Below are 140,000 nucleotides of genomic sequence, written 5' to 3'. Positions count from 1 at the left end.
TATATAGATTTTGGTTTTAAGATGACATGTTTTATAAAAGAAAGCCTGCTTTACAGACCTGAGATCATGGAGTAATGAAAGACAGGCAGGGAGGGTCTAACAAAAGTTTCTGTCAAAATGCATTATGGGAAATGTAGGACCCAGTGATTTTGGAGCTTGATACATACTATAGACTAAAATTCATATCTTGGCTTCTGCTCTATCGATTATTGCCAATAGTTTTTAATCTGTCGCTGGCAAGTATCCCAACTTAGTGGAAATACTGAATTACTGGTAAATCACTGTAATAGACATCCTATGCACAACTACAGTCATGTGGAAAAAATGTCAACCCCATTCTTGAGACATTTTGGAAATAATATTTGTTCATTTTTTCAAGTATTAAAGTAATGAAATCAAGGTCACTGCCTTATTTGGTGAAAGAAAGTATGCCAGGGGCTCCTTGGTGGTCATCTCAACTTCTTACTGTCATCATCTATCAAGGGAGAAGAAATAGCAAAAAACTGCCAGAATGTCCCACTGAACTGAGGCATCTACTGTGTTTATGACATTGTGAATTGACATGTCATACTCAGTTCACTATCAGGCTGAGAAATGCTGAAAAATTAAATTCTATGTTGTTCCTCAGGTGTACTTAACGCTGAGCAACGCTCCAGGTCCTCCAGAGCAACAGAGGGCACCATCACGGAGGCTGAGCTCAGTCTGCAGCACAACAGCCCCCACCCAGCCTTTACTGCAGAGCACTGCTGACGTCTTCCTGGACTATGTCTGACACACGCGCACACACACACACACACACACACACACATATCTGCACATACATATGAAACATACAACCCCCCCTACCTCCCTGGTCATTCTCTCCCTTTGCTGCACAAACTAAAAGAGCCAAATAAAACACTGTCAACTACTAACAACACATTCATTCAAACTAATTCTCAACCACTGGCCTTTCTGCATCACACACACACACACACACACACACACACACACACACACACACACACACACACACACACTATGTATATACAACCCTGCACTAGGCTCTCACTACTGGCCTCTATCTAATCTCCCCATTTGATCTCTGTGGTAGGTATTTAAGGTGCACGTCTATATAAAGCAGACTCCAGCTCTAGCTGCCCATCAGATACATCAGCCATCAGTGGTGGGAGGAGTTCTGGCTTGCAGTCGGCCTTAAAGATTAAATTTTAAGATGCTCTGGGGAAAACAGAGACTACGAGATGGGCACTGACGGGAGTAAACACTTGACCTTGGGAGATGATATTGGACTGAGGAAAAGCAGCAGAGTGGGTGCTCTGGACTACAACGGTTCTTTGGCTCAGATTTGTCTCCCATCTTACAGGAATAATTTGATTTCATTTTGGTAAATAAACTTACATTCAGAGTCTTAGATTAGAAGATAGATGCCACTCTCATTTCTGTGCATTAAGTCTGGAGCTATAGCGAGCAGCTAGTTAGCTTAGCTTAGCATAAAGACTGGAAACACAGGGAAACAGAAGGTAACATAGGCTGCATACCTGCACCTCTTAAACTCACTGATTCATATCTTCTTAGTTTAATCTGTGGAAAAAAGTAATATGTGTTTTTAACTGAGGATTGTGTGTGGGACTATTTCATGGCAGGAAGCAGTGACTATAGACTGTAATAAATAATGGATATAGCCACCATGACATCACCCGTTGGTTTGTGGACTCCCGTTTTGAAGCCTTGACTGTTGTCATCTTGGACTTTTGGAGCTAGAAGTGAGCAGCCTTAAATTTAAAATTTAAACAGGTGAGTTATATTCACCGTACAGTTGTCATGAAAGAGGAAATTATCTATACAGACCAAAACCGTCGTTGCACCAGGCTGTGAACATGTTTATTTGTGCTGTAAATTGGGGCATTTGAACATGACGGTCTACAGGGATTTTGGAGCCAGCCTCAGGTGGCCGTTTGAGGAAGTGTAATTGTTGGCATTGGCTTCATTTTTAAACCCCAGAGATTGCCGCTTGGCAGTGACTAAATCCTGTAGACTCTGCTGGTTGCCTGGCAACCTTATTTGAACTAATTTAGCATTTTATTTCTTCCTTTTGAGAATTAATGCAAGTTTTGCCTGTTCAACAAACACATCTTGTGTTGCTGTTTTGACTAAGAGAACCTGAGTTGGTGTTATAAATGTTTGGGCTTTTTTTTCTCTAATTAGCTTAAATATTAGCGTGTATGAGCACAACTAGTGTGTGTTTGCCTGCTGAATAAACCTAACAGTATCACAGTCAGTCCAGTAAGGCACTGCACCCGGCCAATAAATAGTCCCACAACTACTTCCCTTTTTGTATTGATTTAACAAACCAGATAGAACATGTTTATTAGATTTAGAGGTGCTAGTAGGTGGATTTTGTTACCTTTGGACAGAAACAAACTACCTGTTTCTCTGTTTCCAGTCTTTATGTTAAGTTAAGATAATCATCTCCTGGTTTCTATTTCATGGACAGACATGAGATCATCTCTTCTAAACTATCACTTTAAAAAATCTTAATTTACTGAAACAGAAGAACAAATACTGAGAAGCTGTCAACAGAAGTCAAAGTAAAACTGTTTTTTTATGTTTTTTAATACCATGTGATATGTTTTCTTTATCAAGTATAATAAATGAGCCATAGCAACGTGGCATGTAAGTGATGACTCCTAATAAAAAAAACAAAGCCATAAGTTACAGAAACTGTGCGTTTAGCTTTGAATACTGTGACTTAGAAAAGACTCGATGGTGTTTTGCTGTCTGTATTTTTAGCTTTAGTTTAGTCTCCTTAGCGAAGCCACTGGCCAGGCATTTAGGACTGACTGTGTGTCCTCTATACTTGATTTATGTTAAACATGTATGCAATGTAAATACAATAGAGATGTGCCTTTTAGATTTGTTTTTTTTTTTGTAATACTGGCTGCATTTGTTGGTGAAGCAGTTATTGTTGAGAGCAGTCGGAAGAGCTTCTGTGCTCTGGTTTTGAGATTCGTGCAGTTTTGATACAGTTGGTTGACTTGTAATAATAAAGAAAGTACCTGTGATGGTAAAACAGACTTAAAGTGTCTCTTTCCTCTGTGTGTCTTTACTCTTCTCTGTGAAACAAGACAGAGTGTCTACAGTCATGCTGCAGGTTGGACAACTTTGGGCAAATTCGAAATTTGACCTGTTGACAAGAAAGTCCTGAGTAAAACTGTTAAAACTTCATCCTGAGAGAAAAACATCAATTATTGTCCAAAACTTTGTAATTTCAATAGTTGTCAAAACCACAAATGTGGAGCTCATGATAGCACTAGTGCACCAGTCAGAGGATCACCACAGTCGGGTCCATCAACTGGGAAACAAACCAAAACACAACAGAACCGCTGAAGACGAGTCACGTATAATATTTGCAACTGTTTTTATTTTCAAATTGACCAAGAGGGGAGAGAGGGTTATAATAATAGCAAACATTTTGCTTCAAAATATTGATTATTACATTTGACTTTGGGGTAGATAAAGGAGCACAGTTCAAGAGCAGAAGAAGGGATATACATACATACAGTACAGGTAAGCATAGCACCGTTTTACACTGAATACTGGTGTTCTTAGCTTTGTGTATGTGTACAGTATTATACTAGAACTAGGACTCTTCAGAACCAAATTGTGTCGTGGACAGGTGATCTGTGTGTCTCTGTGGAGGGGAGGGGGGGCCTCGCTGTCTTTTTCAAATATCCTACACCTCGACGTTCGACAACTTTTAAACTCTTTTCCCGACCAGATGATGTCAGAAAGTTATTGCAAAATAAAAAATAAAACAAACAGACAAACAAAAATAAAGTTTGTATTGGTGAAACATTCAGCGGTTCTTTTAAAACCTGTAAATAAGATTCTAAGGTTCTGTATGTGGATGCTTGCAGTGACAAACATGCCTTTCTTTTACTCCCCTCGGTTTCCTTCATCACAAAGCCTGTCAAAGGTTTTTCCATAATCAATAGTTACAACATCCATTAGTCTCTTTAAAAACACCTTTACATTCTTTGGGCTGGGTATCAGTGACACATACTCAAACTATAAACATTTCAACAAACCCAATAGAGTGATGCTGTAAACACACACTAGTCTATAGATGGGTGATGGGTGGAAGACCTTCCTCTCATCTCCACGGTTACTATTTGAGACTGGTCCGGCGTGTCGTTACTGTGATAAGTGCTTGTTGAGCAGTCTGTCATTGTAAAACAATAACAGCAGCCATCTTCTTCATAGCCTGACTGGTGACCAATGCTCTGCATTGCCTGACATCCAGTCACACATCTGTTTCCATATGAAAATAGAATGGGGTTACAGTGACAGTTAACATGCATACAAATGTTCTCTCTCACACACAAACATGTATTCAAGTTGAGCTGTCCCACACACGGGCTTGCAGACGTCTGAGCCCAACCGGAGAGGAAGTTTCTTGAATATTACAATTATTTCTTTATACTGCAACGCAAGAACTGATTGGCTATCGCCAGGGGAAACCAATACTGACCCCCGAGTGATACAAGAAGTAGGATCAAGACGAGGAGACGCTATATTCGCACGTAGTGCAAACATACACACACGCACATGCACACGCACACACACACACACTCCTCTACACTCTGAGACGAAACACATTCTGAATGCTCCTTTGCCAACCGTTACGCTTCCTCCAATCTGAGGCTTTTCTGTTTGATATGGCTTACAACTGCGACACAGAGGCTGAGCTCCAATCCAACTGTGAATTAAACATGGACGTGAGGCCAGCCCTGCTTTGAACTGCTGTTTGAGAACTGAAAGACAAGAGAACTAAACTGCATGAAGGTTTCTGAGGCCTAAGAAGAGAAAGAAGGATGAAACACTGATGATACAGAAGACCATGAGACGGTTTTTAGAAATGCAGGATCGCTGGTTCAATGTGGTCTGACAAGAGTTCCTCTATATCCCCCCCCCCCCCATCAATAATCATAAAATAATGAAGAAAAATAGCACTTTTTTTTTTGAACTCTCCTCTTCAGACGCTTCCCTTTCCATTTCTGTTTTGATAAGTAAACAACAAGGAAGGCTCTAAGAAATCTAGGTCAAATTTTTCTTCAGTCACCACACCCTTTGTGACACTTCTTCCTCTGGTCTTTGCAGCATCACTGTCTAATCCTTCCCGGTCTGGATCCAGACTGAGGCAGACGCAAAACTTTCCACATTCCTGAGAATACAAGTACCATCCAGCAACTTCAAAACCCTTACTAAGTCAATTATTGTAAGACACAAGGGGCATCAAACACACACACACACACACACACACACACACACACACACACACACACACACCGACCAGACGCTCATGCACACAAAGATTGTATTCTCAAAAACACACACTAGCTCACAGAATCACACCACAGTTTACAAACAACTAGGTCTTGACAGTGATTTACTGTACACAACCACATCAAGTGCTAAAGTTTCAGGAGGTCGAGGATATACTGTTTGTTACGTATAGGGCTCTCTGACTGTTCAAAAATAATCCCTTCTATATACACACGCATCAACTTTATTAGGGGTAATATCTTTTTGGAAAATATATACGCCTTTGAGTAGTCTGCTCAAAAAAAAACAAAGAAAACATAATGGACTATGTTATTGGCACTTGGAATCACTAAACCCGTTATACGTACAGTGATCATCAGTTGAACTGTCATCTAGTTGCTTGCTTAACATAATTTGTACTTGCAAAGTTAAAAAGAGCCGTTTTTGTCTCAGAGACAAAGTGTTTAAAAACACAATTTCCACAAAAAAAAAAACCCAAGCCCAACCTTTTTTTTTTTTTTTTTTTTAAACAAACCGACAGAACTTTAAAGCCTTATCCTGGACTTCTTTTTTTTTTAGAGAAGGGGGGAGGAGGGGAGAATGGGGTCTGAGAGAGCACGTTGTTGCTCCATCTTTGACCAGAAAACACTTGAACAAAGTAAAAAGTCATTTTTCAAAAGCGACTAATAAAAGCTTACACAGTTATTCTTTCCATGCAATCATATAAAATACTACATTTCTGTTTCCTGTTAGGCTATATTGGATATTTACAAGTTTTTCTTTTATCATACAGTAAATCTGTACAAGGTCAGTCCACCTTTGACACACCTTCCAAAACAAAAAAAAAAAAAAAAAAAAGAGTCTGTCGTTACCATGGCGATAAGGTGTTCTCTGGATTTTTGTTAAGTTTCCACGGAGACTGGAGCTCCCTCACAACCCCACCTCAGATGAGGGAAAGGGGGATTTGAATCCATCCTGTTGCCATGGTGACAATCTTTGGTGAGTTCCTTGTGGACTCACTTGGTTTTTCCTCTTTCCTATGATTGGTTTCTTTCAGATGGAGGAAGGGAGGATTTGAAGAGGGGGGGGGGAAGTTTGTGACAGCCAGACAAACAAAACAAACGTACGCAGCAGTAATCCCTTCAGAGTTTCTATTCCCGGGACTTTACTGCGGTTGGCTGCTGACGCTGTCAGTCCTGTGTGATGATGAGGCTTTCTGCTGTTTCTGGGGCTGTGGTTTGAGCTGCTGCTGGTGCCTCTGGTGGTGAGATTGTTGTTGCTGCTGTTGTTGTTGTTGTTGCTGCTGCTGTTGCCGCTGCTGCTGTTGTTGTTGTTGTTGTTGTTGTTGTTGTGGTTGTGGTTGCTGTTGGTGTGTCGCCTGGGTGAAGGTGCCCTGTTGTTGGAGTGGGAAAGCTGCCTGCAGAATCAGCTGGGTAGACTGGTTGCTATGGAGAAGACGAGTGCCCTGACAGAAAGAGAGAACAAAAATATTAGAAAAATAAGCCATGAACACATTCAGATTCTGTAGTTATAGATCATAATTACTAACTGTAGCAGAAATATAACCCTAATAAAACATAAATAGCATCATATCTGTCCTTACAGACACCTCTTTAAATCAACACTATCTGCTGCCCTCTACTGATACCTGTAGAAATTGCTGTTGTTGCTGCTGCCCCTGCTGGCCGCTCTGAGCCACTACAGCCGTCTGGTTTTGGCCGTCGGGCTGACCTTGTGGAGGTTGGGCTGGCTGAAGAGTCAGAGTCTGGGTTTGTCCTCCCTGCTGAAGGGACACACCAGTTAATAATGGAGAAAAAAAACAAGGAAGATCTCAGCGATGTTTCTTTTGTAATATTTTAGGCAGTGGGAGATAAACCACCATCCTCTTCACATCTTCTTCTTATCTGTTCTTAAAAATATTTCAGTTCTCTACAGACAGACTGAAGGTGATGGATCGTATATCATATAAACTTTGTTAACTTCTAGTCTCTTGTTCTTTTCATTTGAGTCATTGAAGTTTCAAGGAGTTGACAAGAGTAAAGTAACTTTAAACAAAAAGACGTTTTTCAGACCACACTGCTCTATTTTCTTGATTTACCATCAACTCACTATATTTTCTTTTCAACCTTTCAAGACTTAAAATATTCAGAGGAGATTATCTGAGCAAACAAGCAGATTTTCCCCACAAATTCAACAGGCTCTAAAATGTCTCTTCAACACTCTCAGGGCCTCCAACTATAACCACAGTCTGTTGGCGCTGAGCAGCCTCACACATGATGGATGAGCTCTAATGAGACCAGTGCTCATTCCTCAACGTAGGCAGATACACTTTCTTTAGTTTCTTCTATGTCTCACACAGCTTTGTCCTTACCTGTTGCCCACCAAAGGGGTTGTATGCGGTGACCACCTGTCCCATGAACATGGAGGTGGGTACCATGACTGCGCCACAAGCCATTGGAGCTGTTACGAGTTTGGTCACCAGCTGCTGCCCTGCTGGAAACCTGGAGAGAGTGAAATAGAGAAAAAGGAGGGTACTGCACCAGCTGGGTTTCAGATGGGTTTTCTGCTTACTAAGGAGAGCTGCTTCTCGTCCTCTTACCGGATCTGTCGGTCCTGTGTGAAGGTGGCCACGGCTGTGCCTTGCTGAGTGTTGTTCTGCGGCAGGCTGGTGCTGATCTGCAGCACATTGGGCTGCCCCGGCTGGGAAATCATCATGGTGTTGTAGAGTGGGGCAGAAACAGAGCCCTGGGGCTGGGCCTGCGGAGGCTGCTGAGGCTGGCGTTGGGGCTACATGTGGGGAGGGAAAGAACAGTTTCTTCAAAAAAGCAAAGTAAACTGACAAAGGATAGATTTTTATGAATTTAATTTACATGGATGTTCAATCACTCAGCACCCCTGAACGTGTTAGATCACATCTCATGTAAAGAAAAGTGTAACTGCAGCTACCGAGGACCAGTCTGTAAAGGCTTCCTGCTGTTTTCTTTGTTTTGTGTTTACACAAGTGCACAGAAGGTTCACACTCGTATGTGTCTGTTGTGAGAGAGATTTAAATAGTTAAATATCATTTGATGCATTTTCTTGTTTATATTATATATGTTACAAATGTTTTCAAACTATGTTTGTTCTTGATTCAATGTGATGATCCCAGTCACACTGTGCTTGATGACTAGTTGACCTCTGACCTCTGACCTCTGGGGTTAGCTGCAGAAATCTTTGCCTCCAGCCTGCTGTTTTAGACATTGTGGGGATCATGAGGTACCAAGACCAGCTCATTTGATGGATGTCCTTGTTTCAAGTCATGGACCATTAGGTCTCTGTGCCATCATCATATGACCATATTTGTCCATTGAAGGACCTGAGTCTTGAACTTTGCTTCTGGAAAGGTATAAAGTGCTTTGGTTTGTGCTCAATCTTTAGAGAGAGAGAGAGAGAGGGGGGGGGGGGGGGGGGGGGGGGGGGGGCGGCTGAACAGAATGCTTTCTCTCCAGAAATACAAGATAAGATAAGATTGTATTTTTGTTTTGTGTTTGTGTATTTGGACATTTGCATAATTGTTACTGTATTGTAGAGTGTCTTCAACAAGTAACAATGTTTAAAGCTTTCTGTGAGTAGACTCAGTTACACTGTGTGTGTGTGTGTGTGTGTGTGTGTGTGTGTGTGTGTGTATGTGTGTGTGTGTGTGTGTGTGTGTGTGTGTGTGTGTATGTGTGTGTGTGTGTGTGTGTGGAGACTCTGGTTTCCATGCAGCTTGTATGAAAGACTTTTTGCTTTTTACTTCTCTCCTCCTGACTGGACATTGGAATCATGTGATGATGGTTCTTTGAATGAAAATGTTCACTTTTTATCAGTTTTTAATTGTAATTTTTTATCCATCAATTAAATGGATTCTTTTTAATGCTGGGAGTCAGTGCAGGTCATTTCTTTATGAAATGGGACTGATTTCAATACATGGAAATATGTTCATGTGCTGTGTAGGACAGAGTATATACTGTAATACTGTAATACTGTAATAGTTTTAGTAGTAAATCAACATAATAAACAGTTTTACTCCAACAGGAAATGATACAATGATTGGCCCATCAAATCTCAACCAAACTGAAACTGTAGAATAACTGACAATAAAAACTTCTTCCTCTATTTCTGTCCATCAACGAGACACTTTGAATAAACTTAGTTTTGTCTTTTTTTAGTGAACACTTTGATTTTTATATGTAGTATGAATGTTTAGGTGCTGCCTTTGTCCTGACTCTGTTTTGAATTAACATTATTGTGAAATGACAAACTGATCATTATTTCTCAATAGAGTACGGGGGGGTGGGTGGGGGGGGGGGGTGACGGGTTGACGGGGGGGGGGGGGGGGGGGGGTCTCCAGGCTACGGTAAATATGACAGTTTGTGTTTTTCAGTCTCTCACATGATGACTCTCTATCAGCCCGCTCTGTGGCTGCAAACATTACAACTGTGTTTTGTGTAGTTTGTGAAATTGTCCAAAAAAATGTGACCAAAAATGTCAAAGTTCACACCAGATTAGTGAACTGAGAGGACACTGAATACATCATTTAAATGAAATGAAGAGAAAAATAAAATGACAAATGATTTTCACTGAGCATGTCTTCTGTGTGTGTGTGTGTGTGTGTGTGTGTGTGTGTGTGTGTGTGTGTGTGAGTGTGTGTGTGTGTGTGTGTGTGAGAGTATGTGTGTGTGTGTGTGTGTATGTGTGTGTGTGTGAGTGTGTGTGTGTGTGTGTGTGTGTGTGTGTGTGTGTCTCACCTGTGCGAGGGCGTTGGTCTGTTGCTGCAGGCTCTGCTGAGGAGGAGGAGGAGCCTGCTGCTGGATGGTGAGCTGCTGAGTTCCTGAATGGACAGGGTTAACTGCCGTTTGCTGCACTTGATTGGTCAAAGTAGTCGTCTGCTGGACCGCCCCCACCTGAGGGAGCTGCACGTTCATCGCCCCACCCTGCTGCTGCAACAACATCTGTAAGGAGGGAAATATCCACAGTCAGGCCAAAGTCATCTGTCTGTCCAGGTTCACACTGTATGCAGTTATTTTTATGCATTTATTTGCCCGGTCTAAAAATGTGATTATTATAATAACAGAATAATTTACTGGGGAAAAAAAAAACTTAACAGCGTGCAAACTCACGTTGTAAATTCTATTCTAGTCTATTAGTGCTGTTCCCTCTGAATAGAACTAAAATAATACATAATGCATGATTCTAGATGTAGGTCGAAGCCAGGTACAACAAGAGAAAAAGACAAACAATACACCTAGTGATGTTTTAGAGAAAGCTTTCATGCTAGCTTTGTTCCAGTGAGTCGGAGCGAAACCGAAGAGCTACAACTTAGTTCTTCATCTTTCCAGCATCAATGCTGTGAGAAATAAACTAAGGAGGCTGCAACCTTTTAATTTAATTATCTCTCTGATTTATTGTTGAAAAACATATTTTTTCCAGTAAAAGGTCATACTATTTTATCATATGTAGTCTGTGGTCTGTGTCTTTCTTCTGCCCAACTCTAACTGAATAAGACTGAGGACAGAGACAAAGACAGATGAGAGAGGAGAGAAATAAAATGAGGGAGAGAACATTTTAGATGATGACACCAAACATTAGAACTGTTTCATTTCAGTCAACGCACTGTGGACTAAATTTAATTCATATACAACAAGCAGACTCACCTGTATGCCCTGTCCTTGGACTCTCTGCAGCTGCTCTTGGATGTGTCTCAGCTCCTCCTGCTGTCGCTGAATATTGGCCTGAATCATTCTGGTCCTTTGCTCCAGCTGCTCCTTTAGATGCTGCATGGCATTCACCTGCGCTGTGAACTCCATCACCGGCTGCAGGTGGAGAGAAAAGAAACAGGTCACTGACTTCAGCAGTATTAACTACATGTAGATGCAGTTAAACTCCACAGAACGTCGTCTTCATTCTTACCTGGACATTTGTCTGCAGCTGCTGTGGTTGTTGTTGTTGTTGTTGCTGCTGTTGTTGTTGCTGCTGCTGCTGTTGTTGTTGTTGTTGTTGTTGTTGTTGTTGTTGAGTGATCATGCCTGGAGTTACACTCTGACCAGTGGTTTGTGAGCTCATTGACTGCAAACATGGAGGAAAACAAGAAACATACGACAACTGTTACATTTCATTGACTTCACTGTTATAAAACAGCATTAAGTGCTAAAAATTAAATCTCCATGTGTGACTCATGGTCACAAAAGATTATCTGTCAAAACAGGAAGTTATGATCAATGAAGTCCCACCTGGCTGCTAATGGATGAGCGCCGCTGTGATGTCATCTCCATGGTGGAGGCCAGAGACTGCCGAGGAGGCGTTGCCGTGTCCATATGTAGCTTGGAGGCTGTTGCTGCAGAGGAGAAAGCATTGATGAGTAAGAGTCCTACTCAGACACTGACGATGGTGTCTGATCTTCCTGCAGGGCTTCGTCATGCATCTTTAGACCATATGTACACTATATCTGATTAGTATTACATGTATGTCTATTAATAGTGAGTGTGTTTGTGTGTATGTGCATGTATGTGTACACATGTGTCCTTACAAGTGCAAGTGTTGTCAGAGACATGCGATGAGGACTTGCGGGAACTACGTGAGGAGGTTGAGGGTGTCCGACTGCGGTCAAATCGCTCCAACGCCTCCTTGAGACTGGATGTATTCAGCTGTGACTCTGAGCCAGAGTCCTGACTCTGGAAATAACCAAGCAGACACAAAAATACACTTGATACCTGATCATTCAACAATCATTTCACACTGTACGCTGGTAAAAATAACAGGCCTAATGGACAAGTGAGCAAAGGGTCATTCGGGATAAAATCCATGAAATTTGAACCCACAAAAACATACTGCAGAGTGAATACACTCCATATACTACAGCCAGCTACTCTACCAATTCATAGAACAAGATTAATAACCCAAATAGGCCATTTATTAACAAGTGCAAGTGTTTCACGACAGGAAAATTGGATTAACGTAAGATTAACAGCCACTATCCTAATTACCAACATGCAAAGGTTGATTTATGATACAGAAGTATGTGTTGTTCTCCTCTTGATGTAATCACAGCCCCATTCATTTAGAAAGCATCCCAGGACAGCTGATTGTATTACACCACATATCAGCTGTTTGGGTCAGAAAGTGCTGCTGCGGCATAATACAGAGCGCAGCATGTGGAGGGATACGGAAGTTCTACGGTTGAGAAAATGTAGTGCCAAAGGAAAGAGCTGTCAGATGGCGAGTAAAGCAGTGAGACTTTTCTAATTATAGCATACACTTACTGATATTGATTTTTTTTTTAGGTGTGTGAAATACATCTGGCTGCTGGTCCACAGCAGTACATCACTGATTACTGCAGGTACACTGACTGACTATGGAAAACTACCTCATACACCCACTACACACAATCTGAATTATCCCTTTAAAAAGAAGTGGATGGATAACAGATGGGGGTGGGGGGGGGCAGGCTTTTAACTTCCTATTTATGTGAAAATTTTCATTACATATCTAAAAATATGATGTCTCTTAATGAGGCTGAATATATTATTATTTTGTATGTGTTGTATATTGTTAGTAAAGAATTTCAGTCAATCAACAAATCAATCCATCAACGTTGAACTAGTAATCATTTAGTGATTAATTCACAAACTCAAATCTATAGTTTTTAAAAAAAATAAAATAATAATTACTCTTGAGATCCTTTGATGATTGTTATTAATATATTTGTTAATTTCTTACCTTATCCACAGTGACCTCTGGGTTGGACTCTTCGATGCCCAGCTCCCTGCGCTGCTCCGCTCTCACCTCCGCATAGCTGCAGACACAACAGGAGAAAGAGCAACAGGGTGGTTTATATGAAGGAGAAATGCTGCGTCACCAGTCAATAGATCATAGAAGTGGATATGAGGAGTCTTGTCTGATGATCTCATGTTATGTTTAATGATCAGAACAAAGTGGACCATCACTAAAAGCTATAGAAAGCTGGCAGTACCTGACTACTGTGTGTGTGCAGACAATAAATTCAGGCCGAGAGTTCCACTGGTGATAGGTGATGTAGTAGTGTGTCTGCAGCCATATCCACTGTTGACCCTTAGTCAGGAAACGGTAGTAGCAAGACTTCCCTTTACCGTACTGCATCACTGAACAGGGCAGAGAAACAGACGAGCAGAGACATGAGAACCAACAGACAGAAAGGCTTTCACAAAGCTGAAAGTGTGTAAGTGTGAGCCCTCACAGTGTTCATGACACTTGGCTAGCGTCTCCAGGTCGTCCACGTGGTAATAGTCGTACCCTGATGTTCCCAGAACCTCGAATGGCAGGTAGCCTATGATTGGTGGAGCTCTGAAAAGAAGAAATGGCATCATTAGAGTGACCGAGACCACAGAAGATGCTGTCGGGTTTCAGCAGCTCAATTATAAAATATGTCAATCAGATGAGCATCCCGTAAATGTTAGTAGAGATTATACACCAATAAATGTGTCTGTGTTTACCTGTGGTCTAAGAAGAGGAACTTCCATTCAAGACTGTGTCTGGATGTGAATTCTTCGTTGGGCTCTTCCACCGTACACATCTCCTATAAACAGGAAAACAACAAGTTTCACATAACCAGGAGAAACATTTGGTTTGTTTCTTTCTTAGTGGCATCAATGTGGCAGCTTCATTCAATAACCAAATGGTATACTGAATAAACTGATGAATTATTTGTGTGTGTGTGGGAATACCTTGATAAACTGAGGTTTGGCCAGCCGGACAGTGGCCACGAAGCACACCTGGTCGTCAAACGCAGGCTGTAGCGATCGCTGTAACACCCCCGCCAGACCGTTCCTCGTCACATTGGGAACTAGGCAACAGAAAACAGAGCGCGCCAGTGAAGAAGTTACTTACTCTGCCAGTCAACACCACTTTCAAGGTGTCTGACTGAGGACTATGTAATAATTAACAAACTATTAATAAACTATATTTATGTCATACCGTTGTTAAGTGACTTGAAGTTGCCGATGAACTTGACATATTCGTAGACGGGGGATTGTTTGGGGTCGATGGCCCCTCGCAGCATATGACAGCAGAACTCCATGCAGTTCTTAGCTGGAAAAAGAGATAAAAACACAGAATTTAGCAAAAAACTAATTAGTGTGACATCCAGTAAAAACCTTGTTCATGTGTTCAGAGTGATGCGTGGTGCTCCACTGATCAAACACTATAATAATGATAACCTCCTTCAACCTCACATACAAACAGACAGTACGGTGCAGGTAACATGACTGAGTGTTACTGACTCTTTAAGTAATCGGAGCTGAGGCCCTCTTGGTCAGTGGGGTGTGTGGACAGAGCCTTGTACACCTCAGAGTGTTCCCCAACTGGCAGAAAGTTTAACAGGTTCTGGTCCACCAAGTCCGCCTGGAGAACAAACACACACAGAAATGCATGAGAACCTACACACAAACTAGAAGAAAATCCTTTTCAGTGCACACAGGTCATCCAGACATGTTTAATCTGAACAACACAAAAAATCCTGTTACAGCTTGTTCTACAGTATTCAGGCCGGTTTTACTCACCGGTAGGTGTTCTAGTAGTGAGGTGATGCTCTCAGAGACGTAGAGGATGTTCCCATCAGTCATTATTGCTATAAAGAACCCGTCCAGAGCCTGATGATGCAAGACAAGACAAGGAGAAAACTCTTTAACATTGTGCTTCAGCAGTAGAAGTTCAAATGGACTTTTCTTTAAATCAGAAGATATTTAAAATGGTAATTTAAAACTAATGAAATGATTCAGGATCTTTTTTAAAATAATGCTAATTCAATTCTAATCCAACAGGTCATTTTCACAGCAGGAGAAACACAGGTGTTATTACTAATAACATTGTCTCAGTGAGCCGGCATGCACAACACCAGCACCCTGAAACTGAAGCAGCTTAATGCCCATCATTAGTTTTATTATTTACACCTGTGATGTGTCAAAATGTCTTCCATTTGTTCAGGTGAATTTGAAATGAACACCCTACCACAGCAGTAAAATAACAGTGAACATAGCTTCTGTGTGTTTCTGACCTCCAGCATGAGCTGGGTGAACTCCTCGTTGCTAAGAAACGGAGGCTTCCAGTCCTGCCTGATCTCACTGGACTCCGACTGGGCGGCGATTTCTGAAGGTGGAGAAATAAAAGCAATTTGATTTTTTTTATGAGGAAGTCTTTTAGGAAAAAGTCAAGTAAGAAAAACATGAACAGGTGACAAGACGGCAGAAAAACAAAGCCTACAATAACACAAGACAACATGCTATAAAAATGTATTGATAGTGCAAGGCTCAGAGTGAAAACAAGGCAGTTAAACAGAACTGATAACACAGTGCACAGAGTGCAAGCACCGTTGATAGTTAATTGTTCTGCGTGGTCATGATAACAGCTAGAAAGGAGAAGTGTTTCTCTCTTAAAACGAATAGTAACTCATTCTCAAACACATAATTCAACTACTGCACAACAATCAGTTAAAGTAAATTAAGTAAACAAGACACGGTTGAAAGGTTCAAACTAATTCAAGGGTAATTTAGCCGTCACTAACTGCACCCATGTCTCATAAAAAGTGTTATAAAAACATGTTTCTTTCAGCAAGCTGAAAGTAAACAAGCACAGACAACAGAGTAACCGAGAGTAACACTTTCAACCTAAATATAGAACAAAAATGTCCACCAGGTGTTCCACGTAAACACAGGAAGTGAGGTGAGGATGTGAAAACAGAACCGACCTTTGTGTTTACACAGGAAGTCGATGCTTTTCTGCAGGATGGTGGATTTGTCCATCTTCCTCGTATTGCCTGGCAACATTGTGCCAAGTTCCTTGATGAGGACATTGAACTGGTCTCTCCTCTTCTTCTCAGACTTGTTACGGGACACGCTACAGTTGGAAAACACAGGGATTAGATGCTAAATGTTAAAACACATTCTGTTTATTTGATCTAGATTAGTCTGACATCATGACTCGTGTTGGTTCATTAAAACAGGAGCAGACGAGGCAAAGGACAATCCTCAAAATACCTTGTGATGTTTATGAATATTTAGCTCATTACTACTCTTAGCGAGTTCATTCATAGCTTACCGTTTTGCTTTGTCCTTTTCATCTTCTTCCATCAACCCATCAAAGATGCTACAATCATCCCTGTGTGAGGACAGAAAAAACATTTACACACTTTCTCTTCCTTGTTGTCCGACTCGCTGTGTGTTGTCCTGCGAGTGCACGTTTGTTGGCAGCTTGAAAGCAGATATGCATTGTTAATAATAGCTAATGACGGATGTTGGCTAATGAGAGGATTCCTACATGCCAGCAGCAGGTTTATTTTTGGGTCACAAAAAAAAAAAAAAGGAGAGTGAGACAAACAGAGAGAGGAGGAATGTGTTGCGCTTGCCAAGGTTATGAGTGTATTTGGGGTTTCTGCCTACATTTCATTTAATATGGGTCAATATTAATACTTTCATTTCTGCTGATGGATGACACTCTGCATCTTTATCATTTGCTGATTTTTATGCCAAAAAAGGCAAGAAATCAGTGTTTTCTTTCTTTATTTTCTTTATTATCAAAAAGATGGTAAGGTGTCTCAAACAGCAAACTGAGAGCCCGTTGACTACCAGTTTAACCATTTACATCACTGGTATGCCATAATAATAACAACAACAATGGCTTCATGTTTTGCAGACCTATGTATAGCGTACATACCCTATGCTTGATGTCATGGTGGCTGCTGATCAGGGCTGTGGCTGCAGTGATTTGCTCTTTAGGCGTGAGGTAGGCATTTGGAAGACCACCTGGAGAAAAACAAACATGTCAAGTGTCAGTTATGTTTTATGTTGCAGTTTAGTGAACTAAAAACACCAGTGAATGCTGCGTACATCATTCAGAGCCTGAAAATAGGTCCCTTGTTATTATTTTGAATTTAATTCTCAATTAAACTGAGACTCCTCCAAAGTTCTCGGCCTTAATTAGTTGCTTTTATTTGAACACATTTGCAACTGCATATATAAACACAGTCATGTTGAGAAGCAGGGTAACTGGATCGGCTTCAACTGAAAACAGGCCAAGTTATTACAGAGTTATGTAAACTTGATGCATAGTCCTCTTTGATACATGCAATAAAAAACTAGTATTATGTGTGTAAGTTTTTCTCCCAGTGTTTCAACCTCCAACACGAATCACAATCATCAGCAAAGAGTTCAGATGAGCGACTTCCTCTGGTAGTTCACAGCTGACTAATATTTATAGAGTCAACTTAGGTGAATCCTTAATCAATCAATTACAACATGTTAGGGAACACATGTGAACGGCCTGCATGACCAAACTTCAAACTCTTTCATCAGCTAATTTTAAGTTTCTACAAGGAACTTTCATCTGGTGTTGTCTTTAGCGGCCCCTGTGGACTAAAGTGGTAATATTCTCCCAGAATGAATTTCCCCGGAGCTCCGCCGCCTCTGGTCGTAAAGATCTTGGCTAGCTCGTGCATTTGTTTTGGAAGCAAGTGAAAGAAAGACACAACTCATTTTTAATACTATTTCTTTTTTTAAACGTCTTTGTACTCCCTCGTGCTACGATGCTGAACGTAATGTAAACATCAGCTCTTCCGCTCTGCGTGCCGGAAATCGTTTCGTCTGATTTTGCAGGGAATCTGACCTGGTGGCAGATATTTAGAATAAATATATAGAAATAGACAATCTACTCGCTGATGGTCTCCTTTACTTATGTAGGTCATATAGGAGGCGTCATGAGACTGTTTCACAGCCAGTCAAAAGTTCCTTTTAGTAACTTTAAAGTTAATCACAACACAGCTCTGTGTGTGTGTGTGTGTGTAGTCACTCCTCACCTCACTGCAGCTTATGCACGTGGTCAATCAACGTCTTTTCTCAGGGGTCGTAGGAAGGGTTTGGGGTCAAAGCTGACGTTGAGGTCATTAGGGGTCACGAGAGGGCACCAAACCACAGGAAAGACATGATGGTCAATCAAACCTGCAGGAGAAATCAGAGCAGAACATCGGGGTCATCCGCTGTCATAAGCTTTTAGCCAATTTTCCATCTCTATTATATTGTTTATTACATTATATCTTTATTATATTAGTTATGATATTCATGAAAATTCACTTTTTGCAGAGTCTGATTGCAATTGCAGCTAACAAATTACAATTTTTATGAGCCTAAACAGAAAAAATCATCTTGGTTGTAACTTACATTAATACAAGAAAAACTCAAATATTCATATATTTGATCATTTCTGAGCAATCTGTCACCCTAAACATGTTACTGCTGCAGGCATCTGATTCTACATGTGTACATATAAATCAAAGATAGCTCACTTACACAATTTATTATTATCATGAGATGTGACAGAGTATAACAAATATTATAATTATAATATATACATATATAGACAAAACTTTGTCTGTTTGAATACATGTTTTGGCTCAGAGTGTTACAGGTTGGGAGCCAGCACAGCAGATTATCAGCACTCATTTAACTATTCTGTCTTTTCTGTTTTACAGTGTGTCAGTTAGCACATATCAACTATGGTACAACTATGTTAATTCTATTTAACTAACTATTAAATAATTAATAAAAACTGAGTAAAGGAATCATGACTGAGGAAAGATCCTAAAATTCCAGCTTAATGAGCCACAAAGTCTTTAAAGAGTTAATAACATACATCAGTACAGTGTGGAGAACCTGAAATAAATCAATTATTATGCATATATTATCTACTCTTTTGGAGTGCAGTGACCCAGTTTTGAAAAAGTGGTGATTCAATATAGTGAACTTACTCTCTGGAATGTCTGTTTGTGGGCAGAGCTTGCTGTTTTAGAGCCTATCCTTCCAGGCACTGACAAACCTTTACGTGTGAGCCACACCTTGCCTGCAACACAAAAAAAACCAGACTCATTCACAAACACACCATTGAGCCTGTGTTCACTGCTCACTTTGCATGCAAATTGTGGAGGCCAACAATGAAAGTAGATATTGTAGTTCAAAACAGGAAATAAGGACTGCAACAAACTATTTTCAATCAAATCAATTGTTTGATCTATAAAATATCAGAAAATGGTGAAAAATGCTCTTCAGATTTTCAAAGACACAAACCGGCGTCTTTAAATTGTTTATTTGTTCCAACAGTTCAAAACTCTGGAGCAGAACCATCAGATTAGAGCTGCAACCAACAATTATTTTCATCTTTGATTAATCTGATAGTTTCTCCAGTAATGGTTTGGTCTATTAAATGTTTTGAAAACAGTAAAAAAAAAAAAGGCCATTACAGTTTCTAAAATTGCACAATAATATAAAACACACACACACACAAACACACACAAACACACACACACACACAATATAAATATATCAGAAAATTCTCACAACTGAGCGGCTGGAACCATTTTTACTAGAAAAAATTACTTCAACAATTAATCAATTGTTTCAGCTCTACGTTAGATAAAGAAAAGCAGCAAATTCCCACAAGTTAGAAGCTTTCACTCAAGAATGTTGGCATATTTGCTCGCAAAATGACACCAGTTAGGGCTCAAACTAATGATTATTTTCATTATCGATTCATCTGTCAATTTGTTTCTCATTTAATCGATTAGTTGTTTGTTCTAGAAACTGTCCGAAAACGGTGAAAAATGGCAATCACTGTTTCCCAAAGACCAAGATGCACCCTTTCATTTCTTGTTCTGTCTTCACCAACAGTCCACAAACCAAAGATATTAAATATATATTAATATTCACATTTAAGAAGCTTGAACCAGAGAATTTAGGCATTTTTCCTTTTAAAAAAACGACAACCAATTAATCTATCAAAATAGCTGCCAATTAATTTTCTGTCAATCGACTAATCAATTAATCAACTAATCCTTGCAGCTCGAATGCCAGTTGATCAAAAAATGTATCATTTCAGCATAAAGGAAACGTGTAATGTCCAGATGAACAATCTGACAGTCAAGTTCTCAAACTTGTCCAGCAGTCTCCAGCACCAATAAGACAACAGATCACCGCCTGGATCACACTGCGTCCCAATGAACCACATCTAAGAGGATTTTGTTTTAAGATATGACTGTAGGCAGGAAGGTCACGCTGGGTAACGTTATAGTGAAACCTATACATAACAGCAGTCTGTCTGGTTTTGTTGTCATATTTACAGCGTGAAATAATAGTGAGATGTAAGTATTATGTCTAACCATCTCGATGACCCCACAGTGGCTCTACTTTGGGAAGCACTGGCCTGACCTACAGTCATGTATTCCTGATGGCCAGGCTTCCTCACTGCCCCACTGTACACTGTTCACCACTGCCAATGAATAAACACTGATACTAGCAACATGGCCCAGTGGAGACGTGTAATCCAGTCCGACCAAAACAGCCACCAGCTATCAGATAATCACAGTAAATGTCTTAATATACGTTTTTTTGAGCCACAGGTGTTCGTTATACAACCGAAAGAGAGCAACCCATATAGCTAGCTTAGCATGCTAACTAAGCTTGCTACCGAAAACTGGCCGTTTAGCTAACTCGGGAGATTTAACGCTCTTTCTGTCCCCGTTTACTCCCGCTAACTTACACTCGCTAATACTCGACTGACACGGTTATGGCAGGGTTTTTTTGTTAGGAAACAAAACAAACACACAGAAGGAATATCAGCCTCCACCATGGCGAGCTGGCGCCGAGCCTCAAGCTGTCACGCAACAACTGACATTGAAGACAAAATAATCTGTGAAAAATATTACCGTTGGTCTCCAAACGCCGCGACGAAACTGGAGCCTAAACATCCGCGAGGGGCGAGATCCTCGCAAAAGCCGACCAAAACACCAGAGTCGGTAACGTTAGCGCAGAAATGTCTAAAAGCGGCGACGGTGGAAACATTTTCGCGGCAGATGTATGTGTACACACACACGTTCAGAGGCGTACACGCACACGCTCGCCCACTCACACACACACACACACACTTACACACACACACACACTTACACACACACACACACTGGCTGCTCTGAATGTGGGTCACTGGGCCTTGCTCTCCCTCAAGCGTGCGGAAACAGTCCCGAAGCCTCCTCTGCAGTCCCACCGCTTCCGCACGCTACAAAAAAAAAAAGAACACCGTTTACCGATCTCAACGGCCGTGCTACTTCACAATCGGCGACCACCGGACGTGCATTTTAAAAAAAACAGAGCCCTTACCTTCCCGAATGATCGACAGCAGCCTCCGTGTTTTGCTCGCTTGAACGTTGCAGTCGAGGCGGTGGGGGCCAGGAGGACTCCGGGTTGGGGAGAAAAACAGGAGGCCTACTTCATATTACGACGTACAGTCATGCGCAATAGAGACAGTAGGGCGCACTATTTTGCAAGTACAGTAGCAGCAGATCGGAGGAGGAGATCGCTGCTGAGTGATCTTTCAGAGAGGGAAATGACTCCGCGGGTTTTGTGGCTTTCCCAGACACAGACTAGTCCACCGATTTCAGTGCCACCTAGTTTCCAGTAGGTTTGACGTCTGTAAATTGATGCATTTAAAGCGGGAATGATGAATACAATGCAGGATTATAACCGTAGATATCCACTTATGTCGTGTTTTATTAAATTCTTGGGACAAAAAGTAGACTTAAAACTGTCAAAGTGTCTCATTACAAATGTTACCGTAATATTAATACGCATTAATAACACCACAATAATTTTCATATTCAGTTTAGGTGGCAGTGAATGGGCTGTGTGAATGTGACATTGGACGGTGGCCAGAAGGGTGCAGAGCAGGGTAGGGATGGCCCTGCTTGATGGCAAGGGGGTTTCCCCTTTTTATCGACATCCAATCACAAGCTCCACAGGCCGTGACGTTATACCTGTACTGTGTCGAGGATCCCCTAACTTCACATTGTTTTTTGTTTTTTGTTGTTGTTGTTGTTTTGACACCAGAAACCTCTTGTATGAAATCATTCATTTTACCTCATCTCCAAACGAGCCTGTCATTCTTATTGACAAATCAGTGATAATGATATATATAAAGGTGAGTTATTGATCAAAGCAAAGTTTTCACCCTTTACCAGGTAAATACAACATTCATAAACAAAGATACATGAAAGAAATGAAATGACAGTGAGGTGGAGGTGAGACAGGCCCACCAGTAAACATGTATCATGGTTACAATGCCCCCTTAATTAACTCCACACTCCAAAATATTACATTACAATGGTGACAAAAACATACAGGACATGAACAAGCTACTTTCTCACTTTGCTAGCCGTGGAAACTAAATCTCACCAACAGGAATGACATCACTTTGAATCACTTCCGAATCGAGGGTCTAAGAATAGAAAGTGTTGTATTGCTCCGCAGATTGTAAAGCCCCTTGAGGCACATCTGTGATACGTAATATCAGGCTATACAAATAAAATTGACTTGACCTGACTTGACACAGTTCATACCTACATTCAAATCATGCAAGATGGAAAACGTGGCATCTATAGGTTGTTACCATACATTCTTCAATCCTAATTTAAGAATTAAAAAGAAAATAAAAAACTGATGCAGAGAAAAACAAGTTGTAGGTGTATAGTGTTGTCACTGTAGTGGTCCTGCTACATTATCAAAGGAGTTTTGGCTGTGTCATCCTCCTTTTAATGTTTAACAGTTGAAATGCTATAAGACCAACATCAGCTCTGACAAAGAAAGACAACTCTTAGAGAAGCAGTTTATTCTTTCCAGTATTGTGGGCTCGAGTGTGTTAGTGAGTAACACACCTCTTCATTTCAGGAGATTGAGAAAGTAACAGGAAAGGTGATCTCATATGTTACATAGAAACGATGAGGCATTGTACTGAAGCAACTTACCTCATATTTAATGTGAAGTAATACGGTATGTTATTCTGGGCTTTCCTGAAAAACCAGCCGCCAGAATTCAATGGTGGTGTTTGCTTGTATTAACCACAAGTCATCGCTGAACGACCTGCCCTGTTCTGACTGTGATTCTGGGGCACAGGTCACCTCTCTGTTAAGCTCTTGATCTCTCCGAGCTGACATGACTCTGTCTTCACCTCTGTCCTCTGTCATCATTGTCAGCTACACCAGACCAAAGCCTGGGGGGGGGGATCACAACGTACAGTAAGTCATGATATACAGTCCCATACCCCATACCATCAAAATCATTTTCTGATGATGACAATGGTGTAATAATGGTGCAAGCAATTTGATACACGTATACAACACATCAGTGTAATTTATCACAATATATACACCTAAAATGCCAAAAAGGCACAATCTCTCAAATACAAACCATCTATGTCTCATAGGAACAACATAAGTTAAAGGACAGGTTCACTATTTTTCAAGTCTGTCTTAAAACAACAGTCAGGAACCCAATGAGCACTGAAACAGGTTTTATTCACTTTAATAAATCCTCCTGTTCATACTGGCTATTAAAAGTGACGGGGAACAAAATCCACAGTCTTCATTTTGTGCAAAAATGTATTTAGAAGTTTATCTGAAGCTTATATGAGGTTTCAGCAGTCTGAGTCATTCATATCAGTGGATTTCTGACACATTTACAGTCTTTTTAGCATCAAATTCCCTCTTTGTGTTTCCCTGTTGAGCTGCGGTGGAAGTATAGTAACAAAAAGAGGGACTTTGGCACTAAAACGACTGTAACTTTGAAAGATATTGACTTGATTTGACCAGTTTGGACAACTGAAGCTTCATATTAGCACAGAAGGAGGTCTGTGGATTTTGGCCCCCATCACTTACATTGTAAGTGGATTATAAAGGGATCTTTGAATGGTCAGTATGAACAGGAGGGACGATTATGGCAAGAAAAACCTATTTTAATGTCCATTTGGGCTCCTGTCTGTTGTTTTAAGACAGACTTTACCTTTGTAAAATCCATAATCTGCTATTTTTAATGAAAACAAAAATGCTCCTGCTTTCACATGTGAATCCACTCGTAGGCTTGTGCATTAAACTTGTGTGTGTTTTCCTTAACGTATAACAGGGCCAACCTCATTAGTTCTGTCACTCTGTTTGGACTCATTATACGTCTGCAGCGTCTCACAGTTTCTCTTCCTTAAACCTCCTTCCTCTCCGTGAACTCCATCTGCCTCCCTCGCTTGCTTTTTCTCGCCTCTCTGTCATCATTTTCAGTTCTCTCCTGGTTTGTTTGGATTAGGCGTTATCTGCTTCTTAAGGATTCTTCCCCTTTTCCTGTCTATTATTTTCTCTCTTTTGTCATCTTTTATGAACTCCAGTACCTCCTCCTGCATAATCTGTATTATTCACTCCTTAACTCCTCTCCACAACCTCACATTCACCTTCTAGGATCTCTTCCTCGGGTCTTAAACCTCCTTGATTATAATTTTCAGACATATTTCTCCATATGCAACTCTTCTTCTTTTGATGATTACTCTCCTCTTCAGCAGCTCCATCTTCCCTCCTCTTCTTCTCAGCTTCCTTCATTTAGTGTCTCCATCCTTGCTCCCTAAACTACATACTGTACACCTTCTCCTCATGCTCTTTAATCATGCACCCCTCTCTTTCCAAACCCCTCCCATCTTGTCTGATAATGGCTATAACTTAATTTCCTATTGATGTTCACGTACTCACCTGCATGTTTGCACAAACTGCAGTATCAGGAATAATAGACATGCTCACATAAATCATCATTATGTTTATATATAGACACACTGATGTAGCGTTTCCATTTAATACAAATGGGAAGTCAATGCAGCCTTTATTCTCGTTTATTCCACTATACATAATAAAAGCTACTCTCTGCAATTCCTGGATTCTCTCCAATTACAGCACAAAACTAAAATCCTTCCAAGACATACTGGGGTTAAAGTTTATGATAAGTAAGTACAATAAACTTCATGCATTATTCATGTGATTCAACACTTCTATTATTTGCTTCCTTTCCTACTTCCTGCCCATCCGCTCATCTTTCCATCTCAGAGGCAAAAAGCCTTTCAAGTGAACACCCACAAAAACCATCGACAACAATAATAAAGCACTTAGCTGTGGAACGAATGTGACAAATCCAATGAAGCCACAGTTTTTCCTGCTAACAAATCAAATCAGCTCCTTCGGTCTGGTTTACTCTGACGTGGTTTGCTTGTATGGAAAAAAGTCCTCCCATGCTGCTTTGACCTGCGTCTCACAAACTGTAACTTCAAAAGTGTAATATCATATTATCTGTGCTTATCTGTACATCCAGCAAAATTGTCTAGTGGAGCCATGATCACTAAAGAAGTGCAGCATCCTTTATGTGCTTGTAAAACTCCTCCATTTAAGTGCTTCACCCCACTTGTAACTGTTCTCAGAGATTGAATTACAACACAGTAATGGAAACCATGCAGAGTGCTGTGGGACATCCTTTTCCCACACAACAACCGTTTAATCACAGACAAACATTGGGCACAGTGCCATATTATATAGCAATATCTATATTGGAGTGAGTGGAGGGGAGACAGAGAGACTAAGGAAAGAGAGAAACTGTGTGTGTGTGTGTGTGTGTGTGTCTGTGTGTGTGTGTGTGTGTGTTGACTGATACATATAATCACATACAACTATAATGAACTACTGTACGTGTGTGCGCTTTGTGTCAGACTCACTCTGAAGTTAATACAAATCCAGGAGTGAAATATTTTCAGGAAACTCATCGTATTGGATCTTAACTGAAACAATAAAAAGGTAAAATGATGAAGACATCGGCCTTTAATCGCGTCTACTCAGTCCTTCCCGGGCTGGTTGGTACAAAGACATTAATGAAAAATTAACATGGGTCATCAAACCTGACTGCAGAGTGGATTGTGTGTGTGTGTGCGTGTGTGTGTGTGTGTGTGTGTGTGTGTGTGTGGGTGTGTGTGTGTGTGTGTGTGTGTGTGTGTGTGTGTGTGTGTGTGTGTGTGTGTGTGTGTGTGGGTGTGTGTGTGTGTGTGTGTGGGTGTGTGTGTGTTGTAGAGGGAGAGCTCATTTCACACACAACCACATACTTTCACGTGGTCTGACCAACCAGAGGAAACATCACCACCTCCTTCTCAACCGCTGTCAGGTTTAGGTGTCATCCAGTGTCACAATCCTCGTTATATATATATTTTTCATCTCTTGTCTCTCTCTCTCCTCCCTTACGGTTTCTGTTTTTGTAAAGCTTTTGCTCACCTCAGTTCAGGCTTGACTCTCCTCTTCCTCTCCCCGGTGATGTCGTCTCTTCTGAGGGAGGAGATGCAGAGAGTTTTATTCCGACCTGCGAAACAGAGACTGGTGGAATTTATTGAGATTGAAGAGCCGCAGCAGGGACGACATTTCCTCTGTGTCTCAGGTAAACCACTTTCTTTTGCATGTGCTTATTTTGTTTATCTGATCAATTTAAAAGCAGTTTTAGGGGTTAAATAATCAACATAATGCCACTTTTTTTTTTTTTTTAAATGTCTTTATTCTTTAGCAGATAGCACAACATATGACTTTACTTACAGGGAGGTCATGTGCCAGCATTTTACACATTCTGTGTGAAGTGTAAAGACTCTACTTTCACTGCAGAGGATGTGTCCGCTGCTGTGCTGCACCTGTTTACTTGGAAAACTGTGTTTGTTGTTTTTACCCATTTTTCTGCAGTTGCAAAAAACAAAGTGGTGCAGTTATCTATAGTACAATGTCAGATATGTCAGAAACCCAGAAAGTCTGGATCCAAGAGGTCCCACACCAAGCGCTCCAGCATCCAGGACTGCTACAGGAGGAGGGAGACCTGGTCCCTGTACGACCTGACTCTTGTTGACGGACGGGACCCTGACGTGGTAATTAACCAAATTTAATTGTTAGTATTTCCTTAGATTCCTATAGAGAAGTATGGTGTCTGTGAATGTAAATATTACTAAAAATTGCTCCAAACTACTTTTACCCTTTAAATTATGAAAGCTTTGAAACACTGTAATTTATCCCAAATTATAATTTCACATTGTAACTCATTTAATTCATTGATTTATATATTTTTGTACTACATGTTATGTTTTTGATGTATCGTGTGAACCTAAAGAGGGATCATCTGGTTTCTGTTCTCTATCTTAAATGAATCTAATAAGACTGAGATCTGGGAATCATTCATTAACGATTAATCAGCTTTATTCATAAAATGTCAACAAATGATGAAAAACATCCATCACAATTTCAAATGTCACAGTTCAAAACCCCCAAAATATTCAGTTTACTATCAAAGAAGACTAATGTTGCAGTTTCATCTTCATTTAATCGATTTATCAATTAATCGGCTAATCATTTCAGCTCTAAATGAGTCACCTCAACAATGAGATGTGAAAATGTTGGTACTTGTAACATCTGCAGTGCTGGAGAAATTAATTTATGTTTTTATCAACAACATAATTTCATAGAAATAAAGAAAGTTGTTAATGTTCTCTTCTCATCTTCTCGTACAGCCAGTTCATATCTCTGACTCTTTTTTTTTAATGCTGTAGTTTTTATAGTAAAAATAGATGAAATCATTTTACTGTAGTCTTGTCATCTCTTATTTAAACTGACTTTTATTAACAGATTTTAATTCATTGGATTCATTGGATGGTCAGTGCACGTCACCGTGAAAGTACGAAGCTCTGATTTGAAGTGCCAAACAAATGAAATTTGAATTTTTTTATAAATATTGCTGTCTGTCCTCCAGGATGACCCCTGTTTCCTGCTGCACTTTGACAAGGTGCGTACAGTGAGGGCCGTCAGCTGCTCGGCCAAATACTCTTTTGTGCGTGCCCTGGTTGCCGTCTGCGACCAGCACTGTCAGACGTCACTGAACCTGCTGAACTTTGATTGGGCCTACATCAAGCCCACGTCCTTCTACTCCAATAGAGGAGACTGTGTTGTTCTGTCACAGATATGCTTTTATGCATTAAATTTGGTATGTCTGTCCATGTGTCCGGTGCCACTGGATGCATAATGGAATTACATAATGACTGCGTGCGTGCAGTGTGTGTGTGTGTGTGTGTGTGTGTGTGTGTGTGTGTGTGTGCAGGTTTACTGCGTATAACTTGTGTTGAAGGTGTTGAAGAGCTCGTGGCTTCTGTTGCACTAGTAGGGCTTTGATGAAGAGTTATTCCTAGTAGCTTGTTAGCCAATGTGTTAACTGTGTAATCTACTTTTGTGATCTTTTAATTATTTAACTAAGAAAATATTTTATTCTGTGTGTTATTGTAAAAATGTGAATTTCAAACAGAGAGCAAATAAACAATTTAAAATGCCTTGTCTTCCTCGGCCCTCTTTAAAGCAGGTAATCATCATATTGTGTGATGAATTTAGTCATCATCTTTGTTGAGTATTTTAAATTATTCATGGAGGAATATCTGTGGTACCTCAGGCCTTCTACCGTTATCCCACTGCTATTGGTTTCCATTACCAGAGGTAACTTATGCTTTCAACTGTGGCTGTCTTTTGTTCTCTTTTTTTCCCCTGGAAATTTCTCTGGAAATTCAACAATTAAAAACTGACATTTGGTTGACTCGATATATTGATTCCTTTTAAGCAATAAAAACGGTAATTCAGAGTTCAGATTCTTAGTCTATACGGTGAGGAGAAGTCTGTGAAACAGCATTTAGACCTTCATATTGGACCTAAAAGTTACAGGAAATATAAAAGACCCCTTAACTGAATAAGAAAAATATGAAAAATCCAAGTAATTAAAAAAATGACTTTTGGTATCTGGTTAAAGTTTTTAGGGAGTTTTGGATACTTGAACTCATGACTGTTGTTCTGCCTTCTGTAATTCAAATTCAAATTCAAATTTGCTTTATTGGCATGAATGTCATCAGGAGTCAATGAATACCATTAACATAACATTAAGAGTGATATATATTAATTATATATTGAATATCTGTGTATCTATGCATATATATCTAGTATATCCGATGCATGTATTTGTGTGTCCAGGTCATTCACTGTCCCTCAGGTTGTGGCTGTCTCCTTCTCCTGGGAGTATTTTTAATTTTGAGAGCTCATTAAGCTCTTTGAAATCTGAAATTACAGAGTTGAACTTGTTAAAACAAATGTTCCTTATTTCATAATGCATCTCTGTCTCAACCTCACCTGTCAAACGATGACCACATATTCTGTTTTCTGTTGGTTGCCATGGTTTTTTGTGTGGTCCTTCTTCAATTACCAGTTTGTGGTCCTGAGCCTGTACTTGGTTAGGATCTGTTTCTGCTTTCTGTCCCTGACAACAGAGAAATATCCTGTCAATTCATTATCTTTTTTTAGGGCCAAATAACATTCTAATCTATTTTGGCTGTTAGTTTCTTCTTTCCAATGTTCCAGATAGGTTTCTTTAGATTGTGTTATAATTTAGTTTACTCTGATTGGTGTTTGGAAAGCAGTGTTGGTGTGAGTGTGTTTGAGAAAGGGCAGTTAGTCTTTTCTGGGCTCAGCTCTTGAGTTTGGAGGGTTTTTAATGGAGGGTGTCTGGTGGGCTGGATTTAAGATGATTAAAACATCTGAGTTCTCTATTTTTAATGTTAATTATCATTATGTAGGTATTTATAGTTCTTCAAGCTTTTTCTTTGAGTGCATTCACTGTCACGATGAAACTCCCTGATGCTGTTATGGTTATACCAAGGCAGGTATAACTCATACTATGTTCAATGATGTGATTATTTATGGTAAACTGGTATTTGTTCTCCTTACATCTGGGGAGTTTTTGATCCATTTTCAAATGTTCTTCATATTTACTGCCAGAGCCCAGTACTGACAGTACTTCTCTACTATGTCCAGCTGTTGCTGTAGTTCTTGTTCAGTAGGAGACAGTAGAACAAGGTCATCAGCATAAAACAGAGACTTCATCTCTCTATTTAGGAGGGAGAGACCAGAAGTAGAAGTTCATTTATATACACATGAAATAAAATCAGAGTTAAATTGCAACCCTGACAAACACTTCTTCTCAGGAATTCAGTTGTTTGTCTCTAATTTTAACAGCACACCTATTTTCCAAATACATTGATTTAACCAGATCATACATTTTGCCTCCTTTACCACAATGTAGAAGTCTGTATTAGAGCCCTTCATGCCAAATAGAGTTGAAAGCTTTCTTGAAATCAGTAAAACAAGTGAATAATTCACCATTTTTTGTTTGGTGTACATGTTTGTTAATTAAAGTGTGAGGGGTATATACATGGTTGGTGCTGTGGTGTTTTGGGACAAAGCCAGTTTCATTTATTTTTTATTTGGAATACAACAAAATAATTTACCTACTGTAGACAACTGCTGACTCAGATGCCATGGTAGTTACTAAGGTCTGATTCGTCTCCACTCTTATGAGGAGGGGAAATAAGCCCTTTGCACCAGATGTCAGGAAAACATCCAGACTGTAATATAATATTGAACAACTTCAACACTGCACCCTGCATTTCTGGGTGGCTGCGTTTGAGCATTTCATTTTTAATGCTGTCTGGACCACAAGATTGACTGTGTGGTCAATTCTTTCCAAGTAATTGGGAAATCAAAGGGGTTCTGGTTGTCTTTAATAATTTTTTCTAATGTTTGGAGTTTTCTCTTTTATAATACATGGTTCTGAATTAATTAGATTTATTAGTATGTCTTTGTACAGATTTTCAAAATGTGCTCTCCAGATGTCACCATTTTGGATGGATAATGCTTGTGGTTGCTTTGTGTTGAAGTTGTTCCACATGTCCCAGAATTGATTTTGATTAAATTCTCAATTCTCGTTCTCAATATCTTCGAGTTTCAAGTGGGTATAATTTTGTTTTTTGTTCCTAATCGTACGTTTATATTTGTTTAAAAATGTCATCGTACCTAACGCATAAGGCTGGGTTTGGTTGGCGATTTTCATTTGCTATTTTTCTCAGGTCTTTTCTAATGGACTTGCGTTCTTGATTAAACCACATTTAATAATGATCATGCAAAAAAACAAAAAAAACAAAACAAAAACAAAAAACAAAACATGCAGAGACATTCTGTGGTTTTTAATGTCGAGAACGGCATCATAGTTTTAAAACCTTTTTTTAACATGGTAGAATCATAATTAAAATATTAAAATTCAGTAAGCTAGGCTATCATCAAAATACTTGTAGCAGTAGCACTTTTACCCGGCGCTGATGAACAGTTTCTCTACAAAGCATAATTTCTAAATCTATTATTATATTGCTAATGGTTTTTTTGTTTGTTTTTGTTTCTTCCCCCCGAAGGGACTGGTCCACCATTAACACGGGACAACTTTTCTTCATTACACCTGTGGTTCAGCTTTCTACCTGAGGGTAGCGCCAAAACATTTCCACAGGGCTACAAATGCATGGAGTCATTTAGTTGCCTTGAAATCTGCCTGACGAAAATGTAAAAAAAACATATATCGATATATGTGACACTGGCCCTCTCGTATACTATTTTCAAATTTCGAGTCGGTCATATTTATTCCTTTATTACTATAACAAATTTGTGTTCATATCGTGTGAAGATACTTTACATTTTTTGTCCGGTTTCCGGCGCAGAGAGGACGGACTATCGGCTCTGTGCCTGCCGCCAAAATTCAAGTTAGAAGAGAGGAGGACGCCGTTTTCGCCTGTAAACACTGGGCTGAAACCTTGTGCTTCTCCTTTTAAGTTGTTGGATTGGTATTCTAATCACCAGAAAGAGTCTGCGGAGAGAGGACAGCTTAAAGATGCACATAAAGTCAATTATCCTTGAAGGATTCAAGTCCTACGCGCAGAGGACCGAGATCAGCGGCTTTGACCCGCTGTTCAACGCCATCACAGGACTCAACGGCAGCGGCAAGTCCAATATTTTGGACTCGATATGTTTTCTTCTGGGCATTTCCACCCTTAGTCATGTAAGTACACTGTCTGCGATGTAGTTACTGAACGTTAGAAAGCTCTAGGTCGGAAGTTACACCGTAGTTGACTTAAAACTGGTTAATAATCCGGTAGAACTTTGTGTTACGTTAGCTGCGGTGGTGAGTTAAGTCTGTGTCGTCAGTAGCATCACCATCGTTTCTGCTACATTAAAGGACGGGTTCACAATTTTTCATGCCTGTCTTCGTCAGTTGCCCAAATGAACATTGAAAGAGGTTTTTCTTGCCATAATTATTCTTCCTGTTCACACTGACCATTAGAAGATCCCTTCGTAATGCACTTACAATGTACGTTATGTGACGGGGGCCAAAATCTACAAGCCTCCTTCGGTACAAAATGTATTTAAAAGTTTATTTAAAGCTAATATGAAACTTCAGCCGTCCACTTTAGTTGAATTAAGTAGATATCTTTCAACTTTACAGTCTTTTTAGTGCCACAGTCCCTCTTTACTACACTTTACTATACTTTCACCGCAGCTCAACAGGGAAACACAAAGAGACTGTAAATGTGTCAGATATCCACTGATATGACTAAACGTTTAAATGCATTTCTGCACAAAATGACTGTGGATTTTGGCTCTATCACTTAAACTGAAAGTACATTTGAAGGATCTTTTAACAGCCAGTATGAACAGGAGGAATGATTACAGCGAGGAAAACCTCTTTGTTCACATTGTTAACTTGCTGTTGACTTGAAGAACTGAACCGATCCTTTAATGTTAGCTACGTTAATTCACACTACACTGTACAGTAACATGCATCCCTTTGTTTCATTTTCATTTGAAAGGTTCGAGCCTCCAACCTCCAGGACTTGGTTTACAAAAATGGACAGGGTGGTATCACCAAGGCCACTGTGTCTATTACCTTTGACAACTCCAACAAAAGCCAGAGTCCTCTGGGGTTTGAAACCCACGATGAGATCACCATCACCAGACAGGTGGGGAAAGAAAGAAAAAAAAAAAGACGCCATGATTTTTGATCGTTTTGACTGTGAAACTAACACTGAAACTGTTGCACGTTTCCCTTTCTGTCTTCAAGGTGGTAATTGGTGGCAGAAACAAGTACCTGATCAATGGGGTCAATGCCAACAACACCAAGGTGCAGGACCTGTTCTGCTCTGTTGGCCTCAATGTCAACAACCCACATTTCCTCATCATGCAGGTCAGTCTTGTGTCTGAAGAAAGATGGTTTCAGCTTTTCACAGTTTAAACTTTTTGTAACCCTCCCAAATGACACATTCTTATGTTTTCTGTTGTAGCAGTGCTAATCACATCCTTCAGACTAATGTGTACATGTTATTTTGCAGGGGAGGATCACCAAAGTTCTAAATATGAAGCCACCAGAGGTAAACCATATCTCACTATCAGAACTCCTCCAAACATTTCCTGCCTTGTTTGGATCCTCCAATAACGAGTTACTCCTTCCTTTCAGATCCTTGCCATGATTGAGGAGGCAGCAGGAACCAGGATGTATGAATGTAAAAAGATTAGTGCTCAGAAGACCATTGAGAAGAAGGAAGCCAAGCTTAAGGAGATTCAGACTGTATGTTTTACATCCAAACTCATTTTGACTTCTTCAGTGGAGAACTTTCATAAGTGCAGCTGCAGCTAATGTTAAAGTTTTTAACCATTTCCTCCGATTGCTCTTTCAGATTTTGGATGAGGAAATTACTCCAACCATGCAGAAACTGCAAGAGGTCGGTTGACTATAAAAATCACTCACACATTTCATAAACAGGTCTGAAATATGACCAAAAAAAGCACTACATCTCTAAATCTCCCTCCCTCTCTGCAGGAACGGTCGTCCTATCTGGAGTACCAGAAGCTCATGCGTGAAATCCAGCATCTGTCCCGGCTGTACGTGGCCTGGCTGTTTGTGTGTGCAGAGGAGACCAAGCTGAAGTCTGCAGAGAATCTGAAGGTGATGCAGGACAACATCACCAAGATGCAAGCCAGCATGGCCGAGAACGAGAGCAAAATCCAGGAGCTCTCAGGCCAGATTCAGGAGCTGCAGAAGAAAAAAGACCAGGTACTCTGACAGAGAGGGAGGGATGGAGTTACAGGAACGCTTCTCAAACTCATTTCATGGATTTTTCTTTGGATTTTTGGATCTAACAGTTTGCATTTTTATTAGTTAACTCAGAGGCCTTTAATACTTTACACCTTTTTAAAATGTTTCTTGGGAAAGATGATGGTTTGAAAAGTTATTCTTGGAGCTTGTTGAAGTGTATTTCATTGAGTCTTTTCGCCCCCAGATGACCCTTTTGGCATCAAAAAGGGTTTTTGAAAAATGCTCAGAATTATCTTTAGCGCATCAAAATTCAATATCATACTTTTTTTTTTAAATCAAACTGCAATAACGAGTCTGGAATCATATTGCTTTATCACTGATTGTTGGTTATCTGCTCCTCTGTAGGAGGTGAATGGAGTATTAAAATCACTGGAGGAAACTCTGGCTGATGTTCAACGTGTGGATGCCAAAGCTCAGAGTGCTCTTGACCTGAAAAAACAGAATCTCAAAGATGAAACCAAGAAGAGGAAGGAGCTTGTCAAGAGTATGGAGGAGGTAATGGGAACATACTGTAGATTTTCCCCATCATGCAAATATAACCATCTATGGAAATCTGTTAAACGTGTGTAATCACTTGCTTTTCCTCCATCTTTAGGACAAGAAGATGCTTGTGGTTAAAGAAAAAGAGGTTTCCAAGTTGACAGATCAGCTTCGGGCCATACAGGAGGAGGGGCAGAAGGACAGCGCTGCTCTTGATGCAGCTGAGCAGCATTTTAAGGCTGTGTCTGCAGGTCTGTCCACCAATGAGGACGGAACGGAGGCCACACTGGCCGGGCAGATGATGACCTGCAAGAACGACATGAGCAAGGCTGACACTGAAGCCAAGCAGGTGAGGACAGGACGCGATCAGTTTATATTCACTATCAAACATTTATACATTATAATAGTCTCATAGGTTCTATCTTATCTTGTCTCTGTGTCCTCCGTCTTTCTGTCCAGGCCCAAATGACCCTGAAACATGCCCAGGCTGAGCTCAAGACGAAGCAAGCAGAGGTGAAAAAAATGGACAGTGGCTACAAAAAAGATCAGGATTCCCTGCAGGCGGTGAGAAGCAACAGGGAGAAACTGCAAGCTGAGCTGAGCAAACTCAACTACCAAGGTACCATGTGTGTTATTTGTGAGAGCAGTTAGTGCAAGTAAAAAGACTCCTTGTACTCACTGCAGCTGCCGTTCCATATATTATCATTATTAACATTATTGTCCATGGTTCTGTGTTTGTGTGTATGCAGACGGGAAGGAGGAAAGTCTGCTGGACAGAAGAAGACAGCTGTCCAGAGAGGTCGCTAAACTCAAAGAGACCTACGAGCGGCTCGTGTCTCGTTTCCCCAACCTGCGCTTTGACTACAAGTAAAGATTTACTGATTTACTTTGAATGTGAATGTTCTACTTCATTATGCTCCTTTTATCAGAGCTACATAATCAGTTAAAAGGATTATTTCAGCTGATCAGACATACAGGCTGATGTTGGGTGAAGCTATTGCTGCAGTCATCATATAACTTAACTTAAGAGAGGTTGGACAATGTTGATACAATCTTCTATCAGTGTATTATATAAATTGCAATATTTGGATCATGTTTCAGCCGTACAGCTCTTACTTTGCTCTCTGAACTGGAACTCATCTGACTGATTCTTAAAGCTGAAGACGTTTAGTTTGTCTGGATGATCATTTTGTTTAAGTGTATGTGTGTATGATGGGGTGATGACTTGTTTATGAAGCCTTAATCAATAAATGGAAAATCACATACTATATTATGGTAAGGAACATCATGTCATCACTGTCTCATCATGTTGCTTTGTGCCAAAAGAAAATCAAATGAAAATGAAATAACTCAATTAAAATAATGTCCTGTAGGGACCCTGAGCGAGGATTTGACCGCAGTAAAGTGAAGGGGCTGCTGGCGAACCTGATCTCAGTCCGTGACGTCTCTTATGCAACAGCGCTGGAGGTGGTGGCGGGAGGACGACTCTACAACATCGTAGTTGACACTGAGGTAGGTGTAAGAGTGGACAAGCGTGCATGTTGGTTCACTGTGGCCTCGTTGAGGTGTTTATAGTTTAAACTGAGTTTGGTGATTTTGTTGTTGCTAGGATACAGGTAAAAAGCTGCTGGAGAAGGGAGAGCTGCAGCGGAGATACACCATCATTCCTCTCAACAAGATCTCTGCCAAGACACTCAATGACAGAGTGGTGAACACCGCCAAGAGCCTGGTGAGTGAACATCACCTTTAGTTATCTTTGCTGACGCTCCATCCGGACTCTTCCTCACACGGCCTCTTCCTCTTCTGTCAGGTGGGAGCAGACAACGTCCACACAGCTCTGTCCCTGGTGGGATATGAAGCTGACCTGCGTAAGGCCATGGAGTACGTGTTTGGCTCCACGCTGGTGTGTAACACCCTGGACAACGCCAAAAAAGTGGCTTTTGACAAACAGGTGATGACCAAGACTGTCACTCTGGGAGGAGACATCTTTGACCCGCAGGGAACTCTGAGTGGAGGTGAGAGAAAGGAGAGCTGTGTGTAACTGTTATATCTAGAATGCCAGTTTTAACTTGCATGACTCTGAATAAACTGAGTTCTCACACACAAGCATTTAAAAACTCCTCGATGCTTTTCATGCAACACAATAGACTTTCTAAAACAAGTGTCTGTCTCTTTTGCTCTTTTTCTTCCAGGAGCTCGTTCCCAGTCAGCATCAGTGTTGTCCAGTCTGCAGGAGCTGAGGGACGTTCAGGACAACTTGAATGAGAAGGAGGTCCAGCTTCAGCAGACTGAGCAGGAGCTCGCTGGTCTTAAGGGAACAGCTGAGAAGTATGCAGACACTCACAACGTGTTTCCACTGATTGAAATGATTTGGATGAACAGTGATATGTTTACACCATGAATCCCACAGTTATCTCAGTAGCAACTTGCTTTCAGAGTTTCACACTTGATTGACATTTTACTCTCCTTTATTTTATTCAAACTTGTGTCTTTTCTTTCTGCTGGTTTACATTATTGCGTCAAAAGGGCAAGAACCGACTGACACTGACTTCTCCCTCTTCTCCGCCTGCAGGTACCGTCAGCTGAAGCAGCAGTATGAGCTGAAGGTAGAAGAAGAACAGATTCTGCAGGCCAAACTGCAGCAGAGCTCCTTCCACCAGCAGCAGGAGGAGCTGGAGAGGCTGCGCAAGGCCATCGGTCAGCAGACACACCGACACACATCGCTTTAACCAGTTAACAGCGTGACAGAAACATTATCTGCTAATGTTTTCATAATCAGTTAATTGTTTTAGTAATTTAGTTTAAGTAAAGCAAAAATGCCACAAATTGACAGGTTCCAGCTTCTCAAATGTGACGATTTACTGCTTTAATTTGTCATTTATGACAGTAAAGTTGAATCTTCTGTCAAAACAAGACAGATCTACAATGACCAGGTCTAAAATGGACAACGACCTGCTTTAATCTAATCTTAATTGAACTGTGTGTGATGTGTTTGTTAAATCAGAGGAGAGTGAGGAGACTCTGCGTGTCACCAAGGATGTGCAGAAACGCGCTGAAGAAAAATACAAGTTGCTGGAGAACAAGATGAAGAACGCGGAGGCAGAGAGGGAGAAGGAGCTGAAAGCTGCACAGCAGAAACTCAACTCAGCTAAAGCCAAAGCTGATGCCTTCAATAAGAAGCTGAAGCAGAAGCAGCAGGTACACTGACCACACAGTCATAGATGTCACTAGTTCTCTTAGTGCTTTAATGTTTAGTTTTTCTTTGTAGGAGTTGTCTCTCACAAACACCCAGAATCTGCTGCTAGCTCTGCTAAATAGATCAAGGGTATTTCTTTTCTTGCTGATGTGTGCAGGAGTCTGACGCTGTGGCTCTGGAGCTGGAGGAGCTGCAGAAGGAGCAGGCTGGTTATGAGCAGCAGATCCAAGCTGTAGACGAGGCCATGAAGGCCATTCAGGAGCAGGTAGACAGCATGGCCTGCACGGTGGCTCAGAACAAGGTAACAAGGAAACAAAGCACAGCAATAAACCATCTATAACTCCAAACATCATCAGGCAGTAGATGGCAGTAACTGTAGATGTTCAGTTATGTAATAAAGTCTGTTTGTGTCCGGCCGTGCAGGAGGCGGTGCGTAACGCTCAGGAGGAACTTGCCAAACAGAAGGAAGTGATCATGGTTCAGGACAAAGAGCTCAAGGTGAAGATTATATAGAAACTCCTCACCCTCGTGTTCTCTCGTAATAATGAAGTGTTTTCCTCTTTCTTGATTGTTTTTGTTTTAATTAATAGATGATTTGTATCCATTTGAATGTTCCAGGTGAAGAGCACCGAGGCCAACAAGATGAGGGAGCAGAACAACGAAGTCCAGCTGAAGATTAAGGAGCTCGAGCACAACATCAGTAAACACCGCAAAGACAGCAAAGACGCTGCTGACAAGGTACTGGCACACCAGTTCACCCAGTTAGTTCTTCACTCCACCATCTGCAATTATTATTATTATTATTATTATTATTATTATTATTATTATTACAATGAAATTCATCAAAGTTTCATCTCAGCCAGCGTGATTAGCTCTTCTGAACATCTCTTCTTCCAGGTTTCTCGGATGCTGGAGGAAAACGACTGGATCCAATCGGAGCGTCAGTTCTTCGGCCAGCCCAACACTTCTTATGACTTTAAGATCAACAACCCCCGCGAGGCCGGCCAGCGGCTGAAGAAGCTGGAGGAAACCACCTCCAAACTGGAGAGGAACGTCAACAAGAGGGCCATGAACATGCTGAGCGAGGCGGAGGAAAGGGTGAGAAGACAGAGACCAGCATCCAACAACTACAATCACAGCTTCTAACAGTTTCCTCATTTGTCATCTGTCTTGTCTGACGTTGTCCCTCCTGCAGTACAATGACCTGATGAAGAAGAAGAGGATTGTGGAGAATGACAAAACAAAGATCTTGCGGACCATCGAGGAGCTGGACCAGAAGAAGAACGAGGCTCTTAATCTGGCTTGGCAGAAGGTCTGCGCTCTCTCAGCACCTCCATGTGTTTCTCTTCTATCGACGTTATACACTCAGACAATATACATTTGTCAACTATTAGAGGGTCTGAGATACAGTTTACTAAGACTAATACTGTTGTGGGAGTCTTTGTTTTTAATATTACTGCTGTGCTGGATTGTTTCATGACCGTATAGACGGTCTTTATATTGGATTTTTATAAGATTTTTGGGTTCATGTGATGAAATACGTTGATTTGTCAGGTATTTCCAGACATTTCCAGGATCTGGTTCATTTCTCAAATGGTTTTTCACTTATTTTCCAGAAAATATCCAACACATATTGATCAAACCTGATATTACACACACTGTGCTAGAAGATTGTATCCATATCGCCAACGTTGTCTTCTTCTTGTTTTGTGTGGTAGAACGTCTCTCACCATCTGTGTTCCTTCATTCCTCCTGTGTCCTCTGTTAGGGATTTGAATCTTGCGTACATTCTCACTGTTCAGTCAGCAGGCTTGTTGGTTTGGATCTCATTATAAAAGCTGCCTGTTGTTGTTGTTGTTATTGTTGCTTTAGCTGTAATATTTTCTTTCCTCTGCAGGTAAACAAGGACTTTGGCTCCATTTTCTCGTCTCTGCTGACAGGAGCCACTGCTAAGCTGGCTCCTACGCAGGGCTCTGGTGTGCTGGAGGGTCTTGAGTTCAGGGTGGCTTTGGGCAGCACCTGGAAGGAGAACCTGACGGAGCTCAGCGGAGGGCAAAGGTCAGCGGGATTCTTGTGTATTCAGACAGACAGTAGTGAACATGAAGGCGAGAGGTGATGATGGTGAATGAGAGCCCTGCTTGTGTGTGTTGTTTCAGATCTCTGGTGGCCTTGTCTCTCATTCTGGCCATGCTGCTGTTCAAACCTGCTCCCATCTACATCTTAGACGAGGTGGACGCTGCTCTGGATCTCTCACACACACAGAACATCGGACAGATGCTGCGCACACATTTCAGACACTCCCAGGTATGTCATGTGCTTATTTTAATGCATACTGATAAATGTGTTGTGCAGAGGACATTTACACTTTCATCCGTCCGGTATGTGTTTTATTTGTGCTTTAATGTGTACCTTTTATATTATTTATTTATTTCAGTTCGTGGTGGTGTCCCTGAAGGACGGCATGTTCACCAACGCCAACGTCCTGTTCAAGACGAAGTTTGTGGACGGCATGTCCACGGTGACCCGGACGGCGCTCAGCCAGAGCGACGCCATCCTCCCCCTGAAAGGCCATGACAAGACCCAACAAAAAGAGAAGAGGAGCAAACAGATCACCAGCTAATCGCTGCGCTCAGATCAGCTGCTTCTCTAGAAACCATATTGCATAACATGTGGTATCTGTTAATAACGTCTGGTTACTGTGTGTGTGTGTGTGTGTGTGTATATACGTGTTTCCTCTCTGTGTGTAGCCGTCGCTTTTTATATTCTCAACTTCTTTGGTTGTTGTTGTAACTGAATGGTTGCCTTTGATTGTCTGTCTGTCTCATTTTAAGGATAAATGTTATTAAACTCCATGATAACAGGAGCTTTTCCTCTTTAATGTCTATACCAGTGTTTGTCTAATGTTCAAATTATTCATTACAAAAATCATCTGAAAATATGAAAATGTTACTGGAGAGAAACTAAAATCCATCTTGAATAAATTGATAAAATAGCAAATGCAACTACGGTGTTTGTTTTTAGTTTAGTTCATTCATCCCTTCATTTAAAACATCATCATCATTATCATCATCATCATCCTGCGTTTAGACAAAAAAAAAGTCACTTGTCCAAATTGTCAAGGTCGTTTTTATTTCATCAGGGACAAATTCAAACAACTATAGCATCACTTTCAACTTAACAGCAGGGTTTTTTTTTTATTCTATTTATTTTCATGGCTTCACAGAATCGGCTGCTGTCTCACTCGTTCACCTTACAACCAGGAGGGAGGACAGACGCCGCGGTGGCGTCCTCATCCTCTCTGAGCGAGAGCTGACCAGTTTGTGTTAGCCAAGGTTAAAAAACCTGGAGATATTTAATGAGTAGGCAAACCCACAACAGTAGTAAAAGTCCCCATTTGGGGCTATTATAGGTATACAGTGTCCACAAACCCAACACATTGGTTTATATAGCATTTATTATCATTATCTTACTGTCCATTTAAATGAACCAAATAAAACTTGACACATTACAATAGCCTCGCCCTTCATCACTGTCAGAGGAAAGATCTGGAGCAAGTTGTTTTTGTTCTCTTCAAGCTTCAAGGTCAAGCTTCAAGGTCAAGCTTCGTCCGTCCGTCAGTCGGTCCGTCAGTCAGCTGGAGTGGAGCCCGCAGGTCACATGGATGAGTAAAGCCATGACGGAGAGATTTGTGAATAATGTGTAGAAGAGAAGCCAGCTGTATGAAAGGAGAGGGTGCTAATGTTTTGTATGTTTAGTTTAACTGATCATGAACTCAAAAGAAGTCGATGCTCTATTTTGTTGTGTTTGTAACTGCGTGTGTGTGTGTGTGTGTGTGTGTGTGTGTGTGTGTGTGTGGCCGGCTGGCTGGAAGGGGTGGGGGGGCTGTGCTCAGGGTTGGCTCTGGATGTGTCTGCGCAGCTCCTGGGCTTTATCCCTCAGGTCAGGTCTGCTGTCTGACTGCAGCGTTGACAGAGAGCGCTGCAGCTGCTCCCGGCTCTTCACAGACACACAGTCCCACTGTTCACTCTCTGTTAACGTCACACACACACACGCACACACACACACACACACACACACACACGCAAACGCGCACGCACGCACACGCACACACACGCACACACGACCATTTCATCAGTGACACCAATATCTGTCATTAAAAACACGACTTACACGTCCTCCAGCTGTCTGTGACTAGTGAAGAGTTCATATGAACACAAGACAAAACACTGCATTAAACTTTATTATAAAATTATCTGTTAGATTTCAAACATGCAAAGTTATGTAAGAAAAGAGAAAAAAATCCTAAATCAAGAAGAAGGTTGTTAGAAGCTAAAAGAAGACATGTTTACATTATACTGAATAACCAGAAAACCTGAACTCTATTAAACCTGAACTCTATTAAACCTGAAGACTAAATACAACAACAAAAACCAAACTTACCTCCAGTCTTCTTCACGATGAGGTCCACCACTGACAAGGCCTCCGTCCTCACAGACGAGTAACTTTTGTTTTCTGGATGAAACAATAACACAAAGGTGGAGATGAAATTAATGCTCCTGAGAGTGAAATGAAAGTGAAAGTGTGAGGCCTTTACTTACCTAAAGGATGTGTGAGAGCAGCGCAGGTCTCTGTGAGGATCTGAGAGAGAGCGTCCAAGTCTTCAGAGCCTTTCTCCAGCAGCAACAACCTGCAGACAGAACAACACACAGCAGGGTTTCTGCAGGGCTCTTTAACATCACATAGAATACATTTATTAAATGTTATGTTAAGTATATGTAGGGACCGTACGGCCTGCAGTTATTTATTATCATCATGTTTTCAGTGCTTCCCAGCAGTATGTAACAAAAACTCTTAATGACAAAGTTTATTAAATCAACAACCTGAGCAGAAGATGATCAACCAAAGAAAAATGATTCATTTTTTAAAGTTTATTTTAGTTTTTGCTTCCAGTTACAGCTGCTGTCAATAATCCTGCTGTTAGTTTATTGATGTCTGATATTTAAGATGAAGATTTAATACTAAACACTTTTTGAGGAAAGAAAATTTAATACATTTCAAGACTTTTCAAGATATCCTGATAGATAAATCATCTTATTTGAAAAACACATATTGATCAGCCAGAGGGCCTCCAGGATGAAAGAAAAGATTATAAGACAACAGTTCATCAGCTGTTTGTTTGTTTGTCCTCACCCTTTAAAGTACGCCTTCATGGACTGGAGAACAGAAAGCTGCACCTTCCAGGTGCTTAGCTTGAGCTTCTCACACATTAGATGGCACACCTCCACCTGGAAACGAGCTGCAAACAGACACAGAGTTCAGGCGGCACGCTCAGCCTGGTTTATGGAGAATAAGACCAAATGTTGCCACTGAGCTTCAGGCCGGAGTCAAACAGCTCACAAACAGCTCAGCCGTTTAGAGTTTAGACTTCAGAGCCAGAAGTGAATGAAAGAACGTTGATGTGATGATATGATGGAGCTTAAATTTACGGCTAAATCAGGCAACAACGTATCACATCCCAATCAACCTCAGTCCTATTTAATGAATAACAGATAAAGAAGTATAAGGACCTTTAGTTGTTTGTGACACCACGATGGAATATTCACTCAACTAAACACTGAACACAGTGATTTCTACTGGTGAAGAAAACTAAGCAAAGTTAAAATCTATGTTTGAAAATGAAGAGTTTTTCTGATTTGATGCATGAAGCTCAGCTGTAACATCATCAGACTGTCCAACACGTGTCCAGTCGTGTCTGTTCTCACTAGAACTCACCCTGAGTCTCTGAGTTCCTCGGCCAAGATTTTCCCAGTGTCTCAAAAGCACAGAGCAGAGCTTCAGTCTGCAGCTCTTTCTCCTTCACATCTCTATCATCATCATCATCATCCAGTGACCTCGGCGACGCGCCGCCGCTCTCTGGGCAGCTCTGTTAGGAGGTGATTGATAGACAGAGCACCGTTAAAAGGCTTTTTAGAGGCATAATGATGACAAATATCAGATCAAACTGATCAATGTCAACTTACCTTCTTGATCAGAGGGAAAAGGATGTCGGCCATGTCGCTGAAACGGTCCTCCTGGATGCTGTGAAGCACTTCTCCAGCGCAGCGCAGAGCAGCCATTTTGTACACGAGACTCTCCTTACGACACTCCTTCAACACAACCTCCAACACCTCAGAGATGGAGGGCTGGCCTGTGCAAGGCTTCTGGAGCTCCGCGCTGACAGCCGGAGGAAGAACAGAAGCAATAAAGTTAAAAAGACAGTAAATGAATGTCGTCCTTCAAATAAACAGGTCAAATATCACTTTACCTGCATTTGGACACGACTGATCCGATGGCCTTCAACAGCTCCTCCTGCAGAGATTAAAACAACACAAACCAACAATACATTCACATAAACATAACAGAAACACTTTCCAATAAACAAATAAATAAATAAAATAGTAGCAAAGAGTAAAGTGTTGGGGATTAACAGGCATCTGTTGTGCTAGTGAGGAAGAGGATGTTTATGGTAAAAGATGGAGGAACATGTCATCCAGTGTGACTCTCTCTATGGCACACAGGAAGAAGTTTGATCAGGTTTCATTGTTGGTCTTGAACAGATTCATCCTTTAACGTAACTGTTGCATCAGCAGTTCTTACCTTGCCAGCCCATGTGCGTCCAGACAGTCCCTGCATTAAAGCTGTCAGCACCAAGCCAAGGTGTGGTGCCACCAATGAGCCTGTCTGTTCCTTGGCAACGGTTGCCATGGCAGCTGCACCCTGAGCCTTCATCTTCCAGGACTGGGACTGCAGTGCTTTCTGTGTGATCGCAATCAGCTCTGTCATGTAGAGTCTGATGCCTCCGAAGCTTCCTGGTACCAAACATAGATTTTATCTTCATAAGTCACATTAATTGCCTTATTTATGTGTATTTATCTGTTAATGATAACGTCTGTTAGTAGGTGGTGTGTTTATACTCACCTGGGACGTTCTCCTGCCACACCTCAGCCCACAGTGTGGCGTCATGGCTCTCTCCTTTCTCCTCATCAGGACCCGGCGCCTGGTGCATCCCCAGGAAGGCCAGCGGCAGAGCCACCCCCGCGTGTCCCTTCAACACATCAGGACTGTAGTGGCTGATGGCATGCACGGTCAACGCACATGATGACTTATACACAGGCTCTGTGAGGAGAACACAGATTCACTATCTGGCTTCATGCAACAACTTGTTAGATTTTGAAAAAAAAGGTCCATTTTCTGCTGTCTCACCCTCTTTCTCCAAGTACCAGGTGTTGAGCTTCAGTAGTAGTTTCTCAACACTGCTGTCTTTCGCTGTCTGATGGAGCCAACGAGTACGATCCATGATTACTGAGTCACTCAGAACAGAACATGGTGTGATTCATGTAAAGAGAAGTGGTTCTTACCCTGACTAGATGACCCAGAGCAAAAGCAAACGCTTTCTGGACCACAGTGCTTCTGTCATGGATACCGTTCAGCAGAGCGCTCATCAGTTTACCTGGTTACACCAAAAACATCACCGGCATCAGCTCACCTGCACCAAACACTAAACAGACTAAATGCTGGTGAATACGTGTGCTGTACCTGAGTAGGGGGTGAGGTCCTGGGGACACTGCACTGTGAGGGAGACTATAACACTCGCACAGCCGCCCTGTGCAGAGAGAGAAGACACACATGAGTCAGCTGACTCAGACAATCAACCATTTACAGTCAATCTAGGAACTGGTGACTAGTGTGAACTCACCTTGGTGCCCAAGCCTACTCCACTCTTGAGCAGCTCACAGAGCCTGGGAACCAGTTCTCCCAGCACTGAGACATCCAGGTGCTGTAGACACTGAGCACAGGGACAAACAAAACTTCACATTCCTTCCTGTGGCAACTAGAAACTGGCTCTAAAACCCCAAAAGTCATTAAAAGAAGTGATTATCTCTGTTTTTACCATATTAACAGTCTCCATCATTGGAGAGGACTTGGCAGCACTCAGCCTGGCAGCGTCCATGGCACTCTGATGACAGAGAGAAAACACTCATGACAATCTGAAGTCTAACCTTTGATAAGACATACCGGCTCTGGACTGTATGTATGTCAGACTACCTTCTCCTGCTCCGTGGCTCTGAGGCTGAGGTAGTTGAGGACCTGAGGTTCCAGGGTGCTGAGGGCCTCCAGCAGGGCCGGGATGAGTCGGGAAGCGTGAGGCTTTAGTCTGGCACCAGCTGTCTTACTGATCTTCACCAGAGTCTGGATACTGGTACAAGAAATAACACGGCACCAAATTACAGCCTCACTGGTTGAATGTAAACAAGAACCTATGATTCATTTTATTAGACACATTTCAGCTCCGAAACTGACAGAAACATTAAATCTAGTTTAACACAACGTTCATCATGGGTTGAGCTTTAAAACACAGTTTGGCTCATACTGCTAAAAGTTGTCTATGACTGACAGACAGGAACAAAAAACAAAAACCAGACAACATTTATGTTTGTAAAAGTCACATCTGGACAGAGACGTTACCTGAGTGAGCGAACCTCTGACACGTTGCTCACAATTCCTTTTTCCAGCAGAGTCGGCAGCAGCGCCGCCACAGTTTTCTGGGCTGCAGAGCCTGAAGACTCACACATACGAGTGCACACCTACAGAGAGAGAGAGAGAGAGAGAGTGTCAGGGGACGAGCACCTGCTCATTCATATACAGATACAAACATACAGCACACACACGGGGGGGGGGCGGTGCTGAGATGAACAGCTTTACCTTACTGAGTGTTTTCAGTGTCAGGTCTGCAGCCTTCCTCACAGACTCCTGAAAGGCAGAAAATAACAAACAATTAATGATTGTAATGTGTTTTATTTATGTAATAAAGTGTGTCATGTGATCCAACTATTCATATATAATAATTCACATCTTCTTGTGAATTATTGATTATTATTGAAGCATTGATTCCTATTGTTTTGTGCTCACTTTGATGTCATCCAGGACTCTGAACAACGTCCCCCACATTTCTGCCAGGTGATCAATGAGGTCATCAGCTTGGCGGCCGCGAATCAGGTCATTGAGGGCCAGACAGCTGGAAGGAAAATCCATCAGTACAGTCTAGTACAGTACAGGCTTCTAGTACAGGCTTCTAGCTGGCATAGTTACTAAAATAATACATCACCAGAGAAAAGGGAAATTCTTCAGTCACACTAAATAAACACAGTGAATGTTAATTATTTACCTGGACTCACGTACTCTCCAGGTGCTATTGGTCAAGTTGGAAATGACATCCTGTAGGATGTCTTTAAGGTATTTATCCACCTGAAACACACCAGACAAACAATTATCATTTACATGAATTTGTTTATACATGATGAGTGTGTATTTATGATCATGTTTAAGCTCCTACCAGGGTCTTATCAGTGACCAAAGCATCCCAGATGCTAGTCATGGCCTGACGGATGCTCAGGTTGGGGTCAAACTGGTAGCGGTACAGACGGGGCACTAGCTGGGGGAGGAATGGAGCCAGCTGCTCTCCGGCTTTGGCTGCGATCATGTGGAAGCCGAAAGCTGCTCCCTGAGAGGAGTAGAGAGATCAGAGAGGTGAGGCGGGAGCGAGGGTGAGATGTGAGGCGGGAACGAGGGTGAGACGAGGCCCAGAGAGCAGGATGGAAACGAGGAGGCGCATGATACCTTGCGGGAGTTCCACATGGCGTGGTGATTGGCCAGGTTCATGAACTTGTAGACGAGATCTGGTTGGTTTAGGTCGCTGGCCAATGAGCAGAGCTCCTTGTATGTTGACAAGCTGTGGCTGCCGGGAACAATCAATGCAAAGAGGAGAAAACGGTCAAAACTCACACATAAAGAGTCAACTGATGCAACTTCAGCTCATTTGTACGTTTTTTAATAATGTCTACTAGTGTCGATATATAACTTACCCATCAGGTGTTTTTCCCAAACCTTCTCCTTGGAAGACCTCTGTGTCTTCTGAAACAGCATGTCTCACTCTGTTTGGAAAGATTAATAAGCTTTTAACTTTAATGTTCATGCAGTCTGTGAATGTTCTGATTTCTTCTCTCCTACTGACAGGAAACTAACTGTGATTCTCTCTATTCATCTACTCACCTTTTGCCAGTCATGAGTGTTTCCACCAGAGTGGACACCAGTTCCTGCTGGTCACCCTCTCCACCCATCTCATAGACCAGGCCCAGGCCTTTAGATGCCACATCCTGACTCAGCTCTAAACCCAAGAAGAAGAGATGGATGAAGGATGGGAGGCAGAGAGAGGAAACGGTGAGGCTCTTTGTGTTGTGATGTTGTGGTGAGTAATTAAGATCACTGATGACTGAGCTCTTATCTTACCATCAGGGTCTGAGAGGACAGAGATGAACGCCACCTGAATCTCCTTCAAATGGGACTGAAGGACAAAAAGAAGAACACAGAGATTTCTACCAACTCAGACGTTTGTGTTTAGATTCTTTTTATAAAAATATGTTACACGCAGAGATAAATGTGGTGAATGCTTTGTGAAAATGTGCATTATGAAACAAAAAGCAGCTCTGAAGCAGCGATGATTCTTTGACTCCTGAGGAAAAATAAGATAGATTCAAAAAATCAAACTGTGATATAAAACCTACAGATTAGAGGACTGACCTCTGTGGAGCCCTGTTGATTTATATGATGAGAAACAAAACACTGTTCTAAATCCATCTAATGACAGACAACAGTTCAGAACCTGACATTCTCAAATGAGAATAGCATATTTGGTGTGCAAAGGCCTCGACTCCAAATTTTACACAAGAAAAACAAGGAAAACACCAACATTTGAAATGAGAAAGGATATAACTCTTCTTTAATCCGAGAAGCACGAGGCTAATGCTTCCTGACAGTTACTGTGTTAGAGATCACTCTCTCTGTTAGCAGAGTTCCTTCTCTGATCTGTGACACCAGTGTTTTTAGACAGCACCAGTCAAAGGTTTGGACCCACTTTGACTGTAGATTCAGAGCTCCATCTAACTAGACTACATAAACACACACCGTGATTTCCTTGTGTTGGCTGAGTTTCTTGACCAGAGAGAGCAGCCAGATGCAGGCTGCCTGCCGGACATGAGGGTTCTGGCTGGGTATGTACTTGGACAGGATGGAGTTCAGGACCCAAGGAACCACGTCATTGTTTTTCACATCTGTCAGTGAAAATGGAAACGTTGTTTAAGGAACTGAAATTATTTAACTGAATGCATTTTGCATATTGAGTTTTGTTGACGAAGCGTTTGACCTTTAGATAAATAAATGAACTATTGAAGCTGTTCTTCTATCTTTATCTGATTACTACCATGCAGAGCTGAAGCATTTCTTTAAGCTGCATGCATATCAATGTGACAACCACCGTCATGATGCAAGCTATTATACTGGATCACTTAAACAACAACATATACATGAGAAACAAATCAGATTTGTCCATTGGTACTATTAAAACCTACTCCAGCTACAAGTCCTTACTGTATGGTGGGCTGTACTGCTCCTCAGTGCAGGTCCACGGGTCTCTAGCAGCTCCAGAGCTGGTTCCTATTGCAGCACTGGTGATAGCTTCTCCAACTGTGAACTGCAGCTCCACCTGCTTGGCCTGAGAGAGACAAAGAAGAGAGAAAATGTAAACATATTATGATCATTAAGCAGCTTCACAGAGGGTCTATTTCACACAGATGCAGATGATATAGTTTTATTTGTGACTGCAAAAATATCCACTTTAGCTACAACGTAACGTATTTATACGTCAGTTTAAGACATCTCACCTACATTTCATGTTAAAAAGACGACATTCATATGTTTATCAATCAGAAAATATTTCAAAGTTGAACTATGACATGTCATAGCCTGTTCATTTGGTTTTTGTTGCTGTGTGACTTCTATTGTCAATGCTACAGTCAGTCAGTATGTTTCACACCTCTACAGAGTCCATGAGTCCCTGCAGCAGCTTCTTCTGATGAGGGAAGTCTCCATCTCCTACTGGTATGTAGCCCAAAGTCTGGATTGATCGCTCCTTCATCTGGACCACATACATGAAAAACACACACATGCGACATGACAACACCAGATGTACCATTATCACATATAATATAATATAATATGGTACATTGTCTCCCAGCAGCCCCTTCCTTCACTGGAGTCGCTGGTTACCTTGGTGCTCTCCTTGCCGGAGGGGATGCGAGCCAGAAGGTTGTCCACTGTGGACAGTTTGGTGAAGCCGTCGCCCTCCGCAGGAATCAGCAGGGTGCCGTTCCGCCCGATTTCTCCCAGCGCTGTGCACGCTGCTACAGCCAGCAGAGCACTGCTGCTGTCCAGGAAGGAACCTGGATGGACACACACACAGGTAGATGAGTAGATGAGTAGTACATATAGACAGACAAGGTTTGTTTTGCTGTAATTATTTTTCACACAAAAACTTTAACATCTTGCAAAGAAAAAGAAAGATGTTTTGTTTCAGGTAGGAGATGAAAACTACATCTAACAATAACATCAGTAATTTACTGTAGTCCAGGAGCTACCGGAGTCAATAAATTACACCTCAATTACAGGAAATGGTTGCAAAATTGTCTATGTACCAATTGTCTTGGTGGCCATGGCAACAAGCTCTTCGTCTTCTTGGGAGGTGATGCTCATTTGCTGCTCCATGTTGTGGCTGGTTTTACTAGAAGTGACAGCATTCTTCTTGCTCATGTATCTTCCCACCATGTAGCCAAGAGCCAAGATGGCACCATGCTGGGTCTCAGGACTCTGAGGTTCAACAAAAATCAATAAATATTTATGCATGGACAACTTATCAATACAGTAAACAATGACGTGCTGAATAGAGAGAAGATGACTTACATGGTTGTCTTTGGTGATTTTGACCAGGTTGTGTACAGCCATCTGCAGCTCGTTGCCAGTCATTGTAGAAACCACCACAGCGTACAGCTGGGCTGCCAGTTCCCTCATGTCCTCCTTATTTGTGTTCATCAGACTCTGGAGAAGAAAACATCTGTTACTACAGCCCAATGCAACGACAGCTGTTTTTACAATATCACAGATCAGCTGAGTGTTTCATGTGTTGATATTTGTCTCACTAATGAACATCAATGTAAAACTACCTCTGTCTGAATAAACAGAATATTCACCTTAATCCAGTCGATTTTATCAACAAACTTGGGAGCCAGTTTCTCTGGGCAGACAGACACCACCTCCAGTAGACAGTACATCACTGGGATTCCTGTTGACACATTAAAGATGAAGTGTAATAACTATCAATGATCATAACAATAACATACAGATGAATACATCAACAATAACAGCTTCAATTAACTATAAAAGCTAGTCTTTTTTTAGAAGTTTAAAACAACATAACATACAGTAGATACAACTCTGAAAAATCACCTCAATGTTCTAAGAAGACTATAATAACCATGGAGACGTCTTCCTGTAAACGGACGGTACTTGTATAAACGCCTTTCTAGTCTTCCGACCACTCAAAGAGCTTTTACGCTACGAATCACATTCACACACAACCTGCAGCATCAGAGGAAATCTAATCATTCACACACATTCTCACACTGATGGAACAGCCATCAGGAGCAATTAGAGGTTCAGTATCTTGCTCAAGGACACACTGACATGTGGACTGGAGGAGCCGGGAATCGAACCGCCGATCCTCTGATTAGTGGACGACCCGCTCTGCCTCCTGAGCCACAGCCGCCTCAGTATCATCGTCCTTAGTAAAAAGCAGGTTAACTTCTCTCACCTCCTACAGCAGACAGCAGCTGCTGCAGCAGATCCATGTAGACATACACTGGATTTGCGTCGGAACCCTTTGACACTGAAGGCTGCGGCCCGGAGGACAGCAGCGTGTGGACGTAGCGGCCGATGGCGGGCGCATCATCCTGCATGTCTGCCAGGCGTGTGGAGAGGGGCGTGGCCCCTGCACTGTAGGCCATGCACATCCTCAGGTACAGCACAATCTGGAAAAAAAAGACAAGGAAATGAAGTGAAGCCACATGTCTGCAGCAGGAGTCCATATCAAGATCAATGGATGCAACAGGCTGATCACCGATTAATATTTACCTCTGCAAATGCAGATGGGTTGAAAGGAATGGTGGAAGTTCCAACAATGTATTTAGCTGGAGTCTTGATCCTCTGTGATGCCTGACGATGATGAGGACAACATAAAAAAGACATGAGATCCATTAGATCTTATAGAAATAAATAAACAGAAAAAGGATAACAACTGGTATCAAAAGCCTGAAAAGCAGGCAGAGTGAGAGAGAAATGATGTGCTTTGGGGTTTAGGTTGTAACTGGATGCACTGTTTGAAAAGCCCCAGAGAGAATGAAAAATATGCAGCCTCACCTTCTCCTGGACATAGGCCACCATATCAGGAAAGGAGGGCATTGGCTTTGGTCCCTCTTTCTCTGAGCTCTTGGTAGGAAAGGCCCTCAGCACCCTCTGAGCCTCCCCGCACACCTCATCCCTCCTAAAACACACAGCACCAGCACCTTTTATCTTCTGCACCATTCAGGAAAGTGAACCACTGGCACACAATCTTTAGTTTGAACCACATTTAATCTTAAGTAAAAAATGTATGAAGTGTGTGTTTTTGGGACTTACGGGTCTCCAGCAGCCAACAGCAGCAGGTATCTTGATGGCACATGATCAGGTGCAAAGACTGTGCTGGCAAACTTCATGGCCACCTGGCGAACCTGCACCTCCGGCTGCTCAGAGAGAGAATCATCAGAAACAAAGATACTATTACTGTTTGTGAGGAGTAATTTGGCTTCTATGCTTTGTTACTTCTAAACTTGTCATAAATGATGCTGCCTACGTACACTCACCTTTACAATATACGCAGCCACCAGGGCCTCCATCAGGTTCAGCAGCGCCCCCTGCAGGTTGGCATAAGCTCCAACCATCATGGACAAAGCCTCCTGAATAGCAAGACGAACATCTGGCTCCTCCTGATGATAAAGCAGGATTTTGAAAACATCAGTAATAAATACACCACTGAGCTCTCCTTTAAATGAAGGAGTATTTAATATCACCTACCTTACACATGGACTCAAAAAACTGCTGTACAAGAGCGATATCCTTTGTGAACAGCTGTGGCATACGGCTAAAAAACAGAATATATTTCATTGTTAAATTTGAAACTAAGCTGGTTATGTGTAAAGGAAACATTAAGAATTAGTATTTTATAAATACCTTGAGAGCTTCCCAACAGCAGAGTATGCAACACAGAGTAACTTAGGATCCTGCAAGGACACATGTTGTTTAGTAGGTATTTAAAAAAAGAAAAACTTAATTGCATGAAAATACAGATTAAATGTTGCTGTTTGAAGTTTTACCTCTTTGTATTCATTAATGAGCTTGGTCAGACCATTTAGGAGCATCAGTCCCAAAGGCTTATTAGTGTCAGGGCACCTAAAAAACAGAGGAAAGAAACATCTTCAAAATACAAACAAACTTTTCATGGAAAGATTTATATCCTGGATATATCTAGACAAAAAAGAAGCACTTTTCTTACACCATGCAGATGTGATGGACAAACTGTAAGGTCAGAGACAGCAGTTTGTTGTTGGTGTTGGCTCCAAACAGACCGTCATACACAACCTATGGAGGAAAGGAAACCAGTGAGAATGGTTGTGCAGTATACTGGAGAGGTGTTATATGGCAGCCTCACAAAAATAAATGCAGCTTGCTTGCACAACAAGCCTACCTGAATATTAGCAGGAAAGCACTCTGCAGCAAGGCGTGAGCGCAGCAGATGTGGAAGGATCTTCAGTTTGACTCTAGTGCTCACTGGCTCGTGTTTCAGCTCTTGCTTCACTGTTCCCCCCTAGTGCACATAAATAAGAGTGTTAAACACAAAACATGTAGAATATCACCGTGACGTTTTAAAGTTAAAACACTGAGCTTACAAACCTTTGTTTTAAGGGGAACATCCCCCAGATACACCTTGAACATCTTGTTGATGATTAGAGGATTGTTCCAATCGATGATGCTGGAAGATAAGAAAACAAGTTCGTAACCAATGACGTTAATAAAGTTCTGTGTGAGGTATAGAAATGTCAGCCCATCAGTCTGATCAACTTACACAGCCTCAAGAAACAAAACTGTTGAAAAAAGAATGAAACATTGATATAATGATGATTATTATTTGTTGTATAAAGGTCTAGTGGGTGACTTGACATCTCCTCCATCTACCTCTGTTTGCTCTTCAGCTCCAGATCAGCTGCAGTGGCCACGCTGTGTCTGGTGTCACTGGACGCCACCACCAGATGCACCACTGTCTCCACTTCTGGGACTTGCTTTGCCTCTATGAACTTCACTATGCCCAGCTTACACTGTTGAAACCAAATACAGAATGAGGGAATCACTAGCCGATAATGAAGACAAACACATTGTCCAGCGAGCACATGCAAACATATAACTCGTACAAAAACAGAGTCACCGCTGTCGGTTATCGTACCTGCTCCAGCTGCTCGGCGCTCCACTGGGCCTCTCCAATAACCCTCTTGGCAGCATAGACGCTCATCCCAGGTGGAGGCTGAGGAAGACCCTGGCCGGACGCAGCCACCGAACCATCCGCAGATGAGGAGGGGGCGGGACGCGTTGGGGATTCATTCAGCACAAACCTAAAAGAGAAAACAAGTCAATTACTAAAAATTGTAGTTTCAGTGAAAAACTAATAGACTCATTTCAGTTAAATGTCCGAGACCCTCGGTCACACGGCAGGAACTCACCCATAGGGCATCAGTAAAACATCTAACATGAACTCCAGCAGCAGCTGCACCGTCTTTGGACGCTCAGTTAAGTTGAATGGAAACGCATTCTTGGAGGCGTCTGTAGGATATTTCATATGGTAAAGAGTCGGGATCAGCAGGTGCATCAGGCTACGAGAGAGGATGGAGAGGAAATGGAAAATTAGAATTGAGTCAAGAAAGAAGAAGTCTTGAGGTGATATCTGTCTATAATAATGTGTCAATCTAACAAAAACTCAAGTGTGTCTGAAAAACACTTCTTTAATAATAGTAAATATCCTCGTGTGAGTGTATGTGTCCTCTCACCTGTCCTGTTGTGGTTGTGGCTTGCCTTCCATGGCAGTAAGTAAGGTGGGGGCCAACTCACACTGTTTTCCCACCTCCAGACGGGGGTAGCCCATTTTGATGTAGATGATGGTGAAATTCTGCAAAAAGCATTAATGAGACAATCACTACTCCAGTCTGAAGTTACAGACTGTTACTTCATCAACCCAGAGTTACATTCAAACATTCATCACATATAAGCACTGCTGTACAATCAATCTACTATCTTTATTATAAACACCAATCTAATCAAGCTGGTTCAGTAATATGTTAACTTGCTTACATAGAACGCCTTTTCCTGTGTTGCACTTTATCTTAAAATCTCTACAAATTTTGAAATTGCACTGTTTTGTTTTTATATTTAGCACAGCGAGTACAGGAAATGGTTAGATGCATAATCAATGTATAATACACACCCAGCTCCGTGAGCCCGACATTATAAAATGAGACTCTCTTACTGTAACGAAGGAGGCTGCTGCAGGGTCTTGGTACTGCACCAGTAAAGTTTCTACTGGGAGCTGAATCTTAGGTCGGCTTTTTATCCTCTTGTTCAGGTGGACCAGCAACTCCATTACCTAGAAGAGGAGGAGGCACATAAAATACGTTAGCAGTGTAGTTACATGAAGATGAATAGCAAGAGAGAAAAGTCCAAGTTCCTTACAGGAATATGTGTGCATCAGGAGGAGGTTCTGTTAAATCTGTATCAACATGTAACTTGGAAAAGGAAGCTTTATACTTTTATCAGAAAAAAAGGAAGAGATAATATTTGAAGGGAAGGTTCTGATGGCATGAAACTGCAATTTATTCACTCGATTTGTATGATGTGCAGCCAAAGAGCACAAACTCAAGAGTCATTGTAATCTCTTTAGGCACAGAAACAGGCAACACCCTTCTTACTTTCTTCCGCACACCCTCTTGAACGCTGGAGAGTTTGAGGAGCACAGGGGGTAGGAACTTGGAGATAATATCCTGTAGCTGTTCATCTGTTTCTGCATGGCCCAGGCGAAGGAACACACGCTCCAGTTGATCTGTCAAAGAAAGAGAGAAACAAACAAATAAACAAACAGAAAAAACACACACGTCACACCTTGATTAACATGTATGCATCATTTTCTAGATGGTATTTGTCATGCCCCACCTATAAAAAAAACCCAATAAACACTAAACACAGGACCAGTTTAAGACAATAGCTCTGCCATATTTAATGTGACAATAACTTTCCATTCAAATATGGAAGTAACGTTACAACCCACTGGGTGTTTGCAACCACATGCAAAAAAAAGGGTCTGTGCGACCTTCAGCTTCACCCAGAGGGAATAAAACACCACAAAAACTTAAAACAGTCAACTAAAAACAGTCCCTGAAGCATTTGGCTCCGGTTAGTGTGATAAACTCGTACTGTCAGCTGTTATATTGCTGCAAACCATCACCCAGCCCTGCCTTCTTTCTCTTGGCATGGCTCACCAGCCAGCTAGCTAAAACAACTGACAGTCTATCCACGCAGTTTCTCTTTTACACAATTTGACTTTCACTTTCCATGACACCTTGCACAATTAAACCTAAAAGCCCTACATATCCAACTGTTAAACTCGCGTCATAAAAGTTTGCTTAAAGAAAATGTATTAATAGCCTGTGAGACAGTTTCATTTTGACCATGACTGGGCAAACGGCCTTCAGACGTTAGCATTGTAGCTAGCTTTCTTTCTTGCGCCAGTCTTTACCTGAAGCAAGCTTTAGCGTCATTTACAAAACATCCTCATTGTTACAGTAAAGCAGAGCTGCTCTCTAAGAGTTTTTGACAACCACAAACTCGACATTTAAAGAGATATTAATCGCCAATAACGCAGAGAGAAACTTACTGAGTTCATCCTGGGCAGCCATGTTTGCAGAAAGTCATTTAGCGACCCCCCCGGTTTACTGAGTGTTACTGCACCCACCAGTGCCACTCCTCATCATCATCATCATCCTCATCGTCAGCTGCTGCTGCCTCTTCTGAGGCATCAACCACACATCCATACAGACATATACTAGCATAGATCACATTCATTTACACACATATATATATTACAGTTTGTGTGCACGACATTGCCTGAGATCATTATAAATTGGCCTTTTAATAAGGCACTCTTTATTAGGGGTTAATAAGTTGTTCTTCTGACTTTATAAACGGTTAATAAAACATGCACTAAGAACAAGTTTTGGGTTGCCAGCTTGTGAAAAAAGCTCTAGTATTATTCTCTTGGTATATCCTCCTCCAGCATGCAGTAGTGGAGAAGTACTCAGATCCTTTACTTCAGTAAAACTACCAATACAGCCATGTGAAAATACTCCATTACAAGTAAAACTCCTGCATAAAAAATCCTACTTAAGTTAAAGTACATAAGTATTATGAGCTTGATGTAGTTAAAGTATTGCAGTAAAAGTACATAAGTATTATGAGCTTGATGTAGTTAAAGTATTGCAGTAAAAGTAGTGGTTTGGTCCCTCTGACTGATATATTATTATATATGACATCATTAGATTATTAATAGTGAAGCATCAGTGTTAGAGCAGCATGTTACTGTTGTAGCTGCTGGAGGTGGAGCTAGTTTACACTACTTTATATACAGTTAGCTAGTTTAGTCCAGTGGTTCCCAACCTAGGGGTCGGGCCCCTCCAAAGGGTCAGCAGATAAATCTGAGGGGTGGTGAGATGATTAATGGGAGAGGAAAGAAGAAAAAACAAAGTTCTGATACACAAATCTGTTTTCAGATTTTTCTCTAATCTTTGATTTTTGCTGAAATATTGGATCATTTGAACATTTATTGAAATGAAAGCATGTGAGAAGTTTAGAGGGAAAAATCACTATTTGGTGGAGCTGTTAACAACTCATAGACATGTGAAATGTGACCCCGACTACACACTGCTTTTTGTAAGACGTCAAAAGCCAAAAAGGTTGGAAACCACTGGTTTCATCTTTAACAATGTGTTGTATTTTAAAAGCTTGTTATATTATCCATTGTGTCAAATCTTCATCTGAAAAGTAACTAAAGCTGTCAAATAAATGTAGTGGAGTAGAAAGTACAATATTTCCCTCTGAAATGTAGAAAGTAGCATCACATGGAAATACTCAAGTAGAGTACAAATACCTCAAATTTGTACTTAAGTACATTACTTGAGTAAATGTACTTAGTTACTTTCCACCACTGCCAGCATGCCAACATCAATCAATGACAGAAATAAGGGGTTTGAATTTCCACATTTAGATGTGTGGATATCGTATTTTACCACATTATAATTTTAAAAATGCAATGTACTTCACAGTATACATAAGCCAGAGACGATGCTCTTCATGTTGAACTAGAGTTAAACAACATGGCAACCATTAGTAAAGTCAGGGCCATTGGAATTACAGCAATTTGTTTATTTAATTATAGTTATATTGTCAGTGAATATTTACAGTGTTTTGAGCAATGCTTATATGTGGATATTTCTAGTTTATCAATAAAATCCTTAAAAACAGTTTAAAGTTTAAAGATCCCCTCCAGACATGTGTTAAGATGTATATAAATGCTCTAATTTGAATAATAATTTGTGTCTAATATGGTTTTTCCACAAAAAAAAGTTCAGTTACTTTTTTAAAATCCTTAAAATGACATTAAAATTCTAGAATATATGAATATGCAAATATTTTTCATTTCAAAAGTGTAACTGCTGGATAAAAGATGTCTCCTACTAAAGATGTCTCAAGTTTCCACATATTAGTTGAATACTGGACCACGATTGGATCCAAACCCGTTGTGACGTCACAAATCCTGCTTCTAGATACAGGCCTTGAAATCAGATTTTCAATGAGCACAGAGAAACTTTCCACTTTCAGCAGATGAATGTGAAACAGTTTTCTAACACAAACACTATTCTACACAGTGAAGATCAAACATCCGACTGAAGGAACAAGAAAACATTTTGAGTGGAGGGGGACTTTACATTTATTTATCATTTCAACTGTAAAACAAAACAACAAAAACAACGACAACAACAAAACCAAACAAACAAAATAACAGTCAACATTAAATAACGTTTCTCGGGACCAGAGTATAAAACTGACAAAACGTCAGACTGAACATAAAAGGATCACGACACGAATACAAAAAGCGCATTGCATTCACCAATGGAAAAAAAAAACTTATTACTTACTATCTCATAATTATGAGAAGATATTTAATAATTATGACTTACTATCTCAAATTACGATAAAGGATCTCTTAATTACGACTCATCCCATAATTATGAGAAAAAATCTCAATATTACGAGAAAAGTTCTCATAATTATGACTTATCCCATAATTACAATAAAATATCTCAAAATGTACATGATCTCAGATGTTTCTTTGAGATGCAGGTGCAATTTCCTCCTCCACCGGTGGCTGCGTTCCAGTTAATCTACTGTATTGCGGATTCGTGGATCTCGCAGCGCATGGATAGGTCTACCGCAGCACCGTCAGCCTGTCTGGACGGTCGTGCCCATCAGCACGCTCTCCCGGTGTAGATCTGCGCTCGAGGCGGTCTGGAACGCGTCCTGTTCACGGCACGAAGCAGCAGCGGCAGCAGCAGCTGTCATGAGAATCAGCTGGACGAACAAGGAAGGGGATAAACAACAACACGACTCCGTCTTTCTAAATCAAGGTAAAATACTATATATTTGCGTGGAAACGACATGTTATATGCCGGTAAATATGGTGCATGGTGTCTAGCTTGGTACCAGTTAGTTTAAAAACGGTTGTGCATTTCGTGACTCCCGTGCAGAATTAGCCGAGCTATCAACAGCTAGCCGTTAGCAAACTGGATAAGTTGGCACGGTCTCGTGCCAGCGGGCATCTCGCACTGTGTGCCTTGTCATTGTTAAAAGATTTATCACTAAACTTTAACCGTGAGTACAAATGATGTGTGCACAATATAAATATTAAATCAAATCGTTTGTACCACACAAAGTCACAGAGCGTGGTAGCTACGGGCCTATCTGCAGCCACCCTTGCAAGGGACATTTAAATCCCATTGACTCTCGTGCATTCAGAAGTTAGCTAGCCAAACAGTTAGCTGTGCTTTCTCTTTCCTTGCTGCTGAACCTGTCGAGTCAGATCCGTTGAACACATATCAAATTCAAGTCGAAAGAGTAACCATCTAAATATAAGTTAGCTATTCAGCTGAGCTAGCGAGCTGCGCTGTTTGTTCAGCCATTACTTGGCATCACAACAAAAACGTAGGCTAGTTGGCTAGTTAGCTGGCTTGGCAGACAACAAAGATCGGCCAAGCTGCAGACGCTCAAGCAGAATTAAAAGCAAAGTTATAATACAGACGAGATTTATTTGCTCTACAGTGTGTTTATAGCTTTGTTTTTAATAAATTATACGCTCAAATACGCCCGAATAAAATAGTCCACGTTTAATACTATTGTTAAAATATGGACAAAGAGCAGAGATGTAAACACATTGTGTCTAAACACTGCAGCTGATTTAAGTAAATACTTGTTTCAGTCTGTCTGTTACATAATCGGGTCGCACGCCATTATAATGTGGTTTGCAGTGAAGTGGCGGTGTGAAGAAATATAAGGTTGGACATCACAACAGCTTCCCGCGGGGCAGTGTGATCCTTTGTCTGAACACACAGTAAAGTCAGAGTTGGGAGTGGGATGGGTGGATGGGACAAAAATCTGAAAAGGCTTGTTGGCATCAGCAGGGATCAAGGGATCAAATCGACATGTTGAATCTCTACTTCCATCTAGTGGTGAACCTGTCACTAACACGCACACCAGCCGCTTCATAGTCCGGCTGCACACCTGTTAATTACATCTAGTGCTACATGTTTAGTAATGATAAACATAAAGTTTGCACTAAGGGATTAGACAAAGATAAATTAAATGAAGGCATTTCCCCCATAAAGTAACAGTATTTATTAATTAACAGTAACACCAGTATGATATTGTGTAGCATGAATCAATGTATGAGTCAATAGATTCCTGTTAGAAGTGTAAGAAGTTTAAATTGAAATTGCAGATTAGCAGCAGTTAGAAAATGCTGGACACGAGTTTAAGTATGAAATATTTTTTTAAACTATTTTTGTTATTAACTTGGATTTAATTCTGCCATAAATACACTCATCAACCAAAAACCAGGTGACTGCAATCAACACAAAGTATAAACACTGTAATATGAGAAGATTATGTTAATATGAACACACTAATTAATCACCAACAAGTTAAAACACATTAAGAATCCTAACAAACAAAAATGAATTATGTTTCAGTAACCAGGTGTTTCTGTTTCAGTATCTGTCTGTAATATTATCTACAACATCTGTTCAGCACTAGATTATCTTTTACCATTTAAACAAAAAACATTTTTGAAGATTTTAATCTGTATAATAATCCTGTCACATAATTTATCCTTTACATTTCCATTAATAAAGTAATCCTTTATTTACCTGGCCCTACATATCAAAGTAATCAATATATTTTAGCTAACCCAATATCTGTCAGCATTGAAATTTAAAAGTAACCATATAAGTTGATGTTGGAGCACATTTTTAATCTGTTAGTTTATATTTTTTTCAGGTTTCATCTGGTGAGGTGGCAGGATGGCGGGAGCAGAGGTGTTCACCCCTGCAAACCCCACCTGCAAGATTATGACCTTCAGGCCCACAATGGAGGAGTTCAAGGACTTCAACCAGTACCTGGTTTACATGGAGTCTCAGGGTGCACACCGCGCAGGTCTGGCTAAGGTAGGAAGTGTTTTCCATCTCAGCTTGGGCAAAATATCAACTTCCGGTTTTAGTCATTGAGAAAAAAGACATTCAGACATACAGAGCGACTTATCGTAATACAAGAGTAATCAGCTAGTTCCCCTCTTGGACATGGAGGGCCAACTGTTGCTTATTCCTGTTTTATTTTAAGCAACAAACAAGCTTTTACTCCTCTGTTTGTCCCCCAGGTGATTCCTCCTAAAGGCTGGAAGCCTCGTCGCACCTACGATGACATAGATGATCTGATGATCGATGCTCCCATCCAGCAGATGGTGGCCGGCCAATCAGGGCTCTTCACTCAATACAACATTCAGAAGAAACCTCTTAGTGTGCAGGAGTTCAGGCGACTAGCTAACAGTGACATGTGGGTATAACAGAGGACTTGTTTCTTTACTTGATTTTATGGAGGGGAGAGTAAAAGTTTACATACATACCACTGAATGTAAGCATTCATTTACATTCAGTGGTTAAAGTAAGTAAATATGCAACTTTTGTTGTGTGCAGGATGTGTGCCTGGTATATTATGAAAATGACTAATGTTGAACAATGTTTTTAGAAGACAGAATAGCCTCTAGAAGAAGACTGAGGACCTGGCTGAAAGAACTGGAGAGATACTTACTAACAACATTAATATCTGTGTGTCTCTTTGATGTTCATTGATCATCTTGTATAGTCTGTTTCCAACATAGCTGCCAAAAACAAAATTACACTGTCTTAAATGTTCTCCATTCATTCAGGTCATGTCTTTCCCTCAACAGGTACTGTACACCTCGCTACCTGAACTATGAAGATCTTGAGAGGAAGTACTGGAAGAACCTCACTTTTGTCTCCCCCATATATGGTGCTGATGTCAGTGGCAGCCTCTATGATGAGGTAGATTTTCCCTCTCTGCACATGTTCGTTCTTTTCTATCACTCGTCATTCAGGCCCCATTTACACCTGGTATTACCATGTCATCTGTACATGGATATATTATCTGGATAATGACATCCGATCAATGAGTTTTTACACTTACACATGGTATTAAAATGCGTTTTCATTTTCTCAGTTGTACCCGCATTGTAATCTGTGCAGCCACAAACAGACGTCATTCACGTTTTTGCACGGGAAGACTTCTAGCTACTGCGACTATTTGTAGCTCTTACAGGGCTCGCTTATTTGTCAGGAAGAGGCGGAGCTAGGTGACCTTTCAACTCACTGGGCTGATCTTTTTTCTTATGAATGTGGTCACGATGTACAGGTTGCATCTCCTCAGATCTGATCACAGTGTGTGTGTGTCTGGCCACCTGCAAATGTGGTTTGATCAGGTCTAATTTTCTGTATTGGTTCTGTCCATATGAGACTTAATGGTGGAAAACACTGTTTCTAATATTTTGTCCATTAACATACATGAAGGGGGCAAAATATTAGGAACACTTTTCAATATAATGCACCAGTACACCACCACCCACTACGACCTCAATAATAAACATAAAGTAGAATTATCACCTTCTGACAATGTCAACAAGAACTGAAGCTGTAACAGCTTCTAAAAGTAGAATTTATGGCAGAGATGTTGTATTGGATTGCATTAGATTATACAGGTGTACCTAATAAAGTGGCTGCTGAGTGTATGTACAGTCATATAAAACATATTTATTTGTATCTATCTAAAAAACTATGTAATTTCAATAATCATTAAAGATCTACGCATAGTGAATTTGACAGGAAGTGTCTGCCAATATCACTGAGTGCAATCTGATATTTCCTTTTAGTTTTTTGTTTTACTTAATGAAATTGGTTCACAGTAGGCCTACATTCAAAATACAAAATTATGAAAATAACATTTTGTAAAGCAACTTCGATATGTTAGAATGATAAATAACAAGGACATGTAGCTGCATTGCAGCTTTTTTAAAATGGTGGATGTTGTGAAGTGCTCTAGTGTGTTTATAATGGCTGTGAATAGAGGATTGTCAGCGCTACTGTTATGACAACTTGGAAAAACTTTCTTCATCTTCAGCATGAACAAAAAAGGCTTCTGAAGTTCAAATACAGTTTTCAGCTGCAAGCGACTCTTTCTAACAGCAGCACTGTAGATGCTACACTGGACATTTGTAACTTAAATAGAAGCAAAGTGACCATTTTTCCCCCCAAAGTGACACTAACGGCATTGCTCACTGATTCCCGCCGTCACAGCGTCGATATTTACAATATGAAACTCCTGATTTGTTCTGCTTCATATTTCACTTGCTCACAATAGGAAACAGTTATATTGTTTTAATGGAGAGCAAAAGGACAGATTTCACAGATGGTGCAACCATCTCGCAGCACGATGGGTTACATTATACTTTATGTTGCTGATACTGATTCAATTCAAAACTGTCACAGTCCACCGTGGACATCCATAAACCAGTCTAACCACTGTTTCTAACCACACAGGATGTGGAGGAGTGGAACATTGGCCACCTGAACTCTATCTTGGATGTTATTGAGGAGGACTGTGGTGTATCCATCCAGGGGGTCAACACTCCATATCTGTACTTTGGCATGTGGAAGACCACCTTCTCTTGGCACACAGAAGATATGGATCTGTACAGCATCAACTATCTCCACTTTGGAGAGCCCAAGTCCTGGTTAGTATGAAACAGGGATTTAGGTACAGCAGGTAGATACATAAAAAAGAAACAACTATGCAACATAATGCAATCCAACAACACCACAAAACACAGCTTGATCAACAGCACCTTCATAACAAAGTTACAATCAAAGTCAGCACACTAATCTTTACAAAAGTATTATATTATTTTACTAGTAGTGCTCTACTTTACTGGGGTACCAGTGATGCCAGTTGCTTTTTATATCATTCACAGTTAAAACCACTGCAGCTGATGCCAGTTAATCAGTTACCTCAACTTATTGGTGAAAGTAATAGAGATGTATTAGAAGTGAACTTTATGGCTTTTTGTGTTATCCTGACTATCATCACTTAGCATGTTGTTAGCTTAACATGTTGTTAGCTGATGGTGTTAGTCAGTGATATTATAGACAGAAGTGAATGTGGCTTGTTTTAGTGGTGGGCCAGTTATTGAGATGGTGCCCATCTGATGACCCTGAACTCTTATACTCCATGTTTCTCAAACTAAATTAGTAATCCGTAAGGCAGTGGAACTAGAAAGATGGTGATGGTGGCGGGACAACTGAGTGGGCCAAAGCATTCAAATGAAACTGCCTATCAAGCTAGATGGGCCAGCCATTGCAGGTTAGCCTGAGCAGATGTAAGTACTGATTAAGCAGTCGACTATCTGCTCTTTGCTTGTGCAAGTGTGGGAATCAAGGACAATTTAAAGGTGTGTTAGATCAGAGAAGTTTCTGATATAACTAGTGACTGTTTATAAAACTTATAAACAGTTATTAGGGATGGCGGCTGGATTACTGAGCGGACCATTCAGGAGAAACTACATATCAAACCAGCGGGGGCAGCCAGTGCAGGTTAGCCTGTGCAGAGACAATGAAGATATAAAGGTGGCTGTATACTCTGTCAGATATTCTTCATTAAACCCCCCCCCCCCCCCCTCCTGCACATGTGCACGGCCATTTCTGTAACGGACAAGCTGACACCCACCTCACACGGTCATTGGCCAGATGTGCAGAGGTGAGAAAGGAGTCAGGGTTTGAACTTCTCTCTCTAGCTCTCCTTTCTCATTCATGACACAACTATGTATGTCACTTTTCATTTGAACAGCTGAGTGCAACACAATATAAGTCCCCCCCCCCCCTCTCTGTGGAGGTCAGCTTCTCAATCTGCTTTTGAGTGACGCTGTTCAGAACAACTATAAAAACATTAAACACATTTGGTTTCCGAGATGGTCGGACAACACATCGTGTGAACCAGTTCTGATCGACCATAAATGGAGCTGAAGACTCGGTCAAGCTGTGGTGAGAGAAGGAGGTCAGAGTTACAGAACGGTGATGCTCTCTGCAGGGCCTAGTGATGAGTCAAAACATCATTTAACATAAATACTGGGCCTCTATAACACTGTTCACCCAACTGTTGGCACATTTCATTATGTGTTTTGATAACTTTTTAAAGTTTGGCGCTCATAACTGAACTGTAATTTTTAATGGCAAGGGTCAAATCCAATCAAAACATTGGTTGTCTAGAAAAGACGACGGTGCACAGGCAGCTAGAGTGCTAACATATTTAGCCTACCATTAGCTAAAATTTCGCCGCTGAAGTATTTTTGTACTTTGTGCATATTTAGTAGCTTTCCCACGTGTGGTTCTATCTGTTTTATTTCAGTAGTTTCACTACTCCTGCTAGGATGGTGACGTATTAGTGATCAATCTTATGGGAGGATGTGTTCAGAAGTTAGTTTACAGTATGGTAAGCGTGGGAAACGGCTGCAAAATCCATCTTTAACGTTCTTATCCAGATCTTCTTTCATGATTTAAAATTCTGAAACGCTTGCAATCTCATAGTTTCCATCTTATTTACCCTGACATTCTGCTGCATAAAGCCCCAGGGTTTTGTTCCTTCAGTGCTTGTTTGCACACTGAGAAGGTGGCCACCTGCAATAAGTGAGAGTCCAGGTGTTAGTGAGCTTAATAGAATAAGTACAACAAATGCATCAGCAGGGATTAGATTACACATCCAGGCGGCGTGTGTGTTAATGTGTTATTCTCAAAGGGTAGAAGCATATGGTTTGATTTCTTGGAGGCTGTCGTTGTTGTCTGTAATGGAACAAGGCAAAGTTTAATATTTTAACCAGTCAGCCAATCCGATGCATTGTTTCTGAGAGATGATGCGTCTCTTTCTCAGCTTTTTACTGAGTAAAAGTCAAGGAAGAGGTTGAAATCAATAACATATATTGCGAATTTTAGGTATAGATACGACATTTACTCACTCTGATGTTACCATACTTCTATTCATAAAAAACAAAACAACAACACTGTATTGGCCAGAGTTCATGGAAACATGATGACAGCAGTCACAGTCCAGTTTTTACGTCGGTAACATTGGTATAACAGTTCCGTTCTTTAAGAAAAGAGGAGCTGGGGTTTAAAGAGGCATATGTTAAAGTGATAAAGTGAAAGAAGAGGTGAAGAATGCAGGTAGATGAAAATGGAGTTTGCTTTTTATTTCTTTCTCAGCTTGGCTCGCTCCATTTTTCTCTCCCTCATGCCCTGGAGGGAGTTCTGCTCATTAGAGCAGTGAGCCCTGCAACCCCACAGGGATCAGTGTCACAGCCAGACAGTGACACACACACTCACAAAGAGCAGCCTAGTGCGCCAAGTACCCCACACACACACACACACACACACTTGCATACCCTTATCATCTCGCGCATACACACACTGACGTACAGTCTTTGATCTTACTGCTATTTTGACATCTCGTCCCCGGAGGAGAGTGGCTTAAAGATGCACCCCTCTCACCTCTTCTCAATCCTTTACCCCTCCAACTCCCCATGTCACCTTTACCTGAGGTTGCCTCTGCCTCTCACCCTGTCTCTCACTGCTCTGTTAAGCTGACAGATGATATGATAGAAATGCCACAGACCTGAGGGCGGATGGTGCTGCTCAAATGGAATGCCTAGTCAAACCTTGAGGGAATTCTGTCACACTCCTTGGGTTTCTCGCCGGGAACATCGGGAATAGTTTGAATTCAGGTTGCGTCAGCAGCGTGGCACCAGAAAATGCAGAATAAGATCAAAATGAGAGTCTGTGAACTGCTTTACACAACAGCAATTAGTGATGGTTATTTTCTCCCTGCTAGAGACAGAACCAGGCTTAATGTTGTGAAATATTACAGAAATGAAGTACGTTAGACAGTCTAAATTGTAGAATCAGCATTTCCATGGAGAAGCTAATAGCAGGCAGGTCATGTAACATTTTATACAGTAAATTTAGATGAGATCAGGGAAACAGCCTTTCTGTATGTTGGAATGATGAAAGCTTTATAAATGATGTTTTATTAGCAGTGCGAGGTGGAAAAAAGTTGATCTGCCTTCTTGCATTTATTCATTTATCCGCCACATGATGGCAGTCTTGAAACTGCAACGTCTCTTCTTGAAAACTTTCCTGCAACTATAATGAACAATGCATGTTCAGAGTTTCACATGCACAGACAAAAATACTTCTGTTTGCTCCATATATCTCTCTCTCTGTTGTCTCTAACAGGTATGCCATCCCCCCTGAGCATGGGAAGAGACTGGAGCGTCTGGCTACAGGTAGGGGAGGGGGGTCATTAAAAAATTATTAAATAACAATTTGAGCAGACAGAAGCAGGTCTGCATTAAAGAACAAAGAGCAGCACATGAATTAAACACAGAAGTGAGAGGGCACCAGAGATATTGGCAAAGCTGAAGAAGCAGCATCCTAATGAGCACAAACATGCAGAAAGTGCTGCTAGTAGAGGAAACTGTAAACCGTACAAAGAAACATAATGTATTGACAGACCACTTAGGGAAAATCTATACTATATGGTAGACTTAATACACCGTCCTGCATACAAATACAACCAGACCTTAATTATTGTTGAAGTCTTTTAAAGAAGCTCAGCTGAGGCCTCTGCTGTTACATGTTCCATGTAAAGTTGATGTAAAATCTAATTATTAGGTTTCAGCTTGAAATGTTGATTTCTTCACTGGATGAGTGAAGAACAGAAAAGGATGAGAAATTACACATGAATATGATGGTAAAATGTCCAGTAAATTATAACAGGCATCTAGTGAACCAGGATAAATGATGAGGAAGTTATCTGCTGGTTATAAATCGCTGCATGAAAAGTAATATGGACATTGATCTTCAATGATTAAGCTATTGGATGATTGACAGGACATGAATCGTTGACTCCTGATAAAGTGTTTATTAAGTCATTTATCAGGTAAAAGGACTGAATTTTAACTGAAATAAGCAATTTGAAGACATAATTTTGTTGGTAAACTGTTCAGTTATTTTGAGACATTTTATAAAGAAATTAATCAATTCATTTAAACAAGCAACTGATTAATCAGTAATACAAATAATGAAGAGTTATTCTAATGAAAAGAAAGTTTCATTTATAATTATTTGAAGTGTTGCAACCAGGAAAAGTTCGTCGCTTTTTAGTTTTTCTTCATCATGTGTCTTTTCTCTGGACTAAGTCTGTTAATTGTGTGTGTGTGTGTGTGTGTGTGTGTGTGTGTGTGTGTGTGTGTGTGTGTGTGTGTGTGTGCGTGTGTGTGTGCGTGCGTGCGTGCGTGCGTGCGTGCGTGCGTGCGTGCGTGTGTGTGTGTCTGTGTGTGCGTGTGTGTGCATGCATGTTTTTATCAGGTTTCTTTCCCAATAGCTTTAAGGGATGTGAAGCTTTTCTTCGTCACAAGATGACTCTAATCTCCCCTTCCATACTGAAGAAGTATGGCATTCCCTTTGATAAGGTAGGCTCTCAACCCCTTTGAAAAATGACTCTCAGTCCTCTTCTTGCCATTTCAAACTATTTATGAACTTTGTGAAAACAGGTTTTCCTGCCACTAACATTAGTCCTGCTCATTATGATTGATTACAGGAATCTGCAAAGACTTATTTTAATTTGTGTATTTATTTTCTTTAATTTGTCATTAAAAAGACAAAAGGAAAAGCTCATTTTTCATCTCTTTCTCCTTCTTAAACATAAACTGCCAGATTACTCAGGAAGCTGGAGAGTTTATGATCACCTTTCCTTACGGCTACCATGCTGGCTTCAATCATGGTTTCAACTGTGCTGAGTCGACCAACTTTGCCACCGTGCGCTGGATAGACTATGGCAAGGTTGCTACGCAGGTATCATTCAGCTTCCATCAGTCTTACTACGTATATCTGATGAAGTGTCTTGGGTTTCAGTGCAATTCATTTCAGTTACATTCTTAACTTCATAGAGTATCAGACAGAACAGAATAGACTGTGATTTCAGCTTAAGAGTGAACAGTCTTGCACACGTAGCAAGCCCTCTTTATGTTTCTGTAAAGCAGAGGTAATATTTGCCCCCCTTCTCTTTCCCTCCTCTAGTGCACATGTAGCAAGGACATGGTAAAGATATCCATGGAACCCTTTGTGAAGCGTTTTCAACCTGACCGGTATCCAAACTGGATGCTGGGCAAAGATTCAACACCTATTGACCACACATTTGCCACTCCTAGTAGTACACCTGAGCTGCAGAGCTGGTTGCAGAGGCGCCGCAAGACAAAACCTGCTAATAAAGGGTACTTTATTCCTACTCAGACAATGTTTCTTATGTTATTCATGCAATACTGTTTAAAGGTTCTATATGTAAGAATCAGAAACTCCTTCTCATTAGTGACACCGATGGCCGTTAATTGAGCTGCTTTCAGCATCCTGTTGCTTGTAAATGCTTTTACTCCGTCAGCGTGAGCAAGCGATGGTGCGAGACTATCGCAGGTGATGTCTTTTTCCTCGCTTACGCTTTTCATAATAACATAAAAGATGTCTAACGTTGTGTTGCGCCGTGCTTCCGCAAAGCATCGCTCACTCCCAGTAAGTCAGCCCCGGACCTGCTGTACACGTGCACACTCACACACAAACAGACACACAGAGCGAATGCACAGAGGCTCCTGCTTCGCTGTGAGAGTCAATGCACGCTGCCCAACCCGCAAAAATACGCGTTAATCAACCACCCGAACCCGACCCAACCTGCAAACTGCCAACTGTGTTTACAAACCGTATTACCAGACTCCAGGAGGCTCAGCGAGCTGCAGCTGAGGAGCAACATGCTGCGGTTTTGTTATGAAATGTGTGCTGGTCGCCCAGAAACAGTGATAGCTGGCGTGGTTAGGCAGCTAGCTACCAGCCAACCTGATGGAGATCAGAGCTGGAGAGCTAATATCTGCAGGATGTTAACGGGAGAAAGGCGAGGTACTCAGGAGCACGCCAAAACATCACATCCTTTGAATTTTCGCGGAAAAAACGGCTCAAGTCCTTCACATAGAAATCAGTCCACAGACTGTTACAGGCAGCCCAGAAAGTCGGGGAAGGTCTCTTCTTTTAAGTTGCGTTACAACCCGTTTACTCACCGGCAATAAAAAAACTATCAATACATGAACATATAGAGCCTTTAAGACAGTTGGTCTGCTGCTGCTTATAGTGTTAGAGGGGTTTAAATCTGGAGCAGAAGTGGTGGAACCTTCGATGTAAAAGTATAGTTTTGTCCTCTGTCACCTCTGATGTTTCTTCTAAACTGTCTGCTAAATGTAAGACAACAGCCAGCAGCTGGTTAGCTTAGCTAAGCATAAAAACTGGACCACTGCCTGGACAACACCTCTAAAGCTCACAAATTAACACATTATATCTCGTTTGTTTAATCCGTAGACAAAGCAAAATGTAAAAACGACAATATGCCTGTTTATGGGGTGCATAAATAGGAGGTATGAATTAATGCTGCTGCAGTTACTGTCCTATCCAAAAGGTGACGTAAGGTAACGTGTCTGATTAAAACTACACGTCAGTGAAAGAACTGCTTCCCCTTGTAGACCTGGTTGACGTGATTAAGTGAGTTTGTGAGAGAATTACAACTCAGTTCTATGAGCTGATTTGCATTTAATAAAAATACTGTTTTATAGTTAATGACTACACAGTGATAGGGCATTATATTCATAACTTATTCCACTCCTCAATGGTGTCATTAAAGACAGACAACTGAAATGTTGTATCAGGACAGTATTAAAACCTTGGTGCCTGTGTCGGTGACCGTGGTGTGTTGGCTGCTGATTTAATACATGTGGCCAGAAATATCTGGCAACTGCAAATGTCAAACACCCTCATCTCCAAAGTCACAAAATTCCACATTGCCTTCATTGCTTTTCAGTGTTAATCAGAGTTTTAAGCTCTTCTTCTTCTTCTTCTTTGATCCCTCCCTCTCTTTTCCTACAGCAGCACCCACTCTCGAATGCGCTCCAAGCGTCTCAGAACCACAGAGGAGCCTGTCGGACTGGATGGCAGCTCGGCTCTGAGCAGCAGCAAGAGGAAAGGCCTGGGTGGTCCGCCTGGGCCCAAGGTGCGAAGGTCTGTAGCAGGGCCGGCCTGCAGGGCAGAAAAGGTGGAGGAAGAGGAGATAGAGGAGAAAAAAGAAGGCAGGGAAGCTGAGTCAAAGCACAACCAGAATCATAACTCTGCTCAGCTTTCTGGTAAGAGACTCTAGAAGGTATTTGAGACTTTGGATATCACTTTGATCTAAAGAGTGAACAAACTTGGCTGGCAGTGAGTGCATGTGTGTATTCTGTGCATGATTGAAACAGTGTGTCTGAGTGTCTGCAGTATCTTCCTGTATTCACTTCACTGAGAAACATTTTTATACTCCTTGTGTATATCGTATATCACTCATTTTATTTGTACCTTTATCCTCTACAGGTGCTTGCAGACAGATGTGTGTGGTCAAGGTGAACCGAGTAGAGAGTAACAGTTTGGGCTTTTCTAGCGTGGATCCCAAAAACTCCTGCTCCAGCTCCTGTCCCTCCCCTGCCTCACCAGTAAAAAATGAGCTAAAGGTGGAGACAGACACTCATATTGACCCTCAACACCTCTCAGGGTCAGGGGTCACAAGCAGGACTCCTGAAGGACTCAGACATTGGCCTGAGGCTACACAGATGCATCCGGGAATTAATGAGCCAAGGTGTTGCTCTCCTGAACCACAAGACCTCTCAACCTCTCAGGATTGCTCTTCCAGGGCTGCTCCCCTGGAGGCCTCTGAACTCAGCTCATCTTCCCACACAACAAACACACAGATGGACTTGTGTCCTCCTGAGTCTGAAGCTCAGACATCTAGTTCCTCATGTCGAGAAGACTCTTTAAGCCTAGCACCAAACACTGAGAGCAGTATGGACACAGGTACTGAGAATCACACTAACAACACTGCTAAAGCAGAGAAAATGGACACTGCTGACTCAAAACATATCAATCCACACTCCACTACAGAAGCACTTTATGATCTCAAAACTGAGCCAGTAGAGGGGGGTAGTTGCACACTATGTGGCCCTTCTTCCTCTTCAGGACACAGTTGCAGTTTAGAAAACAGCAGCACTGAGGAAAGTATTTTCCCTCCTCTGCTACAGAGGAATGCAGGGGATATGCCACATCTCACTCCTGAGCCAGCAGATAAGGTTGGAATCTGTCCATTACCTCCCGTACTGACCCAAGAGATGCCCTCCCTCACCCCCGCTGACGATGGGTTAACTGACGGCCCGAAATCTAGAACGTACACTCACCAGGTTGCACCTGTGCTTCAGCGGGAGACGCCAGCTGGCTCCCCATCTTCACATGGAGCCAAACAGGAGGAGACAGACACTGACTTAATCATGTCAAAAGAATCTTTTAGTGCAGAACACGCCAACAACTGGCATTTAGATTCGCCGTATAATTGTGACGGGACAGCAGTGTCTGGTTTAGAACGTAGCACAGCTCATTTAACTAGCAATGCTATGCACAAAATAACATCTGGTGGCGTCCAGGAAATGCTAATAATGCCAGAAATTGCTGCAGTAAAAGATCACACAAAGCTAGAAAATCTTAGTCCTGGACAGAATGATGCCTCCTCTCGCCATCTTGTTCAGAGCATTGCACCTCAAACAGAGCAGCAGTCCAGTTTAGCCGAGTTAACAAGTAAAGATAACTCCAGGGACTCAGCTCAAAGTGCATTCAGTCTAAGAAGTACTGGCTCTCTTTTGACTGGTACCTCAAACAATAATCCCCAGGCCCCTTCACCTCCGGTATGCACTCAAAACAACAGTCACTCAGCGTTACAGCTCCAGCACACTACATACTCCCCTTCACATTGTACCTCATACATAGAACCCAAACCCTTCTCCAGCAGCATTTGGAAAAACTTCAACTCCCAGAGTCCTGCAGTACTCATCCAGAGTCTCAACCCAGAACTCCCCTCTGACTTCACCCATGACCCTTTACCTTACACCATGTGGACTGAACCACAGTGCAAAGAGGTCACAGACCTGGAGGACCCAGGACAAGACCTCCGTGAGTCAGAGAACCAGGAGGAGGAAGCTGGGCCTCTCACCTGGGCCCAGCTCGAGCCCACATCTTTAGTTTCGGTCGGTGCTGTCGAGCCCCTGGGGCTTTGTGGAGATTATGAGCTCCACAGAGGGGAAACAGAGGGGGCTGAAGCCCTTTCCCTGTGCAGGGAGCTGGGGAGACAGAGGGAGACAGAGGAGAGTCTGCACTCAGATGCTGCTGTTTCACCCCTAGTGATGGGAGTAGGAGAACAGGACGGGGTGTCCGATATGGAAGAAGGGGGGTCTGATGGTGAAGAGGCGGAGCAGCAAAGTAGTGCCAAGGGGGAGACCAGTAGTGACTCATCTGACGAAGAGGAGGAAGAAGAGGAGGAGGAAAATGATACAAGCAACTACGAGTGTGATGAATCAGGCCTGGAACCTGGGGAGGTTTGTGCTGTGAGTGTTTTGTCTTGTCCACACACAGTCAAACACACATTCAGTCTTTTGCTCAAACCTTCTGTACAAGTTCTATCTAGATTATTTACACTCTAATAGCTTGAAATGATGCCTGTTTCTGCCAGTACCCTGCCCTGTCAGTGAAGAGGACCACTAAGAGCTGGCGCCACCCACTCAGGAAACCTACTGCAAGGGCCGTACCCACCGCTGTCAAACAACAGGCTGCCAGTGATGATGGTGGGCATAATTAAACTCACACACACACACACAGTTCATTGAAAGGTACGGCTAGGGTTTAACCTTAAAAAACAAACCCCACAGCGTTCAGACAGTGACACATGCGCACAATGAAAGCCAAGAGCCAGGCTCATTTCAATAAAAACCCTGGGACATTTCCTGTTGTGGTTTGAGCTGCAGAGTGGGTGACACCAGGCCAGAAACCATGATCCTTCTGACTTCTGGTGGTGGTTGCATAGCAGTGAACCAGAATACAGTTGCCATAACAATTAGTTTTTTTTTTCTTATACCGATTGGGTTTTTAAACCAAAACTCAATTTTGAATTGTCTTAAAAATCATAACTTTTTCTTTAGTTAGCATGAAACCAGAGTGAAGAGGTTTGACTTTGTTGCCTTGATGCTGTTAACAACAGATTTTTAAATGTTTAGTAATGTCAGGTAACATTTGTGTTTTCCCACACTGAAGCTTTTTTATTAATGTTGGTCCATTCCACTCTGCGGTCCCCTCTTCCCCTCCTCATTTTTCACATTTTATGTCCCCCCAAATGATTCCTCTGACGTCAATGCGCACATAAACCCAACAGATTTAACTCTTAGGCCTACCACAGTAAAATGACCCAGTGATAGATACTCTATTTGTTTTCATGGTTTTAACAGGGAGGGAGGAGCGCCCTCAATTAACGACTACTAATGCTCATATACACACAGTTACATTCATCATCTCCATGGTTGTGATGAAGGATGAATTATTCAGCAGCCATTTTAGTTGTTTACTCCTGAGTAAGAAATGACCACGGCTGTGAGAAGCCTATTTTATGATGATGAGTGTTCTTAATCATTTTGGGCAATTTCATAAACAGACAGGCTCCTATCATTGAAACTGTTTTTCAGGTCACTGGAGGAAATTGTCACCACTGTGGATGAATTAGATCTGACTTAGCTGCAAGTCTATTGTGAGAGTGATATATGCTGTGTTTTTGATATTCAGGTCACTATTGTTACAGATTCTGAATAGGCTTAATTAACAAACTACCAGACAAGAGATTGGTACTCGCTGTTGCATGAATCATCATTTAGGCTAAAGTAAAAGAAGCACCAGTTGGTAATTGCGAGGTTGTGAGGCTTTATTTTGTCTTCACTTAGAGCCCCCTGAAGCAAGCCTGGCAGAGGAGGAGGAGCCTGAAATGGAAGCGTGGGCGAAGCCCCTCGTCTACCTGTGGCAGAGCAGGAAGAGCTCCTTCACAGCAGAGAGGGAGTACAATGCTCACGCAGCCACCATGCAGCCATACTGTGCTGTGTGCACGCTCTTCATGCCCTACTATCAGGTGAGGAGGAGTTTAGCACAAATATATGACCAGTGTCATTTGGTGGATGCTTGTATCCAAAATACGTCACAGTTCCATCAGTGCATACATTTATTGCAACATGGCCCCCATGAGGACGTATACAGACTCAAGCGTAAACACACCTTAAATATGATTTCACTGTATTTTCTAGTCACTGAGCTGAAGATGGAGAAATCAATACCAGCAGCTCAGATACAGTTGGACTCTTTGCTGCTGCCCCTTAAAGGATATGGTTAGTGATTTTCTATATTTTTGTTATTGTCAACAAATCTCATGTGCAGAGCCAGAGCCCAGTGCAGCAGTGTGCTTCACTGACGTGTTTTTAATAGTTTTTTTGATAACAATGGAGGTCTACGGCACAGAGGAATAAGATATATCAGGCTTTGGATACACACACAATACTTGTAAGTAGGATCAGTTCATTGTTGGTTTGGCTCTGCACATGAGCTTTGTTGACAATAGGAAACATATACAAAATCACCAGATATATCCTTTTCCATATCTTAATCCTGTCTGTTCCTGAAATAATTACATCCCCGATTACATACACTGGTTTCTGATGAACTGGCTTGTCCTGTAATTTCAGTCCAGTCCGGAGAGACATATCTGGGCTTCAACTTAAATTACACATTAAATTTTAAAAGTGAAGAAAATGAAGAAGTAGGAATTAATTTTGCTAACCTGATGGATTAACAACATCAGTCAGTTCATTGAATGAAGGAGAAAGTAAAGATTAAACTGGTTGTTGTAAAACCATATTAGCCTTGTTACAGGTTTATGTTTGGTGAGATACCAGATACCAGATACCCAGATACCCAGATACCCAGATACCCAGATACCAGATACCCAGATACCCAGATACCCAGATACCAGATACCCAGATACCAGATACCAGATACCCTGATACCCTGATACCCTGATACCCTGATACCAGATACCAGATACCAGATACCCAGATACCAGATACCCTGATACCCTGATACCCTGATACCAGATACCCAGATACCCAGATACCCAGATACCCAGATACCAGATACCAGATACCAGATACCCAGATACCCAGATACCCAGATACCCAGATACCAGATACCCAGATACCCAGATACCCAGATACCCAGATACCAGATACCAGATACCAGATACCCAGGTACCAGATACCAGATACCCAGATACCAGATACCCAGATACCCAGATACCCAGATACCCAGATACCCTGATACCCTGATACCCTGATACCCAGATACCCAGATACCCAGATACCAGATACCCAGATACCCAGATACCAGATACCCAGATACCCAGATACCAGATACCAGATACCCAGATACCCAGATACCCAGATACCCAGATACCCAGATACCCAGATACCCGATACCCAGATACCCAGATACCCAGATACCCAGACACCCAGACACCCAGATACCCAGATACGCTGCCCTGTTCTTACTGTAAAAGCATAACCTCCATATTCAGAAAGAAGTATTCAGGTGCTTTGCTGTTGTCTGTGTTAATAATTAAATCACACTTAAATAATTACTGATAAATAATACTAATATTAAAATGTGATGAAGGTCACTCGCTTTTCCCACAGCTTATCGTTGTCTTATTAGAGAAGCAGCTCCTGTTATTTGCCGCTGGCTAAAATAATGTCCGGAGCGACAACCTTTATTATGAGGCAGGAGGTTAAATATTTTATTATCCACCTCCCCTTGTGATATTAATCCTGTCCAATTAGGGCTTAAAAAGAACATGAAAATCACCCTTTTCTTTTCCTCCCATAGGCTGAAGACAAAGCAGAGGACAACAGACCTTTCATAGCTAAGGACACTTCCAGATCCTCCTCTCCCAAGGAGGGCTCCACACGTCCCTGTAGAGGTCTGAGGAGGACCAAGCCCCTGGTCCCAGAGATCTGCTTTTCATTCCGGGAGCAGAACTGCCCTCCGACTCCCACAAACCCTCTGCTGCAGGAAGACGGTACCTCCCCTCTGCTCTACTGCCAGGGCTGTTGCCTGCAAGTCCACGCAAGTACGTACACACCAGAGGAGAGTAGTGTGTGCATGAGAGAGAGAGAGAGAGAGAGAGAGATGAGCCTATGGTTGATACTGGTGTTGTAAGTATAGTTTATAGTTTTTGAACTCGTGTATGTACCACCTACCACACCAAGCCACATTTGTTTGTTTCTACATGTTGTGCTTGTCTCTATGATGTCATTGTAACAGAGTCAGTGGGTTTAAACCTTGACTCACTCTTTCTCAGTACCCCCCCTCTACCTCCCCCCGACCCCACTTTCTCTGTGGTTTGGAGTATTTTATTTCCCTCGTCAGCCGAATGAGGGTGAATCCTCTGTCTTCACCACACATACTTCCTGTCCAGAAGCCCCAAGTCAATGCAACATGCCCTCACACACAGTCTTCAAAAACCCCCGAAGCCTTTCTGTATCACTAGAAACACAGAAGCAAAACACACACTTTATCTCAATCCTTTATTCACACACATTTTGCCAATATCCTCAGCTTTCAGTCAGTCTGCTGCTGACATGTGTACACACTTACTTTTGAGAGTCCCAAAGCGTTCTTTCTCACCTACTGTTCCGAATCCGCAGCTTTAAAATGACATTTCTTATCCTTCAGTCAGCTGCAATCCCTCCGACTTTATTGCCATAAGTGTTGATCCCACTTTATGTTGAAGTCTGGAGGGTCTCGCTGTTGCGTATGTGCTTAACTTAAACTGTACATGTTCCTTATGTGTTCAGTTGCTGTGTGTGTGTGTGGATGTCGGGTGGGAGTAGTAGATGAAGTCTATGTCATCTGACACTGATGAAAAAGCCACAAGTTTGGTTTTGAGACCGAACAATAAGTACAAGTTGGCGTTGCTTTCCTTCTCTACTGTTATTTGAACTCGGGGAAAGGAAAGAGAGGTGAGCTTAGATTTGGTTTGGTTTCGTGATGGATAGCGGAGGAAAAGAACAGACATACACACATATACAGACTTTTAAGTGTTTGTTACAAATAAAAAATTCCCCCCAGCTTATGTGTCTAAAGCCTCGAGCCTGTGGATTTTAACCAACTGCCAGCTTTGAAAAAAAATCACATTTGTCTTACTTTTAAATTCCAAAATGTTTTTCTGTGAGAGACCACCAGCACTTTATTTTTTTCATAAAGTGTTTGTGCTGCACTGACACAAAGTGGCTGTTTTTGTCTGCCGTGTCATGTGGGTTACAAAAGGCTAACAGCGTCAGTGTCTGAAATGAAAGTATATTGTCACGCCGGTGTAGAGCTGCACACAACAGCGGAATCACATTTGGCTGTTTTCATATAGACTATCTGCCAATCAGAAAACTCATTGGCATGAGTCTCAGTGATGATTTCGACCATATTAACGCAGCAACATGCAACAGAGTCATGGGAACGTTTTTTTAGCAGCTGAATATGATGCAAGATTTGAATTGCAGCCTACTCGAATCGCTGACATAAAACGTCGGGCTTGCATATGGATTTATCAGAATAATGAGACAACACACACGTATTTCTGTTTAAATCGACATTTTATAGCCTAATTATTTTACTTCATTTTAAACATTAAAAACATGTAAATAAATAAACAAATGAAACGCTATGAAATAATAACTTCCCGTCTTCAACAGGAAGTTATTAGTCTTATTTATTACAACTGCTTGACTTGAAGAATCTCAGTCGATTGAGATGCTTCAACTCATTGGCTTTCGGGGGGGTGGGGGGGCGGGGGGGTCAGTGCAGGTCTGGCATGGCTGTAGCAGCTGCTGCTGCTCTTTGATATGCAGATGAACACACAAACCCATCAGATGCATTTAAAGACAAAGATGTAGATGTGCAGCACCTCCTCCTGGTGTAACCATAGAGATCTCAGTTTCCACATAGTCTGCAATACTGTGCTTTTTTTTCTGCATGGAACAGTGCCACCTTTCTGTTGATAATTAGTGGAAACAATGTGGATGTGGCGTTTTCGATTGACGTAGCGTTTGCTATCAAGTTTGCTGTTCTCTGAATGGTTCACTGATGCCGCACACAAGCTCAGACTCAAACAGTTCAACAGTTCAGAGTGAAAATCAAGATAGAAACTCTTACATAGATTTATATTTTCATTTCTAACAATCTCTAATTTCTTTAGGTTGCTATGGTGTTCCTGCAGATGACGTCAGCGAACAGTGGTCATGTGATCGCTGCACAGAAGGAAGCTTTACGGCGGTAAGAACATTTACACACAGTCCTCTGTGTGATGTCACCCTGCCTTCATGTTATCTTCATGAATTGTGTTTTGATAGATTACTAAATTAGCTTATTTAGTATATCATTTCTCAGATAGACCTTCCTCCCCTCCGCATCTCTTCCACTAGAAAATAAAAGCTACAGTTCATGGTTTGATTATTAAAACAAATATGACCGTAGTCTCTCTCTCTCACCAGTGATGTCAGTGCCACCGTTTCTCAAATTAAAGACAGAATTTCCCATAATCCTCATTTTTGGTCTCACAAAGATGTTGCTATTTGTTTGTATTGTTGCGTAGTACCTGGCTTTACTGATGAATAAATGTAAACATTGACTCACTGTGAGAATACCTTTAACTACATTTATGCTGAAAGAACAACTGTTACAACAGTTTTTTTTCTTTTCTTAAGATAAAACAACTCTATATTCCCCATGAATCTGACCCAGAACTGCATGCAGTGCAGAGATGATAAATCTCTGTCGTCTCCTTTTGTTTCCTCAGGAATGCTGTCTCTGTAACCTCAGAGGTGGAGCTCTGAAGAAAACCCAAAACGACAAGTGAGACAAGCTTTTGTTCTGTGATTAGCGCTGCATACTCATCTGTGATCTGACAGACGAATGAATAGTCTGTGTCTTAATCATCCTAATGTATTAATTTGTTTATTTGTGTGTGTGTAGATGGGCCCATGTGATGTGTGCAGTAGCACTACCAGAGGCGAGGTTCAGCAACGAAGCCAAGAGGGGTCCCATTGACACCAGTAGGATCCCCATGCAGCGATACAAACTGGTGAGAAGACAAACACACACACACACACACACACACACACACACACACACACACACACACACACACACAGATGCAGTGCTGGTATTCCCCAGGTCCTTGAGGACTGGCTCGGTCTAATTAATGAAGTGTTCACAGTTCTAATTAACAATGTGAGACGAACATGCCCGCAATCAAAGCTAGATAATTAACCACTGGTGGGTGGGATTGGGGGGGTTTGTGTGTGTGCGGGGTGTTTGCCTTTACATGTGTGGGCGTGTGTGTGTGTGTGTGTGTGTGTATGTTTGCTTAATGAGAGAGCTGCAGTGTGTCTCAACAGACCTGACATGGTACCACTATAGTTAGCTCTGTGCTGCAGGCACCATGATAGCTCAGCAGAAAGCAAAGTGTTGGAGAAGGTACAACACAAGATGGATAACAGAGACGAACACTGCCTGTCCATTCACAGCTTCCATTATTGTCATTATCAGCAGTGAGAATTGCATACAAAGGGAAGCTTGAGCTTTAGAAGAAGCATATAGTGTATGATTGATCAGGACATGAGTTGGAACTCCGTTTGCTTTCCTAAGATAACAATAAAAGAGCTGAGAGTGGCAGTGTAGCTGTGTTTGACTGTAAATATACTGAGCTAAAACAAATACAATCTAATGACCCTGCTATAAATTCTGCCTTCATGAAGGTTGTAATGTTCAGTTTTTGTTGGTTGTTTTGGAGACTGCAGTTCAAGCTGCTGTTGTATTTTATTGTCTTACACTGAAAGGTGCTTTTAATATTTACTCCACCTTTGCAACACAATACTATAAAGTTGAATATGGTTAAGTGTACATAATTAACTTGCAACTGAGTGTATAATCTTCAACTTCAAAATGCCAAGATCATACTTTAATTTGAAAGAAGCAGCCACACGAGGTTCCTGTATGAGTGCTGAAAATACTGCTGCACTTTCAATGAGTAGGGACACAAAGTTTGTGGACACAGTGACATTACCCACAGGGGTATTTACAAGGATATGGTTCATATCTGTTCACACCACACTGAAATTAAGCTCATTTAGATGTGACAGCATAAACCACAATGACAGTTTCCATATCCATGAGCCCAAATCTGAACAAAATGAAAATTGTAGTTGAGACTAGAAAGGCGGGGCGCTCATAAAAAGCCCTCGATGATGATTGCAAGGAACAGAGAATATAGAGAATGTAGTAAATTGTTTTCAGTTTGTCAGTGCAGTTTTTTTTCTTGACACCACATATGAACTTTCTAGCAACACAGCTGAACAGCTGAAATGAATGCCCAACTATATATACAGTATATTTAATGTATTGCTTCTTGTGTTTCTGATCTGAAGATGTTTCTATGACAGCGTCTGTTTGCTGACACGACACACAAAGTTTTTACTTTCTGCAGCCAGTTTTTTCACTAATGAACATGCTGACACAAGTACTTTTTCGATGGTCTCGTGTTTTAGTTGATGAAAAAACAGATGGGCCTCTTTGAAAACAACCTATTTCACTTCTAAATGAAGATAAAACATGAAATAAATAATCTCGTTTCCATCACTCAAAAAAAAGATTTCCAGTTCTGTGGAGACGTGGTGCCATGTTGGTGCCACATTGGTGCCATGTTGGTGCCACATTGGTGCCACATTGGTGCCACGTTGGTGCCATGTTGGTGCCATGTTGGTGAGACAGAGTTTATATGAATTGATGTTTAAACTGAGGAAGATCTTTCTTTTGTCCGATCCATCATTTGTATGTTCACTGCGTTTTGAGCCACGTGTTTTGAAGCTCGCATTGGACCCATCGCCCCTGCAGCAGCTCAGCACATTCATAATTTACTATCACCCAACACACACACACGCACACAAGCGGGCACACATACACATTCATAATTTACTGTGGGAATGTTCTTAACGCATGGCTCAACACAGGCACCCAAATACACCTCAGAGAAGGCACAAGCATGGCGAAAAGTGGGTTAGACTCACACACACATTAAAATATAAAACCATGGTAACGTTCTCACACTATTTTATCTTCTCATACACAGACGTTGTTTTTCTAGCAAGAAATGTCCATAAATACTGATTTACACACACACACAGCCCCCTACATGCACAGGGCATGTTGCATGCCAGTCAGAATCTTGTCATGCTGGCCTCAATAGGTGGACGAGACAGTCAGGCCAGTTCATCAGCACACTGCTGTCCATAATGGAGGAGGTATGGGGAAAAAGCTTTATGAAATGTAGGCCAAGTTAGTCACCAAGAAAAGCAGCGAGTGAAAGTCCCGCAGATCAGAAATAGAGGAGCCATGAAGCAGTAGAGGCTTTATTAACAGAAAAAAAGGATCAAGTGAAGGATTTTCATCACCCACTTTAAATTAAGCATTCACATTACCTCTCCGGGTTTCCTTGCAAGAAGAAAAGAGGACTTTTCCGAGAGTCTTTTTGTACACAATACCTCCTGATCCGCTGCTGATATGTGAATTAAGTAGGCTAAGCTGATAATTGTAAAGGTGAAAGCAGCCCTGCTGTAGAGGTTAAATTAAATTAATGCTGTCTAGGTGAACTAATTAGATCAGCTATTGATTTTTCAAAGAAATCAACAGAGGGCATTCATTTCAGAGGCTTTGCTGATAAGGACGGAGACTTTTCAAAAGTTTTGTAGTGGCACAGCATCACCTTCCTAAGCACCTATCAAATGCTGAGCTATTCTCTCTGTGTAATGAACATTTCCTATTATATATATATATACCAGGGAACTGAAACATCTTCAGGAGCTTTTTAATATTGTAATATCTCTATACTCTCACATATGCTGTTCAGACTCATCATGTACTTCCACAGATCTGATAAGACAGCGATATGACAGTTAAGTTCAGTTAGTCATCAGGTCCTTTTTATAGGCATGAATTCATATTTACAAACCAGCTAATTCCCACTTGAGCTCATTTACCGCTGAGACACATCCTCTGGGGAGTTTGTCTATATATAGGCATATTACTGTCAACATGTATGGATATTTCAGTATGGATTCACTGGCTGGAATTAGATTAATGAATAAATTACCTTCAAAGAGACGTGAAACCGCACCGCAAGAGGGAGGAAGACACGGCGAGGAGAAGCTGAGCAGCGTTTTATTAGGAGAGAGTGAAGGAAACGGAGTGAGATGGGAGGTATGGAAACGGGGTGAAAGAGAAATGGGGAGAAGGGTTATAATGGGAGGATGTCGTCATTTTTTCCCCTCAGTGGGAGAGCACGGGATTTGTGGGAGAGGAGGAGGAGAAGGGAGATGCCACAGCGAAGGAAATGGACTTGATGGGCTGCTTGGTGCAGAAAACCGAGGAATGGCCTTAAAAATTTAGGTGTGAGTGTGTTTGTGCATGGATGCATGGCAGTGTTTGTGTGTGGGGTGTGTATGTGTATTACACCCACCACTATACAGTTGTGTACTGCTCACAGACCTCAAGTTGGGTGGGGGGGGGGAAAAAAATACCACAACATAGACATTGCAGCGCTGGTTTGTTGTGGAAACCTCAAATGATGTCATCTCATTGGTCTTATTTGAGGGTTTCCTTGTATTGTAGCGGTGAAATAACCGGGGTCTCTCTCTCTCTCCATCCTCCTTTTATTCTCTAGTATCTACGTTTTGTTTACACCGCAGTATCCAATAACAGAGTGTTGAGCAGATTTCACAGATATGATTATTTGGAGCACATAATGGTTTTCAATGATGTTAGAGCTTCGTGGTGATTCACTTAGTGGTCTTTTGTCTTTAATTGGCTGCCGTTTTCTCTTGAATCCATATTCAAAGTCTCTCAAGTGGAAATCCAGATTTTAAGTTCCTCATTTATTATCCCACTCTAAAGACTACATTATTGAAGAAAGTCAGGTTTCCTTCTCTGTAATACAGACACTCCATGACAGTCAGTGTTTTATAGTTTGCAAATTGAAAGTGACAAGAAGAGAAGAGAAGATGTGACAGAAGGTCTTTATCCTCTTTAACTGTCCTCTTTAACCTGTCCTCAGTCAATGTACGCAGATATCCCAGCTGTGCTCAAATCGATAATAAATTCTTCATACTTGCATACTTTGCTTACTGAATTCTTTATACTATTCAGTGTGTACAATGCACCATGAATAATGCACCACATGTGCTTTCATACTTCAGCAGGAGCGATCGGTTGTAAAAACTCAAATAAGAATTTTTCCCACGCATGATGTCATCCTGCTTTAATCTCTGTGTAAATGTCCTTTGAGCAGGACGCCATGTAGGGACCAACGAGGTGAAAAAAACCATTTTGGGATAATTGATATATTTAAGGGATACGTCTGGTAATATTCTATATTTATTTCATGAAGAGACCAAAACCAACAATGAGTTGATCTACTGAAGTGTTGCCTGTGTAGAGCTGATATAGTTTATTCATCTGTGTTATTGTTATTGTAAATGAGACTCACTGTTGGACTGCTGCTGGAAGTACTCACTAGAGGATCAAATGGTGAAAACAGTCCCCAACAAATACAATATATTTACTGAAACATGTCCTTAAAACTACAACGTCCGTCTGTTCAAAGAAATTATTTCGCTTTTTTTAAAATGAAATGATATATGTGTGAGACATTTTTAAAGATTTTTGCTTCAGTGGACTCGGGGCTGAGTGCCACTGGCAGGGAAGGAGAGACAGACTGAGGCGTTGTTGGTTTTGGTCTTTTCATGGGATTTGTTAAATAAATAAGTAGATAAATATCCAGCATTGCCCTTTAAAGAACTTGGACTCAGCTGGTTAGTGTCAGTCTGGTATTGACAGTTTGCTCTGGTCTGCATGTGTTTACAGAAGTGCATCTATTGTCGTAAGCGCTGCGCGGGGAAGCGGCAGGCAGGTGCTTGTATCCAGTGCTCATGTGGCCGGTGTCCCACCTCCTTTCATGTGACCTGTGCCCATGCTGCCGGTGTAATCATGGAGCCTGATGATTGGCCGTATGTCGTGTCAATCACCTGCCATAGACACCAATCACGGAGCTCTTCAGCTGTAAGTTATAGGACAGGTGTTTACTACAGTCAGCTGCTGTCAACTGAATGGACATGGCAATGTGTTGGCATTTTTAGACCCCCGTCAAACTTGTACACCTACAGCATAGTTAAGTAAAAGCGGACATATGAATGTTGGTCACATCTCTAAAAACACATCTCGGTATATTAGGAGAGAACACGGCACACTGGTTGATGTGTAGAGTAAAAAACATTAAACTACACCATTTATTATCTCATTGCTCAGCAGGCATATCTCTTTCAGATGCGTTATTATTTGCCTCAAAGGGTCGTTTCACATAAATAACAAAAATATATCTTCTCTCGTTGACCTCTGCTGGTATCTAGTACTGCAGATACCGTCGTCATGGTTTTATTTGCACGATGCAAACAGTTCACTGTGACGTCTGCGGGTTTCCAGGGACACTAATACTGGAAACAAGCACAACCACTGAATTAAAGAGCAGTTTTTAAAAGCTTTGTGCGCTGCAAATTCCATTCACCTCTACTGTATCCGAGTGGTGGCAGATAAAACCAAAACTAATTGCACGGTTAGATATCACCAGAGATGTAAGTAAGAAAACATGTCTTTCTGTTATTTATGTAAACTGACCCTTTGAAAGGAAATCAAAGTAACTGTAGTCATCACTTGCCATATAATGATGTAGTATTGTAGAGGAAGCTTGACATTATGCTGTACTAATTGTTCTACATGAGTCTAATCGCTGCTCTTTGCTCTCTTTCTACACTAGAAGCAGCGAGCATGCCAAGCATCTATCTCACTGGGCCAGACGGTGATCTCCAAACACAAGAACCTGCGCTACTACAGCTCCAAGGTCACGCAGATCACGTCCCAGACGTTCTACGAGGTCATGTTTGATGACGGCTCCTTCTCCAACGATACCTACCCCGAGGATATAGTGGTGAGGATTCGTTTAATTAGACTCACGTTCAAGAGGTCACCTCACAGTTGTATGAGGTCGTATCAGACACTAAATATTGGTTCTAAAATGATCATTGCATGAGAGACTACAGGTAAACGTGTTTTAAGGCAGCGCTCCAACTCTTAAGGATATGATGTGACCATATATAATGTCAGATAAAAGGACAGGTCCTAAAACAATAGTCAGGTTGCCTGTATGTTCATTGACATCCTGTAATCATTCCTCCATGAAGAGATCCCTTCATAACACACTTTCAATGTATGTGATGGGAAACTACATCAGTCCTTCTTCTTGTTTTTAAGCTAATACGAAGCTTCATCCGTCCAAATGAGTCAAATCAAGTCAACATCTTTCAAAGTTTCTGTCTTTTTAGTGTTAAATTCATTCTTTTTGTTATAATCCCTCCACTGTGGTTGAACAGGAAAACGTTTGTCGAGACTTTAACTGGAAAATATCCACTTCATTGAACTAACTCAGATGGCTGAAGCCTCATTTTACTGTCAGATAACTTTTCAAAACATTTTTGATCAAAACAAGGTTGTGGAGTTTGTCGCTTGACGTAATGGTCAGTAGTGTTCATGTGGGCTCCTGACTGTTGTTTTAAGACAGAACTTCTCTTTTAAGACTAACAAAGTGTCAGATTGATGCAATTATATAAGCAGCTTTTCTATTGTCGTTGTACTAATGAACTGTTGGCGGCTCCGTCTGCACCATGCAGACAACAATATGACTTCCTACAGAAGGTAATTCTTCATTTATAGAGCTGCTGTGTTCATATGTCACCATGAGACCTGGCTAAGTGTATTAACTAATCACCACACCTTTCAATCACATTCAAGGTGCTCAAGACCACCACTTTGCACTGCTGGTTGTGTTTGTGTAATTCAAATAAGGCCTTCTTAATCTTACCTCATGTTGTGCATCTGAAAACCCAAATTCTCTCATTATATAAACTTACTGAGATTACCATGAAAAACACGGATTCACATTGAAATAGAACATCAGAGGAGTGTTGAGTTGTCATGGTAACAGCAAATAATTACTGACCAATTACTGAGTAGATGAGTTGAGTTTGTTCAAGTGATTGTGGTAATGGATATGTCTCAACTGGTGAGTGTAATAGTGTTTAAGAGAAGTGTTTGTGTGTTACAGCTCCAGTAGGACAGAATATCGTTCAACCAATGAATTCTTACTTAAATAAAACGGTTCAATTGAATTATTTGTTTTACCTAAAAACTATATGATGTTGTATAAAACATCAAAATCATGATAAAAATCAAAACTTGGATCATCGATGAATACTTGCTGTTAACATTTGTCATTTCTAATTAATTCATTATCTACCTGTCAGATTTTAATCTGTAGGAGGAATTTAAACATGTCTCTCAGTCTGTGTATTGTTTATATGTTGCAGCAGCTTAGAAAGTCTTTCAGATGTGAGGAATGTGTTTGTTTTCTCCTCGTACATTAACATTATACTCATATTATGTCAATGATAAGGTGTTAAAATGATGAGTTTGAAATGTTTGCAGCAGAACTGGTAAATGATGTACTACACCAAAAGTAAGCTTATCAAAATGCCCCACTGATTCCAGCAGTAGGATAAAAGGCTCCTGAATGAACCATGACATGAACCTCAATCCAACACTAATCCTCAACCTACGATGAGACTTCTCAATGTCAGAGCTGGCAAAATGTTCCCACTCTGGATGACCTTTCTTATTTTTGTCTTTTTTGAGGACATGTTAACATCCTCAGGCTCTTACACGGACCAACCATTATTCTCTTGTATTTTTTAGAGCAGAGATTGTGCAAACTTGGGTCCTCCTGAGGTGGGGGAAGCTGTTCAAGTGAAATGGCCCGATGGCCTCTTCTATGGTGCCAAATACCTCGGATCCAACGTCTCCTACATGTACCAGGTACACACACGTACTGTATTATAGAGAAACTGTGCACAAGCAGCCCGGTTATGCAGATTTAATCATTTTCCTGTGAGTGTTGAATAAAACTTGCAAGCTCAGTTGTGGGTCAAAGCAACACAGCAGTAAACTTGTTGAACTCCCTCAACGTCAGAATGATTGTGACTCTGCTGACGTCGTCGAGGTCCGCAGGTCTGTGCGTGGAGAGGTGGAGGGAGAGAAGAAGAAAGAGGAGGTGAGGGAGGTGCTAAAGTCATGGTCACTAAAAAAGAGGAGTGGAGATGAGATGGAAGATGACGGGAGGGTGAAAAGATAAATATAAAGCAAAATCTATTCACACACAGAGTAAAAGCAGATGGGCAGAGAAAAGAGAGACGTGGAGAGCGAGATACAGCGAGAAGAGGAAGATGAGAAGGAGGTGACAATCTGCATTATTCAAACTCACTGAAATATTCACTAAGCTGAGAGTCATGCGGCTTCCACTTAAAGCTTTATTTAGTTGAGCTGGGAATCAACCATTAGTTATGCACAAATGCATCTGTGATGCACACACTCAGTTTAAGATAGGGCGGATTTTTAGAAAAAGGCTGAACAAGAACTTTCCATTGTCAAGGTGTGTCGAGGTATCAGATAGTTTCAGGCTCTGCGTCAGCGCTCTAACCCACGTCTAACCCACGTCACTGCTTTCTGCTGTCGGCTGAGTGGGCGTTTCCATTTCAACAACCCGCAAAAAAACGCAGATGGAGTCGTCCTGTAAGAAAAAACACTCAAATGTTTCTTCAGTCTTCTGTGATAATAAACTGAATATCTTTGGCTTGTGGACTGTTTCTGTTTGGGAAATGATGATCTACAGTTTTCATCATTTTCTGACACATAAAGACTAATTGATCAATTGAGACAATAATCGACAGATTAATCCAAACTAAACCTAATATAAATGCAGTTCATGTATTTAAACTGCGTACGGTAGATAACTGCTGAATATTGTTGTGCTGTCTCTCAGGTGGAGTTTGAGGACGGGTCTCAGGTGCTGGCAAAGAGAGAAGACGTCTATACTTTAGATGAAGACCTACCTAAAAAGGTGAAGCGTAGACTTGTAAGTATTAGACTTAATGGGCAACACATAAACTTTAAAACGTAAAAGTTGAACAACGGCATGAACATGACAGATTATTTCCCTGCCTGGATAGTTTTCTTATTTACTCATCTGCGTTCTTCCACGTCTCCCTCAACAGTCCACGGCCTCAAGCATGCGTTTCCAGGACGCCTTCTTTACCACGCAAGGGGAGAGGAAACGGCAGCGAACACCCAATTCGCGATTCCAGAAAGACTATGTGGCCCTGCCAGGCCTCCGTACAACTGCCAAAAGCACATGGGAGCAACGCAGCCACAAAGGGAAATGAAGTCATGAGGAAGGATCAGTGAGAAATGAATGCACTGAGTTGTCAACAGTGGACGTAGAGGGGAGGTTGTTTGTTTGTGTGTGTGTGTGTGTGTGTGTGTGTGTGTGTGTGTGTGGATGTGTGTGTGTGTGTGGATGTGTGTGTGTGTGTGTATGTATGTATGTATGTATGTGTGTGTGTGTGTGTGTGTGTGTGTGTGTGTGTGTATCTACTTCCATCTTAACAGCTATTGCCTGGACGACTTCCCTGAATAGATCAGAGGAAATGACGTAAGGGAAAGGGTAATTTGGGTTAGATGGAGGTTCCAACATGTGTGTTTGTACATTATACATCAGTGATTGGTTGGTGGGTGGAGTGACAGGCTGGAGAAGAATTCTGATTGGACAGCTGGACTCTACAGAATGGGTTAATAGAGGGCATTGTTGCCTCATTTGCCTCGTGCTTTCACATCCGTCAGGGAAAAAAACAAACAAACTGTGACTTAACATTTGTCACATCACCCTTTTTTGAAATAAACCACAACTTTTTTCCTTGTACATGAAAAATTCAAAAGTGAGATTTTTCTAAATAGCTTGCCTATGGTAGGTTTTTTTGGGGGGGTCTGTTATTTCCAGTTTTTATTTTGAATATTTATGCACTTTGCTTGTAGTATTTTCCTCATGTCTTAATGTTTCTCCCCGCATGTTAAACACTGTCTCTAAACTGCTTCTGCTGGGCCGAGTCCAAGCACATCACAATGGCTTCCTCTCTGCACATTTCTTAATCAGTGCTGACAAAAATGTTAATTGTGTAATTTGACATTAAAAAAATGCATCAATAAAGAAAAAAAGGATTGATAACATGCTCCTAAGGTAAAGATTCAGACAGGAAGCCATTCCTGCGTGTTGGATTCTGGCTCTATTAACGTGAAATGCTACTGTTACTCTGTTGAATGAAACACATTGATGACATTATTTAAAATTTGTATTTATTTCTGGCTTGCTATAGTTAAACTATTGCTAACTGCTGTAAGGAAAACAATAAAAAATGCGTATTTGTTTTTTTTAAAAATTGAATTGTCATTAATTTATTGGCAATTCCAGGTGCAGTGGAATAGACTGCTTACTGTATGTGATGGTGTTCACTAGTTTGACTCTTGAATCCGGGTTAAATGTTTGATGCTGAAAATGAGTATTGGAACAATAATTTGAACAATAATCCATATTTAAATGGTTATTTTTATTAAAATATACACTACAATGTAATGTTGTGATTGTTATGTTGAAGAAAAGTGAAAAGAGAAACTATAAAGGAGATGAAATGAGAGGACATCGCCGATGCTGGATACGAATGAGTGTGACTGGAAAACACCGACAGAAAGAAGTTTACATGATGTTATTATTGCACTTCATTTTTCACTAGGAGAGGGGTTATTTTCTTTTTGGCATTAGTTTCAGTCTTTAAAAGATGATGTGATTTCTGAGAGATGAGAATTACAAGTATTTCCAGTATGTAAATAAGGTTGAGGAATGCAGCTAATGGTGTGTCAAGGTTTGAAGAAACATCTGTAGAAATAACTGTTCCTTGTTGAGCTGCTGGGTCAAGAGACATTTCCAGAGATACATTAGACATTTGTCTGTTGTAGAGAGGTTTCATCAGTATGATTTAGTATCTGCGTGTGAACAGCTGCCTCATGCTAAAAGATACCGAGCAGCAGACTCAGCACTGTTCTTCCAGCTGATCCTGAGGAGCCTGGCAGAACAGGCAGGAAGTGAAATCCAGGAGGCATCTTAAGTGTCCCTGGCGAAGGTTCAAAAAGCTTTGTACTCCCATGGACACCATGTTACAGTCTATTTCTGAAGGCTCTTTTTGATACTGAAGCCAAAGCAAGACAAGTCATCCTTGATGAAAATGCGAGCGAGGCCATACTGTACAATCATGCAACCCTGCAGTCTTTTCTCGTCTTTGGTTGGATAGTACCTGACACCTGACACACTATTCAAGCTTTACACTGGAGGCCTGCTCCAAAAAAACACACTCACTCATTTTGTCAAACTTTTTTGAAAATAACTAAGAACAATTTTTAAAACTTCTGTTCTTCTTTCTGGCAAAGCAGTGGAATAATATTCCTCCACTATATTATGAGTCTGGTTTTCTCGTGCATCATCTCCCAGCAGGTGTTTTATCACCTATCACACAGTAAAGAGGAAGAACAACAAACGGGTTAGGGTTAGTACTCCCACACAGATGATTTGACTCAAAAATAAATTGGTGAAGGCTGAACAGGAAGGACAAAACATACAGCAAACAAATAAACTAACTAATAAAAATTAAAATAAATCAACCACATTAAAAACATCAACTTTACGGAGATGTTAAAAGGTGATGGACCCGAGGAGTTTATAGGTAGTCTGTAATGAAGTGAATAAATGTAGGTTTTCAGTCTTGATTTTAAAGATTTCAATTGAACTTGCTTCTTTAACATGTATTTGATTCATCAGCCATTCAAGAGATAAAGGGCACGGTAGACAAATGCTCTGAAGCCAACTCATTGTTTGTTACCTGAAGGAATGACCAGGAGACCAGCATTGAGAGAGCAAAGAGGGAGTGCCGGTGTGTATAGTATGACTGGCTCAAATAGGTAGTGCAAGTTCATGCAATGCCTTATAAGTTAAAAGGAGAACGTTAAAACCAGCTGTAGCTAGAGAGGCTAGAACAGGTGTTTTATGGTCACATGTTGTGTGTTTTGATTCTAGCTGCAGCATTCTGAACAAACTGAAGACTTCTAGTAGCACAACTAGGAACACCAGAGAAAAGGACACAACAATAATCAAGTCTGGAAGATTGTAGTGTCACACAATGATAGAATAGGTTGGATTTTGGCAATATTACCAAGATGAAAAAATGCTGTCCTGGTGAAAGCCTTGATAAGAGACTAGAATGTCAGACAGGAATCAAAAATCACTCAAAAGGTTAAAATCAAAAGGTTTTTGATGGTTGAGCTATTAGAAATAATACAGCCATCAATGTTACCCCTCAGTCCTCATGCAAATGCCAATATTTGTCTGTTCCATCAACTAATAGCTCTGTTTTACCAGCATTTAACAGCAAAACATTCATACCCGTTCATTTAAAAAAAAGATTCTGATACATATGCCTCTAATTTAGGAGTTGGGAAAGACATTTGGCTTAACAGCTACATATAGCTGTGTACTGTCAGCATAGCAATGAAAATTAATACCACATTTGAAAATGATGTCAACCAGGGGAGCATGTAGATAGAAAAAAAGCATAGTGCCGAGGGCAGATCCCTGGGGTACCCCAAACTTCACTTTACACAATTCAGAGATTGCATTGGTGTAATTTACACTTTGAGTTCTATTTGATAAATATGAATGAAACCATGAAAGCACCCTCCCCTGGATACCAACATATATATATATGTATATATATATATATATATATATATGTGTGTGTGTGTGTGTTGGTATATATATATATATATATATATATATATATATATATATATATATATATATATATTAAGGAGCAGCAACAATGATGTAAAGTCAGAATCAGCAGTATTTAGTAGATCACTGAATACTTGTCAAGGCAGTAGAATGATGGAACTGAAAGCCAGATTGAAATTTATCAAAAACATTGTTGTTGGTTAAGTAGGCAGTAAGTTGATCAGCGACAGTCCTCTCAAGTAATTTCAATATAAAATGAAAATTAGGAAATTGGTCCATAATTGTTCAGAATTTGCAGATCAATAATAGTTTATTTTAAGCAGCGGTTTAATAATGGCAGTTTTAAAAGCTGAGGGTACAGAGCCCATGGAAAGTGACTTATTTATAATATCAAGAATAGGACTATTTAAAACAAGAAACAGTTCCTTAAAATGATCAGACAGTTTAGGGTCTAATATGCAGTTTGTAGGTTTGTAAACTGTGAAATAGTGCAGCTGGTCGGAGTCACAGTTCCTGCATTCATCAAAGTATTGGAGAGTTCATAGCCATCATTCTGAAAGGAGTGAAGACAACTGACTTTATCTCTAATTGAGTCAAACTAATTTGTGAAGAATTTCAGAGAATTGTCAGCATTGAATGACAAGTTGTTGGCAGAGGTATTCTGTGTGAGTTTAGCAACAGTATCAAACAGAAGCAATGGATTATTTTTTATTAATGTTAATCGAATGAGAGAAAATAGATGCAATAGACTCTCAGACGCATAGGTTGAGTTTTTCTCCCCCAAAACCATTTAATTTACCCCTCTTTCATCATAGCTTATCACTTCAACACATTTCAAAAGTGACAGTAGTGAAATTGTATCAAATATCATTCTGACTGCACTAATGACATACGTCCTGATTCCTGCAGCAAAAGAGAGAACCTGGTTATTGACGTGCCTCTATACTGTCAAAATTTAAAGTCCAACTGAAATCACATTTAATCATCCCTCTTTGTAGTCAAAAATAATGTTAACATATTTTAAAATGTATTATTAATCATTTTATATTATTAGAATGAAGGGTCTCAGCTGGGTGGGGGATGTGATGGAGGCTAGCTAGCAGGCTACCAGTATTGTTCTGTACTGTGATGGACAGATAGTGTGTCACTAACAGGGATTTAGAAGAGCAATGACCAAACCAGCATCTAACTAGTTTGGTCAAAGAAACATTTTCAGGAATGTTTACATGCTATTTAATGTGCTGCAACTGAGCAGCTAATTAGCTATCTAGCCTGCTAACTGACATTAGCAGCGCACTTTCCCCCAGTGAATGTTTTGCAGCTCATTCAACAAACTGAGGTGCAGAACAAGACACAAGTTCATGTTTGTAAGTTAGATAAGAAGGAGACTTGGTTTAATGTGGTTTAATGTGGTTTAATGTGGGTTAATGTGGTTTAATGTGGGTTAATGTATGAGGCTCTTGTGTTGCAGAACGCCATCAGGCTCAGTGTGACTGTCTGCTCTGCCGATGATAGAACGATAATCAAAGGTTTGGTTTGCTTTATCGAAATAAGGTCTCCAGCTCATAAACGGATGGCAGAACAGTATTTAATCAAAATAATGTAAAACTAGGGGCCACCATACCTTTTGGTTTTTTTCTCAAAACCCCCCCCCCAAACACCCCCACAGGACAGCAGAGCATATATGTATGCTGTAGTAGACAAAGAAAGGCAGTTTAATTTCAGTTGGACTTTTAAGTTATAGCTTAATTTGTGTTATTCAACATGAAAAATTCCCTGAATAAAACAGAACAAAATAATATTGTGATTGAACTGAGAAGCTTCCTACAGCTAATACTACAGCCAACAGTATCTCACATTATTGATATAATGAAATGCGTGACACCAATATGTTTCCCCCTTTGTCATTTAGCTTTGATTTGGATTTCAGGTAACAGGAGGCTAGAAAGATGCATTACTTTGTCCTGTAAAACTTATCACACTCAACTTAAAGTACTTTTTTTTTCTTATGGACATTGTAATTTAGTTAACTAAAACCCTTTATTTGCACTGTGAACTTCTAGAGAGTTAATTCTAGAGATTCAACAAAAAACAGATGCCTTTCCTGTGTACCTGGCAATACGCTGTTCTACATAGTGCTGCATTGCCACAGGAGCATGATAAAAAGATTTGGGCCTGGCCTTCACGATTTTACTGGCCAGACATTTGATTCTAGTGAAATGGAAGCACACTTCTCCCCCTGCACACAATCGATGAATTGAGGAAGTCCTATAAACTCGAGAAACTTAGATTCTCTTTCATGTGCTCGATAAAAACATTCCAAGAAACCTGGAACCCTTTTTTGGAATATATTGACCTGCTCAACATTTCACCAGACAGGGAAGAGGATTGAACAAACCCCCCCCCCCCCCCACCCTCCCCACCCCCCAAATGTCTTTTTCCTATCTCCTCTTGTATCCTTTTTCTGACCCTCTTCCTTTGTTGTTGGTCATTTTGTTTCTTCCCTCTATGTGTTTCACTGAGTTGGGTCCTCAACCAATGAAGGTTTGAAAATGAAATGTTTTGATTTGTATTGTATTTGTTGTACTGTATTGACCATTGAAAGACTAAAGAATCAATGACATTTTTTTTTTGAAAACAACAACAACAACAAAGAAATAGAACATTCCTCCAGACAGCCAAATGGGAGAAGCTTATGGCTCTAAAAGACCGAGTGATTCTTTAGAGCATCCCACACAGTCTAATAGAGGAAATCTGAAAGTAGTGAGAAATGAGCTGATGACACAGTTCATGGCAAACGCAACACAGCATCAGAGGCTGCAACGGGGAAAAGACTGATCTCAAATGTTCTGGTTGAAGGCCAGAAGCAAGACAGTTTCTTCAGTCTGGTAGAGACGTTGGAAGATAATTCGCTCTGCCTTTACAATGACATGAATGAGCACAGCGCTTTCAGCCGCAGCTCTCTACTCACTGCAGACTGTAGCCTGAATCTGTTTCCCAATATGGATTTAACAAGACGAAAAGTTTATAGCCACACAGCCCTGTGAGGCTGGAATGCTCATTACACGGCCAAAAACATAGTTACTGAAAATTGCTGGATGAAAAATGCTGGAATTAAAATAGAGAAAAATAGAGATGATGCCATTCTTAGCTTCTCACCACTTGCAGGGCAAACATGTAAAGTATGGTCTGAGGGTGGCACAATCAGACAGGTTTCCTATCTGTACAATGACCATTTTAGGACATCTCAGACTCAGACGGGCTCAGGTCTACATTGTCAGACATGGCTCAACTTTCCACCGTCTGAGCTGCTGTATACTGTGGTTAAATACTCCTATCCTAAGGCTAGTCTGGCTCCAAGAATGACGATCAACTCAATGACTCGTTTGTTAGGACAAAGGCTTCAATTTAAAGGGTTCAGTTTCATTCTGTTAAGGAATAGTTTGAGTCGGTTGTCTGACAACAGATGAAAGGAAATAAACCAAAAGAAATAGACAAAAAGAACATTTTAATACTGTTTATGGCTGCAACTACCAAATTCAATATTATTTAATCTGATGATTATTTTCTCAATTTTTTTTCTCTCAATTTTCTCAAATTGATGAATCGTTTGGTTTATAAAATATCAGAAAATTACAAAAACTGCATGTTATAATTTTCCACGGTTTAAGATCATGTCTTCAAATTTCTTGTTTTATCCAACAGTCCAAAACCAAAAGAGATTCAGTTTACTAGAAAGTATGACATCACATTTCTCTAACAAATGGTAAATGGACTGTACTTGTGTAGCACCTTTCTAGTCTTCTGACCACTCAAAGCACTTTTACACTACAAATCACACTCACCCGTTCACACACATTCACACGCTGAATGGCTACCATGCAAGGTCCCAACCTGCCCGTCAGAGGAAATCTTATCATTCACACACTGATGGAACAGCCATCAGGAGTGATTTGGGGTTAAGTATCTTGCTCAAGGACACACTGACATGCGGACTGGAGGAGCTGGGAATCGAACCGCCGATCTTCTGATTAGTGGACGACCCGCTCTGCCTCCTGAGCCACAGCTGCCCAAATAACAAGCAAACCATTGGCATTTTTACAGAGAAATGTGATTATTTGATTATTAAAATAGTTGCCAATACATTTTCTGTTGATCAACTAATCGTTTAATTGATTAATCGTTGCAGGTCTGATACTGTTTGATTACAATAAATTGATCCATCCATCAATTTTCCTCCCTTTATCTGGGACTGGTTTGCGGTGGTAGCAGGCTAAGCAAGGTAGTCCAGATGTCCCTCTCCCCAGCAACGTCCAGCAGCATCCCTCCTGGGGGATCCTGAGGCTTTGCCAAACTAGATTTATAATCCCTTCAGTGTGTTTTGGATCTACCCTGCGGTTTCCTCCTATTTGAACATACCCTGATGTCTTGGAGGGATCCTCATCAGATGCCCGCAGCACCTTTGTTGGCTCCTTTTGACGCAAAAGAGCAGAAGCTCTATTCTGAGCTCCCTCCTGGCATCTGAGTTCCTATTTCGATGAGTGAGTCCACCCAACCTATGGAGGAAACTAATTTTGGCCACTTGTATCGGCGATCTCATTCTTCTGGTTACTACCCAAAGCTTGTGACCATAGCTGAGGGTTGAAACTTAATCGGCTGGTAAATTCAGACTGCCATCTGAAACTATTAAACAAATCAAACTTACAGATATTTCATAGTTCAAACTATTGAAAGAAAAAGGCATCCACATAAGCTTTGCCTCTTTGTTCAGAAAGGGATTGCCACAGGTGAGACGGCTCACAGAGGCTCCACCCACACAGGAAGCAATCCAGGTCAGGTGGAGGCAGAGTGGAGTGGGGGGGTATTTACAGTTGCTGTTTAACTGACGTCCAGGCTTGTGTCAGATCTGCGACCAAGTAAATGTTGACTAGCACTTTTTATCCCCTTGTGAAAATACTCTTTTCATTGTAGAATTTTGTAATTATAAAACATGAAAATTAACTTTCAGAAACGTCCACAATATTTTTTAAATGAGTAAAGGAAGCAAAAAAAGAAGCACCAACATTTACATGTCAAGCTGGTGTTCATTATCAAATAATAACAGTTGTTTTTGATAGTTGACACTGTCACAAGTTACTTTTTGGCATTATGTAATTTATTATACCTGTTATTCCAAACAGGTTGAATGTTAAGTACTGATCCACAAAACAAAAGCAATAGCAATTATTTCACTTGAGTTTATTTGTAACAAATGAAACTTGTGTCGACAAAGAACAGAAATCCATACAGTCCTGTTTTTCGGTTTTCACGCGCTCCGAGAACCAATGTAAGAAAATAAAAAGCACTTGTTGACTCGGAGCAGAAAACAAACCAAAAAAAAAAAGTTTACATTTACAGACCAATTGGAGGTAACTGATCCAAGTAACACACCATATTTTCATTTTTATACAATTTATAAACTCCAGTTTTATCCATCTACATGATACATTGGGGGTAAAATAGAACACTTTTTTTGTGAAACTTCTCTTTTGTGGTACAACAAATCCACAATGTGATGTATTGCACTTACTGCGGTGCCATAAACTGTGATTTCAGGTGCATCCTTTTATTATATCACTCTGTATATCTGATAGATTTTTATTCACTCTTTACCTTAATCCTTCATTTATTTATTTATGAATTTCAATTACTCTCAGTGTTTTGTGTTATTTACATATACACAACCATGTGAGCATTACAGGGTCCATCTGTACTGAGTTCAAGTAAAACTTCTTTTGGGGGCGGGGCTTTCAGAGATAATAGGATACTAGTATTAGTGCATAGTACAAAGAGAGAAAGTGCAAGTCTTCCCATAACAGGTGCGACCAAGGGGGCATCTCAAAAGTGGTACCATGCATACAAAAAAACGACAACAGGGTTACTGTAAGATGGTGGAAAACTGTCAACAATCCCTTATATGGTCAAGCGTTAATGGTGATACAAAAAAAAAAAGATGATGCAGGTTCTGTGTCGTTGGAGACGTAGCACCTGAACTTCTCTCAGCCTTTGTCATTAAAGGAAAAATATATAACTGTAGACATCAGAACAGGATGATGAACATCAAAACACGGATGACCAGTTTGACTGATTGTAGTTGAAGGGCTTCAGGTGGGATATGTTTCCATATCCATACGGTTCGTTACTTTGCTTTTTCTTCAAACTGACACAGAAAGCCACTGCTGTTCAGCTTTATATAGATTTCTACATAGCTGAGTAAGTATGACTTGTCTGAGCCAGCTCACAGTCGGCGCCAAAGTTGTGAAAGTGGCCAAAATTTCATGGCAGGCAAACTGAAGTCTCCATGAAAGAGTATATACACAAAGCTTGTGCAAGTGTCCCAGGAAGAAAAGACGGAAAGCTGTCGACATAGAAACTTTTTTTTTTCTGTTCAAAATGATCAGAGCATCCAGCTAATAACCTATTTTGAAACCACATTTTTTTTGTCTGTAGTTGAGTTTCAGGTATGATAAGATTTTTTTTTTTTTTTGATTAAAAGAGATATGATGATGTTGTTGCTGGGTTTGAAAGTGATGAGTACAACTATTCAGCCTACACAGAGCCGTCCATACAAAATTTCACTGCCAAAAACAGAATGCACAAGATACTTTCACATACTGTAACATGATAAAATAATATACACAGACATTCAATTCACATACATACAAGCATACATACATAAAATACACAAAAAACCCTTTAAAGTAACTTTATCAAAATAGGCGTGTAATATAAGGCACTAGAAATCTAAAATCAAAATACTTATTAGATGCTGTTGAAATATGAGTTCGATCATTCGTTGGTTGCCGTGACACACAGAGGGATGACATCATCTACTAGAACTGTGGCATGATAAAAGATCTACTTCCTAGGAGGTCAGAGGTCATTCCTCTGTTTGGACACATTTAACGGTGGCGGGAACCATATCAATTGTAACATCCTTGTGTCTGGAAAATGATGCACCATCATCAATATCATCATCATCATAATGGCATATAATTGCAGTTAGTGACTTGACACAAAAATATATCATACATCTACTTATTGCACACTGAATCAGACAGAGAGAAAAGTCAGAGGTGAGCATTCCAGTGAGAAAATCGTTCCATTTGCTTTGCTTTTCTACATCCCTTTCTCGCTCCCTGCTTGAGAAATCTTTGTGAAGCTTATTTGGACACATAAATACTATTTTGCTTTCTGTGCATACTCTCTGTAGTTGTGATCTATGTGGCTTTTGCTCAACTTGCACATGAACAACTTGGCGGGGTTATTCTGGGGACTATCCGATAGCAGCGGGGTTAATACTGTGTACCTCTGTGGCCCCTTGAAATGCAAAAAATGGCCGTCCTCGAGTCTCTGACGTGGTAGGCCAGATAGAAATGAGGTTGAGAGTCCTGTGTGCATGCGGGTGTGTTTGTGTTTTTAAGAAACGAGAGTGGGTAGAGAATACAGGAGAGTGACACTCAATGGTGGCGTTTTTTTTTCATAGAACTGTGAACATTTCCCACAACAGATTTGATTGTACACTTTAAAACAGTACCGCATCACTTTAAAAACAAATCGCTACAGCTCATTGGATTACTCAAAAAAAAAAAAACCCAAAACAAAAACAAACAACCAACCAAACAAACAAAAAAAAGAAACCACAACTTTTTGCCTGTGTATGGTCAGTGGAGACAAAGTCAAAAAAAAAGAAGAGTGAACGTGCCATAAGGAATACCCAGTTTTAAAAAACAAGATAGTCACATAGATACTTTTCTAAAAAACTAAATGAATGTTTGACTTTGTGGTATGCATTTTAAGTTCTCTCAAATTTCCCTTATCCTAAATTGTGAAGCATAAGGTTGAACTGGTGGTTTTTATTACTGTATGGTAGAAATACCTTCTTTTTCATTCACAGGAAACGAGAGTCTGTTTCCAAAACAAAACAGAAAAAAAAAACACTTGTCGGTGTCTTTCTCATTTGAATGTGTGTTCTTTGTCTTTAATACTGTGTGCTCTGTGTTTTCAGTCTCCTGTTGGCAAAATCTCTGGTGCTCAAAAGTCCCAGTTCTTTCAGTCCACGAGGCTTCCATATGATGGATTTGTAGACTCCTTTCTAGACAGTCTAAAGATAGAAAAATCAAAATGTCCTGTGACAGCTAAATACTGTAGCCGGGTCCTGTATTTAGGTTGGTGATGCTACACTGGTGGTGGACGAGGTGAGAGTTCCACACCCAAACAATGTAAAGCAATCTGGGTGCTCACAAAAGCACTTAAACAAATAAAATCTATTTTTGATCAAGTATTCTGATTGGAACAGTGGTTGAAGTTGCTTCTTCAGACTGACCAATGGGTGTGTTTGGGCTGAGGGTGGAAGGAAACACCCTTGTCAAGCAGGTTGCTATGGCTCAGTTAGAGGTGCTGTTTCTGGGTACGGGATAAGCCGATGGTCCCCCTTCACTCTGCATGTGGTGGCGATATCTTCAGAGACACATCGCAGCCTAGTGCATTTATTCAGGCTGCATGCGAACCTAAGAAAAGTGCACTAGGTAGGATGTGGTGTGAGAGACGGCCACTGGGTTTATGTTGCATAGTGATCAAAGCTTCCCAGGTACTCCAGACTGGCCCGGTAGCAGAACTGGTACTGGTCCTGCAGGGAGGCAGATGAATTAATGAGAGAGACAGAAAATGCATCGGGGAGTTTTTGCTAAGAGAAAGAAGAGTCGGGGAAGCTCACCTCTGTTTGAACGGTGGCAGGTCTCTGGGTGCGCAGCATCTTGACAGTCTGGAAGATGTCCACCACTCCCTCGTACCTCATCCTCTCCAGCACGATGCTCAGGGTGATGAACACACCAGTTCTCCCAACTCCAGCACTGGTGTTGGACAGGTGGAAACATATTTAGAGCTGAATACATTGAGCACTGTAGCACTTTTAGTTATATAAATAATAAACTGCACTCATGTAGGGCTGCAGCTAATCATTATTTTCATTATCAATTAACCTGTTGATTATTTTCTCGATTAATTGATTAGTCGTTTGGTCTATAAAATGGTGAAAAATGTTGATCACTATTTCCAAAAGCCCACGTTAATGTCCTCAAATCTCCTCTTTTGTCCCGACTAAAAGCCCAAAATCCAAAGATATTTTGTATATTATGATACTAAAGAAACCAGAAAATATTCACATCTGAACTGAATTTAAATTGAACTGAAGTGAATGAATGAGCAAATCAACAGATGGGTCTTACCTGCAATGCACAGTAATTGGCCCATCCTGGCCAAACTGTTCTTTAGTTTTGTGCACTTGACCAATGAAATCAATGAATCCCTCCCCTGACTTTGGCACTCCTTGTTCTGGCCAATCAGTGAACTGGAATTGGCGAACTGTCCGTGATTGGCCATCCTGGAGGAAGAGAGTGTGTTATTTATTCTTTAAAAACCTAGAAACAGTTCAATAATGATACAAACGATGACGAACAGACTCACCCTGGCGTCGGTGACTTTGAACTCTCGGAGGATGTACTGGGGCATGTTGTACTCGGCCATGGGATCCACCACAAAGTACTGGTACCTGGCTGAGCGCTCTGCAGGCCAGTACTGGTGACACTTCTCCTGCAGGAGGACAGTACAGAAGCCTCTGTTCAGAGCTCTACATCACATCTGATAGATTCAGTGTGTAAGGAGAACAATTTCTGGATACTTTATCATGAAAATGTCTTTCTGACTTGTGAAATTCATTATTCACTAGTCGATAATCTTGTGCCAGATGAGGCTCATGAAATATAACTCATATCACTCAATTTCTCTTACTGTCACTGTGTTGAGGTCATTCTCAATGTTCTACCCTTGTCTGAGTGATGCCTGACATTGTGTTCATTATATTCCTTGTTCAAAATATCCATACTTACATACATACATACTTAACCACAGTTTTTTCAAACACATAAACAAGTTTGGTGTCCTGCTACAAGAGGATGCTGTTCATTAGAGTTCACAGTGCACAAGGCTCTTTCCTGTTGAGGACAGCTCAGAATTTGCTTCTGTTAACAGAAAGCAGTCCCTCCAGGAAACAGCAATCTTGTGATTGCAATAATTAGTGCAAATTCAACCGATCTCTGCAGTATTTGCAATTTTGCAAAATTCCAGCGATTTCTCCGCATTAATAGTGCTACTAGGAAGATTTTGACATCAATACATCATCATCAATTTAATGTCCACACCTTGCTATGAGAATGAAGTCCATTAATATTCTCTATTTGGTATTAATATTGTATACGACCGAGTCATTACGGCACACAGTCAACCTTTCCAAACAAAACTTGCTTAATCAACAAAAATAACTCATTTATAATTAACGAGGCTCTTCAACCTCCCCTCTCGTCATCAAAACAAACCCCACGCTGGTTAACCGGAAAAAACAGCAAAACAGGAAGTGACAGGGTTTATGGGAAATGTGGTCTTATCATGAGAATTAGGCCGCCAGTCGTTGCACTTCGATCTGTCAGTCTAATCAAAACAACTGATGTGATTTTGCAGATTCTGGTGAAATTACACGATGAAGAAAGCGAAGCCAACAAAAATAACTGCAAAAGACTGTGCAAGTCTTTCGGTTACATAAGACTCTTTCTTCTTCAGGTAGTAGTTAAAAAAATCACAACTTTCTCCTTGACTCGTAAATTCTGCCAAGTCCCACAATTTTACTGCAAAAAAATCACATAAAACTTTGCAAATTGCAAAATCGCTGCAAAATCAAACATTTTTGATTGCAACAAACATGATACTACAATAATACTATTATTATGTATAATAAGTATTATTTTCTTTGAAAACTGAAGATAATAAGCTCTAATTACAGTCTATTGTGTAATATTGTATGTAATTCTTGGGTAAACCTGATGACGTAATCAAAAACAATTTCCTTTGTGAAATTCTGGTTCAAACTTAGTCCATTGTTTCAAATCTGCGGCTCACCTAAAATAACTTAATTAGAGTCGGTTTCACAGAGTTTTATTGTCTCTTTGTTGAATTTTTCCCTGAGTCTTTCCCACCGTTTCATTACATCATTTCTCTGTAGTTTTTGTCACAAAGTTGGTTTAAAGCTGTAATTACTGACACAAAATATCCGCTATGATCGCTGGTTATAATCACATAATCATCTTTGGTGCTCATGAGATCTACAACCCCTAACACCAGTAGAATTAGAGTTGTTCTTGCCAGTAGGGCTAAATCCAAAATAACATGTACAGTATACTCTACACCATGTACTTGTTTACACTGGTGTGTGTGTGTGTGTGTGTGTGTGTGTGTGTGTGTGTGTGTGTGTGTGTGTGTGTTTGCGTACCCGTCCCATTTCTCTCAGTTTGGTTAGCATGACAACTATGGTGGAGTTGTGTTCCCATAACATCCTCCAGTAGTCCTCTGTGGTCTCAGCCAGTGGGCCTTGGGTTGCTATGTAGGCCTTCTGCTGCCTACAAACACAAATAAATAGATTTTTTAACAAATGTGACATTCTCTGTAAAGGCCTAAAGAGCACATTAGAATATAAAAGATGTTCATTTCAGTTTTTTCTGACCTGTATCCATCAATGAAGCTGGCGTTGATATAGTCAGATCCCTCCACTCCTCTGATTGGCTGCAGACACACACGAGTGGTCTCATAGGGCATGATATTCACCAGCCGGTTCTTGAACTTGTTGCACGGCAGGTTGGCACTCACGAACCGCGATGTGTGGGCCTTGGCACTGGCCAGACGCTGGAATAGGAAAGAAATCAATATTTTAGTTTAAGATACTGAGAAGTAGTGTTAGTGAGAGCAGCCAAAACACAATAAAAACAGAGGAGAGAAGGAAGGGGATGGATGGATTAAAGGAAGGAAGTTCAGACAGACTCAAGAACCTCATTCAAATGTATTTAGCACAAGGCTCGGTTTTCCTCTGGCATACTGGACAACAGGAATTAGAAAATCAGCTTGACACGGCAGGCCTGAGGAGATTTAGTCAGACATCTTCAATTGAATAAACAAAAGCGAGGCGATATAGGGGGACAAAGGCAGCGGTAGGGAACGGGAGAGGGAATATTATAAGATGAACGAGAGGAGGAAGAAGAAAATCAAGAGTCGGGGCCAGGAAACCACAAGGCCCCACACTGTCTCAATGCACATATGTGAACCACAGTTGATCCTTCACTAATGAAAAAAAAGGAAAAACCCTGGAACACACACGTTCATATGGATCCGTGCAGGCAGGCAGACAAGGGCACATGTTGTACACTCTCTCTCTCACACTTGACCATTGGCTGACATGGCGTAAAACGAAAGACAGAACAACAGAGAATAGGCAGAGGGAAACCGCAGACTTGAGAGGGAAACAATGGGGTCTCATGAACTGAGCCTGGGCTATCGGTGGCTACCGGAGCGCTGTGGGAGAAACAGCAGAACCTTATTTTCTTTCAGACAGACCAAGCTGGAAAATCCCACACGAACCACAAGTTCACCAGTTCATTTGGGTACTCTGAGCCCTGTTTCCAGTGTCAACAATGGTAATTCTTTATGTCATTTGGTTTGAATTTGACTCGGTCTTATCAATAGAATCTGGCACACACACGAGACTTTTTATTACTTTGATACATGCCATTATTTTCACCATCTGTGCTTGGATAACATCATGCCCTGTTGGCAACCTCTTTGAACTCATCCAGTAAACGTACTGTGAAAGGAAACAAAAACAGAATATCTTAATAGAGTGTTGGATTACCCAAAGCTGCCAGAACAGCTTCTTTTCTCACACACATGGCTTAAACTTTCTGTGATTTTATTTGAGGGATGCAACGCCGCTCTGGCATGAGAAATTCCATCCTTTCGGTGTTTTGTTGACGAAGGTGGAAAGTGCTGTTTCAGATGGCACTCGAAAACGTAAGTGTAAGTGTTCAACCGAGATGAAATCTGGTGACTAGGACAACCCCGGCATATGTTTTACATCAACATAAGGCTGAGAAAACAGTTCAGTGAGTGCTCAGTTCATTGTCATTCTGGGGAGACCGCTGCCATTAGAACAGGAATGCCGGAGCACAGGATGAAGGAGATTGCTTAGAGTGGCTTTGTGTTTACTTTGCCCTCCGAGCGTCTGAGCAGACATAAACCATTCCAGGAAAAATTTAAGCCACCTGCTTTCAATATATACCTGTATGGGCAAACTGATTCTCTTTTCACCCAGCCAGGCCAGACAGGTCTGCAGAGGACTCGTCTGGCGAGATGTACACATCAGAGTAAACAAAATAAAAGCAGCTAGAATAAAATGAAAATAGCAGAACTCAATAACACATTGAATCCCTTATGTACTCACTCTTGCTTGTGTTTTGATGTCTATGTTCGGTGTTCTAGCTTCGCTTGAAAACGCCCAAATGATCTTTCCACAAGATTTTATATTATGAACTGCAACTTCCTGGCCTACATTACTTTCTGTGTCTGCTCATAGAACTTCCACATCTATGGTGCTTTCTAAACCCCTCAGTAAAACTCTCTTACCTTGGATTCAAAAAGGTGCAATCCCATAATCCCCTTCAAATCCAACCATCCATCCTGACTATATGAAACTCTCAGAGGGGGGCTGAAACTGTAAAAAACTCTAACAGCCCTGGGAAAGATAGTCAGAGAATATCAAGGTTCCAGACTCATATATACGGTATATATATCTTCCTATGGACCAGAAACTGCTGTTTCCAAGCTCAAGAATAGACTTTGAACATTTAAGTCAACATGGGTGATAAGTGTTGAAGGAACTCAAAAGTAAAGTCTGAACATCAGTTTTGAACAGTTTGTAAGGTAATTGAGAAACTCAATCTGCTGATATGGACTGTGTGATGCAGTCAAAGCTCCAGAACAGCTACTAAATGAACCTTGAGGTGAGATTGATACGTCAGAAATATCTTTTGTTTGAGATGAGGTCCTAGACATCACACAGGCATTAAGACACAGAAAGGTGACCTGACTCTGTCTGACTATAGCAGCTAGTTTAGAAATCCATCTCGAGAGCTTTCTTTCATTTCATTTCTTTCTTTCAATTTAAACAATAAGCTGAAACTATAAAGATCCATAAAGCTGAGAGGAGCTGCAGAGTCGGCTGATTATTCTCTTTAGGGTTCATCGATACGAGCAACACCTCTCATATTACACATTGACATTTGATACGTTGTTAGTATATAAAAAATATGGATTAAAGCTGCTTTAACAGAGTTAGAACTTCAAGACCTTTACACGCTGACAAAAGTTTTACAGCTCCAGCTTCAAGCCTCAGATGCTTTATATACCAAACACCACACCATATACTGTACTTTCTTTATGTGGTGCAGTAGGTAGAGAAACCATTATACTGATTTATTCCACTGAAGTGTCTGTGAGCAGGCTCTGAATATCTACAGTTCCAACTTCAGGGAAGCTATTTTGTAGCTGACCCTGAGGTCTGACCTCCTGTGTGAGGAGGGGCAAGAAAAATGTAACTCCCCAGAGACCAGCGAAGTGTCACATTACTGTACTATCGTTAATCGTTTTATGAACCATCATAAATCAGTCGGACCTAATTTTACAGCCTTCAGGGACACGGTGAGGAGTCCTCACCTTGAACTCCAGCTCCATGCCGGTGACATTCTCTCCAGGTTCAATCTGCGTCAGCCTTTGGATGTAGGAGTACAGGTTCCTAGCGGGGACCTCGGTGTTCCCGCAGGTCACGGCCTCCAGCAGCGCATCGTGGATGAAAATGTACTGGTCCTCCGTCTGGACCATGTAGTTCCTCTGGGAGCGCATCAGCGTGACATGGCCGTAGATGTCGATGGTCTTCTCGTGCTTGATTCGCTCCGTCATGGCGTCGATCACGATGAAGCAGCCTGTGCGGCCGACTCCAGCACTGAGCCGAAGGTAGGAGGGAGAAATGGTTAGCAGATGGTGAAGTGAATTTTCTCATATAACCTGGGGTATGAATTGTTGAAAATATCATTTTCCTGAGTGTCTGATGTGTCTTCGAACTTGGTCCAAATCTGGCACTGTTGCATATTGCAAAAGCTCTAACATACTGTGCCTAATCAACTAAGTATCACAAAGATGCCAGCCAGCAATATTTCCAACAAAGGATGTAAAAATTGACATCAGCGATGAGTCAGCATCACCGTCTCACTGGCATTAGGAAGATATCCTCTCCTATCGACACACAATCCTGAAATATAATACATTTAGCTGCCCACCCAAACACTTCACATTTTTGCTGTGCTAGTACCTAAATGGTGAAACACCCTGACCAAGCAAGTTCCTGCCAGTGAATAAAAACCTCTTTATATGGTTAAATTAATATCGGTGTGTATGTGTGTGTATGCAGGCTAGTGTGTGTGTGTGTGTGTGTGTGTTGTTGAGCTGGAATGGGATTGGGTCCATTGTTTGATACAGGGGATGGTTGATATGTTAAGGCACATTATGATGGAGTCTTGCCGGGATAATTAAATTTGACTGATAATCCTGTTAGATACTCCATCTGACTGCTACAGAAGATTAGGAAGAGCTCCTCTCCTGCCAACCTTTTCACCCCCTCCCACCCTCATTGCTCTGCCTCTTTATCTTCTCTTTAAGTACCCTTCGAAACAACTGCTCACACCAGCCCCAGCACTCTCTCACTCTCACATTGGTAGGGTTTTTTTTTTTAGACTCCATTTTCTCTCCACCTTTCCTTTTCTTTAATTCATCATTTCCATTCAGCGTGTCCTGGATTTGACCTCACCTTCTCTCTCATTCTGCACATATCATCTCCTCTAACTCCTAGTCCCTCGCTAACTCTTTCTCTCAATCATTGTCTCAATCCCCTTTTCTTCCTTTCCCTCTCTTCCTCCACATCTATACCTCACTAATTCTTTGTCCCGAGAGCCTCTTATCCACGTTTCCCTCTGCTACCCTCTATCTTCTTCCCTCCCACCTCTTCTTCACTCCCTGGTAAGAGCAAATAGCAGCTTCATTCCAGCTTTGGAGCTCAAGACTGTGCCAAGACTGTAATGACAAGTTTCCAGAATCATCCACCAACCAATGCGTGAGCCTCCTGCTGCTCAGACAGCAGCTCATTTGAATATAAACTTATGAACCCAGATCTACCACCGGCTTAAACGATAAATAGTCAACAGTGAACGCTACTTATGGAAAACAGGGTCGGCACGGTGGCTGCTGTTGTTGTTAAACCTTAGAGATGATGGAGGTTGTTACGGGAGGAATGTGGCAGTCGAAGCCAGTGAGGATGGTTTGGGGTTTGCATAATGGAAGGTCAATCTAATTTCAGTTTTTCAGTTCAGGACCTGTGAATGATTTTATACAAGTGCTCTTGGACTCTTGTTGATTTTCACAGACTCTATGGCTTTTGAAAATGATGTAGCCAAGTAAAACCCAAAATAACACATAAGTGTTTCATGCTTGCACACGCACACACACACACACCCACCCAAGGACCAAATATGTTTTCTTTCTGGTCAGAGACTACTGGATTGTCTTTCTTGGCGATTTTAAGAATAATTTTGGTCCAGTGAATTAAAGAACTGTCGAAGTTAAACCAACAGAGGACAAACACACACCTGCAATGGACAACCATGGGTCCTGCGTCGGGAGGGTTGCAGGCCTTGACCCTGCGCAGGAAGGCCAGGAAGGGGGTGGGGTGTTCAGGCACCCCGTGGTCTGGCCAGGCCGTGAACTGGAAGTGACGAACCTCACGCTTCTCATTGGAACCGCTCTGGATGAGCAGACGGACAGAATGTTAAAGGATAAAGGTGGTGTTATTCTCTGTCACATTTGACCTACTGAAGATACAAATCATTTAAATAAGTCATAATATATAGTTTCCTAAAACAGGTGGTTGTTGTCATTTTTAACAAATGATTCTCAAACAGGAGTAAATAGTGCACTTGTTGATGAACAACATGAACATTAGGTGCTCTAATGAGCATTTACAGCAGCAGGATGAGTGAAGATGAACTTCAGTGCTCATGTTCATGGTATGAAGTCTCATTGATGTGTGAAGATATATCAGGCTTTAGATATACATTAATGGGATCAATTCATTGTTCATTTTGGTCTTTTCATGAGATGTGTTGACAATAAGAAAAATATAGAATCCTTTAAATGCACAACATCAATCCACAGCTATCACATCAGTGTAACCAATCACTATGAATGTACAGTAGCTTCACTGAACCTGACAGGTGATCAATACTTGGTGAGACAATAATTGATCAAAATGCACTTTTTCAATTCTACAACTTATAATTCAAAGAAAAAAAAAAAGGCCACGATTGTGTGATGAACCACGTTAAATCTCACTGGAATCAATCAATCAATCAATAATGCACGAAAAAGTGAAAAAAAAAAATGAAAAAAAGATCTGTGTTCATGTGGCTGTTTGTCATGATGGGTCACAAATATGAGCAACTGCACAAGCATGTCCCAGCTGTGACATGGCCACAAGTGCAAATACACAAACTTGTATGCATAAATATTTAATCAGATCAATACACACACACACATACATAAGTGCGAGACCCCATTACAGTCCAGTGCACACGTCATGTTACCTTGTAAAGAGCGAAAGTCCTGACAGAGTAGGTGGCCAGCTCCACCGTGTCGAGCAGAGTGACCTGGATGAGGCCGTAGGTCTCCGTGCCCCTCGTCGGCCAGTACTGATCACACTTCACCTAAAAGGGAAGACGGCAGAAGTTGTGAGAGATGCAGAGTAGTTTGTAGAGGTGAACACATTGTTGTGAAAGAAGGAGAAAAAGAGCGCTGACTTGGGTGCATGTGCACGTGTACAGAGGCAAAAAAAAGAAAAAGAAAAAGAAAAAGAAAAAGAAAAAGAAAAAGAAAAAGAAAAAGAAAAAGACCAGGGAAAAACTGTAGCTGATCAGTGAGAAAGTTTGCAAAATTCAGACAGTAATGCTCGGAAAAAATGTGCATATAGGGAGGATCCAGCATGTGAAAGAGGTTTTATTAAGTGTGTGAGGTGAAGAGTGACAGAGAGAGACGATGTGGGGGGGCAGAGTGTTCTGCTTTCTGAGGTTTGTGATCTTGCATAAGTTGATTCAAATACTAGAAAACTGTGTGGCATGAAATTGCCATAGGTTGGTGGGTAGGTTGGTGGGCTCTTACAAGGATCCAGCACAGAGCTGGAAAAGCCAAGTGATACCTAAAGTTCAACCCTCGCATATTTCACGCTGTACATCACCCTACCTCACAAATCCCTACAATACCAAACCCCTGCCTGCCTAACCACCAAAACACCTTGAATTCCCCTTTATCAGGCGGTCATATTTGTAGTTCTTCAGCTCAGCATCAGAGACCACAGAGGAGAGGAAAAAAATCCCAGAGGAGAGGGGAAAAAGGGGGGGGGGGGGCTTGGCAGAATCAGGCCAAACCAAACGTTATGTGCTGATCCCTCCAGTCCTCACATCAAAGACAGCAGGGAGCTCAGCTCAGCTCGCTCTGCATTCCACTGCTCCAGACTGGGGATTATACATTCTGGCCTGGGACGTTCAGACTGTAATTACAGCTTTTCAACTGTTGTTTTCCCACCAGACCTTGAGACACTGTGGGGACAGGAATGGTTGTCCACGTAGGGGGGCCAGATCACTGCCAAAGACTAAACAGGATGGCAGTACTGTACATGCTTTGTGTGAAGACCATATTACCCGCTGATATATGGGCTAACAGCATAACTGCGCCTTGTGTGGTTTGATTGGTGCTAAAAGGAAGGATGCTGGCAAGATTCCCACAGTGGGACCATCTGTGATCATCTGTGTTGTTAGTGCGTAAACACATAATGACATAATGTTCAGAGGTGTTAAATGACATTAAATCATTTTCTCCAACAAGCAGCCCACTACCCCCCCCCCCCCCCCCCCCCCCCCCCCAAACAGTCGATTGGGAAGAAGTGGGCTGATAATAAAGTATACTCTGATTGAATGTTTAACTACATTACTGAATTTTGACAATTGAAATCTAAGCAGGCATTCAGAAAACATAGATTCATCATGTTTATGAGACAGTAAGGTAGTCCTTTATTTTTCATACTAGTCCTCATGATAATGTAGCCAGCTTGTAAAAAACTGTTTTTCTTTAATCCTGTAGTGTATAGCTACTGAAGAGAAAAGGAGAAAAACAGTTGTGGGTGTGATCATGCAAACTGTAGACACTAATGTGCTCTGTTTTTGAACTGCAGTGGTTAGAATAAAAAACAATTCAGACCGAGTTAACTATGAGTGCCTTGTGGTGAGTTGAAAACATTTCAGCATTCTCACTCAAAGCACTGGCACAGAAAAACAGGGGAAACAGCAGAAAAAAAGGCACTGAATAGAGAAAAAAGGGTAAGGAGAAAACCATGTGAGGTGAGGTTGCATTTGAAAAGGGATTAGCAAAGGAGAGAAAGAGAGGTCTTGCCTTAGAGAAGAAATAAGAGGGCATCTGAGGGTCAAACAGACACAACAGAGACAGTTGGAAAAAGTTGAAAAGGAAACAGAGTTTTAACACAAGGCACAGGTTAATAGGAAAAGAAGCACAGATGAGAGGAAAGGATCATTTTCTGAACAGGGCTCTGGACATAATTGGTTAGCACTTAATCGTGATTCATACCTCAAGCCATTCTTGTTCATTTTATTCTTACATGACATTCTCATTACATTGGATTTTTACTCAAGCGCGTATTCTGTTAACAACGGCGAAATGCCTCGGAGCAAAATGATTTTCTAATTCATTACCTATCCCAATTTAGCTGCTTGTAATTCCCTCAGGTTCTACTCGATTCTATTCTACTGTGTTCTATTCTGATCAACTACATGCCACCTTATGCTGTTCTGCATCCTGACCCTTATCTCCCTTACTGTGATCCTCTCACTTAGCCATGGCACCTTTAGCTTTATCATCATAATGATGATGGCTGCTTGTTACTTTATTCTAGAAACTATTTTTATACTACATGACGTCCTGTATCCTGGCTCTTCTGTCCTCTCACAATCCTAAAATATCCTAAATATCCTAAAAAATGAACGTCCTGCTCTGCCCTTGTCAGTCCTCTATCTCTCTTCACTGTTGTGAAAACCAAACATACCCAAACATATTCTACCCTCTCACAGCCTACTCACCTCTAGCCTAACGTCTTTAATTTAAACCTCATCCCTCTAAAGGACTTTTCACATTATAGCTGAAGAACAGCTTTTGCGAGCGCCTCTCTGTGCGGACGGCTGTGGTGCGCTGAGCGGAACAGGGGAGCGCTGAAAGCTAACGTTTGTTGAACTGTGACCCAAACTGCACTGACCGTTGTGGGCGCAACCCTAAAGTATACTCAAACTGAATGTTTAACATTATGTTGTAACTACATTATATTATACTTGCCCGTTCCCAAAGTGACCTATCCCATCCTACTGCTTCCTCTTCTGTCTGATTGTACTTTATTCCCCTTCTCTTCTGTTGGTCAGCTTAGGACTGTGCTATCCTGTCTATCCCAAACTTCGATTGTTATTCCCTCCCCTCTTTCTTACCCGTGACTTCTCTTCCAGCTTGGTCATCATGATGATGTTGGCTGTATGCTGCTCCCAGACCATCCTCCAGAAGTCCCCGAAGGTCTCAGGAAGGGAGCCCTGAGTGGCGATATAGGCATTCTGACGGCGGTAGCCATCGATATAGTTAGCGTTGATGTAGTCACTGCCGGGGACACCTGCATAATAAGGACAGAGGAGACGTTATGGAGGGTGGAGGAGGAGAATGAATAGTGAAGAGTTGTAGTGGTGGAGACAGGGAGGGACAAACAGATGGGAACAGATGGATGAACAGATTGATGCCACTGATGCTGAAATACTCTGCATTCTTTCATGTTTGTCCACTGCATCATGTGTATGATGAATGGCATTAGGGCTGCACGTCTCTGCACTCATCACACAGTAACATTTTATGGTGTAATTTTCTTTGCAGATGAACCCGATTCTTATTCTGATTCACTGTGAAATAATCTATATGGATTATTTAAAGTCTGCTGCCATGAAAGCAGTTTTATGTCCCAGTAATAAAGGGTGTGGATCATCTGAGGTCATAGCAGGGAGATTAATGTTTTCACAGGACCCAGCGTCCTTTGGTGTTGGATTGTTCAGCCGTCTTGTTTTATAATACATGCTAAGACGATCATGTGCCTAATCTGAGTATACTCTGGATGTGTCGCTTTGAATGGCAATATGACTGTAAGGCCGCCTCTGTGTAAGACTCGGCTGACACTGCTTGTCCTGGAAGGGATTGTGTGTATGTGTGTGTGTGTATGTGTGTGCGTGATGTGAGAGACCGTCTGTGTGTGTTTGATTTAGGATCAGTCCTGCTCATCTGGGGCCTAATACCATAATCCCAAAAATCACTGAGTCACAGCTCAAACATGCACACATACACCAAAGCACCAAAGTACACACACAGACACACACACAAACATGCACGCCTACATTCAGTCGTGACCCGATTCTGCCGAAGTGGGACACAAAACTCCTTTCGAGTCTTCTGATAGCAGTTTACGTTTACAGTAAAAAAGACAGAAGTCAACGAGCAAACCGGAGAATCCTGAGAGGAAGAAACTCCTGCAGCTGATTCTCCTCTAGCAGCTTATTTTACGAGCACAGCTACGACTCGGTCTTGTACAGTCGTAAAACCCCAAGCCACTATCGCACACACACACGCACCACAGACACACACACAAACACATTGAAATGACAGCGGAGTAAGGGGTGTTTATACAACTTATTTTAAATGGGATGGGGACTGACGGTAAGAAGAGCTTCTAACATATGTTTATCAAGCTCATTCTTTCAAAGACAGCTTGGCTAAATGCTTTGATGTGCTACAACTTTATTGCAGGGGACTACAGCAGAAGCATTGTGCAGATAAAACAAACACACTCACTTCTAGTCACTTGGTGGCTACACTGGCTTGGCAGGGAGTGTGTGTCTGTGTGGGAGCAGAAGTGCATATCTGTAACTGTGCACATCCAGTGCATGTGCTTTAAATCTATAGTAGAGTATATGTGTGTGTGTGTGTGTTTGGAAATGCTCAAGTGTATATGTGTTTTCTAAGCTGAAAGAAAGACAGACAGCCAGGGCTCCAGGACAGGCGGGGGTGGAAGGGCTGCTCACACATGCTCTGCCCAGATAAGGCTCATCTGTTTGGGCTTGGCCTCCCACTGCCTCCCTCTCTGCACATTGGAGCTGCCAGTTTCTCTGCCTCAGGTCTTTCCCGGCTGAGGTGGGTGAGTGTGCTTCAAAATGCACACTGAGAACAGGGCTCAGACTATTTTTTTTCCTTCTCATTATAGATCCTTCAAAGAGACCAAATTCCGTAAAATGGACATCATAAAAATATATCAGCAAATAGGCTGTATGTAAAGTGTGAACCTAATTTATCTTCACACACTGTGAAATGGTCAAGTGAGAGACCATATCAATTGCATGATGTGGTGCCAAATAGGCAGCTCTATCTGATGCAAGCATCACGCTTTGTATGTGTTGCTTGAGAACTGGAGATGAAATGCATCTTCGGATCATTATTATCCCGTCCTTCCACACACACACACACACACACACACAGATACAACACGCCTCAAACACACATGTACAGTATGTACATCCATACTAGTGACGACTCTCATTGACATAATGATCATCACAACTACGTGCCTACTACAGCTTGAGGCTGAAGCCAATGTGAAATGACCTTAAACTGCAATGCCAGCGATGGCCGCTAGATGCTGGCTCCAAAAAATCCCTGTTTCCAAAAAACTCCCATTCAAGAAGCACCAACTTCTCTCTAGAAATACTAAGTATATATATAGTACTCAGTAATGTCTTTCAACGAGTCAGTCGCTGAATTCAGGCTCTAATAGGTGTGCTGGTGAACATTTTGGAAATTATTGCTCCGTTATTAAGATTTGAAGGCTTTGATGTCTGTCGTGTGGACGTTGATTGACAGCTGTGATTGACAGCTGTGATTGACAGCTGTGATTGACAGCTGTGATTGACAGCTGGTTCACCTGCTGCAATATTTCGGTAAGTTTAACGTTACTTGATTATGATACCTGCCCTGTTAGCACAATTTAGCGAATGTAGCTAACGCTAGTTCAAGTGTTCCCAGGAGGCCGGGCGTGTTTTCAGAGCACTGGCTCCAAATGGAAAGGATGGCGCTGAAAATAAGCAGCAACTCTGTGCTTCAAACCGGCTCCAATGTAAACCAACGGGTGATGTCACACCTCGCTACGTCCATCTTTATATAGAGACGATGCCTGAAAGTCATAAACCTAAAACAGCCTTTTGGAGAAGTGAGGAAGAGACCAAAATGCCCTCATTCCCTAAAAATGGCCTCACACACACACACACACACACACACACACACACACACACACACACACACACACACACACACACACACACACACACACTGGCAGCTTGTCTTACCCTCAATACTGGAGAGTATAACCCTGGAGTGATCATAGGCAATGACGTTAGCGTAGCGGTTCTTTGGTTTGTTGACCTCTAAGTTGGAGTTCTCCCATGTGAACTGCTGACCGGGGTCGACAGACTGAGGACACAGAAGTAAAGAGTAAACAACAAACATCAACAGAAAATGACTGATGTAGACAGACTCGCCATATTATCCACTTAATCAATGAAGGGTGTTTTGGTCAGTGTTTACATGCTGATTTTATTTTCCAAAAAGATTTTAGTTTAAATGTTTTGGTTTAAAAATGTAGATTATTGGTTTTCAAACGGTCATTCTTTCATATGGTGTCCCAGTGATATTATATTTTGACGTGTATGATAGGGCCGATGACAGTAAGACATGACTTACTGCTGCTTTACTTAATATTCCATCTGATTATTTAACAACATCATACAGAAAATATAAGCATTGCCACTTCAAATAGAGTATTGGCATGGATATTGTTATGTCCCAGAATGTGCCTCAAAATGCTGAAATTGGCATCTGGAGGGGCAAGAATTGGACAGCTTCATGAATTTGAGCTTACAAGCATTGTCCAGCATTGCTGAAGCAAAACCACACCATTATAATCCAAGTACAAATTGAAAATTAACAAGGTATTATTGAACTTGGACAGGAACAGAGGCAAATACTATATCCCATTTCAAGAAACAATAACGATGTAGGGACTTTCCCACTTTCAAATGAAAAACTAGCTACCAGAGAAAGATGATACAAGCGCAATAAATTCCTCTGGGAGAGAAAGGATGGTTGTGTTAGACCAACACATTAAGTTCCTGGAGGGTAATTACAGTGTAACCATTGCTGTTAGCTGGGAGAGGCAGACATGAGGTCATTATGGGGCTGTCAATGGAGAGGGACGAAGAGGAGAGAGCCAGAGCAATTTAGCAATTCTGAATATTTTACGACACATAATTATGGTTTGGTTGGGGGGAAAAAATGGACAGGAGTGGTACTGGATGAATATATGTGTGTGCATGCGCATGTGTGTGCGTGAGAGACTGCTTTCTGCGCACTGCCCAACATCATGTGTGTCTGATTATTACACCGCAATCATTTCTGGCCTCTCTCTCTCTCCCTCAATCCCTCCTCCATCCATCTCTCTCGTTCCCTCGTTAAGGGTTCAGTACCGAACAAAGCACACAGTCATGCAGAGAGAATGTGAGGCTCAACAGAGTGGTTCCAACTCACACCACAATTACATACGGCTTCTCCCTCACTGTCTCTTCCACCCTCCTTTATCCTCTCTACCATTGCTTTTCTCCCTAAAACATCATTGCTCTGTTTTTCTACTCTTTTCATAATGTGTCCTTGTCTTCCTCTGTATACGGATCTCTGTCATACGCAATTTGTCTCTCTCTTGTGGTAGCCAATTAGAGCTTTATGTCTCCTTCTTCACCCAGAGGCCGTCGGTCTAAACAGATTTTTTTATGAGTAAAAGAAAACATTTTGACTCCTTTAATAGCTCTCTGTGGAGCTCATTGTAATGCTAGAGCTACACAGACAGCATGTTGGGAAATATTTAGTTCGGGCAAATTGTTATCTCCAAGCAGTTGCCTTTTTTTTGTTCCACATTAACTGTGCTGCAAGTTGAAGGAAACTAATCAAGAAGCGTCTTTTTTTTTTTTTTTTTTTTGCAGAGAACACTTGCTTTCTGTATCTCTTGGTGAGTCTGCAGTCTCTTTATGTCTATCTCTGTTTCTCCACTAGAGCGTAGAAATTAGGGCTTGATAACCATCTGGCTGTAAGCAAACTCTCTTTGAGCTTGCAATTTCAATTTCCCTCTTATATTTGTATAGATGATAACATGACAGTAGAAAGAGGAAAATATGCTTTATCTTGTATCGTTCTATGAAGACGAATCAAAATGTAACTTGACTGTAGACGATGTGAGGCGCAATCTACAGAGCTTGTCATTGAAACTGAGCAAAAAAAAAATGACGAGTCAACGATAAACATGTGTGAGACTGTATCAAAACCAGATTAATTTCTCAAGTTAAAGATTTTCAGGGACAGATAATCAGCATTCCTACCTCGTACTCTTGAGAGAACTTGAGATTGTCGTTCGCCTTGAGGCGCTCAATGTGATCTGCCAGCTCGGAGATGGGGACGGGCGGGTGACTCGCCATGCCTGCCGAGCACAGAAATAGAAAAAGAGGCCGTTTCGATACGTATACGATTAAAGTCTTTTGGAGGAAAATGTTAAGAGTTAGGATTCTCAGAGGAGGTGTTGTTTAGTGTTCTGTCCATGGTCAGCGGAGGAAGCAAATGGAAGTGTTTTTTGTTAAGTGACCATTTTCTCTCCAGGCAGACGGAAAGAACAATGTGCGTGTTCTGAAAGTTACTGAGGCACAATAACATGTCCTCAGAGTATATGCACACTGCTGGTGAAGATAAAAAAAGACTATGACACAGGCGGTTAAAAATTTAGCATGAAAAAAAAAAAATTTAGATTTTTAAAGAAGTGTTCCAGAGGCATTTTGATGAAATGTTGTCAATTCAAGCAGCTTCATCCTACGTGGAATGGAAGGTTAGTGAGCATGAAAATGGAAAAGAAAGATGAGAAGAAAGAAAAAGAATGAGAGCAGAAAGAGAAGAAGATCTACGGCAGACTGAGACCGACTAACTTGACAGACGGCGATAACCGCGGTACACTGATACACGGTAGGCTGTAAAGGAAACAACAACGAGGTTAATCTTATCAATACAAACACAGCTAATACGTAGGAAATCATCCGCCCGACTACACATGGTGTTTGTGTGTGTGTGTGTGTGTGTGAGTGTTCAGTGTGTCCAGTGTACCTGGAGTCTGGAAGTTGATTCTGCGTAGCTCCACGGGATCAGTGGGATGGTGTGACGACATGGCTTTGCTGCAGGGAAAACTGCCCTTCCTGCCCTCTGCTTCAGCCCTTTTCCTGGCACAACACACCAGCACACACCGATTAAATACACCTCAACCTGGCGTACCAATCGCTGCATGGAAAAAAAAAGCTAAATCCAGACTAATGCGAGTGTTAAATTTCCGAGAAAATCCACATGAAATCGCTCCTTGGGCATTTACAGGCATAGTTGTAATTCCCTGAAAATTTTTGTTTTAAATTCTGCCAGAGCTTCGGTTGACTGCTGATTTAATATTGCAGCTTTTTACATGTTAATGACTGGCTCATTGTCTGAATGGTGGTGGGTGTCTGCTCACAGGAGTTCAAAGTGACATATATTCTCAGATTTTCAATGCGTTTTGACTTTTTTTGTTCCCTACTCTGAATATTTACATTCTTCTTTTGTGCCCACGTCTTTATCCAGTAAATTGGATAAACTGAACAACTTTCAGTGCTCAATTGATCCAGTACTCTGTAGGTTAACGTGCAATCATCAAATAAACATCAGAGCATCCTAAGTCTAATGGGATCTATTATCTAACGCATTATTGCTAAAGGCTTTTCAAAGAAAATGCCCCTGCAGGACAGAGGAGATGGTAATAGGTAGAGATTGTTTACCTGTCAGGTTTGCTGGATCCAGACAGAGAGAAGAGCAGATAAAGGGACAGACAAGGATGAATAACATTAGTGTCCAATAAAAAAAACATCAGGGACTTAAGCAATGCTGAATTCATCATTCTGTTTTCTCTTCCTGGGACATTTATTACTATGTTAGATGTGTAAAACAGCACCTCCTGTAGGCACAAAGATAAATGGCGACTGTAGAGCAAAACGACAAAAACGAATCCGCTGTTTTCTCACAAGACCATGTGACATCTACCACAAAATAACATACTGGAAAAATGCCACCAAACGCTCCCCAAACTACAAGAAGGACATTAATGGCTGAAGATGACCACAGGTTACTCTCCAGGGTTTATGAACTTGAGATTATTACCATCACGGTTAATAATTTTGCGATGCCACATCAGTCACAGCACTTATTCATGTGCATTAACACAGCTCTAGCCAGGAGAGCAGATGATTATCATGAATAATGCTAATTTGTGATAATGTTATCTAAGCCTCCATCCGTTGTGTTAGCTAAGTTTTCTCCCTGTACATAGATTTACAAACAGATTACAGAGAACACACATTTCAATTTCTGTGAGAAGTTGTGAGCTAAACTCAGCCATGATTAAGATAACAGACGAACAGATTGGGATGTTAATTGTCTCCCCTAAAGCAGTGCAGAAGAGCAATAAATATAACTTAATGTTAGTTTCGTGTATGCTCCAATAAATAATGGAGACACATAATGAACCAACTGGGCTTTTACTAAAACTCAGCTGCGCTCTGAGTAAAAGACAAAAGCTTTTGGATTTAGTAACAAGTTTAGATGTAATTATATAACAGTCCAGATTGCTAATACAATGAATTATAAATTGTGTTTACCTATCTGAGAGATGAATGACTAACTCATCTAAAGCAGCACCGACATGTTTTTTATGATCTTGCTCTATCAAAGCTGCCTTTAAATGATTTTTCTTTTCTCATATTCATAAAAACTCAGAATCTTTCACCCCTCCTCTTCTTACCTCTTGAAGAGGAGAATGGCAATCACAATGCAGACGATGAAGATGACAGCCAGCACAGGCCCGACCACCCACAGCAGCCCCTCCTCCTCGTCAACTATTGGCTGAGGATCCACATCCGATGAGGTCACGGGGTCAGAATAAGGGCTGGTGGCGAACATGGTCTGGAGGAAAACATTTATTTGTTACACATTCACACTCAGACACTCAGAAACTGCTTTTTGGATGGTTTGTGTGTTTTTACTCACATTCTCAGAGAGGTCGAGCAGCGCCAGCACAAAGAACACGTATTCCTGTCCGTTCTGGAGCGGACGGTTGCGGAAGTCTCCGTAGTTCCGCCCGTCGCCGAGCGTGAACTCCAGGGGGAGGGTTTTAAAGTGAGCAGTCACATAAGCCCTGGGATCTGATTGGCCAGCCTGTCTGCGGATGCGGAGGGCGCGACTGACACTGGTCCGGTTGATCTCTTTCAGGAGCTGAAATGGAAGAAAATGGAGGAAGGATGGACGGAGATAAACACGGAGGACAGAGTAAAAGAAATTCCAAACGAAGGAAGCACAGAGTTTGACAGAAAGAGATGAAAAAGGATAAAAAAGGAGGAAGAACAGGCAACAATTATTTATAATGTTCAGCAGTTCAAACGTGTAACATCAAAGGCCCAAAGTCAAAGTCTTCATCATCAACTGAATTGCTGCCACGTTTATCCACTGAGACAGTGGGCACCATAAAAACTCAATTGAAACTAATCTCATACACATGAATGTGCTTTCAGAACAGTGTAATGAGGTGATGAAGTCTTTAGGAAAAGGCAGAAAGTGGAATTATGGGAAATGACACGTGAAAGTATTCTTCAGATAGAGGATGGGCCTCGTTGTCCACTTCACATAATAAGATACAATAAGATAAATATTTACATTGTTTATTATTATCAGCACGAGGCCAATACCTCCTCATCACCATCACCCTAACGAGCATCACCTTAAACATCAGTATTATCTTATAAAAAGCTATTTATTAGCTATTTGCTATCATCACCTGTCTGCTGCATTCTCACCTCATCCAGGTTCATCTGGTCAGGCTCCTCCCACGGATTCAGGAACTTTCCTCCTCGCTGCTTCTTCAGTGGTACGACCACCACATAGTAACCCCTGAAACACAGCATTGAAACACAGCATTGAAACACAGCATTGAAACACAGCATTGAAACACAGCATTGAAACACAGCATTGAAACACAGCATGCACTGGGTTTCAGGCTTACAGAAACATCAACTATTAACTAGACATTTTTTCATCATTTCAGCCTCTGGAGAAAGTAACATTGCTGCTGTGACATTGTTCCATTAACACAGTCTATTGCTGCAGCAGCTGTGACACTGTGGCTGTAAATCAAAACCGTGTGGTGGCTTTTGGTAGAGGAGGCCTTGTCTGAATGTGAGAAGAAAAACAAAAACATCATTGGAGTCGAGGAGTTTTTCAGTAGCAGTCAGACCAGAAGCACCCGCACTAAAATCATCCATGTGTCCCCCAGTAGATGAGTCACTCCACTGCTCCACGCTTACACTTAAACATACACTATGCTGAGATACAGTAGAGAGAAGCTCTGAAGCTCAAATAGCAAGCAAGATAAAAAAGAATATATGCTTGAATCTGAGAGGACAGTAGCAGATAAGTTCATCAAAGTAGAAATCTCCAAAGAGCAAATCAAGTTTTAAAATTGCTGATTGTGTGTTTTATTATTATCACTAAATTCAACATCCAGCTGGTCACAAGTCACTATTTCAGATGAAGCTGAGATAGACTCGTGTCTGTAGACGCTAAAAGGACAAAATGCTGTTTGGGACTCAAAAACCCAAAGTGACAGGAAGAAAGTACAGGAAAAGGGTTCTTGGAGGATGTGAGTAGCACTGGAGTGATTCATACTGTGCTTTACAGATGAATACTAACGACTGCATCCACTCGGCATCTATATTTGTTCTTGGTTACAAAAAGCAGATGAGATTATGAGCTTTGTGCTTTCATTTGGCCTAGTGTGGGAGTTCTCAGACTTGCTTTGCTGCCAATTCCGAGACAGAGAAATCCCTCCTGATAGACCAATAAATGAAAAGCAGCAGCAAGAGGAAAGACTGAAATTACCTCACAGGGTCTGTAGAAACAATTCATTTGACATGAACTGAACTGGAGCAAATTCTGCACAGGTTACCATTAAGACACCCACATCTATTCATTAAAATTAACAAATTCTTCAACATTATTACAAAAACCCGTCACTCTAATTTTCCTCAGTACCTGACTTTAGCTGTGGTCTGCACAGACGGCAGCTGCACAGTCACCATGCCGTCAGCGTTAGTCTTTCCCACCACGGTGGGTTTGGTTTTCAGGATGTCTGGGGCGGTGGTGGCGGTGACACGGTGCTGCAGGCCCCCGGCGCTGTTGGCCCGGTTAGTGAGCAGAAAGGAGTACTGGGTGTCAGGCTCCAAGCCGGTGATCAGCTTCTGAGTCTGCTTCCCGTCCACCTCCACAGACTGGCCCTTTCCATACAGAATCTGGACATGGGGGTGGGTCACATTGTTTCAGAGTTGAATTGCACATATGGGCTGAAACCCAGAATACAGCACAGCAGTCATGCTTTTATTTACTTCAACAAAGGGGAAGCAGACATATTTGAGACAGGCTATTATTAAAGATGAGCCATTATTTTTGATTTCCCCTGTTTCATAGAAGCCTCTTTAAGGGGCATAAAGAGCCTTAAACACTAATACAGGACTTCAGGATGTGCTTTTATTTGTTCTGCACTACTTGCTGCTATTTGAGATCTGGCCATACTTTTAATACAGTAACAAGTAAATCTACTTACAGTGAAAGGCTGGGCGGGGTTCTTGTCTCGGATCTCCCAGGACAGCAGAACAGAGTTCTTCATAGCAGCCTTTACTCTGAAGTTGGTGGCAAAAACTAAGGTACAAAACAGAAAAAAGAAAGAAAACAAACAAATAAATGTGAATTTGATTCCACAGTCTCAACTGATCTCTCTACTGAATCAAAGGTAACGGCCTTACCTGTGTCTCATTCTCTAGTACCAGTCTCAAGCTAGCTATCTGCTCTGATCAACACACAGTCAGTGTGACTGGACAGAGATACTCGCCCAAGACCCAAGACTCTTACCTTGCTTTGAGAAAAGGACGTTGGGTCTAAGACTACAGTGACAAGACAACGAAAAATGACACTTAGGATGTTGTCACCAGTTGTGTGTCTGAGTGTGTGTGTGCATGTGGGAGTTAGTGTGCATGATATATGCACAAATGTGCTGTATGGAAGTGCATCTTGCATCCTGAGTAATGAAGATGGCTTGTTAGAAAGTGAGCGTGAGTCCTACCTTGATCTAGCCGCTGCGTCCTAAACTGGACGCTGGGGCTGTACGGCCCGGGGCCGACAGCTGTGAACGCGCACACCCTGACATCATACACAGTATCGGCACTCAGAGCCTCCAACAAAACACTCGACCCTGGAGCGGGCACCACAACTTCCGAAGCATTTCCTCGACTGTTTATATCTTTGTACAGCACTGAGTACTTCACGATTTTCCCATTTTGCTCAATTAGTGGGACTGATTTCCATGCCAGCCGGAGGGAGCTGGCAGAAGCCTCCTCTGAGATAATATTTTCTGGGTATCCACTTGGGGCATCTTCTGGAGTAGTCACCTCCTTCACTGCCTCCTCTCCATAGCCCATCTTATTACGGGAAGAGAGTCTGAATACGTAGTTGGCTCCCTTGTGGATGTCCTGGGCGGTGTAGCGATTCTCCTTGGTGGGGAACTCCACCACCGTAAAGGGAAGGACATCAACGCGGCCGAAGGTGAGGCGGTAACCCAGAAGTGGGGTGGGTGGGTTGGGAGGCGGGTACCACTGAAGCACAGCTGTGCCTGAATCAGTTGCACTCACCATCAGTTTGGGCTTCTCAGGCACTAGAAAGAGAGATATAGTGAAAGCAGGAGAGAGAGAGAGAGAGAGAGAGAGAGAGAGAGAGAGAGAGAGAGAGAGAGAGGTGAAAAGAAAATGATAATTAGAAGATAATTGCAAAGCACATTATTCATAACCTCAAGCAAAACTGCAAAATATGATTAATATGGCAGCAAGTGACTGGCTTCTAACTGGCATAGCAAGGTGTGGCAGAGTGAGACATAAAGCACTTCAGTGATTTAATAGCCTCTAATGATCATTAGTGACGCTAGTAGTCTCAAAGATCATTACTGCTTATGTGAGTGTGTGTGTGTGTTATTGTAGTCTTATGTTTTTCTGTATGTTTCTATTAACGGATGTCTTTTTACTTACACGGTAGGGCGGTGCAGACAGAAACAGCTTTGCTACGAGCACCATCGCCCTTGGCGGTGTAAGCCCCTACTGATACAGAGTAGGAAGTGTCTGCCTTCAGATCTCCAAGAACTACCTCCTGCAGAAAAACACAAAGCATGGTCAACTGCAAAGCTCTGCAAAGGCAACTACTTTCTATGTGCCCTTAAGGCAATGAGTAAGGGTTTAGTTTCATCAAAAAGTCTGGGAGCAGTCATAAAGGAGCAGCTCCACTGATCTGGGACTCTTCAACTACACATTCTTACTCAGGTTTTTCTACACATACAATCATTTTCTCAGAAAAAATCATTTTGAAGTTATTTTTTTCTTCTTTCATTGTTCACCTGCCTCCTGCTCTGGGACGTGTAAATCAAACTACATCAAATGATCTCATTAGAGTTCAAAATGTGGTTCATCATCTAAACACAGCATAATATTTCCTTCATTTCCTGGACTGTGGAAAGCATCAATAATCACAGTATTTTATCAATACCTACAAATAACTCATATCATCAGTTATCGGTGTGTTTTTCAGGGTCTTTTATTAAAAATCCTGGAGAACGCACTATGCAGAGATGAAAAAAGCACCTCCTGCTGGGTTTTAAGCCCTCACTTAGGTCCTGGGAGATTTTAAAGCTACAATCTCATAAATATGACTCATCTACTCTCCATGCTTTGTTATTATTATTATTATTATTATTATTATTATTATTAAATAAACAGCTTAAAGACAGGTCTACTCACATATTCAGTCGAATCATCATATTCCCACTGAACGATGGAACGGTAAAGAGAAAAAGGAAGAGACAAACACACAATTGTTAATATTTTGGTTGTGATTTGAAAAGCTTCACTAGTATGAACCATCTTTTATCATCAGAGGTAACAGACAGGTTTAGATAGATAGGGCCTTATTATCAGGTCTGGTGTTGTTACCTGTGAGTCCTCTATGAGGATGTCCTTGATGAAGGGTTGACCCTGAGGCTCGCCGTAGTTCATCCTCACATAGTGGACTTGGTAGCCTCGGATCTGACCGTGCTGCCGTTCGGGTGCCGGTGCTCGCCATTTCACCCTAATGGCCGAGGCGTTCACAGTCTCCGCCTCCACCCCTCGCGGAGGACCGCTTGGAACTAAAAATGCATTTTGGGATAGAGGTCAAGGGTCACAGATGATGGGCACTCAAACCTCTCAAGTAAAGGCCTTCACTTTAAGTGAAAGTTTATTAAGTTTATTTATTATTTTTTTTCAATAAAAAATTGATAAGTTTCAGGGGCAGATAAAAAACTACTCAAAAGTTGAAAAATGTAAAAATACAACTCTCCAAAAAATCTAAAACTTCTCTGATGTCTGGGAAAAAAGTCAAAATAGTAAAAAATGAGAGTGCTTGAGGAAAAACATGGAGGAAAAAAGCAGTGGAGGATAAGAAGCAAATGTAGAGAAAGATAAGAATGGCAGATAGAAAAGGATTTGTTGCCAGGGGCAGATAAACAGTGGCAGGCAGTCAAAAAGAAAATACTGTTATCAAGAAAAACCTCTCTGGTGCTGCCAAGAACTACACTTCTCCCAAAAAGAAAAGAAAAAATAAAAACCTCCAGCCACCTCTTGCTATCTGACTGACCCACACATAAGCACTCAGCTGGAGTTCTCAGCGGGAGAATAGAATATAAAGTATTAATATATCACATATCGATCTAGACACAACAAATTACAGTGATAAAAGTTGTCTTAAAGATATTCAGATAGTTGTCTGGGAGGTGGAGAGGAGGTGGAAGGGCAGGCGGTCAGAAAGAAAGGCCGAGGTGAGGAAAGGCTGAGGTACGGCTACAGCCAGAGGGTTTGTCTTGGTATTGTTAGTGAGGGATACTGTTATTCTAAGACAGGGAAATCCCAACCATCCCTTATCCCAAAAAAATAGGGGATTTAAGAAGAAAGGGAAAAATGCGGAAAAAAAGAGGCTGGTAAAAAAGTGGATAAAACGGCTGCTGGAGAAAAAAGGGGCTGTGTTGACAAGAGAAAGCAGCGGTGAGGGAATAGCAGGAGGAGTTTTCCGGTTCTGGTGGTTTTGAAGGAACAAAGGAGAGGTTTTCAAAACTGGAGGGTTTGACAGCGGCTCTTAAATGCTTCATCCGTTTAGCTTGCAGCTCAAGGATAGACAAAATGCCTTTACTGGCCAGTGGAAGAAACTCTCTGTGAGTTTAGGGTGCTTTGAGCTCATTAGTAGTATGTTAGTGAGATAGGAGGTAGGCATTGTTAGTGGGGCGGATCATCCTAAGACAGGCATTGAGGTTTGTTTGGGAACATACCATCTTCCTCGGTGCGGATAAGCAGCTGTAAACTTTCCGGTCCGTCTCCGGCTTCCGTCTGCGCCCGGACCGTTATGCCATACTCAGTCCATTTCTCTAGGTTTTCCAAGAGATACGGAGAACTTTCCGGATGAATTCCATCAATTCTTTTTGACGTTTTGTTGCCCTCGGTGGTGGAGTACTGGATGGAGTATCCTGTAATGATGCCGTTCTGAAACTCCAGAGGAGGTGGTGCCCAACTTACCAGGATGCTGGTAGAACTGGGACTGGTGCACGTGATGTCCTGGGGAGGTGCTGAAGGAACTGATTGGCCAGTTTTGAAGAAGTACAGTAGGGATTGTTTGGGTAAATGTAATTTGGTCATGTGTGCGAGTTGTTATTGGTGGGTGGAGAGGTGAGGAAGTGAGGTTTGCCGTGGAGGAATGGGGATGAGATTGAGCAGACGAGAGACAGAGAACAAAAGACAAAGAAACATAAAATGAAAACAAAACACTGGAGAACAGAAGCTCTTCAAAAGAATGACCCTCTGACTACAGAGCAAGATGACTGAACAAAGATACTGAATGATGGGTGTCAACGTCTGTTTGATAGAAATGTTTGATTCATGAAAACGAGTGAATGACTTAAAAGAGATGCAACACAAAAACACTGACTAGAGCTTAAACACACAAACATACCTGCCCATAACTTACTTGTCCTTACAGCCTAGCCAAGCCTGAGCGCTTGATCCATGATGGAGTTCTCACCTCTACCTATAAACCTCTGCCTTCTTACCTTGTTCTTATTGAATCTCTTACAGACCTCAGATTGATAGAACAACAACTGCAATATTTTTAGTTTGCTGCCAATCATCAGTGAGCTGCCTGGAAATCACAGTTTAGTTATTTGGTGTTGAAATATCCAATCTGAGGTCATTTAAAGTCTGAATTAACAACGGCCCCTTTGTGACAATGCAAAAAAGACAAATGTTATCAAATACTGTTGTTTTTACTGTTTGTTTGTGCTGTTTTTGTGTTTATTCTCATTTTTGCATTGTCAAAATTGAAACCCGTTTCTCTCTCGCTCTCTCTTTCGCAAATGCGCACACATTCACACACACACACACACATTCATACGCAGCAGTGCGTGCAGTTGGACCTACGCGTCTGTGGCGTGTCGATGGACACTTCGTTGGTATATGCACCAATTCCATGTTTGCTCCTGGCAGCCAGCTGGAAGGTGTAGGTGGAGAAAGGCTTCAGGTTCTTCAACAGGTAGGAAGTGGTCGGCTCAAAGCTCACTTTCTTCTGAGGGGACATGAAGACAACATGTGAGAAGGCACATAAAAAGCTCAGACTACAGTTTCCTGCATGACATTATGAAAAAAGTGCCCTTTTATGGATAAAGTTTGGGTGCTGATATTAATCTGTATTTGAGCGAATCCTCTCAGCTCTCGCCTTCTGTCCCTTCTTTCATTCTTACCTCCTCTGTTTCGTCAGCTCGTCGGTAAACCAGCTCATATCCTGTGATCTGGTTGTCGGGGCCGCCCTGGGGTGGGGCCACCCAGGACAACAGGATACTGGTCTCAGACTTGGCCTCACCCTTAAATTCTGAAGGTTGGGATGGAACTACAGAGTTGAGGACGAACAGGATAAGTAAGAACAAGGTAAGATATTTGCTTTCCAGAAGCTGACATCCTTCCTTCACCTGCTGTGTCTTACCTCCAGTCTTGGCTATGATCTGCAGGTCCTGGGACAGAGGACCGTCTCCTACGGAGGTGAAGGCCAACACTCTGATATAATAAGTCTTGTTGGGAGTCAAACCCTGGATGGTGATGAAGTTGGCGCTGCGCACCATCTGCTTCTCCCACTGCACAACACAAATACACAACGCAACGCATGAATGCATGTAGACACACAGATGCACACTCATTAGTCATCTCATTAGTTATCAGTAACCTGTGATCAATAAAAAGCAGATTAAGCAAAACCATGCAGGTACAAACCTGGTTGACTGGCAGCGTGTTGTCTGAGGTGTAGTAGACTCTGTAGCCCACAACTTGTCCGTTAGGTTCCTCCGGCTCATCCCAGTGGATGATTGCTGTTGTGGTGCTCAGCATACGACCTCTGACCTGCAGGGCAGACACGTAGAACTTATGCAACGATGCACTGAGATAAGATTGGATGTAATTTCACTGGAATAAGCTTTGTTGAATCTGGGCTTGAAGAAAGTAGATTTACTTCATTGAGAACTAGCAGCAACTTGGAGACTAGTTTTTGAAAACACTCTGCTATGTCAGAGTAACATGAATCATCCTGTATAAGGATCAAGGTTCAGATAAAGGTATTTTAAAAGAACTATCACAACAATTAACGTCAACTTCTTTTTCATAAACGATCAAAATGACATCCTTTAATACCTACATAAAAGATATAAATTCACTGTAAAACCTTTTTATAACTTAGCTCAACCCTTCAAGGCTTCAGCCTGACCTGTCGGGGAGGGGAGGAGGGGGCCTGCTCGGCTGTGCGGGCCTCAACCACCTCGCTGGAGGGGCCCTGGCCAATGGTGTTAACAGCTGCCACCCGGAAGTCATAGTGGGAGTAAGGGCTGAGGCCGCCTACGCTGTAGCGCGTCGTGGCAATGCCATCAATCTCTTTATAGGGGTCCTCAGAGCCTTTGGCACGGTGCTGGAGGAAGCAAGAGAGGAAGAATGTACAGATTTAAGGCTGCATTAGTCAACTCTGTAGAGAAGCAGCTCTATAGCAGCTCTATACACACTGGCACACAGAAAAATAACCATGATTTACACCAAAATATATACACCACATATCTAATGTAAGTTTCCTGTGTTCTGTGAATGGAGCATTCAGTCACTGCTGTTAAAGCAGCTTGTGTTTCAGAGAGAACTCAGAAGACACCAGATTTCATTTAAGCAATTTGGTGAGTTTATTGCTATCAAGAGAGACAGGAAGTCCTTTTCTTTTGCAGCCCTACTTACTGATTTAGGCTCTTCATAAGATTTTATGTTTATATAAAAATCCAGCGCAGCTTTAGCCATCTTATGTTCTGTATCTCAGAAACCTGCGTGCCCATGTGGTTACACTGGTACTAAATGTGTGCTTGTGAGTCTGTCACTCACCTGTATGATATAGTAGGAGACAGGTTCGGGGTTCCCAGAGTCCCAGGTGAGAGTAATGCTTGTTGCAGTTCTCTCCGTCACCACTGGGGTGCCAGGAGCCTTCGGAAGAGCTGAAGGAGAAACAATAATCTGATGATGACTCAGATTCACACCATCACTCTGCTCTCATAGTTTAATAACCTGAATATAATCAGTCACATCAAAGATAGTTTCAACAAGCCCTTTATTTCATCCAAATTATAAACTATGTATACCAACAAATTTAAACTGAATAGACAGTGAACACCAACTGCTTATTAAAACATAGAAAATTACCAGAAAACAGAAAAATAACGATGTTTTACTAAATATGAAGCTGAGGACAGAAAACCACCGTCAAAAGGCGAAATCAAGAAAAAATCCAGTTTTCCAAGAGAGGCGACTTCAAAACTAAACTCTTCATGTGGTTTATATACATACTACAACTGGATGTCAGTAGGACACTTTATTCTTTTTTTAACATATGTAAGAAACAAAATATTCTTTCATTCTTATTTCAAGGATTATATTTAATTGTTATCTATAATTATTTGACTCCATGTGGTGGACGTCACTTTCCTCACTGGTAAAGTAACTTACAGTTCTGACTCTGTATGGACGTGTTTCAGTTCACAAAGAGAACCAGAGTCTGACTAGAGGCGAGGTCAAACTCACCTTTCACGATGATCTGCGCCACCGCCTCAATCACGCCAAGCGTTGACATGGCGACACAAGTGTAATTGTTGGACTGGCGCACGTCGGTCAGTTCGAGGACATTGCGACCGATGGGCATGTCATCCTCGGGCGTCAGATCTTCGGCTCCCAGCATCCACTTCACGTACGGCATAGGAGAGCCCACCGCCACGCAGGTGATGTTGACGTTCCCCCCCGGCATGATCTCACTGTCCGCCGGGGGTATGGAGAAGCGAGGGGGGACGCGACGTACTGGACCAGATAGCAATAAAAGCAGGAAGGCGGGAGGACAGGGACCATTAGAAATTCATGAATGTGTTGTTTCATAAAGTGCAGCACAGTGGATAACAATCAGGGTATAGACACTGTAGGATGATATATTTTTTGGTTGTGCCATGTGCTCTCAGATGAAGTTTTATGGCATACAGAGAAGACTGCAAGCATTCAGACAGTCTGGTACATCACCACTAGGGCGCATGTGATATCAAAATGTTTTATTCATGGTGTTTATAGGTGTGCTCTATTAAATATTTTATGAACTGAAACACAAAAGATACTCACACACACAGACACACACCCAAAAAAAACCTCACAGCAAACACACATGCACTCACAGGGAAAAAAAAAAGAGATAAAAAGAACACAGGGTACAGTATATCTCAAAGGAGTAAACTGTACAGGCAGGTTTAAACCTTCAGTGCAGCACATAAAACAACCCAGACACACAAACACAAATGGCAGTTTAATGGAAGAAATGAAATACTCGAGAGAGACTCAAAACAGCCACACAGTCGTTACTGTACCAACCTTCTCTCAGCTCTGCAGAGGGAGGTGGGACAGAGCGCGGCAGGAGGAGGAGGAGGAGAAAAAAGAGAGGAAAATGGAAAATATCAGAGAAGAGACAGGAGACAGGGAGAGAAAACAAGTTAGACAAAAGAGCATGGCAAGGTGGCAACAAACAGAAGAAAAGCTTAAAAGAAAAAAGAAGAAAGAGAAAGAAACAAGGAGAGAAAAAAACAACCCAGAAGCCACAGACGGCCGGTGTGTTGGTGAAAGCCTTCCTGTTTAAGGCTCCACTGCTGGCTGTCTCCATAGACCGCCTGTCAAACACTCACTGAGCAGCACCGCAACATTTTACTGGCCCTGCAAGCACTGTTAGACGCACATCACTGACTCTGGGCTGTACGTCTGCCCATCTGTGTGTACGTACGTGCACATGTGTTTATATATGTTTTTTTAGTGTATGACATAGATGTGTGTTTATATGTGAGCATCCAGTTGTGTGTGTGTGTGTGTTTGTTACATATCCCCTGGAGCCTTGTTGGAGTCAGAAAAGCATGCTACACTGTTTAAAGCCTTTTTTGAGGAGGAGGGGAAGGGGGGGGAGGGGGGGGGGGGGGGAGGTGGGCAGACAACAGAGCAAAAGGCCCCGGGAATAAAAATGTCTCCAAGATTTAAACATTTGGTGCGTATGTGTATGTGTGTGTGTTGAAGGAGCAAAGAGTAAGAGACAGAGCCTGAGGAGGTGAGATGCCTGTCAGATTTGGGGAGAAACACAAGTCTTAACCAGACAATGATTTGGTTTTTCTCTGGGGTCTAAAGGCTAAGAAGTGAGGGCAGAGAGATTAATAGCCTGAGTGAAACATTCAGCGCTGCCTTAACTGATGTAAAGAAGCTCTCATTTTTCAAACCATCCTGTTTTATGGCTCTACAGCAAAGAATTATATAACACAGCAGGTTTAATAGCATGATCACATTAATATGATGGACGCACATTCCTAACAGAAGATGTAAAAACCTTATGTATCTTCTTGGAATAGACGTCCCAATATCTGCACATCCATTTCCAATGTGATCCTTAAAGGTATACTATGCAGGATTTCACCCAAACAAAAATAATCCCTGTTAATCATCATTTACTAGACGTGTGTGGTGGTGTATTTATCTGAAGACGCTACACCTTCTGCCTGTAAGTTATTATTTTGTGAAAGTTTGGGCTGTGAGGTTGGGATCTCTCTGTGCTTTTAGTCGACTCGGTGTTTTCCTGCTTCTCTGTTTCTTTCCTCTGCTGTGTGCAGCGTCTCTGTTTGACTGACACACACACATGCAGAGCAGAGAGGAGGCGTGTTTATTTGTGCTTCAGAACAATCAGAAACTGAACGTTTTATTACTCTGATCATGGCTTCCTTCTTGCCACTGCCACTCACTCTCTTCAGTCACTCTCTAGCTCGCTCGACCACCGCTGCTCTCTCTCTCTTATGAGTCTCTTAGGGTTGTGGGGGGGCAACTTTGAATTGTGGTATACCTTTAAATCTAAGTGCTGCCCTGGCTCTTTGGTTTTTATCCCCCTCTCTTACCTCTGACATATAGATTAGCCGGGGTGGAATAGCGTGTCCCATCGCTGTTGGTGGCAACACACTCATACTTCCCCTGGTCTGACTCTTCACTCATCTCTATCTGGAGCGCACCTGGATGGATGGAGGGATGGAGAGGAGGAGCAGAAAAAAGAGAGAGGAGGAGAGAGAGTCACACAGAAAGATAGAAGAGAGAGTGATCAAACAAAAGATGTCAGATAATTGGGTATAGTGCATTATTTATTAACATAGAAATGGTAAGAGCTGCATTAAGGGTAAATGAGTCTGAGGGCTTTTTCAGCAAAAACTGAACTCTGAGGTACTAAAAAAAAAGCCAAATCAATAAGGAGACATTAACAAGTTTCTACCAGTGTCAGCAAAAATCTGCCCAAAACAAGGGTCAGCTTCCTGATTAAGAAATGGGAGGAAAACAAAAACAAAAACAAAAAAATGCACTGATACAAAGTCTACAAAAACGGAGAATGTTCTTCATGCAAAGGCAGAAACAAATAAAACAAGCAGCCAAAATGTTGAGAAATCCAGTCACAAATCCAGTATTTTGAAAACTCTTTGCTGAAAATTGAGATGCAGTTATATTAGGGAGCAAATCATGTTTCACTTTGCAAGGATAAAACGTGACAAAGCTGTCGCCACGGCAATAAGATATCCCCAACCTTTTTCAGATCCACCAGTGGGATCAGGAGTGTGATGTCATTAAAAACACACCCAATAAGGAGGTAAAGACATCAACTGACCTCCATCAAGGCCAACAGATAAAAAAAAAAGAACGACATACGCAAAGCCTTGGGAAGGGACCGACGCTTTCTCGCTCCCTGAAAGTAGAAAAACTGTCAAAAAAGTCAACCAGAGGTTCTTTAAAGATGGTGTGGTAAGGCAAAAAAGCGCCCATAAAAACTTTATCAAAAAAGTGGTTGTTTGGGGCTTTTTATCAGTAATGAGAGAGAAAAGAGAAAGTAATGGTAAAAAAGTCATGAGGAAATGTGTGTGTGTGTGCGTGTGCACGTTTGTGTGTGAGCACACTAATGTCTGCAAGTGTGTCTGAGTCGTCGCCATCTGGACTTTTCAGGCTGAGCGAATAACAGCTGGGAGGGAAAACAAAACTGGGACGTTTGATTGGGCAAATATAGACAAGGTAGAAGGAGAGGCGGGTCGAGCTCAGGTCAAGACCCAAAAAAAAACAAGAAAAAAAAAAAGAGAAAAAATGAAAGAAAATCAGGTCACAAAAAACTTAAAGAAGCAAACAAACAGAAGTAAAAGTGAGAGAATGCTTTATCACCTCAAACTAAGCAAGAAAGAAATAAACCCGAGCTATAAACACATCATGCTTTAGACTGAAAACAAAGTAGCTACATGATGTTAAAGTGATGGCTACAGAAGAGAGATCACAACATGGAGAGGAGGGAGGCTATGGGTTCTGTATTATAGACTGAACGTTGAGGCTGAGATGGAAAAATGAAAGGATGCAGAGAGGATGAAAGACGAGAAAAGGGGAGGTGATTAAAAGTCATAGTATAATGAATTGCTTGCTCAATTCCAATCCCCCCCCCCTCGCACCTACTGCAGATCTGAGGCAGCTGGATGAGTTTTACCAATACAGCATGAGTCTCCAGTCTTGGACTGAAGCCATATTGATTAACCCATCCAGAGCTGTTTTTCAGATCTACGAGACAAGTAGGAACCGGGGGCTGGAATGGAATCAGGCCACTGTGTCATGTTGGTCCTCCCAGCAGTCTTACCTCGTATGGGCGTGCCACCTGAGTGGGCAATGAATGCACGAGATTAGAGAAGGAGAAGAAGAAGAAAATGTTAGTATACCACAGAAGGGGGAGAGGGGATAAGGCAGGGAGGGATACTGAAAGAAGGGAACTGGGGGAGTAACTTGTAAAGGAGAAGAATCAAATTAGAGAGAAAGACTCAAAATATAGATTCTTAGAGAGCGAGAGGAAGAGAGGCAAAAAAGAAAAAGACAGAATAAATAAAGCCTGAGAAGAGAAAGACAGATACTAGATAGACAGAGTGACAGACAGTGACAGAGCTATAAGGAGATGGCTCATTGATTTGACTTCATTGACTTGCAACAGGGGCAGATGTGGCTGTAGGAGGAGGGTAGTGTCTGCCCTGCACTCATCTGGGATTCTAAGTACACTTAATGCTGAGTCTTAACCTGCACTTGTCCCCCATGTGGATCAAAACCAGGTCTAATCCTGCTAGTAGAATGGTGTGCAAATGTATTAGGTACATCTGTTCCTTCAGGAAAAATCCACCCTCCAACACTCCTGGTGTTGTATGTGTTTCTCCCCAATAACTGGCAAAAGGTAGACGATGTGACATCACGTCAAAATCTCTGCAGCGCGACTACGACCGAGTCTGATAGCAGAGAAATGTTCAACAATCTCTCTCAATCTCAAACATCAGTAGGAAATGTCATGTTGGTGTCTCAGCTCCCAGACTCAAAGGAAAAGTCAAACTGTTCAGACTTCCATCTGCTAATAGTAGCAACCACACAGGCCAGAACACAGCCAAGAGAAATGTTACGTCTTCTGTAAGAGGTGTTGAGTAATTTTCATTATTAATTAATCTCTAGATTATTTTTGTGATTAATTAATCAATCAATCATGGGCCATCAACATGGTTAAAGGCTAAAGATGAGAGAGAAAACACACATTGAAGAAGCTGAAAACACAGAATGTTCAGAATTTATTCAATTATCAAAATTGTTGCTAATTAATTTGATGTTAATCAACTAATTGACTTTTCCAGTCTAAAGAGGTTTAAGTCTGATTTTGTTGTCTTAGCTATAGATCACACACACATTAGATATGTATAAATATCCAAGACATATTCTCAAGTATTGGTTGAACGGCATTGTGGGAAATGAAGGAAATCTGACTAAAGTGAAGGTCAAATGGAAATAATTCACTGTTAATTTTAAATATTAAATATGAATATAACAGTTTAAGAGTGTTGAAAGGTGGATTTTTTCTTTAATTGCCAAACTTGTCTGTTGTCTGTTATACTGATGTAAAAAACTACAACTGTCCACAATCAGTCCACTGCTTGTATGCAGTAGTAACCAGGTTAGCTAGATATAAATACTACACTGTACTCTACAGACAGTGTCTAGAAGCCTGAAGCCTGGTAGCCATTGATTTCCTTCCAGTGGCTCCACTAGAGGCCTACCTAACAGCCATCTTCAGTTGATGGCTTATTGACCAGTAACTCTATACAGCAGAGCGGAGAAGAGAGTAAGTGGGTGAGTGAATGACAGAGTGAGTGAGTGAGTGAGGGGAAGAATAATTGAATAAGTGAAGGAGTGGAAAAGTAAATAGGTGAGTGTGAGGAGAAAGTTATTATAAGTCTTTGGGTGTGGAGAGGCTGCAGGTGCACAGGTGAGGGTGAGGCCAGCTACGTCTAGGGTGACAGAGATACGTGTCAGTGTTTATGTGTGTGCGTGTTCATGTGTGTGTACTGTATATTACTTTGAATGTTACTTTAACCAAGACAATGTATGGATGCCTGCAGGCTTATTGTCAAATCGCTGTGTGTCTTGTCTTTGTTTCTGTGTGTGCATCTTTGGTACATTGAATCTGTGTGTGTGTCCAGTGTGGCTGTTAGTAAAATGCATGCCATGCATTTTAATAACACCTCAACATTGTAAAGGTGAGCAGCAGCAGCAGCAACAGTAGCAACATTAGTGAATACAGTATATAGAAGAGTGGACAGTGAGGGTGTGGGCCTCTGAACAGAAGCACTTACCAAAGGACTCTGTGGTTAAAAAGATACAAAGAGAAAAGAAACAGCATAGACATGGCATTATAATGGGACCATTGGTTACACAGAGGAGTTGTAGAAACACCTTGAAAAGCACTGGAACTCCAAAAAAAGAGTCAAGGATATTGATTACATACTACACACAACTTTTTGCTTGAAAGAATCGTAAAAGTCAACTATTCTGTATTCATCACATTGAAAAAAAAAGACTAACATACCAAATATTTTACATCTTAAGCATTGTAACAAATTCTGTTTTAGTGAAATAAAGATTAAAGTCTGAGCAGGAAGTTGAGGGTTGAGCCAGATAATTAAAAAACAACAAAAAACAAAACTGGGATAGAAGCAAAAAGGTTGTTTTCCATAAAGAAGCCAGAGAGTTGGGTGTCTAATCACAAGAAAAGGGTTTTGGGTCCAGAGTTGAGAGGGACTGAGAGAGGGAGGGGGGAAGCTACGACAAGTTACACTACTGTGGCTTTAGAAAAAAAAAGAGAGTGGAGCAGAATTTATTCTCTGTGTGTTTTTCCAAGTAATTTGTCTTTGAATTTAACAATTTCTGTCCATGTTTTCCCTCAGATAATGTGGATTCAATGTCCATTCCACCCCCACGCAAGACACTTTATAAAAAATAAGGAAAAAAAAGGTTATATGCTTGTTTAGTCACAGCAGTGAGCTATCAGAGAGAGGACATTCTCTCAGTGCATGCCACCATCACCTGGCTTTACCTTTCAACTTCTGTCAGCAGAAAAATGTGTTGAGATATGAATAGACAAGTAGCGCACTGGTGCGTGTTGTTAGAAATATTTTATAATGTTTTTTTTTTTTAGCAAGTGAGAAATTAAAGCCTTCGTAATGGTGATTTGCACGGGAAGACCTCAGAGAGTTTGGGAGAAAAGCGGAGAAAGTTGGGAGGCGCTGAGTTCACTTTTAAAAGGCCTTGAAGAGTTTAGAAGGGTTGGCAACTATTCACAGTCAACTCATACCACAGCAGCAGCAGAGAGGGGCATTTGAGAAACACAGCCAGTAACCATGGCAGGAGGGGTGTGGAACAGAAATAAGGAAGGGGTGAACGAGGGCAAGAATAACAGAAGCTTTGTAGGAACAGAAATATAAAAAAAATGGGTTGGGGAGGGGTAAAGGACAGAGGGGGGATAAGAGGGAGGGGATATTGAAAGAGGGATAAAAGCAAAGTAGGAGGGAAAATCTTAAGGTGGAAATAAAAGCCGGGATTGAAGGAGAAAGAAAAGAAGTGAAGGATAAACTTATTGGTTACCTGAGCGGAGCTGCTTGATTCGTCCGTTGTTATTGGATGTGTTGACCGGCAAGAAATCCTTGAACCAGGTAATTTCCGGGTCAGGGTTGCCGCTAGCAGCACAAAGCATGGTGGCGGTCCGAGAACGCTCGACCACTTTCAGCTGGGGACCCATATCTATGGTGGGGAACCCCGAGGGCAGCTGGTCCTCTGTGAGGATTAAATACAAACAGAGGTAGACATTACTCACATCTTTAACTCAGTAGCACCGTGTTTCACTTCTTTGTATAAGCCAACAGGACGTCCACATGTATTAGGATTAGACAGAATTGCCTTCCCTACAGGATAAAGCTGGATAATATCCTGATGGGAATATTACAATGTTCAGCTTCATCCTCAGGAGGACTTTCACACAAAGCCGTGTGCACGAGAACGTCCTGTCAGCTCTCACATTAAAACATATTCCACATCACCTCGTCATGGCTGCAACCAGATCTCACATTTACTGTTATAGTTTGAATGTTGTCAGGTAGCCAGTCA

At 41.4% G+C, this 140,000-nt stretch overlaps 7 protein-coding genes across 26 annotated transcripts in view; 4 read left to right on the top strand and 3 right to left on the bottom strand.

Moving 5' to 3' along the window:
- The window catches only part of kitb (KIT proto-oncogene, receptor tyrosine kinase b), an 18,078-nt gene extending 14,999 nt beyond the window's left edge, over window positions 1-3,079 (top strand). For both annotated transcript variants that reach the window (XM_067578756.1, XM_067578746.1), the window contains one exon: window positions 629-3,079. In XM_067578756.1, the coding sequence (XP_067434857.1) occupies window positions 629-772 (144 nt within the window). In that variant the 3' untranslated portion in view covers window positions 773-3,079. The remainder of the gene's footprint in view (window positions 1-628) is intronic.
- Window positions 3,080-3,401: 322 nt separating this feature from the next.
- Window positions 3,402-21,684, bottom strand: clockb (clock circadian regulator b). Of its 6 annotated transcripts, none has more exons than XM_067578732.1 (25): window positions 21,516-21,684; window positions 21,306-21,414; window positions 19,115-19,206; window positions 18,167-18,308; window positions 17,029-17,117; window positions 16,414-16,473; window positions 16,064-16,212; window positions 15,374-15,465; window positions 14,880-14,969; window positions 14,601-14,721; window positions 14,296-14,409; window positions 14,046-14,164; window positions 13,815-13,897; window positions 13,559-13,665; window positions 13,316-13,463; window positions 13,063-13,138; window positions 11,873-12,017; window positions 11,577-11,680; window positions 11,257-11,412; window positions 11,001-11,159; window positions 10,095-10,298; window positions 7,925-8,112; window positions 7,697-7,826; window positions 6,974-7,105; window positions 3,402-6,790 (listed from the first exon to the last, which is right to left on the bottom strand). In XM_067578732.1, exons 5-25 carry the CDS (start codon window positions 17,043-17,045, stop codon window positions 6,491-6,493), a joined length of 2,694 nt encoding a protein of 897 aa, XP_067434833.1. In that variant the 5' UTR covers window positions 17,046-17,117; window positions 18,167-18,308; window positions 19,115-19,206; window positions 21,306-21,414; window positions 21,516-21,684; the 3' UTR covers window positions 3,402-6,490. The 6 variants fall into 6 exon arrangements, with proteins under 6 accessions (XP_067434833.1, XP_067434788.1, XP_067434794.1 ...); XM_067578687.1 differs by having other exon boundaries at window positions 6,974-7,108; window positions 21,516-21,682; XM_067578693.1 differs by having other exon boundaries at window positions 6,974-7,108; window positions 21,320-21,414; window positions 21,516-21,682.
- Window positions 21,685-26,454: 4,770 nt separating this feature from the next.
- On the top strand, window positions 26,455-28,386 carry exoc1l (exocyst complex component 1 like). Its single transcript, XM_067585904.1, has 3 exons — window positions 26,455-26,630; window positions 26,924-27,102; window positions 27,978-28,386. Exons 1-3 carry the CDS (start codon window positions 26,510-26,512, stop codon window positions 28,245-28,247), a joined length of 570 nt encoding a protein of 189 aa, XP_067442005.1. The 5' UTR covers window positions 26,455-26,509; the 3' UTR covers window positions 28,248-28,386.
- A 3,420-nt stretch (window positions 28,387-31,806) lies between these two features.
- smc2 (structural maintenance of chromosomes 2) lies at window positions 31,807-40,903 on the top strand. The gene is made up of 25 exons (XM_067578675.1): window positions 31,807-32,138; window positions 32,947-33,096; window positions 33,198-33,320; window positions 33,466-33,504; window positions 33,591-33,701; window positions 33,811-33,855; window positions 33,954-34,187; window positions 34,575-34,724; window positions 34,825-35,058; window positions 35,169-35,328; window positions 35,459-35,576; window positions 36,083-36,221; window positions 36,319-36,438; window positions 36,520-36,724; window positions 36,902-37,037; window positions 37,282-37,406; window positions 37,714-37,907; window positions 38,063-38,206; window positions 38,329-38,403; window positions 38,524-38,643; window positions 38,803-39,003; window positions 39,101-39,217; window positions 39,803-39,963; window positions 40,062-40,209; window positions 40,340-40,903. Exons 1-25 carry the CDS (start codon window positions 31,971-31,973, stop codon window positions 40,523-40,525), a joined length of 3,603 nt encoding a protein of 1,200 aa, XP_067434776.1. The 5' UTR covers window positions 31,807-31,970; the 3' UTR covers window positions 40,526-40,903.
- Window positions 40,904-41,008: 105 nt separating this feature from the next.
- On the bottom strand, window positions 41,009-56,945 carry ecpas (Ecm29 proteasome adaptor and scaffold). Of its 2 annotated transcripts, none has more exons than XM_067578652.1 (49): window positions 56,840-56,945; window positions 55,878-56,008; window positions 55,439-55,555; window positions 54,963-55,081; window positions 54,639-54,788; window positions 54,365-54,530; window positions 54,100-54,239; window positions 53,818-53,896; window positions 53,612-53,731; window positions 53,420-53,505; window positions 53,241-53,316; window positions 53,098-53,147; window positions 52,942-53,008; window positions 52,731-52,853; window positions 52,507-52,610; window positions 52,249-52,372; window positions 51,964-52,044; window positions 51,644-51,860; window positions 51,024-51,115; window positions 50,737-50,871; window positions 50,472-50,643; window positions 50,047-50,219; window positions 49,814-49,915; window positions 49,369-49,492; window positions 48,907-49,052; window positions 48,232-48,286; window positions 47,995-48,109; window positions 47,808-47,876; window positions 47,563-47,680; window positions 47,279-47,446; window positions 47,111-47,190; window positions 46,855-46,960; window positions 46,648-46,695; window positions 46,411-46,529; window positions 45,991-46,141; window positions 45,836-45,901; window positions 45,641-45,730; window positions 45,481-45,547; window positions 45,303-45,394; window positions 45,148-45,214; window positions 44,863-45,060; window positions 44,542-44,753; window positions 44,210-44,253; window positions 43,926-44,118; window positions 43,678-43,828; window positions 43,096-43,201; window positions 42,504-42,592; window positions 42,346-42,417; window positions 41,009-41,933 (listed from the first exon to the last, which is right to left on the bottom strand). In XM_067578652.1, exons 1-49 carry the CDS (start codon window positions 56,859-56,861, stop codon window positions 41,794-41,796), a joined length of 5,532 nt encoding a protein of 1,843 aa, XP_067434753.1. In that variant the 5' UTR covers window positions 56,862-56,945; the 3' UTR covers window positions 41,009-41,793. The 2 variants fall into 2 exon arrangements, with proteins under 2 accessions (XP_067434753.1, XP_067434763.1); XM_067578662.1 differs by lacking the exon at window positions 56,840-56,945 and adding an exon at window positions 56,702-56,738.
- Window positions 56,946-59,410: 2,465 nt separating this feature from the next.
- kdm4c (lysine (K)-specific demethylase 4C) lies at window positions 59,411-91,316 on the top strand. Of its 11 annotated transcripts, none has more exons than XM_067578604.1 (24): window positions 59,415-59,645; window positions 61,570-61,736; window positions 61,946-62,121; window positions 62,516-62,630; window positions 64,179-64,372; window positions 67,920-67,969; window positions 69,054-69,157; window positions 69,402-69,539; window positions 69,765-69,958; window positions 71,643-71,896; window positions 72,120-74,170; window positions 74,296-74,407; window positions 75,551-75,732; window positions 77,535-77,778; window positions 79,900-79,976; window positions 80,500-80,555; window positions 80,676-80,784; window positions 85,620-85,814; window positions 86,566-86,736; window positions 88,557-88,676; window positions 88,831-88,911; window positions 89,021-89,094; window positions 89,680-89,757; window positions 89,912-90,046. In XM_067578604.1, the coding sequence occupies exons 2-23, from the start codon at window positions 61,593-61,595 to the stop codon at window positions 89,735-89,737; spliced, it is 4,899 nt and encodes a 1,632-aa protein (XP_067434705.1). In that variant the 5' UTR covers window positions 59,415-59,645; window positions 61,570-61,592; the 3' UTR covers window positions 89,738-89,757; window positions 89,912-90,046. The 11 variants fall into 11 exon arrangements, with proteins under 11 accessions (XP_067434743.1, XP_067434705.1, XP_067434697.1 ...); XM_067578596.1 differs by having other exon boundaries at window positions 59,416-59,645; window positions 89,680-89,772; XM_067578578.1 differs by lacking the exons at window positions 88,831-88,911; window positions 89,021-89,094 and having other exon boundaries at window positions 59,419-59,645; window positions 72,120-74,161; window positions 89,680-89,772; window positions 89,912-91,316.
- A 7,435-nt stretch (window positions 91,317-98,751) lies between these two features.
- ptprdb (protein tyrosine phosphatase receptor type Db) overlaps window positions 98,752-140,000 on the bottom strand; it is a 151,176-nt gene continuing 109,927 nt past the window's right edge. The window contains exons 9-40 of one of the 3 annotated variants that reach the window (XM_067578525.1): window positions 139,482-139,670; window positions 134,420-134,530; window positions 132,045-132,314; window positions 131,352-131,461; window positions 130,702-130,899; window positions 130,215-130,340; window positions 129,931-130,078; window positions 129,692-129,837; window positions 129,372-129,516; window positions 128,231-128,533; window positions 126,864-127,057; window positions 126,672-126,698; window positions 125,910-126,027; window positions 124,955-125,542; window positions 124,439-124,533; window positions 123,871-124,127; window positions 122,637-122,730; window positions 121,834-122,058; window positions 121,589-121,749; window positions 119,875-119,987; window positions 119,106-119,203; window positions 117,027-117,150; window positions 114,087-114,262; window positions 111,132-111,251; window positions 110,139-110,293; window positions 108,157-108,442; window positions 105,119-105,297; window positions 104,888-105,014; window positions 103,033-103,158; window positions 102,795-102,949; window positions 102,284-102,419; window positions 98,752-102,196 (exon numbers count right to left, since the gene is read on the bottom strand). In XM_067578525.1, coding sequence (XP_067434626.1) covers window positions 102,128-102,196; window positions 102,284-102,419; window positions 102,795-102,949; window positions 103,033-103,158; window positions 104,888-105,014; window positions 105,119-105,297; window positions 108,157-108,442; window positions 110,139-110,293; window positions 111,132-111,251; window positions 114,087-114,262; window positions 117,027-117,150; window positions 119,106-119,203; window positions 119,875-119,987; window positions 121,589-121,749; window positions 121,834-122,058; window positions 122,637-122,730; window positions 123,871-124,127; window positions 124,439-124,533; window positions 124,955-125,542; window positions 125,910-126,027; window positions 126,672-126,698; window positions 126,864-127,057; window positions 128,231-128,533; window positions 129,372-129,516; window positions 129,692-129,837; window positions 129,931-130,078; window positions 130,215-130,340; window positions 130,702-130,899; window positions 131,352-131,461; window positions 132,045-132,314; window positions 134,420-134,530; window positions 139,482-139,670 — 5,369 coding nt within the window. In that variant the 3' untranslated portion in view covers window positions 98,752-102,127. The remainder of the gene's footprint in view (window positions 102,197-102,283; window positions 102,420-102,794; window positions 102,950-103,032; window positions 103,159-104,887; window positions 105,015-105,118; window positions 105,298-108,156; window positions 108,443-110,138; window positions 110,294-111,131; window positions 111,252-114,086; window positions 114,263-117,026; window positions 117,151-119,105; window positions 119,204-119,874; window positions 119,988-121,588; window positions 121,750-121,833; window positions 122,059-122,636; window positions 122,731-123,870; window positions 124,128-124,438; window positions 124,534-124,954; window positions 125,543-125,909; window positions 126,028-126,671; window positions 126,699-126,863; window positions 127,058-128,230; window positions 128,534-129,371; window positions 129,517-129,691; window positions 129,838-129,930; window positions 130,079-130,214; window positions 130,341-130,701; window positions 130,900-131,351; window positions 131,462-132,044; window positions 132,315-134,419; window positions 134,531-139,481; window positions 139,671-140,000) is intronic. The other 2 variants (XM_067578531.1, XM_067578539.1) reach the window with 2 other exon arrangements.

The sequence above is a fragment of the Thunnus thynnus genome, chromosome 3, assembly GCF_963924715.1.
Source record: "Thunnus thynnus chromosome 3, fThuThy2.1, whole genome shotgun sequence".
NCBI lineage: Eukaryota > Metazoa > Chordata > Actinopteri > Scombriformes > Scombridae > Thunnus > Thunnus thynnus.
The sequence above is the reverse complement of the archived record's forward strand: the minus strand, read 5'-3'. Positions and strand labels throughout refer to the sequence as shown.

Bases quoted from the DNA above. Each gene is read 5' to 3' on its own strand.
- kdm4c (XM_067578550.1), top strand. From the start codon at position 61,593: ATGGCGGGAGCAGAGGTGTTCACCCCTGCAAACCCCACCTGCAAGATT. The intron at 77,779-79,899 runs GTACGTACACAC...TAATTTCTTTAG, and splicing joins TTGCCTGCAAGTCCACGCAA to GTTGCTATGGTGTTCCTGCA. The intron at 88,677-89,679 runs GTACACACACGT...GCTGTCTCTCAG, and splicing joins ACGTCTCCTACATGTACCAG to GTGGAGTTTGAGGACGGGTC.
- smc2 (XM_067578675.1), top strand. From the start codon at position 31,971: ATGCACATAAAGTCAATTATCCTTGAAGGATTCAAGTCCTACGCGCAG. The intron at 32,139-32,946 runs GTAAGTACACTG...TTCATTTGAAAG, and splicing joins GCATTTCCACCCTTAGTCAT to GTTCGAGCCTCCAACCTCCA. The intron at 37,908-38,062 runs GTACACTGACCA...TGATGTGTGCAG, and splicing joins AGCTGAAGCAGAAGCAGCAG to GAGTCTGACGCTGTGGCTCT.
- ecpas (XM_067578652.1), bottom strand. From the start codon at position 56,861: ATGGCTGCCCAGGATGAACTCA. The intron at 51,116-51,643 runs GTGAGAGAAGTT...ATGTGTCAACAG, and splicing joins GCTGCTGTCTGCTGTAGGAG to GAATCCCAGTGATGTACTGT. The intron at 47,191-47,278 runs GTAGGAGCTTAA...GGTGTGTTTCAG, and splicing joins TGGTCACTGATAAGACCCTG to GTGGATAAATACCTTAAAGA.
- exoc1l (XM_067585904.1), top strand. From the start codon at position 26,510: ATGTCGTCTCTTCTGAGGGAGGAGATGCAGAGAGTTTTATTCCGACCT. The intron at 26,631-26,923 runs GTAAACCACTTT...ATTTTTCTGCAG, and splicing joins ACATTTCCTCTGTGTCTCAG to TTGCAAAAAACAAAGTGGTG. The intron at 27,103-27,977 runs GTAATTAACCAA...TCTGTCCTCCAG, and splicing joins ACGGACGGGACCCTGACGTG to GATGACCCCTGTTTCCTGCT.
- clockb (XM_067578687.1), bottom strand. The intron at 13,139-13,315 runs GTACTGCCAGCT...TTGTGTCTGCAG, and splicing joins TGCACACACACAGTAGTCAG to CTATGCGGAGGTGAGAGCGG. The intron at 8,113-10,094 runs GTGAGACACACA...CCCCACATGTAG, and splicing joins AGACCAACGCCCTCGCACAG to CCCCAACGCCAGCCTCAGCA.